This window comes from Xiphias gladius, chromosome 8 (assembly GCF_016859285.1).
Source record: "Xiphias gladius isolate SHS-SW01 ecotype Sanya breed wild chromosome 8, ASM1685928v1, whole genome shotgun sequence".
NCBI classification, from domain to species: domain Eukaryota; kingdom Metazoa; phylum Chordata; class Actinopteri; order Istiophoriformes; family Xiphiidae; genus Xiphias; species Xiphias gladius.
The window spans coordinates 3676708-3820886 of record NC_053407.1 but is presented as its reverse complement, the minus strand read 5'-3'; the positions used below and the strand labels follow the sequence as shown (position 1 = coordinate 3820886).

Sequence of the window (144179 nt, the reverse complement as noted above, 5' to 3'; positions counted from 1 at the left end):
TGAACCACTCTCCCACTCAGCCTTGACCACCGACTCTTAAATAAGGCTGTTGTCTTCCTAGGCCACGTCACCAACATATGTTTTAATCATAAAGTGTTACGTCCCTTTCCAGAATGTGAGGCCCCCTCTGAGTTCCCCCGATTTAGGGCCTCTATGATAACACATAAATCTATCTGCATATTTAACCATATACCTCAAATGCTAAAGCTAACAATAAGCTAACACTGAGGTTAAGTAAGCTAAAGCTAACGCCTTTCGGTATTTATTTATATTCTTAGCATCTATAGCAGCTAACTTTGAAAACACTTCTGAAATATAGAATTAGTTTTTTCAGATTGTGAGATTTGGGGTACCATCCTAAATGTTTTAAGTCTTAATTGAACAAGAAAGGTAATTTGAGATAGAGCTTAAGACATAAGGTGATGCTTTTTTAACCATCTTTGATGTTCTATCCTCTTGCTGCTGCTGGTTAACCTTTCTGTCTTTCATAACCTGTGCCCTGCTGATTTCTCTGATGCCATGGATACTGATGTTTAAGGCACTCATAAGAGAGTAAATCCCTTTAAACAAGTAATCCACTACACAGTTAACTACTACTCTATTAGTACTCCATTATTATTCATCCAATTAATAATTTTTCAGATTTCCACATTATGCACACATGCAATTAAAATAATACCTTGATATTGATGTATAAACTACACACGTTACACCACTTAAGTTATTAAAAGTGATAAAGTTACCCAATATTTCCCTTTTTGTTTCTTTAATGTGTATGTTTTGTTGGAGGTTTTTGGTGGCTGTCACTGTGGTTTCACAGACTTTGCTCTCGGTTAATCTCTCTTCCCTATAAGTCTCCTCCACTGGGTTTCTCGCTCACAGCCCCCATATCTCTCAGACTTGTCTTATAAGGTTGGTCATGAGCAATCGGACACTCCAGTTTTTCAGTTTAACGGAATACCCTTTGGCACGTGAATATCAGTCTTGATTTGCCCAAGTTGCATTACAGAGTTTTGAGCAAAAGGTCTCTCTCCTGAGGGTGACTTCACAAAAATCACCCCATGAGGTTACACTCAGTCTAGCTTGGTGACACCGCTAATTAGTCACTTCAGTTAGTTGGTTCAATTGTGCTAACCTGTATGTGCAGCTGCTGCGTATGAGTAGTGTCCCTTTGTGCATACAGGTCCCCTTTAACCTGACATTGCTGGTTGTGAGCCTGAGTGTCTTGGACTGTCCCATCAGGGCTGAGCCTGCATGAATGATCTTGTCTGGGAAAGCCGCCTGAAGTTCCCTGAGTCATTCCTTTATTTCGCCACCAAGATAAACCACACCATTGTCACCTTGGTTGAGAAAATCACATTGCTCTTCCAAACTCCTTATAACCCACGCTAAACCACACGTATAAGCATACAGATCCCAGCCACATGCTCACAGGTCAAACAAGCTATTGTGAGAGACACTATTATTTGATAACACCAGGCCTTCCCACACAAACAGATGACTCTGGACCACCGTCACATCTGAAAATACTGAACAGACATCAGGAATCAATCCACCTCTGCTTGTATGCCTCATCATACATTAGAAGTACCCTAATGCCTCTCATGGTTATGTTAGGTACACTAACCTGCTTTCTAAAGTAGTCCAACATGATATAACTGTCAAATACGGAGGCATTGTGAGCAATGAATGTATAATTACTGTATTTCATACAACTGAATTTTTTGACAATGATTTTCACATAAGTACCTGTGGCACACCACTTTTCACCTTTGAATGTGATGGTACAGACAAAGTTGGTTTCACACCTACTGTTACATACTTTGTGTCTGGATCTTCCCTGGGGATAGGCTGTATGCAGCATTTTTTGTCAGTGTCACTAACCAGGACTTCCCCTTCAAACATACATGTTCCTTTGGTTGTGTATTTTTGTTTTTCTTTCTCTGTGGTATGAGGTATATCCTACAACTTTTTTCAGTTTTACATTGCTACAGGATGTAACACTGTATGTTGGAGAGCATTGCTTATGCATCTCATAACATTGCTGTGACTGCCATGTGTATTTGCACACATTTTGCTGCTGCAGTCTGAGAGACATACTGTTCATGTGAAAGTGGTCTGAATGGGAAAGTGGTCTCAGACTTGGTACCCCACTGTACATTGCACTAGTGTGTACACCTATGCAGTAGTACTGTACTTTATGGTGTGTAACAGTACTTACAGACATAAGCATAAGGTGATGCAAAGAAGCCTGTCTTATTAGTAATACAATAGTAATGATCATTATGTAGATACAAGATTGTTGTGTGATGAAACTACTCCAATTTTTTCACAGATTGGTTGTGGTGAAATATCATCTTAACATCTGGATGACTCTCAAATTTGGAAACATCAGAAAATCCAACCTTGTGGTCATGATAAAATCCTAAATCTCTGTGTAGTTTTTGGGCAAAAACCAATTTGTCCTTTCTGAAGGTAAAGGTAAATGGGCAAGGCACAATGAGAAACAAAGATTGTTGTCTGCATTGTCCATCATGTAGAGACAAGGTTTTTTCTTCTATATTATCTGATCATATGGTATACCACTCAATTTGATACGACCCCTCACTGCTTTTATTTCGGGCTTCCGATACCACGAATTCTAGTCCACATTCAGTTATGCTTGTGTTGTTGCTTTAAAGTTCTTGGGCTACCTGCTCTAAAAACAGGTCTGCATTATACTCAGTGTGATGTCAGTCTGGATATTACTGGTGAGAGAGGGGAGAGAGTTTATGCCTTAGCAGTTGTGGGACTTCCTCTATATCGTCCAGAGGGATTTCTCTTATATCAACTGGTTGTCTGATTTGTATCACCTCCTGTTTGATCAGCGAAAGTCTCTATCCCATCAGTCACATCTACCAATTCAGGACATCCACCTTCATCATGAACATGCGTACAGTCTTCTTGATTTAAACCAATATTATTCTGTTTCACCACAAGGAGGGACCATATAGCTCAGTTATATCTGTCATATCTTCACTATATCCTCATTTATACGTCCAAATCATGTCTTTCTACAATATCATGGTCTGTAATATTTTTTGGTAATGGACAAAACTGTGCAGCTAAGTATTGCCATACGTGTATCATCGTCAGAATCATCATCAGTACTCAGCAAGATCCAAGAGATATTGCCTTCTCACTGCATTACGACAACCATTAACTGATTTGCATTGTTTTACAGTACATCTCTTAGGGACACTTCTTTAAGACTACAAAGACATAATGCTAGGCCCAGAAAACACATCTCCATGGCAAGACAAGAATCACATTATGAAATTGTTGTCTGCTCTTTAATCCGTACAAAATGTATTGTCAAACAGTATCACACAGAAAATGTTAAGTTATGACCTTATAATAGTTGTATAGTAAAATTATTTACATTTTATTTCATTATTTATTTAGAGATACTATAAACATTTTTTTCAGAGCCTATCCACAGTAACACAACAAGCAGGGGAGCAGGGGCTCCCCTTTAGGACAGCTTTAATTTCTTATTATGAACAAAAGACCAATTTGAATACAAATCCAGTCACACCCTGGTACGTCACACAGCAGAGGTTTAGTTGTGACCTTACAATATCTATATTGTAAAAATCCTTACAGATACTATAGACATTTGTAGAGTCTATCCACAGCACCTTAACCAGCAGGGCTCACCCCAGGGGTGAGGGAATGCCGTCACGTCACATGTGACTTAGACTTGACCCAAAATTGTCACAGGTACCCTTGTTACAAACCCCCACACTAATATATACGACCCACCGGACTTATGCACACACACGTACATCACATGATAAATAAGGGCACAACTGCCTTAAAAATTGAGGCTTGAATAACAGACATGCTACTGAAATACTAAAAATAAAAACACAAAAACAGTATCTAAGTGAAAAATAACACAACTTTTCAATCCTTCAATTTGTTTGATGCTACACTATTTACACAATACCCTACAATTCAGGTTATTGCTTAAAGTCTTGATCATCCGTAATATTCTTCGTATTATTATTATTATTATTATTATTATTATTATTATCATTACTATTATTATTACTTGGAAAACAGCAATGGAACCTTTCTTTGCTATGTTGTCCGGGGGCATTTCATTAATGTGGCTCACACATCCCGTTGTTTACATGGAAGTCCACCCTGTCAGGACAGGCTACGATAGCAAGATCCCAAGGCCACAGAAATGAAATTATTAAATTGTATACATAGGTAACAATTTGCCGATTATAGCTACATATATCTCACGTTTACTAAGGTTAATTTCAACGTTATCTCCCGAAAAGACGACCACAATGAACCGTTTTAATTCCAGCTTCTCCGTTAGCGAATACCTCGGTAGGTTTCGTATTAGGTGTGGCGTGTTAACAGTTTAGCTCTTTAGCTGTTGTGCATATTTTAATTTCACAATTATAAGCTATCTATTCATCTCTGTCTCATTCAAAATCAGTATATTGCCAGTTAATTTACTGAAGCTGGAAACTAACTGCTCTGCATCATTTTTTTGTGTGTGATTGTGTTCGTGTGTTTATTTCTCTTACAGCGGAAAGCAATGCTTTGTTCTATCTGAGCGATGCAGTGACCCAGCTGCTGGAACATAAAGACGAATACACCCAGTTTGGGGTGATCCGCTACTTTGCTGAGTAGTATGTTAAACTAATAGATATCAGTCACCTCGCTACATTTAGAGATAGGGTTCTTCTGTAGGTCTGGATAGCAGACCTGGGATAAAGGTTTGACTGATGTAGGGTTTAGGAGAGTAAACACTGTATTAAAGGACAAAGTACAGAAAATAATGAAACTGAAAATTCACTATAAATTGGCATACATTTTCATATTGCAAACCCCAAAACAACTTGTCCAACATTAAGTATACAGTTTATAATCATATTCATTCAATTTCCATTTTGGTGGCAGGTTTGCAGTGTAGGAAACATATCCTTAACTGGTGCTAATATATGATAATCTGTTTACCTCATAAAACACATCTGAACATTTGTACATCTGAACACATTTCTATATATGCAGGTCTTTGAATTTTTAAAATAATTAAATAAATAAATCAAAATACAATGCAATTTGATAAATGTGCAGTATGTAGGTAATGTAATCTAAACAGAAGACTACAAAACTCGCATTAACTCACAAGACTGTCATGTTAGCAGAGATAGCTGGGATAGTAAATGCTATTTAGTGCAGCTTGTATTTAGAGATCTGATTACATGAATTTTGAAGTAGTGTGAAATTTCGCTTGTTTTTTGTATTGTGCATGTGTGTGGTTGTAGTTTCAGCAGTGTGAAGAACAGTAACCATGTCCTCTTCAGAGAGTATAACTACATCAGAGCCACACCTCATAACAGAGCCTCCTTTGTCAGAGTCTTCTGGAGATGCTACAGACAGATTGGCAAGATTGGAGGTGAGTGACAAATATTAAGAATGGAAACTTTTCTGTTTTGATGATAGTTATGGACTGTAATTATCTTTAAATAAATGCCCCTTTCTCTATAAATGTATATGCTAAATTAGGCAGCTTTGGCCAAATTACATATTTTGTTAATTTTGGTAGTGAAAGTAAGTAAATACAACCCCTGCAGCAAACAGACATTGAAAATTAGTATTTCTTCAAATGTTAATGCGCTTACTTTTTATGTCATGACCTTAAAAAAAAATAAAGGCCATTGTGGCATGTACGAAAGTTTGGGTACCCTACTAAATAGGCAGTTATCATAGCTTGCAAATGCTTTTAGGAGTCATTCTATCCTTGATTTAGGAATTTCCACCCACTCCTCTGGCAGATCACTTCAAGTTCTGAGATATTTTTAGGCTGTCTTGCATGCACAGCATTATGTGAGTGCTAGTTAGTGATGTTCAAGTCGCTGGATCACTTTCTAAGCACATTAACATTTGAAGAAATGCTCATTTTCATTGTCTGTCTACTGCGGGGGTTGTAGTTACTCACTTTCACTTCCAAAATCAACAAAATATGTACAGTTGTTGTTGAAATTATTGGCACAGCTGAATTTTAAGTTAAGAATTTAGAATATCTTTAGAAATAAATGCAAATTAACCAATTTTGTATAATCAGAATACTTAATAAAATGCCCAAAGTTACTGAACAACAACAACAAAAAAATGCTTACAAAAAGTGAAATAAAAAATACAGACTTAAAATGTACGCTTGACATAATTACTGGCACTCTTTTGATTAATTTAAATTAGTTTCTCAAGCAAAATAAAAAACAAATAAGACTCCTGTTCTTAATTTTCGGAGTTCACATGACCTGAATTAACCAGTAAATGACGGTTTTACTGCACAAAAAGGGGCTGATTGTTTCCAGTTTCTTTTTCACAATGTCAAAGACAGGAGAGCTTTTTGGGAGCATTGAAAATGCTATTATCAAAAAGCATAACAATGCCAAAATTTATCATGCAGTCACCAAAGATCTTCAAATCCCTGTTTCAACAGTTTTTAATATTATCAAGAGATTTCACAGTCATATAACTGTTAAGACCCTTCCAGGACGTGGGGCTGAGAAGAAACTCAATGAGAAAAGTCTGCAAAGGTTGATGTGGTTTGTGGAAAAAACACCATAAAAGACATTGTAGTTTATTTGATGGTGTTGATGATGTGAAGAGGATGAAGGAGACTCCGCTGACACTGTCTTGATTGCATATAAAGGTTTATTACAAAGAAGAACAGCGTCAAGTCAAGCATCTGCAGATCTGCTTGTGAGAGGGTGTGAAGCCGATGAACCACTCTGAAAATCAGTCTTGACTACCGACTCTTAAATAAGGCAGTTGTTTTCCTAAAAACTGTCACTAACGTATGGTTTCGATCACAAAGCATAAACTTCCTTTCCCAAACTGTGAGGCACCCTCTGAGGACCTTTGACCTAGGGCCTCTATAAACACAGCTCTACATATATAAACATACACCTCATTTCCCCCCTTTGAGGCTTGCAAGGCTTGCAAAGCCTCAAAGAGAAAAGAATTATGTTTACAAATGTACCAAGAAAGACAGTTCTTCCTATACTGCTTGTCGCAGCTTAACCTTAGCCAAACAGCAAATTTATGGAGTGTGAGAGCAATAACCTGTCAGGCAGCTTTCCTTTTTCACAAGTTTCATCAATCAATCAAGACAGGAAATTCTTCTCACGGCCATCGCTGCCTTAAGCGACCACATATAGTACTCCAAGCCAATTAAGAAAAATTTGGGAAAAAAAAATATATATAGAGATATTTCCTAGGCAAATACATATGGAAACCTCAGAAAATAAAATGAAATAATGTCCAAATTCAGGCTGGTCGTCCCATCTGACCCTCCAATGATAGGACTCCAGATTATGAAATTGTGCCATTTCCCTTTTCTTCCTACTACCAGGAACAGCAGTAGATTTGACCTCATCAGGTGCTTGTCCCTTCTGGACCGCCAAAACTTCATATGGAAGCTTCAATCTTGCCATGTAACAGCATCCGGTCCATCCATATGGCAGAAATAAGTATGCTTTATCACCACAAATCCACCAAATGTCTCTAAAATTCCCTATAGTCACATTTGCACGCAAAGTTTGGTTCTTTACCTCAGTTTTACTCTGTTTGCGGTGTGGTGTATGAAAGGTCACTGTATATAACCCATCAACAGTCTTGTGTTCACGCCCATTAAATTGCATCATATATTTATCACAGTCTGCTATTCCCATAAACATACCAGGGCCATTATGTGTTTCATTCGAACAAAAACAACCTTCAGCCTTTACAGGTGTCACGTCCTGTCCATCAGGAACTGCTGTTGTCACATCCTCGTGTTTGTCGAGTAAATTTAAATATGGCAAGTTTCTCAACCAAGAACAATCAAATCTGGGTCTAAACAGATGTACTGATAAAGCCATAACCTTATCTTCTCTTGACTTCTGCTGATACAACAGCCAGGATAGTGCATATGATTGACACTTAGGAAGCAGCGGTTCTGGTACCTTTTCCATAATTGCAGGCCATGTGCCTGGTGGTGGAATTCTCACCACACATGGGCAATTCATGTCCTTAATCGATCTCACAGAATGAGTCAATTGTTGAAACCACGAATTTCTACCTGCCCATGGGTCTGAAATTTGTAACACCAAGGAGTCAAATCCATATGCCTTCCACGTAGTTTCTCTCTTTTGTAATGCTCGATAGGATTCTCTGGTCATCTGGTGTCCGGTCAAGATCATCGAGGTCATTGGTCATATCTGACAGAGTTCTCTGAATTGTTACAGATGAGTTTACATTAGTGTTGTCCACTATTGATTCCCGAATTCCAGCTCTCTTACTACTACTGTTCAAGCTAACCTCTATTTGCAACATTGGCTTTTGAGTCCCATTAACAAATTCCTCAGGTGCCAAAAGTGCCATAAGAGGAGTCTGTGTCCTGTTTACGAGTTCAGTCAATGTTTTATTTGTGGCAACCCCTGTCACAACCTTACTTGTAGAACATCCCAAAGTAACGGACGTTTGAGTCGTCACCACCATTGTTGTACTAGTTATCCCCTTCTGAGTCGTAACTAAAGTATCGACTGGAGTTGTCATCTTGACACTCATATTCACTTCTGGAGCTAAAGTAGTATATATCACCTGGTCGCTATATATCCCCTTTGTAGTTGCTGTAGTAAGTTGCTCCTGAACTTTTCTAACAACTTGAACAGGAATAAAACTTACCACAATTGTCACTTTGCGAGTTACATATCCCTCTATCCAATAGTTTCGAAATGATACAAATTTTAAGTGTGGTTCATAATAGGTGCATGTATATTCCCCTTGATCGTCCCAAGTAACATTTCTCAAAACAAGCAAGCAATCACCCTCTATCTTCATCCACTTCATGTCATTGTACAACACATACTTCCTTCGATCATGAGGCACAATGTCAACATCAGGTCCTATTAACACTACGTCTTCACCGCGATTATTTTTCCACTTAGGAGGATTATTGCCACCAACGTTCCATTTACCACACTGACATGGAAGATGAGCCGCACTGCCTAAATTTACCCTAATCACAGAGTTCGAAGAAGTTGGTGTCGGTGAAGTCGTCCGAAGTGCAACTGTTGAAGTGTGATACATTTGTAAGCTGCAGAACTGGAAGAATAGGTTTCTGTTCCGGTTTCCCAGTTTCCGGCCGGAGAGTTGACATTATAGTTGTTAACTCTCCTACTTCTTTAACAACTTGAAGTTGTGTGATCTTATTTGCATTTATTACTATTAAAGGCACTATCTTAATTCTAAATCCTGTCTCTGACGCCTCACTCTGAACTCGTGGATCATAATAAGAACACCTATAGTCACCTTGATCCTCATGCTGAAGCCCTCGTACATAAAGGCTACAGTAACCCTCAATCTTTATTCTCCTCTGATCATTAATTGACACATATTTCCCTAGTGGTGATGCTCCCAACAGATCAATAACCTTGCCACTGAACTCTGAATTTCCCTTCGCCAGTATTCTCTCTCGTACAATTACATGGGAGCTGAACTGACTTTCCCGAAGGCGCTTCAACTCTAGTTCTTGTAACGTTTTGGAATAACCCTTTTCCGAACTGGCCTTAGACTCCTTCGTCTGACTGAATCTATGGATTCCCCTGAAACAGGCTCACAGCCCTCTGATATCTTTGATGCATCATGCCCCACAGAAGTGGGCTCTGCTGTTTCTGGGACATATTGGAAATCAATGTCGTCAAATTTTCTTTCCTGTTCATTAACTGCAAAGTCATCCCTGGCATCATCAAGAGTGTGATTAAGGTCATCACCATTGTCCCCAACATGGACAGTCCCCTCAGGCCCTTCAGCCTGGAGGTCTTCATGGACCTCTGCTTCTTCTGCATGTTGTTCCACATTTTCTTCCGGCTTTCTTAAGCCTTCAATATTTCAGCTATGTGAGGACGACACCTCTTCACTTGGCGCTTTGACACAATGCGATAAATGATACCACGTCGGAGATCCTTTAACCTGGACCGCAGTTCCGGTACTGCGAACAACTTCAAATGGTCCTTCACGCCGTTCGTTAAACCACTTCCTTCTAAACACATTCACGAACACCTTGTCTCCAGGTTGCACTGTGTTCCTCTTTTGCTCATCAAGCCTCTCTTGCACTTCTTCCTTCCTTTGCCTGTCAGAGACATACGCGGATATTCTTTTATGCAGAGTAGCCATATATGTTACATAGGCCAGACTCGGACCCTTTCCGCTTGTTCGCAAACAAGGCGTCGGCATCCGCCTGCCCATGACGAACTCATGGGGTGTCATACGCAAATCACGCAGCTCACTCGAGCGACACACCATTAACGCCAGCGGAAGTGCCGCTACCCAATTTAGACCCGTGTGTTGGCAAATTTTAACAATTCGGTTTTTCAAAACGCCATTCATTTTTTCGCAAATTCCTTGGCTTTGCGGGGGATAAACTGCTCCTAGACGCTGTTTAATTCCCAGTTTTTGTAAAATTAATCTCACTGTTTTATCCACAAACTCTTTCCCATTGTCTGAAGATATCCGATCTGGAAGTCCCCATCTACTTATGACCTCTCTGCACAAAAACTTGGCAACAGACTGAGCATCCTTCCGCTTGGTTGGACAAGCCTCAGGCCACCGTGAGAATCTATCCACAACGGCTAGCATATATCTCTTACCTCCCACTGGTTTTATCCTGTCAGCAAAGTCCACAGCTGATTCACGCATGGGACCTCTCGAAGTTGGAATGTGACAAGGAGGAACCGTCACACCCCTTCGAACATTGTTCTTCAGGCAGATGACACACCTGCCTATGACATAATCAATCTGCTCAAGTAGGTATGGAGCCCAAAACCCATACTATTTTGTAATTTTTCTCCTAACTTCCCCCCTTGCAACATGAGCTAATCCATGTGAGTCCTGAATCAGCAGACCTAGCAGATCTGGAGGTGCAACCATCAGCCCCTCATGATTTCGCCACAGTCCAGTGGAATCTTGGATAGCACCTCGGTCCAGCCACGACTGTTTATCCATTGCAGAAGCTGCTTCTTACATTAAAATCACATCTCTGAGCATGATTCTATCTTCCAGGTCCAATTCATGAGTAACCAGAAGAACTTTGCCCAATTTGTCCGCTCCTGTGACTGCCTTTGCAGCTTCATCAGCTGCTTTATTACCCTGTGTGACTCTTGACAAATCCGCTCTATGTGCTGCACACTTAGCTATCGCAATTTCTCTAGGCTTCATTATAGCATGTAAAAGTTTCATTATCTGAGCATGATGTTGTATTGGGGAACCATCTGTCTTTTTAAAGCCCCGGTTCTTCCATACCGATCCGAACAAATGACACACATTATGTGTATATGCAGAATCTGTATATATCGTCACCCGTTTACCTTCTGCCAACAGACACGCTTCAGTCAGCCCCACAAGTTCAGCAAGTTGTGCAGACGCACGCTGTGGTATTACTTTGGCCTTTTCAACAACAAATCCAGTTCCCTGCGCTCTTACCACTGCATAGCCAGCACTCAATTTATCTCCTATACGATAGCAAGATCCATCGGTCCAAAACTCCAGGTCTGGCTCACGCAATGGGAGAGCTTGCAAATCTGACCTAAGTCTTGAGTATTTCTCTGCTTCTTGGACACAATCGTGTGGTTCACCATCCTCTGCAGTTGGCAAATTCTCAGCTGGATTTACCTTGGCACACCTCGCTAGGGTGACATCTTCCTGCTCTAAGAGCCTATGATAGTCCCTGAGTCTAGGCATAGTTAATGTGTATTTGCCATAGTTCAAAAGATTCTTGAGACTATAGTGAGTAAGAATCGTCACCGGATAACCCATTGTAACAGATGATGCTTTGTCATACATTAAAGAAACTCCCACCATTGCTCTGTAACACAATGGCAACCCCAGCTCTACTTCTGAATAGGCAGTGGAATAGTATGAAATGGGTTGAGGACTCGTCCCCATACCTGTCAGCTGACAAAGAACTGCACATGCATATTTACCCCCAGTGGAAGTAGACACATACAACAAAAAGTTCTTAGAGTAGTCTGGAAGCGCCAGCACTGGAGCCTCCTGTAACGTCTGCTTAATAGTCTCAAATGCCAAAAGGCCATCCTGTGTCCAGGAAAGATTACAATGAAGTTGGGCATTACCGATGTCTTTAATCATAGCCCTCAAAGGCCCTGTTAGGCTAGCATAATCCTCTACCCATGCTGAAGAATAACCAGCAATACCAAGAAATGTCATCATTTCTCTAACTGTTCTGGGCTTTGGAGCCTTTCGAATGGCTTCCAAATGAGAAATCAGAAATACTTCTGTGTCCTTGCGTTATTTTTTGACCCAAATAAACTACCTTCTCCTGACAATACTGCAACTTTTTCAGAGAAGCCTTATGCCCTTTTTCCGCCAGTATCTGTAACACTTTAATTGAATCCTTGTGACAGGTTTCCTTATCCGGTAAACAGATGATTATATCATCCACATACTGAACAACAGTGCTTGTCAGTATCTGATCTATTCCTTCCAGATCATCCTTCAATACTTTATTAAAAATGTGAGGACTATGTTTAAACCCGTGTGGCAATCTCTTGTACTCATAGAACTGTCGCTTGTATGTAAATCCAAATAAACCTTGACTTTCTATACCAAGTGGAACACTAAAAAATGCCCAAAACAGATCTAACATGGTGAAATATATAGCCTCTGGAGGGATTTGGGCCAACAAAGTATGAGGATCTGGCACGTCTGCTGGAAAAATCAGCCACCACTTCATTCACTGCTCTTAAATCATGTACCAAACGATAAGAATCATCTGGTTTCTTCACAGGCAATAGAGGCGTATTGCTCTGAGGATTTTGGGTTATCTTCAAAACACTTGCTTTCAAGAGTCCTTCAATTTGTGGTTCAATCCCTCGGACTGCCTCTTCTCTTAATGGATACTGGTTCTTCCAAGGTGGTTTGGTTCCTGGTCTGAGCTCAACTCTCACCGGTTGGGCTGACTTTACAAGTCCTATGTCAGTACTATGTTGAGACCACAAATACTCTGGAACTTGCCGCAGCATCTCCTCTCTCATAGAGTCTGAGTCCATCTTGACACTGAAAATTGACTCGTGTCATCTGCACCGTCTGTGGTTGTCCCTGTCCATGAGCAGAGATCATAACCTTAATAAACCGCTGATCTTCACTCTTTCAGAGGGCAAAGTTCCCTATTACCGGAGTAAAAACCGCTTCCTCTGCTTCTGCCATCATTGCTCCTATGTGTTTCTGTTTATATTCTTCAGATATCATCAAAGTCACATGTGGCACACTCTTCTCCATGTCATACACTTTATCCAAATATTCATTGCTGTTTATCTTCATAGCTGCTCCTTGTGGTCCCAAAATTATGCGGCGCGAACTGAGCTGGACTTGCTTTGGTTGACGACTCAGCCAATCCTTTGGATTTGATTTGGCAGAATCCTCGTAATACTTGAGTGTACAGTGAAATGGATACTCCGGAAGCTTTGCATCAGGCATGTTTGCTACAATAAACTTCTCCCAAAGTCTAACTGGTTCCAGAAGACTCTGGCTAAGATTTCCAGTCCAGAACACAGATGAAACTTCAGTCTCCGTAGTCATCGATAGTTGGCGACAAACATCTGTTGACACTTCCACCACACAGCCGTCCGGTGTACACCTTATTGTACAGTTCAATCTGAACAAAGCATCTCTTCCCAAAAGTGCGATGGGTGTGTGTTCTGACACCAATATTGGTATTATAATCCTTTGGTCTTTGTAGCAGAGCTCAATAGGTTCCGTTTGAGGAATCAGTTTCACTCCCTCAAACCCGATTGTCCGTATCAATTGACCAGACATGGGGAGATGTATAGCGTCTTCAGGTCGAACACAGGTGAAAGCAGCTCCGCAATCCGCCATCCCTTCCAATGGTCGGTCATTCACTTTCACCGCTATTATTGGATCTTGCTCCGGCCCTGACACTACCAGCTGACACCCCCCTCTCGGGTCCTCTGGGCACCCCTAAAATCCAGGCTCTGGGCCCCTGTACGGGTTCACCGGTCCCCGGACTGGTCCTGGTTGACCCCTAAATCCTCCTCTGAAGCTTCCTCTAAAATTTCCCCTGGAATTCCCTCTAAAACCTCCTAGCCTGTTACATTCACGAGCGAAATGTCCAAACTGTCCACAATTATAACATACTTATAACATACTGAAGGCTGTTGAAAATTTAAGTTTCCTCCTCTTCCACTTCCTAAGTTTCCTCGACCTCCGCCTCTCCATATCTGTGGTTGACCAAATACAGGTTGTGGGCAGGAAGCAATGGGAGCAACAGATGACGGCTGGGCAGGTGGCGGCAGTTGTGGTGATGGTGGTGGTTGACTTTGAATAACCAAAGCCTGCTTCTTTTCTTTCTTCTTATTATCCACCAGCTGTATTTGATTAAGTTTTCTGAGAGTCTCCTGGTCCTATTCTTTCTGGTCATGCTCCTCCTTCCGATATAGCTCCACTTGATGTGCTATATGGTCCATGTAGACACCCTTTGCCATACTTCCAAGACCAACCACCTCTGCCAGCTTGCTCCTCACTGGTAGGGGCAACCCTTTCTGTATTCTCACTCGCAAAATTGATTGCTCCATCTGATTCAAATCCGGATCATTTCCTGTGACATTTCTCCACACTTGAAATCCAAGGATGCGCTCCATCTTGAAGAGTAGGTAACTTCTCAAGTATGTCTGACATATCTGTATTCTGCCAGGGCTTATACTCCAGATTCTGTCCTCGAATAACCACTGGACACATCTTATCTATTGACTTTCCCCTTCTTGGTCGTAATGGGTATTTCATAGTGTCTGACTTTTTAGATTCTTTCTTCCGTAATTCTTTCTTAGCTATCTGCAATTCCTGTAATTGATTCTCCAGTGCTTCCCGACTTTCTAGACTGGTAGAATTATTTATGTCAATAAGACATTGATCAATACATTCCCCAACCTCTCTTAAAGTCTGCCATCTGTCTTCGCCATATCTGGTACTGGATGCCCTTGGGAGAAACCCTCTTAAAAACGATGAACCCTTGCTCTCCAAGTCTCCATCGCTGTTTCCATTCTCACTTTCATTGGAGCTTTCATCTCCTCGGTCCTTTTTCCTCCACGTTCTGACTCCTTTTTTCTCCGCTTTAGCCAACATCCGTCTGACTGCTGTGTCATATCCACCCATATTTTCATTCGAATCACTCTGATCATCCTCTCCACTTTCCATTTTCTTGATCCTTAGTCCCCCCTTAGTTTCTAAACGTGCCGTTTTCTTTTTACTTTTGGTGTTTGGATACATCTTTATGATTGTTTCCGCTCTTCCTGTTTCTATTATTCACTCATTGTCATCTGTAATGTGATAGTTACCCTCCTGACTAATCACTGGAAGTTGGGGATAAATCTCCTCAAACTTCACCTCCTTCTCATAAGGAGGGGGTTTCTTTATTGGGGCCGTATGTGAGAATGGTGTATTACTTTCTGCCACTAATTTTTCTATTTCTTTTGCATTCTTCTCTATTTCTTCTGCGCCTTTCTCCCTCTTATCTTTTGCAGCTTCCAATAATTTCTGTCCCTCCTTTTCAAACAACTGGAGAATGCCAAGCTCTGTTTGTATTTTTTCTTTGCGTTTCTGTCCCTTTTTACCTTTCTTCTGATCCGCCTTATATGTAGATATAAGCACCTGCATTGTTTTAATTACATCTGGGTTGAGTGTCCCTTCCACTGGCAAAGGTTTGTCAATTTCAGGCCAATGCTTATGCCACTTTTCTGACATTTTTTCTACACCTTTAATTAGGGGATTACTCTTCTACACAACATCAACCGGAGTGATTGCTTTCAAAGTATTAACGTCCTTCTTCGGCATTGTAATAATTACCTTATACTCCTTTATTTTAAATCAAATCAACCTTTTTTTTCTTTTTTTTTCTTCTTTTCTTTTTTCAAAAGTTTATTTAGGTTATTCCTCTCTTCAATTTCCCATGTAAAGTAATTACAAACCACTGTATTGCCACAATCAGTAACAAAAAGTGAAATAAATTAGCCAACTTCAGAGCATCAAAAGTCTTATTTTAATTTATTTCATTCTAATAATATCTTAAATCTCCAAGTTATTCTACTTTAAATAGGCTCACATGTCCTTAAAGACTATCCATTTACTCTAAACCCCTGTTCATCAGTTTTTTCCTTTTTTTTTTTTCGTTTTTTTCTTTCTTCAGGTTCTGACCAAGAGGGAAGGGAGGGTGCAGCGCTCTCTCACTCTCTCTCACACACACAGAGAGGCATAGAGTAAAAACAGAGAAAAACTACACGCTCATCAATCACTCAATCGGTCCCTCATCAAAACCAAATGCGTGTTTTAATATTGGTTATCTTATCAGAAGGTTATCTTTCCCTTCCTATCTTATTTCTTGCTCATTCTTATGCACACAAAACATCGTCGCTGTTCTCCCTACTTTTTCTACAATAAAAATGTTCTTCTCGGGGCTCATAGTTTAGCAGATTCAATACGTACTCTCAATGGACGCTCATAGATATTATCAAATGTCCCTCAAGGGCTCATGTATGTATTTTAACAATTGTAGTTCCCTTAAAGACTCATAGATCATTACTTTCAAACGTCCTTTCAAAAAGGCTCATTATTTTTATCAAAATGTCCCCCTGAAAGAGGCTCATATATATTTAACATTAAAAGCAAACATATATGTCCTTATGAATCAATGGATCACTTATTTTGAACCACAACTTATATGTGGCTGTCACACATGAACCTTCCACATCCAGTTACACCCAGCTGAAGCACCGCTGACACACCACGGAGCAGACACACACACAGACAGACCAACCGTCGAAACAAACAAAGACACAGAGCAGAATACACCAAACAGAAGCCCACAACAAACTCAACAATCATCCCAAATATCTCAACGTTAACTCATTCATACTTTTCCCTACTAAATGCGCATTTTTTGCCGCTCACTTTTCTCTTTTTTCCTAAATTTATGCTACCTTAATGAGATGCAGACATTTCAATGAGAGGCTGCTTCAGACATTGTTCGTCAACGAATGTTCGAGTGGGAGCTTACAATTGAATTTTCTCCATCTGCACCTCCAGTTCTTAGAACTGACCTGAAAAATCTCCTAGTAACATCCCAGGTTTTATGGCCCGTCTAACACCGCCTTCCTAAGGGCTTCATCCGAATCTGCGGCTTAACCTCTTTATTCCTCTTTTTTCCTTTACATTTCCTTTTTTCCTTTACATTTCCTTTGTTCCTATGTTTCTTTTACTTTATTTAATTTCCCCTAATTCCTCCAGGCCTGGAGTTACGTTTCTAATTTCCAGTCAAATTCCACTATTCTTTAAAAGCCAACTTTCACGCAGCAGCTAAGACGCATGTCTTACCGTTAATGAAGATAAGGGCCCTGTCTTCATTAATCTCGCATGGCGTTTATTTAGCACACTTTACCGCTACTAATTAGGCTATTCCACCATTTCCTACTTTAACTTCTTATTTTCCCTACATCTTTCTTTCTTTAACTTCTTATTTTCTTTACGTCTTTCCTTCTTTAACTTCTTATTTTCTTTTCGTCTTTCCTTCTTTAACTTCTTATTTTCTTTACGTCTTTACTACACTACTCCCCCCTGTTGCGTCGCCCTAGCAACGCAACAAACCAAATTTAGAACGGAGCACTGAACCAAACATCAACACATCATGACACGGACACACAAACGATTCTTTGCGGTGTGTCCAACCAGCAAATACAACAGCCTCAAGGAACAAACCAGCGCCCCAAGAAGCGCCCCCCGAACCGCCGGCGTGGAGCGGGAGTCGGCGCGCTGATGCTGACGAAGATGCTGCAGGACACAACACGACCAAGTTCATGACGCCAAATTCTTGTAGTTTATTTGATGGTGTTGATGATGTGAAGAAGGGTTGAAGGAGACTCCGCTGACACTGTCTTGATTGCATATAAAGGTTTATTACAAAGAAGAACAGCGTCAAGTCAAGCATCTGCAGATCTGCTTGTGAGGGGGTGTGAACCCGATGAACCACTCTGAAAATCAGTCTTGACTACCGACTCTTAAATGGGTCAGTTGTTTTCCTAAAAACTGTCACTAACGTATGGTTTCGATCACAAAGCATAAACTTCCTTTCCCAAACTGTGAGGCACCCTCTGAGGACCTTTGACCTAGGGCCTCTATAAACACAGCTCTACATATATAAACATACACCTCAACATCCAAAGAGCTTCAGCTTATCTTGAGCAGTCTGGAGAGGAGCAATCTGGAGTTGTGGTTTCAGCCCATACCAAACGCAACAAATTAAACAAAGTAGGGCTCCATGGGCGAAGGCCAAATTGGACAGCACTATTGAATGAAAGGCACAAAAAGGCAAGACCAACATTTGCAAAAACCTTCATAGATAAGCCACAGTCTTTCAGGGATAATGTACTTATAGACAGATGAAACCAAAGTAGTGCTCTTTGGGAATGCAGTGCATCAGTTTGTTTATGGGCAACAAAATGAAGCCCATAAGGAAAAGAACACCCTACTTACAGTAAAACATGGTGGCGGTTCTATTATGCTGTTCGGCTTCTTTGCTGCCTCTGGTACTGGAGACATTGAATGAATCAAAGGAATGATGAAGTCATAAGATTACCAAAGCATTTTAGAACGAAATGTTTTACCCAGTATCAGAAAACTACGTTTGAGGCGAAGGTCTTTGGTCTTTCAGCAGGAAAGTGACCCAAAGCAAACATCCAGCAGCACAGAATAATGGTTGAAAATGAAAAGCTGGACTGTTTTAAACTGGCCAGCAATTAGTCATGACCTAAATCCCATTGAAAACCTTTGGAGGGAGCTGAAATCTGTCATTGCAAAAAGGACTCCTGCAAACTACCTGCAGACAGGTGCAAGAAGCTTCTAGATGTCTACAAGAAACATTTAGAAGCTGCCATTATTACCAAAGGTTCTGCAACCAAATATTAGGGGTGAGTGCCAATAATTGGTTCTGGGGTACATTTTGTGTTTATGTGATTTCACTGTTATGCAAGTTTAGTTTTTATATTTTCTTTTGCTCAGTAACCTTGGACATTTATCAAAATATCATGATTATTAAAAATTTGTTGATTTTTATTTATTTCTGAAGATATTCTAAATCCTGTACTTAAAATTCATTGGTACCAATAACTTCAGCTGTAATTTGCCCAGCTGAGGCCAAAGTTTAACTACTGTATATGGCTAGGTTTAGGTTATAACATAAGACTCACATTGTAAGTCCTAGTTATTACCGATTTAGTAAATGAATTATAGTAGGGAGTCATATTGAAGATACAGTAGTATGCTGTCATTTGTTGCCAAATATGAATTAATTGACTTGCAATATCCACTTTGCTTCACTGGCTGGTTTGACTGTCTTTAACATTTAAATCGGTGGGTCTCTTGTGTATTTTGGCACTAAAATTAGTTTTATGTCTTGTTGTATTCCAGACTTACTGTCTTTGCTCGAGTACAGGTCTCTGCTGCATTTATTGTGTCCAGACTTCCCAGTGGAGATGGTACAGAGTGCAGCCAGGTTAGTACACTGACACACTACAGACAACACCACACTCTTACCCTTCGATACATTTTATTACTTAAACAAGATTTCTTTGTGCTGTTGTTCACACATCCATAGAGGTCACACCATTGTTTGTTTGGTCACCACAACTTTGACATTGCATGCATGAAATATTGAAAATGGCAATTAGTATGAGGGACATACTGTATTGCAATAGTAAGGATTTGGGCCACGCCATTAAAATAGTAATAAAGTACAGTTCAGACATCATCCTGTGTACTGTGTATACTGTAGAAATATAGAAAATATAATATCTTTCAGCCATTGTGTGCAGAATCCTCTCTCCTCCTGTCCTTCATATTTAATGGCTAATATTTTAAAATTTATTTTCACGTTGCATATCCTTCAGATTTTCTTGGTTCTTGTGCACACACAGTTTTATGTATGAGCACTTGGCCACTGGACTTAATTTGTTGACAGTAGACAGGTATAAACTGTTGGTAACTGCTTTTCTTTTCATGTCCTGTAGAATTGTTCTGATGGATGACGCCATAGATTGTTTGATGTCTTTCTCTGACTTCCTTTATGCCTTCCAGCTGCAATTCTACTACCAAGGTACAACATAAACTACTGTTTCATATTGGATATGTACATACAGTGTGTCCAGGCATATGCATTCAGTTCAATCGGTTTGGCTGTAACCCTTATTAATGATGAGCACTTGTTTATAATTATTTATGAGTCAAACTTTAAACAGTTAGGATTTGATTCTCTATATTTGACTCCTATAGTAATATTTTGAATGGAGTCTATTAATAAATGTTATACCAATGGTAAATACATTCAACTTTGACTGCTCTTATTACAGGTTGATTGTTGTTTATCCCATTATCAGGCATAACTCTAATTGTTCCCCCTTAAGGCAGAGCGAAAACATTACATTCTGTTGAAGAAACTTCTTGGAAGTTCCACACTGGAATTGTTTCTGGGGTCAGAAATCTAATATGAAAATAGTAATCGAAATGTATTTCTTGCATTAGTGAGGGAGGATTCGTTATATCAAATGTGGCCCATATGTAGTTATATCATATCATTATTTTTATGAAAGGCAATGTTAGTGATCTAATCCCTTTTCAAACCAAGGCTGAATTAAAAAAATGTAACCCCTTGTCTTCCAACTGCCCATTAACCCCTGTGTCTGTAGAGTTCCTGGACAGCGTGCTGATGATATACCAGGATCTGTTAGCAGGGAAGAGTCCTAACACTGTTATTGTTCCCACCTCCACTTCTATCGAGCAACTCCCCTCTGTGACTGCAGAGGAGAAGGACAAGGAGTGGCAGCAGCAGGATGGGGTAGAGCCGTCCACTCTGGCTCAGTGTATAGACGCCCTCTGTGACAGGTTCAAACACAGGTAAAACACCTGTACACATTCCAGTCGTCACTCACTGGGACCAGACAGCCTATAGAAATTTGCTCTTTGATGTTATAGTGCATATATTATTTACAAGAAAAGCCAGACTATGTAAGGCCAGAGAGACAAAAAAAAAATTGTCATCTGAAGTAATATGTTGTGTGCAGGTTGACAATGCATTATTAACATGTTCTTAACAGAAAAATTGCTAACGATGGGCAGGCCAATGCCTTACATGGCTTTGGTGTGTGTGTGGGTGAATGGGTGAATGAGAGGAAAAAGTTTTATTTATATTTATATGTATTTATATATACAATTTGTTACGCACCTTAACAACACGTAGACAAAGTGTGGAGAACATGTAGATAATGTGTTGTCAACATGTTCCTAATGTAAAACTAACATTAGGTAAATTAAAATAATTATAATAAATAATTTAAAATAATTTAGAAATAAATACAAGTCTCAAATAAATAAATTAAAAACCTCACAATTTACCTTATGTAGCATGAATAAAATGAGATGAACGTCTACATGCACATAAAATACAGTTTGTAAAGTTACTATTTACGCACTTCCATTAAAGCTATGATAAACAAAGAAACAAATCCCACCTGTAGATCCGCTTGTTGTTGCACTACCTGACTGTTATCACATAGTTAATTTTAAATGTAATGCTAAGGTGTAGCAGATAGTAATAAATATTAAAATTGATAGAATTTTTTGTCCCATACAAACAATACACATATAAACAATAATTATTTGGTTTGAACTAAACTTAAACAACATTTGTCTTTCAAATACATCTACCTATCAGTGTCCACTTTTACTGACATTTCAAAAGCAGATGAGGGCTATCCTCCTCAGCAACTGATGGCAGTTAGCACCTTTCAGGTGTAAAGTTATGTATTAATGTTATTAATGTACATGTGTTCAGTTACTTCTATGTTTTCACGTCTTGTGTATAGTTAGGGTTATTTGATTTTGTTGGTTTAGTTTGTTTAGTAGTTGTTAGTTTTTGTTTTTCTATTTTGTTGATTTTGTAGAGTTTCCTTTTTTTTTTCTCACTCAGATATGGGGCTTTAAATTAAGGATGCAATTACCTGAGACTTTTGCACATTGTACATCCACTAGCAAGAAAAACATAGCAGATATCTGAGCTAGCTGAGAGCTCTTATTTTAACCATGAAAATTGTTGCTGTGGCTAGGAGGTAGAGCTGGTTCTACCCCTTCCTGTCCATATGTTGAAGAGTTAACCCGCAAATGTTCATTGTATGAATTATGTGACAAACAGGTGTAGTGTTACTGAACTCTGATTGTAGCACAATTTGTTGTTATGTGTGTGTGTTTTACATTGGGACATTTTTTGTCTGTGTGTAGTCATCCTTCCAGGTCCTGTATGATGGAAGTACTGGAAAAAACCAACAAAGTCCGTTACTACAGCTTCCTAATGAGCTTGGCTCAACATGAGACCGTCATCCACACTGTTGGTAAGTTTAACATAAAACATTACCCTCCTCCTCTTAGTACTACTACTACTACTACTACTACTACTCTTACTACTACTACTACTGCTATTATAAGCATACACAGTTTGCTTTTTGACTATATCTACTTTCATACAGAATTCATACTGTAGATATTTATATACATTACTATATACACGGTTCACGCAGATCCTTAAAAATTCTTAAAAAGAATTAAACTTGATTTAAAAAATTTAAGGTCACAAAATGCCTTAATAGTCTTATTTTTAATTGTGAGGTCTTAAATTAGATTACACAAAGACTGACTGAGACATGTCAGTATATATATTAAATCTATCTATATTACCTTATCTAGGTATATGACTTTTTTTGTTATATTACTCATTTTTTGTGGATTTGTGGGTTAGATCTTGCCTTAACATACTGTAACTTACAACGTACGCTGTGTTCCAAGTACATTCAGGGTACATCCCAATTCCCTTACCTGCGTCCATGTTTCCTTCATTTGTGTCTTTTCCTTCACACAAAGATGCAAGGAGGGATACAAGGAAAAGATATGAGGAGAGAGGAATAGGGGAAATGCAGTTTTTAGAGAAATTAGATGTACTTTCTTTTGATCCGTCAAGTGGCATCTGTCTCCTATGACGACAGCATAGCTGGATCAGCTGTCATTTGGCCTTAGTGGCTTCATTGTATCTTTTAATTGTTTGGAATAAACATAAGAAGAAGTCCACACAATTACCACCACAGCACATCTGTGCTTATTTTGAGTCTCTCTGTATGTTTCCCCACATGCAGATTAAAAATTTCTCCCAGCAGCATGTTTTTTTTTTTTTTTAATTAATTGATTATTAGTGTAAAAAAAAAAATTGACATTCAGTTTGTAAAATTTTAGCAAAAGTGAAAACTGAGTAAATAAGTTTGCTAAGCATGTAAAAGATGCCCTGATTTTGTTCTCTGTAAATGTAACTATAAAAAGTACAGCCTAGACCTGCTCTATATGAAAAGTGGCCTGAGATAACTTAAAACTGATTTGATTTGAATTGAATTTCGAAAAGGCATAAAGTTAAAGATTAATCAGATTTCTTTAATATTTTAAGTAACATAACTTTTTTATTTCCATCTTTTACAGTTTCAAAATAACAAAAAAGGAAAAGGACTTTAGACAAAAGTTTGGGCACCCTGCATTGTCAGTTCTTAGTAAATCCCCTTTGGCAAGTGTCACAGCTTGAAAATGCTTTTTGTAGCCAACTAAGGTCTTTCAATTCTTGTTGGGGTTTTGCCCATTTTTCCTTGCAAAAGCCCTCTTTCTGTGAGATTCTTGGGCTGTCTTACATGGACTGCTCTTTTGAGGTCTATTAACAGATTCTTGATGTTGTTTAGGTCATGGGACTGTGAGGGCCATGGCAAAACCTTCAGTTTACACCTCTTGAGGTAGTCAGTTTTTTCATCTTAAGCTTTTTACAGACAGTGTGATGTTTGCTCCCAGAATTTGCTGGTATTTAATTAAATCCATTGTAACCCCCTAACAGTGAAATGTTCCCTGTCATTGGCTGCAACACAAGCCCAAAGCATCATTGATCGACCCCTGTGCTCAAGTGTTTTCTCCAAACATACCTTTGCTTACTGCGGCCAAAAAGTTCTATTTTAACTTCATCAGTCTAAAAGACTTGTGTGCAAAATACGTCAGGTTTGTTTAGATGCTCCTTTGCAAACTTCTGACGCTTAATTTTGTGGTGAGGACGCAGGAACGGTTTTCTTCTGATGACTCTTCCATGAAGGTCATATTTGTGCAGGTTTTGCTGGACAGTAGAACTGTGCACCACCATTCCACAGTCTGCTTAACCTTCCTGAAGGCCTTTTGCAGTCAAACAGGGGTTTTGATTTGCCTTAATAATAATCCTACAAGCAGTTATTTCGGAAAGTTTTCTTGGTCTTCCAGACCTCAACTTGACCTCCTGTTAACTGCCATTTCTCAGTTATATTATGAACTGGGGAAACGGCTACCTGAAAATGCTTTTCTATCTTCTTCTGGCCTGCTTTGTGGGCATCATTTATTTTAATTTTCAGCGTGCTAGGCAGCTGCTTAGAGGAGTCCATGGCTGTTGGGACAAGGTTTGAGGAGTCAGAATATTTACAAAGCTTTGAAATTTGCATCACTTTGCCTTTCTTAACGATAACTGTAAACAAGCCATAGCCCTAACAAGCTATGGTCTGAGACCATGGTAAAAGTTATCTGAGAGCTCAAATCTCTTGGGCTGCCTAAACTTTCGTATGGTGCTTCTTTCCTTTTTTCACTCTAAAATTGTACAAAACAAAAATAGTACACTAATTTTGCTTAAAAAGTTGAAAACAATGTTTCAACTTTAACTTTATGCCTTTTGGAGATCATCCTCTACTTACTCAACTATTTACAGTGACAGAAATTATGAGGTGCCCAGACTTTTTAATGTCTCTGTATATCTCAAATCAACCTATATAGTTTCTGGAAATGACGATAGACAAGTAAAACATGATTATTTCTGAAAGACATCCTCTCTCATAATATATTATCCATGATACAGATTAAAATATAATCTAATGATTAAGGAGGGTTAAGTGGTTTTTTTTTAAAATTAATTAGACCTACAGATCCTCTATTTTAATTTGATGGTGAATCTGAAGAACAGATAAAATCTGAAACTTGGGAGTAATACAATTGAATCCATTTAATCTATTATTTGTCTGGCCACATTGGTATAAAACTGCTGTGATTACGGCTTCATAGCAGTGCAATGAGCTGCAGTATTTCTGTTTTTGAAGATATTCCGCTGAAGTCATGCAGATCTACCAGTATACATATTTGTGGTGTGAGTGGAATGTCAATATAAGTATGGATCACTGCCTGCTTAGTTATGCCAAACAACAGATCTTTAATTTAATGCACTTCATCCACTCAGATAAAGCAGAGTTCCTTCTGCAGCACTACATTTTATACATCTACCATCATCCCATATGCACATTTTGTATAGCTGTAATGGGGTGTAATATAATCTATTTAGAATTTTAAATTGTCTTAGTTTCTTTATCGTACAACAAAAGGGCTGTTTTGCATTTTGCATATATCTTTCTATGAAATATCTTTTTTTTGTTTTTTTGTTAAGGGCCCTGATCCATTTAATTGCGCAAGCACTCAACTTCGTAATTGGTGCTTTCATTGAATGTTAAATAAACAATTAAACAATATCTTTGTAAAACGAGTTGTGATTAAAAAGTGGGTTTTCAAATTTGTGTGTGTCAATGTTCAAGTTTGTCTATGGGAATATTCCTCATTATAGAATGATTTACAGTGATGTGATTGAAATATTCCCCATTAGGGATATTATGTTAGATGATTAATTCATTAAAGGTTTTAAAACAGTTATTACAGAATATACGGAGCTTACTGCTTCCATTTTCTTTTCATTTATTCCAATTAATTATTTTCCTTGTTGTTTACTGTTCTTTTGGAGTTCTGCCATTTTGTTTGATTTATTGAAGTAGCTGTATTAATTCCAAACATCTTTGTACATGATTTCCGGATGTTAGTAAAGATTAAATTGGGCTTTGCATGATTTCTTTTGGAAATGTTTTCCTAAAATATTAACTTTTCAAATCAATGTTTAAACTGTGTAACATATGGTTTTAAATGATTTTCCAGTGTTTGCTTACATAAATATCAAATAAGTCCTTTACTTACAGACAACCAAAGGACAGATAATAGTTTAAGAAATTGGTTAGTTTTAGTCCACCTTTTTTGTTTAAACTAGACATCCTAAAGTATGAACACCTTGCTGGAAGATTTGACCATGGATATATATTTGACTTTATTTTATTTAATATTTGTGTGAGATTTATTTTTCTGTGTTTTGAACTGTAACAAGTATTAATCTGATTGACATAAAAAAGTGTGGAGTCCACATGTTTTAAGTTAAGCAGAGTATCATCACAGCACGGCAATATTTTATATATTTGACTTGTTATGACTTATTATTTTCTCAGCAAGTGGTTCAATGATTAGATTGAATAAAAGTCCTGAAGCTGGACTTCCTTGTTGTGTTCCGCAATTTCAAATGATAGATTAAGATATTTATTCACTGATTCTTATTAGTTGGTTCTGCCATAGGCTTCGAGTAGAGCATCTGTATCCATTGCATAAACTTATTTCCTTGTTTTGTGAGATGACTGGTGGTTTTTCATGAAACCAGTCTGACCAGTGTATATCAGCTTTCTGATTACATGATATAATCTTGCTGCAAGAATTTTGGCTAGGATTTATTAACTAAATTTGCGTTCTTTGAGCTATTTGGTAATTGACTTATTTGGTAATTTAATAGAAGATATAGTATTTTTACTCATTTGTTTTTTAAGTCTTGAAGCTAGTAACTTTCCTGCCTTGCTCTATTTAGTTTTTATATTCAATTTTGTGTAATGTAATATTATGATATTTCATTTATAGCTTACGCAGTGTGGTCCATATTTCATTCCTATATTCATTTGACAGTGAACTTTGCAACAACTTAATTTCTGTTACCATATTTTCTTGATGATGCTGTTTATTCTTTAACATGCCTCTCTTAATTCCCCTCTAAACTTTTTAAACTTTCCCATATGAGTGGATGTCAGGAATAGAGTTCTCATTTATGTCCATAAAAGTATGAATATTTATTTCATATTTATTATTTGCTTACAACCCGCTCTACCTCCTGAGCCGCAGACGCTCAGGTATTATCTGTGACATCAGGTTGTAATATGAGACTGAAAGTCCCCGTTAACTTCAGCAGTGTACCTGTGTGTATCTTTCCACTTTTATCAGCTTTGTGGTTTAATGTTAGATTGTTAGATTTACATCCCCTCAGCGCAACAATTATTCTAAATTGTTTAACTACAAAAATCTATTAATTTATTCTCAACCCATCATTCTTCAGTATAATTATCTTTGTTAGGTGAATATTTATTTACCAAAGTAATATTGTTTTACTCCAAGTAACCTTTAATGAAAACATAAACTCATCGTGCACTTTGTTAGGAGAACCATATTCTATTACTTTGCTCTCAAAACAGCCTCAATTCTTTTTGGCAGAGATTCCACATATGTGTTGGAAACATTCCTTTGAGATTCTTATCCATGTTGACATTGCATCATATTATTTCTGCAGATTTGTCAGCTGCACATTCATGCTGTGAATCTCCCGTTCTACCATAGCTCGGACATTGGATTCAAATCTGGTGACTGGGGAGGATATTGAAGTACACTGTTGCAGTGTGTGCAGGCTTTTGCTTTGTGACATGGTGCATTATCATGCTGGAAGTAAACATCAGTCAATGGGTAAATTGTGGACATAAAAGGTTGCACATGTTCAGCAACAATACTCAAATAAGCTGTGGCATACAATTAATTATCAGTTGGTATTGAGTGATCTGAAGTGTGTCAAGAAGTCATTCCCCACACCATTAGACCACCACCACCACCACCAGCCTGGGCTGTGGACAAAGGAATGGAGCCCGACATGGTCTTCTGCTGTTGTAGCCCATGCACCTCAAGGGTTGACATGTTGTGTATTCTGAGATGCTTTTCTTCTCACCTCAGTAGTAAAGATTGGTTATCTGAGTTACCGTAGCCTGTCAGCTCAAACCAGTCTGGCCAGTCTCCGCTGACCTCTCTCATAAACAAAGTACTTGCATCTGCAGAACTGCCACTCACTGGATATGTTTTGTTTTTTGCAGCAATCCGAGTAAACTATAGAGACTGATGTGCATGGAAATCCCACAAGATTGGCAGTTTCATAAATACTCAAACCAACCTGTCTGGCACCAACAGTCAAACTACAAAGACACTGAAATTACATTTTTTTCCCCCATTCCGATGTTTGATGTGAACATTAACTGAAGTTCCTGACCAATCAAGCTCCCACATGATTGGCTGATTGGATAATTGCATGGATAAGCAGATGTACAGGTCTTCCTAATAAAGTGCTAGGTGAGTGTACAGTAGTGAGTCAATTTGACTGAATTTAGGTACTCAAAAAATGTCGACTTCTACTGACAAGTTGCTAGTTTGAATTCCGGTAAGTTTTTCACTAGTAAAGCAGTTTTTCAAGACTGATTGCTCATGCACAATACTTCCTATAATTTGGACACATTTAAGATAAGCACTGATCCCGGTTTTAATGAGGCCAAGCAGAGATGTGTTATGATCAAAACTAGGAGTACTGATGTATAGAAGCATTACAGTGTTCCAGAGAGAGGAGGGACAGTTGTGTGACAGAGATACAGCAGGAAGTTAGTTATTATAGTTTTGCTCGTCAATGGAGGCAATTAAGATACCTCAAAATCTTAGGTGCCCGATTGACACAATTTACGCCATGATGTATACTCCTACTGAGAGTCGTGACTCAGTCAATCCATATTTTAAAATTCAGATTGACTTATGCTTATGAGGATATCATTATCGCTGATGTCCTTTACAAGCCCACAGTGTTTTAAACCCATGATCTTGTACCACCATCAGGCAAACATTTCCTGTCATGCACACAAACTGACCAAGGGGCTACTGCTTACAGCCTTTACTATGCTGCTATAAATATAGCTACTGTTACTACTGCTACTCCACAAATATGCTATGCTCTTTTTGACACTTAACTACATTTAAACACAACCACATACACATAATTATACTCACACATGCAGCCATGCAATAGACCATAAAGCTTTACCAGCTTTACTGGTATTATCATCATAGTATAGGAAAGTATCTAATGCCAAGCTAATAAGACCATACAAATCCTTTATTTTCTAAAGCTGCAATTTTTTTTGGCACCTTGTGGGCTGAAAAAGCTGAAAACATATCCAATATTTTAATGTTATAAAGTTACTACATTGAACTTGTCTGCAAACAGTTGCTTGTTTAGAAATCCAGCAGACACAAAGCAACATTAGAAGTAATACTTGTCTCCATCTGATGAAGGTAAATTCAGTATCCACTCTCTTTTAGATCTGTTTTGGTCTGTTGTAGAGCCAGACTGATTCTGGATTTTTGGGTCCGATGTTGATACCGATTTTGAGGAAGTGAAAAATTCTGATATTGATATATTTGCTGATATTCTGATATGGTTTATGATAGAGTTATATTGAAAAGAGAAAATGGTGGGGTCATTGTTTATTAACTTTCCAGCAATGTATTTCACAAACTGATGTGAAATAGCTGTGATGCATACTCTGCTACATGTGCTGCAGACAGCGCTGAGAGTATTGTAAACCCTGGGGTCGAAGCGTGCTCTGCTGGATAAACTATTGGGTGATGACACGATTTCTAAATAACCCAAAACATCTTTTTTGCATTACGTACTGTAAATAAATGTGTTCATATCAGCACATATTGGCCAACATATACGCCGATACCTTAGTCGGTCGTACTCTAATCTTTTGGTCTATAGTCATTAATAAAACTTTGAAAAGGTGTATCCTGTCTTTCTTCCGTTTCTACAGGAGTGTTACCCAGCAAGGCAGAGTTACTCATTGACCCAGAGATGGACCAGGAACTGGACAAACTGTGAGAGCACACACACACACACTTGTATCAACTGGCACATACAATATACTGTATACTGTATATAAGAAGCCAGCACATTTTAACATGCTCTTCTTTTTCTTTCATTTTGCTGTTTTATCATTTCATTGTCCTCATCATTTCCATTTATTTGCCCTCTACTTCCTGTCTCCTTTGCCCCCCCCCATTTTCTCCTATCTTCTGTTCTTCTCTTTACATCTTTTTTCTTGTTCCTTCCTGTCCAGAATCGCCCAGATCTCAGTGAGTCCTGGCAGCAACAGCAGTGGCAGTGCGGTGGGGGGGCTAAAGGAGTTGCAGAGGAAGGCCTCCCCCCGGAGGAACATCCACCACAGGAGGAAGATGGAGGTGGAAAGTGATGGCTCCACAGAAGAGACCGACTCCTCTGAAAACTGACCTCTGACCTTTCACTACACTGTAACACCTTCCATCTTAAGTCCTAAACACACAGTGGCTGTATGGTACACATAGAAACTTTCTTTCCCATTATTTTCTGTGTAAACTCACACACTAGTAGTCCGTATGTGCACATCAGTGCGTTGGAACACTTCACCCTCCAACAGAATTTGGCTTTTTGCCAAGCATTGATATCCAGAAAAGCAGTGAGGAATCAAGTGAAATGACACCCAGAATATCCCTGAGTGCAGGGTAGTACTCTAGATTTAATGTTGATGCTACATATTGTTCTTTGTATGCTGTGTGATCCTGACAATGTGCAAGTCCCATGTCTGCACATGGTCACGTGACACACCATTACTGTGCATGTGAGGTTTGTTTTGAATTTAATGTAATCTTTCCAAACAAGATGTCTATTCCCATCATTATTGGTTGGTAATAATGTTATTTCTTTTGCTTTTAATGAGTAAAATAACCAAATTGAACAGCAGTAATAAACTCCATTTAAAACTCTATGAGAAGTATTTACAATTTTACCTGAAATTCTATTGTTGTCATGTTAGAGAAACCTCAGAAATGGCATCTAGACAATACCATCATGCAACCCCAAAGCTCTCCAATAAAAGTTAAACCAATAAAGTAGTTTTAGGTAATGTAAGTTAGCGGCTCCTTATTAATAAAACAAGGCATGTTTTATTTCTGATTGTACAGTGACAGGAATAAAAAATAGGAACAGCTGTCATATTTGATTTGGAATCACTGACTGTAAATGCTTATTTTTCATAAACAACTGCACCCAATGTTAGAAAACCAGCCTTACCTATCGGCTTATCATCACACTCTGTGGCTGGAAGTACTCCTGCTGCTTTAAATCTTTCTATTAAAAGGGTGACAACAAAACACTGGGCATTAAAATTATCAGTTTCCTGAAAAAATTAAAAAACTATTATAATAAGTACAACATTGATTGAAATAGCAGATAAATATTTTTTAATCTTTAATATTGAGTGTGTTAAAGGATAGGGACTCTGTACAATGACAGGAAGTTCTGAAGAAATAATTCCTCCTCTTCCTGCCTGTTCATATCCTACACAGTAAACAGCTCAAGCATTAATTGTATTGACAGCACTAATTTATTTTTTTATGATATGAAGCTTTATGTGAATTGGATATTACACATATGGAGATCCTTACTCACACTGTGAATAATAAAGATGTAACTAATGTCTGATATGGAAGATTTCTGTTGGTCACTGCTAGGTCAAATCTGACTGAGATATTTTATTGGTGTTAACCTGGGTCTTCGTGTAACTTTGTATTTCACGTCAATAAAATTGGGGGACATTCCTACGAATTCTTCCCCACTCTGCGCCTGTAAATTATACGTTTAAGTCAGTTTCCCATGTCATCTTTAGAGACCATATTTTGGAATCCGAGCTCAGATTTTAATGTTTCATCCTGATAGAACTCCCCAGGAACTGTGATATCTTTTTGAAGCCAGGACTTCAAGAACAAAGGTGATTTACAGTGGTATGAAAGAGTTTGTGTACCCCTGGTCAAAATTTTTTTTACTGTGAATAGTTAAGTGAGTAAAAGTTTACCTGATTTCCAAAAGGCATAAAGTTAAAGATGACACATTTCTTTAATACTTTAAGCAAGATCGCTTTTTTTTTTGTTCCATGTTTCAAAATTTCAAAATAACAAAAAAGGAAAAGGGTCTGAAAAAATGTTTGGGCACCTTCCATGGTCAGTACTTAGTACCACTGTTTGGCAAGTATCACAGCTTTTCATAGCCGGCTATGAGTCTTTCAATTTTTGTTTGGGGAATTTTCACCCATTCTTTCTTTCAAAAGGCTTCTAGTTCTGTGAGATTCTTTGGCCGTCTTGCATGTACTGCTCTTTTGAGGTCTATCCACAATATTTCGATGATCTTTAGGCAAGGGGACTGTGAGGGCCATGGCAAAACCTTCAGCTTGCGCCTCTTGAGGAAGTACATTGCTGATTTTGAGGTTCGTTTAGCATCATTATCCTGTTGTAGATGCCGTCACTTCATCCTCAGCTTTCTTTTACAGATGGTGTGACTTTTGCTACCAGAATTTGCTGGTATTTAATCGAATCCATTCTTCCCCTTACCAGTGAAGTGTTCCCTGTATCACTGGATGCAAAACAAGCCCAAAGCGTAATATATCCACCCCTTTATTTAACAGTTGGAGATGTTATCTCTAAAGGTTATCTCTTTATGAAATTCTGCACCTTTTTTATCTCCAAACACCTTGGCTCATTGCAGCCAAAACGTTTTTTCTAACTATAATCAATCCACAACACTTGAGTCCAAATGCATCAAGCTTGTTTAGATGTTCCTTTGCAAACTAACTAGTTTTTACTAGTTAGTTAAACTAACTAGTAAAAATTCATAGGTGTAAGAGGGTTGCAAATGGTGCTTTCCAGATAGAACCAAGGGGGGGCTCTCTCTGGGGGCAAAAACAACTGTGCCATATGCCTGAGAGAGAAAGTATAATGGTAGAATAAGAAGTTTGGCGCACCAAGGCCTCCTCTGTCCACTGGCCTCTGCAGTTTTTGCATGTTCATTCTGGGATGTTTGTTGTTCCATAAGAATTTATCATAAAGTTAATCAAATTGTTTAAAGTAGTATAGTGGGATTCAGACCAGGAGAGCCTGCAGCAATTTTGTAGCACAGTTCATTTTAATGGTGTTTACCTTGCCCTGCATAAAGAGATGCAATGGAAAAAATCACTCTACATCAGCCTGCAGACTTTGCAGTGGGGGGTCAAAGTTTTTTTCAATCAAATCCCTCTTCCAATCAGGAAAAAGTGTCTGATTTGAAGAGTGATTTGGGGCAATATGATGTAGGAGGAAGGACCTCAGATTTTGTACAGTTTACTTTATAACCCGAAATGGATGAGAAATTGTCTATGAATTTAAATAGGCAGAGATAGAGAGCATTCAGGACCTGAGACAACCAAAAGGATGTCATCCACGTATAACATTATTATTTATGACATTTATCACCAATGCCAATGCATCGAATGAGTGATGGGATGAGTGTATATGAGACTAATCCAATCCAATCTGAATGTCTTGCTGAAACCAAAATATTAAAGGGTGGAGAGCAGATATTCCTCCACCCTGTTGAATGCCTTTTTGGGATCCAACGAGATGACAGCCATAGAAGAGGTGTTGTCCGGAGTAGCCCACATAGTATCATCCAATCTTCTAATGTTCTCTGCTGAGGAGCGGGAGCATAGAAAACCGACCTGGTTGGGATGGATCAAGGTTATAAACCTGTTCAAAAGGTTAGCTAAAATCTTAGATAAAATATTACTGTCACAGCAGGCAGACTAATGGGTCTAAAGCTTTTACAATCTAAAGGGTCCTTTTATTTATTCAGAATAAGGGTAATAATGGCCTCAGATAAGGAGGGAGAAGTTTTCCCTTCTCCAGTACCTCATAAGTATCTAGGAGTAATTGTGCTAGTTCCTCAGAGTACGCCTTGTAAAACTCGACTGTAAAGCCATCTAACCCTTAAACTTAAAGGCAAGTGCTTGATAACGAAAGTTATCTCCACAATAATAATGGGTGACCCAAGACATTCAAGCTGGTCCTCTGACAACTGTGTTTTTTTTTGGTCCACCTTTGACTCAGATGTTTAAAGTTGTGCATGAAAGTCTCTAAAAGACCCACTTATCTCCTTAGGATCAAACAGAAAGTGCCAATCATCCCTTTTAATGGGTGCATTAGTGCTCATTGCCTCTATCTGTTTAATTTATCTGGCGAGTACTTTACCAGCGTCATCTCCATTCTCAAACTATTTCTGTCTAGCACAAAAGAGAGAGAATTCTGCCCTTTGAATTAAACTTGTAATTCAATCCAGTCAACCTGGTAAGATTTTCAGGGGATGTTTATTTTGTAAAGTTTGACTCTGCACATTTGATCTATTTTTCAAAATCCTGGAGTTTAGCATAGTTTTCGTTCTTCTTAAAGAAGAGTTGAACTATGTGGCCTCTCAAAAAGGATTTTAAAGCCTCACAAGCTACTTCTGCTATGGAGCTGTTGGTAAATTGGTTTCTATTTACAGATTAATTTGTGATATAAATGAGTCTTTAAAGGTCACATCTAATAAAAGGCCTAGAATTTAATCTCCATCTAGTTGATTTATCTGGCCTGTTGAAGGACAGTATATGTAGAAATTTTGGGCTGTGAATTATATTACCAATGTCATTTGATACTATTCCAGGTATCAATGACTGCAATAACGAAAAGAAATCTATCCTGGAAAATGAGCTATGGGGTGAAGAGAAGAATGTATAATCCCTTAATGATCGGATTTGTAGCAGCCAAACATCTACCAGAAATAATGTAGAGTGCATGTTATACAAGTTTTGCTGCAACCTCTGAAATGATGTATTTATGCCTGACATCACCAAATAATGAGAAACAAAAAGCAAAGTAAATCTAAACATACATGTAATAAGAAATCCAGATGAAACATCCCCCTTTCTGCCTAAGAAAATAACAAACTGTGATCCTAGGTGCCTGTAAACAGGAGCCAACTTAATGGCTCCTGTTATATTAATAAAACAGAATTAAACTGAATTGAGTATCATATGATAACTGTATGGGACATAACCAGAAAAATTGGCTTCAAGGCCAATATTACCCGATAATCCAAACTGGCTGATCAGACCTCTTATCAGGTTGAAGTTGGGTGGAGCTATGCTGGGAATTACATTATGTTACAAACCTTCATGAATGATGGAAGTGTAATCTCTCCCACCGAAAAAGGTGCACCGAAACCAATAACATGGCCAGAAAGATTTCAATCAAGCCCAGTCATTACGTATCCACATAGTCATGTGAAGTCTATGTAGGCAAATAAGTGAAAACACCTGTCTAGTTCAACCATGGTCTAAATTTTACTTGATAATTTTGTTTTGATGTACCACGTGCTTTCATTAATACATCTAATTGCTGTGGCTCTGTGTTAATTTCCAAACTGGCTCAAATATACACTTTTACATTCTAACAAATTAAATAGTTACCTCTGTCTCTTTACTGGCCTTGTAAATGTGATTTATTGAAAAGAAAAACCACCATCACTATCTGTGCATCTTGTCTTCAATTTATGGCAATGATATCAGGTTTTGGTTATAAAAACAGCATACAATAATAAGTCCTATACAAACATATATACATACAGTATCTATACAGGATATATTTATATTGATGAGTAAACTACAGTAGATCCCCATGTTGTTAGAATCACAGAAATGGATTATATAGGAAGCACACTTTTCAGAGCAACTTCAAGTGGTGCACCTCGGATTGCTGGCATGGAAATGAAAATGTGGTGGACAGTACATTACATCAGTTGTCTAAAAAGGTAAAATTTGCTTGGCCACTGAAAAGGCCAGTAAAATGATGACTTAAAAGGCCATTGCAGTAATGTGAATGTTTTAGTCCATTTGTTTTTTCATTACTTTTAAAAAAAACTTTTTAATGTTAAATGTTTTTTCCAGGATGACAATAATTTTCATTCACTTTAATATGCTCCTCTATGAAAATCACACAACAGAGACTTGAAACTTGAAATCTGTAATCCATTGTATTGAACTCTTTGTCTGTTTATATTTTGACAGAATAAAATTTGTGTTGCATGAGTGAGTTATTTCCATACTGTTCTGAAATTAATGGAAACAATGGCTGAAAGGCAAGGAATGGGATTTTCTGCATACCTTACCTTTTAAGGTACGCAGAAGCTGCATACCTTACCATGCCAAAAGCTAAAAGTATTTAGCATTTTGCCCTGCATTTTAAATCGATTTTTCTATAAATGCAGTGAGATAATGGGATAAAAAACAAAAATCTTAGCTAATACTATTAATACTGCTAGTACTAATGCTAACTATAATTCTAACAATAATTTATATCAATACACAAAATCTCACCAAAATGTTGCATTACAATCATCTTAGACTAACAGCTTCCCATAGCAAATTGGTGTAATATTGACCAGTTCTACACTAAATATGTAATCAGTCAAACAGCACTGGATCACAATAACAGACTGACTGAAGAACAATTCAAGGTCCATATACTATTTAAACACTTTTTGGCCTAATATCAACTACCTTCAGTTCCAGTTAAATGATTTAATATCCAATGGCAGCCAATTTAGGTGTATCAAGTCATATGCAGTTACAAGACTACTAATCTGAATGAGACTATCTGTTGTATCCCGAGCCACCAGGAAGCCAGGGCAGCTGGGTGACTGTCCGTAACAAGAAGCGTAGCCCAAAGCAGAAGCTCATGGTTCACCACCAACCAGTTCACATTTCAAACAGATACTCCCCACTCAGTGACACACCTGCTGAGAAACCAACTCTGGTTATTGGCAGCTCTATCTTGAAGTTAGTGACATTGGCGACCCTAGTCAAATGTATTCCTGGGACCAGAGCGGGCGATGTTGAGTCCTATTTAAAACTGTTGGCTAAGGATAAACGTAAATATAGTAAGATTGTTATTCACGACGGCGGTAACAACACCCAATTACACCAATCGGAGGTTACAAAAAGTAATGTACATTTGCAAAGACTATGTTGGACTACGTAGTTTTCTCTGGGTCCCTGTCGGATCTGACCAGCAATGACATGTATAGCCGCATGTCACCATTCAACTGCTGGCTGTTGAGGTGGTGTCCAGCAAACGACGTGGGCTTTGTAGATAACTGGCAGACTTTTTGGGGGAGACCTGGTCTGATCAGGAGAGACGGCATACATCCCACTTTGGATGGAGCAGCTCTCACATCTAGAAATCTGACTGAGTTTATTTTTAGACCAAAACCATGGCAAACCACAGTTGAGACCAGGAGGCAGAGTTGCAGTCTTACACACTTCTCTTTGCTTCTAGTACAGCAGTCACCCACCCAAACTCACATAGAGACTGTGTCTGCCCCCCGTCCACCTAAATTAATTAACTCAAAAAATAAACAGAAGAGGAGTTGTACACAAAAATCTAATAAAAATAAAGACCACCACTGCAGAAGTACAACAAAATAGGAGAATTAAATGTAGACTCTTAAACATTAGATCGCTCCAATCCAAAGCCATTTTAGTAAATAATCTAATATCAGATCATTGTATTTATATATTTAGTCTCACTGAAACCTGTCTGTGTCATGATGAATATGTTAGCCTAAATGAATCAATCATATTAATACTCACATTCCTCGAGGCACCGGCCAAGGAGATGGAGTTGCAGCCATTTTCAACTCAAGCCTAATAATCAACCCTAAACCTAATCTCAATTATAACTCATTCGAAAACTTGGTTCTTAGTCTTACACATCCATCATGGAAAACTTTAAAGCCTATTCTATTCATTATAGTGCACCACGCTCCATGGCCCCCTGGCCCCAATTTTTATTTGAATTCTCAGAGTTTTTATAAAGTTTAGTCCTTAGTACAGATAAAGTAGTTATAGTAGGTGAATTCAATATTCATATGGATGCTGATAATGATAGCCTTAGAATTACGTTTTTCTCATTGTGAGACTCAATCGGCTTCGCTCAGGGTGTAAATAAACCCACTCACTGTTTCAACCACACCCTGGACCTCGTTCTGACTTATGGCATCGAAATCGAACATTTCATAGTCTTACCACAGAATCCTCTTTTATCGGATCATTAATTCATAACTTTTGAATTCCTGTTACTGGACTACACACTATTAGGCAAAAATGTCTTCTCTGGATGTCTATCTGATAATGCTGTAGCTAAATTTAAGGAACTGATTCCATCAGCACTTAATTCACTGCCATGTTACAATATAACAGAGGACTCCTATGCTAACTTTAGTCCCTCCCACATTGACCATTGTGTTGATAGTACTGACTGTTTCTCTCCCATCGACCTTCACCAACTAACGTCAATAATGTCTTCATTTAAACCATCAACTTGTCTCTTAGACCCCATCCCAACTAGGCTGCTTAAGGAAGTTTTGCCCTTAGTTAGCAACTCTTTACTAGATATAATCAAAAAGTCTTTATTAACAGGCTATGTACTGCAGTCCTTTTTAAAACAGGCGTAATTAAACCTCTTCTTAAAAAGCCTTATCTTAATCCTTATGTTTTAGCCAACGATAGACCCATATCTAACCTTCCCTTTCTCTCTAAGATCCTTGATAAAGCTGTCGCCAACCAGTTGTGTGACTTTTTACATGATAATAGTTTATTTGAGGACTTTCAGTCAGGATTTAGAGTTCATCCAAGCACAGAAACAGCACTGGTGAAAGTTATAAATGACCTTCTACCTGCATTGGACAAAGGACTTGTCTCTGTACTTGTCTTGTTAGATGTTAGTGCTGCATTTGATACCATTGACCATCATATCCTATTACAGAGATTGGAACATTTAATTGGCTTTAAAGTAACCGCTCTAAGTTGGTTTAGGTCCTATTTATCAGATCGATTTCAGTTTGTGCACGTTAACGATAAATCTCAAATGTACTCAAAAGTTAGTCGCAGAGTTCCACAAGGTTCTGTGCTTGGACCAATTCTACTCACCTTATATAGCTTCCTTTAGGCAATATTATTAGGAAACACTCCATAAACTTCCATTGCTATGCTGATGATACCCAATTGTATTTGTCAATGAAGCCCAATGAAACCAATCACTTAGCTAAACTTAAAGTATACCTTAAGGACATAAAGACCTGGATGATCAGCAACTTTCTACTGTTAAACTCAAACAAAACTGAAGTGACTCTGCTTGGCCGCCAACACCTCAGAAACACCTTATCTAATGATAAAGTTACCGTACCATCTATGATCAGGATATGTCCTTTAACTCTCACATAAAACAAACTTCAAGGACGCCTTTTTCACCTACGTAACATTGCAAAACTATGGCACATCCTTTCTCAAAAAGATGCAGAAAAACTAGTCCATGCTTTTGTTACCTCTAGGCTGGATTATTGTAATTCTTTATTATCAGGCTCTCCCAAGAAATCTTTAAATACTCTCCAGCTGATCCAGAATGCTGCTGACAGGAACTAGGAAGAGAGATCCCATTTCTCATGTGTAAGCTTATCTGCATTGGCTCCCTGTAAAATTCAGAATAGAATTTAAAATCCTCCTCCTCACCTACAAAGCACTTAATGGTCAGGCACCATCATATCTGAAAGAGCTCATAGTACCCTATTACCCCAGTAGAACACTTCACTCCATGTACTTAGGCTTGCTTCTGGTTCCTAGAGTCTCCTAAAGTAGAATAGGAGGCAGAGCCTTCAGTTATCAGCTCCTCTGCTTTGGAACCATCTTCCAGTTTTGGTCCGGGAGGCAGACACACTCTCCACATTTAAGAGTAGGCTTAAAACCTTCCTTTTTGATAAAGCTTACAGTTAGGGCTGGCTCAGGCTTGTCTTGAACCATGACCGACATTTGATTCCAGGTCAATGTGTTTGGCACAATATGTAAAAATTGAATGCTTGTCTTACCTGAAACTGGTTCGACATACTACACTGAAGTTCAAGCTCAGCTGCAATTCTCGTGAAAATATCTGTAACAGTAATTCTAGTTTGATGACCTAACACCCAGTGCCTCCTTGATCGCCAATGTTACTGATTGATGCATACTCAACTTTAGAATTTCATTTTGGTCAAAAGGATGAATGTAGTGATGGAGAGGAGATGGTTTTTCCATTTTACTCCCACTTAATCATTTACACAGGTAAAATAGATATATTATATACAAATCTTACATTAGTAGCTAATTACATTTTGCTATTTGTCCTACTCATTAAATTCATGCATAATTTCATTTCAAAATGTTAAAGACGTTCATAAATTTTCCTTTTAGTCAACACACCTGTCACACTTTTACATATTCACAAGTCTGCAAACTGGAATTAAAGATTCAGATCTTTTTAGAATACACTTGGTATACATGTGACCAACAATATGAGTACAAACCGCTATAATTCGCTTGAGTCAGAATGGGCTAAAACAATGTTTGTCATATGGATGCCAACTAGAGCTCAAGCACATTCATCATGTTGTGACATAAAATGTGACGACACATCAAAGATTTAAGTATTGTTTTGAGCAATCTTTTTTCTTCTATTTAATTTACAATTACATGAAAGAGAAAAGCAGCAAATCCTCTAATTTTAGAAGGTGTAATAATCACATTTCTTCCCATATAATCCTCTCTTATCGGACCATTATCTAATAATTTTAATATTAGTTATTTAATACTTTTTTAATTCAATGCCATGTCAAAATATAACAGAGTTTACCTAGGCTAACTTTAGTCCCTCCCAAATTGATCATCTTGTTGATAGTGCTGCAGGCTCACTGCGAATGACACCTGACTCCATTGCCCCTCTAAAAAAGAAGATAATAAAACAGGTTAGCTCCATGGTTTAACTCCCAAACCCACACATTAAAGCAAACATCTTGAATTTCAAAGGAAATTGCATTCCACCAATCTGGAAGAATCCTTCTTACCTTGGCAAGATAGTCTATAAACATATAAGAAAGCCATCTGTAATGCGAGAGAAGCCTATTACTCATCATTAATAGAGGAAAATAATAACAGCCCTAGGTTTCTTTTCAGCACTTTTGCAAGGCTATCAAAGAGTCATAGCTCTATTGATCTATGTATTACTATAGCTCTCATCGGTAATGACTTCATGAGCTCCTTTAATGATAAAATTCAAACCAGCAGAGACAAAATTCATCACCTCCTGCCCTCAACCGGCACTGACTTATCTTCAAACACAGGACACATCTGTAAAACCTGATATACAGTTTATTTAGACTGTTTCTCTCCCATCGACCTTCACAAACTAGCTTCAACAATTTCTTCATCTACCCCATCAACCCGTCTCTTTGTCTCCATCTCAAGTAGGCTGCCTATGGAAGTTTAACCCTTAGCAGTCAGTTAGCATTTCTTTACTAGATATGATCAATCTGTCTTTAAAAACAGGCTATGTGCCACAGTCCTTTATAGTAGCTCTAATTAAACCTCTACTTAAAAGTGGAGTAAGTAATTCTAATCCAATACACTTTTTGTCAGACACAGTAAATTTCTCTTCACGGTCTGGTGGTGTTTGTACACAACCCTGGCTCTGTAAATGGGAAATAACGCAGTGTTTCAGACCGATTCACACAATACTATTCCAGCCAATCAGCAACCGGGGGTGTTCAAGGAAAGGAAAGGAATAAGCAGAAGAGGGGAGATAGGAGAGATAGGAGGCAGTTGGAGACGATAAATCTGGCACATGCTAATGGATAGTGACAATTTAAGGATTACCTGGGAAAGGAGAAGTAGAAATCTACCTTTCCCCTGCTGTGTCCACTGGTGGTGGCATGATGGCATCATATACTCCACAACAACATCAAATTGTCAAGAAAGAGAGATGGCCGAGGAACAGCCAGAGGAGAAGGTCAGAATGACAAAAACTGAAAAAGAAGTGCTATGATCAGGCAAGGGCAAAGAGCCGTGTTAACATTGGCGAGGCTTTACAATGGTCCATACTGCATGGTTGGACTGGGTAACAAATTCAGCCCTGGATTTATCCACTGGGACCAGCCTGCACCCCTAATGCAAGGCACAGGGCTGATAAAGGGACTCACGGGGCCAGTAAAAACCACTGACATGGCAGCACACCACGATTTGTCCTGGTAGTCCCGATGGCCAGTCCGACTATGGTGGAGAGACCTCAAAGAGTTGAAAGGCATGAAGATGGATGTGGAGGTTGCTGTTTTTGCTTGACAGCCGGTTAATACAAGTTTTGCTATGTTTCACAGAGTCAACAGGTCAGTATTGTTTTGTCCCGTTTGCTAAGTTTTATGATAGATAATCCCAAGTGGTTAGTTAGCAAGCAGGGCACTGGTGTCACATTTGTGCATCCAGTAATGTTAAATTACTTGTCCAAGGACATTAAGCTTACTTTCTAGATTGCCAAGATATGATGTTGGTGTGATGTTAGCTATAGTAGCAGGAGAGTGGTGAGTATCGCTGTCTGCAATTGGTGTGCTGGCTATGAGAAACCGTCTTGTCCTCTCTGCATATTAGCTTTGCAGCAGCAACTATGGCGACAGTTTGCTGTCTAGTTTTTTGCTCTATATCATGGTATTTGTCCATACAACATGCAAAGGGTTTTATAGCCACAAAAACCTTAAAACACAAGTTTGCTAGCACAGTGGATTTATTTGGTTGGAGCCTAATTCAAAATGCTACGCCAGGTAACGTTGACTTACTTGTTAACTTAGCCACAAACCTATAGGCCTCTCTTCTTTCACTGAAGTTTTGTAAAAAAAAAACTAAACAACTCTTGTTAGATTTATGCCGTTGTGTTTTGGATACTGTTTTTGTGTGGATGTTGCTTTCCAATTCCACACCGTATAAGATGCTCTGGATTCCGCCATTGTGTCATTGCCTTGGTAATGTGCATCCATGAAATTGGGCGACAGAGCTTCTGAAGGAGCACTTAAGGGAGGGGTGTACTTGTTTTCTGTTGAGTTCAAATATCAATAGTCTTTCTACAGAATTGCTTACTCCATCTTTAAAAAGCCTATTGATCCAGGTGTTCTGTGAGTTTGTTTGTGTATGAGTGTGTTTATAACTATTTAGGCCATTCTACAGAACTGGTTCAAAGTCAGAGTTGGAAGCATCTTGGAATAAATATGTCTTTTTCCCCCAACTTTGTATGTCTGTAAATTGTATAATATCCAAGTTACACATTTCTAGTCACTGTAAAATTAATTCTCATATTGTATTTTCAGACAGTTTTGGAATATTTTTCCTCTCCCAAAATTTGTCACTACCCAAACACAAAATATAATATACTAAGAAGGGATATATTGACCTATTAAGATGTCATTTACATCCACCCCGTAAATATATATTTTTAAGTTCTTTTTAAGTATTCACAGTTAAATCAATAAAAAATTATTTTCAATTTATGAGATTCATTGTATTTTGAATCCAATCTTTCTTTTTAAAGGACATAAAATTGATCATACTGTTTCCAAAGTTAAGGATTCATTAGTTTTAACATACATTGAACCAAACACTATCATAAGATCTTAGCTGATAATTCAATATACCTTATTTCTGACAAAACATCCCATGTTTCGGCCGTGACTGCATATTTTTGGTAGTGACAGTAATGTTGCAGTAGTGACCACAATATGTCATTTGCCATGGCTGAATCAGAGTGTCAGCATTTTATGTTCATAAAAATACTAATAACATGCCAAATACACACATACAATCTAACTTGAGATTACTCTTTAATATAATATATAAGGAACAGGACATAGAAGCATGCCTGATGTCACTGGATGCGCAGAGGGCATTTGACCAAATTGAGTGGACATACATGTTTGCTCTTAAAAAGTTTTGATTAGGAGGAAATGTTATAAAATTCATATATTGTATGCAAAACGGAGGCTTGTGTGATTACAAATCAGAAATTATCAGCTCCTTTTACATTACACTGTGGGACCAGGCAGGGATGCCCCCTGTCCCCTTATTTATTTGAAATATCTATGGAATCACTGGCCATCAGCATAAGGCAAAACACTGAGATAACCCCCATTATTATTATTAGTAGGCTATTTTGAATTGAATAATTGAATAATTATTATTGAAGGCTAACCCCAACACATCTTGCTATATGCTGATGATGTACTTTTATTTATAGCTGACCTGGATACATAGATTCAACCTCTGCTAAACCTTCTGGAAACTTTTAGTGCATTCTCTGGGTTTACGATAAACTGGAAAAAAGCAAATTGATGACTCTCACTAACAACATAGAACAACATTTTTTTAGTCTTTATTCAATTCAAAACAGGCCACAGCTCTATTAAGTATCTGGGAATTATTATTATAAGAAAACCTGCATTTTTGCTGCCGAAAAAATGGAATAAGAGAGTGGCTAACTTAAAGTTAATATTGAATTTTGGAAGACGCTACCCTTGTCTATGGCAGGGAGGATTAATGTGATCGAGATGGTAACACTTCCATGGTTCTTGTATCCATTCCAATCAAACCCATCCTTCATACCACTGAAATGTTTGAGAAACTAGATTCAAAAGTTATCCAATTCTTGTGGAACTCAAATTAAACAGAAGCCCTACCTTCCTTGGATTTCTTCAGGTATCTGCAAGCCAGGGATTTCACTAGGAGACACTGCCACGATTTTTAAAGGATCAGTATTCACTCAACCATTGAAAGTATCAACCAACACAACCCAATGAACTGAGGAGCTATCTCCTTTTATTATACTACAATTGGCAGACAATATAAGCACAAACAAGATTAGAGAGGATTGGGAAAGAGAATTCTCTGACGAAAATAACAGAGGAAGTCTAGAAGGAATGTATTGGCAATATTAATAAATGCCATAAAATATGACATATATTGATCCAATTTAATGTTATCCATAGACTTCGTTACAAAATCAAGATTAGATGACATATACCCTTAGGTATCTCCTACCTGTATAATAAATGTAACACACATGAGGGCACCTCATTGCACCTGCTTTGGTCATGCCCAAAGATTCAGCCATTTGGGAAAAGTATAGTTACATTCTTGTCAGAGGTTTATGTTGCCATGATGAAGCCAGATTCATTGATAGGTATTTTGGGCACCACATCAAATAAGGCATATAAAAACCAATCAAAGGCAGTTTTATTATGTATAGCATTAGTGAAAAAAGCTATACTTTAAAAGTGGAAGGAGGAGTCTGTGCCCACCTTTGAAATGTGACCTTGGGAACTGAACAATCATAAATTACATTTGGAAGAGTTGAGATAATATTAACACAAAAAGTCAATGTCATTTGCAAAGGTTCGGCATCCAAATTAAAACCTTTATGGACAACATTGACTGAGGATCTTAATATTCACCAAGTATCATTATTATGTATAAACTTTTAATTTATTTTTAGTTATTTTTATTTTATTTTTAAAGATCTTTTTAATTTGCCTGTGCTACGTCCCTTTTGGTTTTTTTTAAGTATTCTTGGTACTTCACTGGGTCAACCTTTGTCTATATTCTGTCAGTCTCTCTGCTCCAGGTTTGCCATTTTGTTTAGGCACGTTGGTGTTTTGTCTTTCTCCCTGTATAAGTCAACCATAAAAATTAACATTACTGACACATTTTAAGTCAATGATACTTATTAGAAAGCAATGGCAAAAACAGTGCTAGTCTGACTACAACTGCTCAAAATGTTTTTGATATATACAGTGATAATACCGTCTAATTGTGGATTCTTTCCTGTGTATTTTAATTCACTTGTGTCTGTACTGCACCACTAATGTAACAAACTGGCTTAAAGGTGCAGTCATATATTTCAATCTAATAGACCTATTTGGAGTGAACTCACAGTTACATAACTGCAGTTGTGCACACATTGTGGTGGCAGAAAAACAGCGGAAACAAGAGGAGAATAACTAGCAAGATCCCCTGAATAAGGAAAAAAGTTGTCCTGTTGTGCTGTTGATGCCAGGATAGGAATACGAAAGAGATGACCTTCATTTTTACGCGCTTTAAAGCTAAACACAGACGTTTATGGTAGCAAGCCATCAACTGGACAGACTGGACTGATGCAATCGCTGTTTATCACACACAAAGGCAAAATCGATGATGTAGTTAATAAAGATAAATTAGTAACAGCAGCAGCTACAAAGCTGGCATTCTCAGTATGCTATTTCATAATGGTAAACATTATTGACCAATGCAACATTAATGTGTAAGCTGAAGCTTATTCATAGACAGTTTAGCTATAACAGCTAAGCTGTCCATGAATAAGATTGCATTTATGCAAGTATTTAATGAATGAATGGGGCATACGGTAATATTTTATCTGTAATATGACATTTACTTTACACTATGACTGAGCACAAACTTAGCTAAGCTTTGGGACCACATAAAATCCTTGGCATTAAAACTTAGTGGGATGTCTTACAGGGGAGGTATCCATAAATCCAGAAAGTCCAGACTTTGTTCCCTCATTTTCTACTTATTCACTTATTTAACCTGCATTCTGCTGACATACGATTAAAATAATGGGAGTTATGTGTGTACTCAAAAACATTGCTGTCAGACAGTTGTAGACAGTCCTGGCTCCGTAAATGGCTAACAAAGTGGCTCAGACCAAACCATACACTATTCCAGCCAATCAGCATATTGCCTCAGGAGCACGGAAGGGTGGGGTGTAATTTGATTGGCTAATTTTTATGGGGTGTGACTTAGATTGGCTTCTGCTAGAATCACAGACTGCACCTATAAGTGTTATATTTCAGCTAGCCATCAAACTACAACAAATTACACATAACAGAATTTTAAATGACACGGAATTTATTCTAAAATACTTTTGATTTGCCTAACTGTGCTAAAATTTTGTTTATTTCTCCAAAATATAGGATTAAGTGTTCACTTTTGTGAATCATGTTACAGCTGAAACTTCACCACGTTTTGGTTGTTACTGTTTCGGTAGTAATTTTGAGCTTATCTCAAAGATGCTAGTCAGTACATGGCAAATTAGCACAGTCCTGAACAGTTTTACACACATAAAACCTAAATTTTCTGCAATTAAGACCTAAAAGTTTGCTTAAAGGAAATAGGTGTTTGGTAGTGATAAATGATGATTTTATAAATACTGAGCTTATTGCTATATGAAATATTATTTTGGGTTTCAATAGATAACAGAAGGCTCATATCAAACATCTCTCAAGATGTCTCAAGATTTGGATACGTAAATACTTTTTAAACTTGTTTTTTGGTTGTAGAAGAGCAGTATGCACCAATTCAGTAGAATGACCCATATTTATTGGCCATTATATACACACCATTCAGCCACAACATTAAACAGTTACCGTACAGTTACAGTAACTGTCAAGAATGCTGCTGCACATACACTGACAAGAATTCGGGAAAGAGATCATATTTCTCCCGAATTAACTTCTCTGCACTGGCTCTCTATAAAATCCAGAATAGAATTTCAAATCCTTTTCCTCACCTGCAAAGTCCTTAATGGTCGGCACCATCATATCTTAAAGATCTCATTCTAACCTTGTAAATACTGTAGCACCACAAGGATAACGAAAAGCACGACACGGAAACAGGCACAGGGTAATAAAAGTCTTTACTTGCCAAAAGGTTTGGTATGCAGGTAGACAGTCAGCAGATCATGCAAACAAATCCGACAGGGAATAGGGCAGATGGAAAACTTGCAAGAATCATTAACTAGGAAAGGCAAACACTAGGAAATATTGCTGGAACGCTTGACACAAAGGACGAAGACGAACTGGTACAGGGGGAGGGAAACACTGAGACTAAATACATTAAGACAATGAGACACGGGTGAGACCATTCACGTCAGGGCAGACAATCACACTGGCGAGAGACACATAAGGGCAGGAAGTAAAGGATCTTAGACAAGAGGACATGTGAGAAACACAAAGTGTTTGAATGATGAAAAATATGAAACAAGGAAAACACCCCCTTAGGACACGAAGTGGGACATGACAACCTATAACCCCACTAGAACACTGGAGCAGAGATGTTGAAAATAATGGACAATATTTGTTTTTTTAACGTTTGTTTGACTAATTCATTTTATTTTATTTTGCGTCACTTTTAATTTATTTTATTTTTTGCAGTTCTGTCTCGTTTTGTCCTTTTTGTGTCTATTGCTCTTAGTTTTGCATGTTTAAGAGTAGGCTTAAAACTTTACTTTTTGATAAAGCTTATAGCTAGGGCCATTTTGAGTTTTCCTTGAACCATCCCCTAGTTAAACCTGGTTTATACTTCTGCATAATAATAAAAATAAACTTTATTTATATAGCTCTTTTCTCAACATTGTTACAAAGTGCGTTCCAAAAATAAAACCAGACAAAGACATAAAAGAAACATTAGCACAGAGGAAGTAAAAACAATACAATGAATAAGATCAAATAAATAGGAATAAAACAGTATAAATAAAAACTTGTGTCAAACATTTCCACAAGCTTTCACAAAGAGAAAAGTTTTAAGAAGAGATTTAAAAGAAGCTAAAGACTGTGTGTTTGAGTTCAGTAGGCAGAGAGTTTAATAGTGTGGGGGCTCTAATCGCAAAAGCCTGGTCACCCTTTGTCACAAACTTTGACCTGGGAATAACCAAACAGGGCTCCATCTGCAGATCTCAATGATCAAGAGGGCACATACCAGGTCAATAAATCAAAGCAGTACTTAGGTGCTAGGTGCTCAATTTTATTTTATTTATATAGCGCCAAATGAGTCAGCACTTGGCGACAGCGGCAAGGAATAACTCCCTTTTAACAGGTAGAAACCTTTAACAGAACCTGGCTCCTGGTGGGCGGTCGCCTGCCCCGATTGGCTGGGTTGAGAGCGAGAGGGGGGAACATAGCACAGTAGACATATAAATAAGATGTTTAACAATAATGAGACTAATAATAAAACTAATAATTATAATAATAGGGTGAATAATAGTACCTATAAAAATAAATATAATAATAGTTGGTAATCATAATATTTGAAGGTGTTGTGGGCGTTGAGCAGGATCATGGGGGCAGTATGTGGTTTGCAGTCACAGATCCAGACTTTCTTGCAGCAGGGGCAGAAATACCCGCAGAAAGCGACAGGAAGAGCGATAGGAGAGAGACGAGAAAGCACAAAACTACGGGAGAGAAAAGAAATCAAGTTAGTAATGAACATTGATGCCATATGAATTTGTGGAATGCAGATGGAGAGGAAGAGGAGTAGAGAGGAGCTCGGTGCATCATGGGAAATCCCCCGGCAGTCTTAGCCTATAGCAGCATAACTGGGGTGGTTCAGGACAAGCCTGAGCAAGCTCTAACTATAAACTTTATCAAAAAGGAAGGTTTTAAGCCTCTTAAATGTGAAGAGGGCGTCTGCCTCCTGGACCAAAACTGGTAGAGCCTGATAACTAAAGGCTCTGCCTCCCATTCTACTTTTGGAGACTCTAAGCAAGCCTAAGTTCTGTGAACGCAGTGTTCTACTGGGGTCATAGGGTACTATGAGCTCTTTCAGATATGATGGTGCCTGACTATTAAGTGCTTTGTAGGTGAGGAGGAGGATTTTAAATTCTATTCTGAATTTTACAGGGAGACAATGCAGATAAGCTAACACAGGAGAAATGTTATCTCTTTTCCTAGTTCCTGTCAGTACTTGCGCAGCAGCATTCTGGATCAGCTGGAGAGTATTTAAAGATTTGTGTGGAGATCCTGATAAGGAATTACAATAATCCAGCCTAGAGGTAACAAAGCATGCACTAGTTTTTCTGCATCTTTTTGAGGAAGGATATGCCTGATTTTTGCAATGTTATGTAGGTGAAAAAAGGTAGTCCTTGAGGTTTGTTTTATGTGAGAGTTAAAGGATATTTCCTATTCAAAAAGAACTCTGATTCCTAACAGTGGTGCTGGAGGCCAGGGCAATGCCATCCAGAGTAAATATATCATTATATAATGCATTTGAAGTGTTAGGGGCCAAGCATAATAACATCAGTTTTGTCTGGGTTTAACAGCAGAAAGTTGCTGGTCATCCAGTTCTTTATGTCCTTAAGGCATACTTGAAGTTTAGCTAAGTGATCTGTTTCACCAGGTTTCATTGACAAATGCAATTGGGTATCATCAGCATAGCAATGGTAGTTTATTGGGTTTTTCCTAATAATATTGTCTAAAGGAAGCATATATATAAAAGGTGAATAGAATTGGTCCAAGCTCAGAGCCTTGTGGAACTCCCAGACTAACTTTGAGTATATGGGGGATTTATCATTAACGTGCACAAACTGAAATCGATCTGATAAATAGGACCTGAACCAACTTAGAGCGGTTACTTTAAAGCCAATTAAATGTTCCAGTCTCTGTTATAGGATATGATGGTCAATAGTATCAAATGCAGCACTAACATCTAACAAGACAAGTACAGAGACAAGTCCTATGTCCGATGTAGTAAGAAGGTCATTTGTAACTTTCACCAGTGCTGTCTCTGTGCTTGCATCCTCAAATAAAACTAATTATCATGTAAAAAGTCACACAACTGGTTGGCGACAGCTTTCTCAAGGATCTTAGAGAGAAAGGGAAGGTTAGATATGGGTCTATAGTTGGCTAAAACATATGGATCAAGAGTAGGCTTTTTAAGAAGAGGTTTATTTACAGCTGTTTTAAAAAAGGACTGCAGTACTTGGCCTGTTAATAAAGACTTTTTGATTATATCTAGTAAAAAGTTGCTAACTAAGGGTAAAACTTCCTTAAGCAGCCTAGTTGGGATGGGGTCTAAGAGACAAGTTGATGGTTTAGATGAAGACATTATGCAATTTAGTTGGAGAAGGTTTAAGTATACATCAGGTTACACAGCTGTTTCTAAAGGTGCCTGTGTTTGAAGATAAGTCAGTGCCGGTTGAGGGTGAATTTTGTCTCTAATAGTTAGAATTTTATCATTAAAGAAGCTCATGAAATCGTCACTACTGAGAGCTATAGGAATTCATGGATCAATGGAGCTATGACTCTTTCAGCATGGCTACAGTGCTGAAAAGAGACCGAGGGTTGTTTTTATTTTCCTCTGTTAGAGATGAGTAATAGGCTGCCCTGGCATTAGAGAGGGCCTTCCTATATGTTTTAAGACTATCACGCCAGGCTAAGTGGGATTCTTCCAGTTTGGTAGAACGCCATATCCTTTCAAGTTTTCATGTAATTTGCTTTAATATGCGGATTTGGGAGTTAAACCATGGCGCTAACCTCCCTTGTTTTATTATCTTCCTTTTTAGAGGGGCAATAGAGTCGAGTGTCATTCTCATTGAGCCTACAGCACTATCAACAAGATGATCAATTTTGGAGGGACTAAACTTAGCATAGGAGTCCTCTGTTGTATTGTAACATGGCAGTGAATTAAGTGCTGATGGAATCAGTTCCTTAAATTTAGCTACAACACTATCAGATAGACATCTAGAAAAGACATTTTTGCCTAATAGTGTGTAGTCCAGTAACAGGAATTCAAAAGTTATGAAATAATAGTCCGATAAAAGAGGATTCTGTGGTAAGACTATGAAATGTTCAATTTCAATGCCATAAGTCAGAACGAGGTCCAGGGTGTGGTTAAAACAGTGAGTGGGTGTATTTACACCCTGAGTGAAGCCAATTGAGTCTAACAATGAGATAAACGCAGTTCTATGGTTATCATTATCAGCATCCATATGAATATTCAATTGACCTACTATAAACTACTTTAGAATAGGCTTTAACGTTTTCCATGATGGATGTGTAAGACTAAGAACCAGGTTTTGGAATGAGTTATGATTGAGTTTAGGTTTAGGGTTGATTATTAGGCTTGAGTTGAAAATGGCTGCAACTCCGCCTCCTTGGCCGGTGCCTCGAGGAATGTGAGTATTAATATGATTGATTCATTTAGGCTAACATATTCATCATGACACAGACAGGTTTCAGTGAGACTAAATACAATCAATATTATGAGCTGATATTAGATGATTTACTAATACTGCTTTGGATTGGAGAGATCTAATGAGTCCACATTTAATTCTCCTGTGTTGTTGTACTTCTGCAGTGTTGATCTAAATTTTTATTAGGTTTTCTGTGTACAACACCTCTTCTGCATGTCGTTTGCTGGACACCACCTCAACAGCCAGCGGTTGAATGATGACATGCGGCTATACATATCATCACATGTCATATTAGGCAGGGGCCCAGAGAAAACTACGGAGTCCCATATTGTCTTTGCAAATGTACACACCGACTCAATATTACTTTTCGTAACCTCCGATTGGCGTAATTGGGTGTCGTTACTGCCGATGTGAATAACAATCTTACTATATTTACGTTTATCCAGTTTTAAATAGGATTCAACATTGCCTGCTCGGCCCCCAGGAATACATTTGACTAGGGTCGCCAATGTTGCTAACTTCAAGATAGAGCTGCCAATAACCAGAGTTGGTTTCTCAGCAGGTTTTTCACTGAGTGGGGAGTATCTGTTTGAAACATGAACTGGTCGATGGTGAATCATTGGTTTCTGCTTAGGGCTATGCTTCTTGTTACGGACAGTCACCCAGCCACCCTGGGTTCCCGGCTACTCAGGAGCTGCCAGGGTGAGAGTGGGAGCTACGCCAGGATGGCTTGCATTGGCTACTGGGGGCTGGCTAACTACCGCGCCAACTCCTACTAACTATTATCACTGCAAATGAACTACAATTTTTACATGTGCGATTATCGCTAAAGGAGGCAGATGAATAACTAAATGAGACACACCGAGCAAGAGAGAGCAGGAGAGTGAACAAGACTGATCAACATTTTTGACTCGATCATTGAAACAGAGGCATTAAATATTACCCTTAAATTCATAGCAGCCTCCTTAATATTTGACAGACTGCCAAGATTAGTACCAACAGAGCTCATGGAATTAGGGGCACCAAACAGAATGACCTCACACTTATTGTTAAATTTAAGGAAGGTTTGGGACATCCAGGATTTAATATCAGTGAGGTAGCATGGCCAAGACGCAGTATGTATATTGAAAACAGAAGAGCCCTGAGGGACACTGCATCCCAGCTGAGCAGTGGTGGAGATAGCGTTACCCCGGGTGACAGTCTGTCTGCAGTTAGCAATAGGTCATCAACAAATGCTATCTCAGTACTATAAAGTGCTCTGAAACCAGACTGGAAACTGTTAAAAACACTATTAATGTTCATAAAAGATAATGGTGCAATTTGGTCAAGGATGGATATGCACTGATCTTTAAATGAATTTAACAGTACATCTGGATCAAGCATATACACCAAATTAAGTCACATAGGGGAGAAATGAGATGAAAGTACCAGGTCCAAGGTGTGACCTTTAGAATGTGTGGTCCCTTTAAGAGATTGAATGAGGTTATATTAATCTATTTATATCTAAAAAAAAAAAAAAAAAAAAGGTTTGGGGATGATATCATAAATGAACATTAAAACCCCAAAGAATAAGCACCCTGTCATATTCAGGTATTACAATGGATAGAAAAAAAATCAATCAGAAATAAAAACGATTTAGGGGGGCCTATAAATCAAGATGCAAAGTAGGATGGGGGGCCCGTGATTAAGAAACTTAAAACTTTAAAAGGAAATAAAATTACCAAAAGTAAAATGATGGCACTTAAGGAGTAACCTATATAAAAAAAAAAAAACAGCTAGACCATCCCCTCTTCCAGAGAGGTAATATCAAAATATGCAAAAGCAGGGGGTCTATTCTCAATCAGGCAAACAGTGTCCCCTGGGGAGATCCATGTCTCAGTAATAAAAAAAAAGTCCAGATAATTAGAAACAAAATCAGAAAATAGGACGTAAGTTGTTATTATTTACACCTCTAGATATGCCATGTGGAGGGGAAAGCTGTTTCCACACTGTGTGTGGAGGTCCCTGACTGAGGACGGAGTGTACGGGCAGGTGGGTGACATGCCAAGGGACCAACATCAGGCCTAGAAGAAGGATTCCCTGCTGGCTCATGGCAAGGAAGACAGCCAGAACGTCTGAGCAAATCCTCTATCAGCATCCCACAACGACAAGTGGACGTTGCCCAGGATGAGGGTCATTAATTTGGCTTCACAGTGGAGCGGCAAGCCACTTGAACACTGTTAGCCACCAGTGGAGGGGAGCTCACTGTGTCAGTAGGCGCTGTTTTTGGAGGTTGGGTCCAGATCAGAAAGGAACCTCAGGAGTATCAGGTGGGTGGACTGGAGTGTCGTCATACAGGGCTGCGTAGCGGTTGGAGAGGTTTTGGTGAGGTGGTGAGGCAACCCCATCCAAATCTCTCTTGCGACCACTTCAGCCTAGGACAACTGATGGTTTGGTGTTGAGCAGGAGGAAAGTTGTGTACAAGTGGAGGGGTCCCATAGAACAGTGTCAGAGGCAATCTGTTTAGACTGCCCAGATGCCATACTAGTTTAGCAGGATGACATACAAGGATCGACACAGCTTACAGTGTAGCCTATGCAAGTGGCTTACGCCACTGAGAGCATTTATACTTGGTGGGCGGTGAGGTTTCCATGCCACTGTGTGTATACTTCAAACAATGGTGACTTAAACTGAATGGATCATGTTGGAGTTGGAGCTAATGAATGTTGAACAAGTAACTTTTACTGAAATTACTGCAACGCAGAAAAAAAGAGAAGATGTCAGAAGAGATTGCGTGTACAACCATTGAACTGATTGAACAGAGGGTGGGTGAGTTTTCTGTGCTTGACTGGCCACTGTGAGACATGGTCAAGACATGCTAGACATTAGTAGACTAATCACGGTTGTTGCAGTCTGCATTGCTGCGACGTATAGTTACATTTCAAGGAGGGTGCACGTCAGGCTGCAGTGTAGGCTATGGTGTTAACACGGCTACACTGTACCTACGCCGTACCTAGAGCATCGATTCAATGCAGATGTATAAGTTTACCTTTATGCTGCTATAGGCCTAGACTGTTGGGGGAATTCCCGTAATGATTTCCTTGTTCTGCTTTCTGTAGGTATTTCTGCCCTACAGAGTCTGGATCTGTGATTGAAAACCGCCTACTGCCTACATGATCCTGCACAGCGCCCACTGCTAAAATTATTATTATTACTCTTAATATTATTAATAAAACTTGTGGTACTGGGATCCATGCTTGGAAGAAAAATTGAATCAGATTTGGGAATAAATTATAATAATAAACTAGACCTGAAAGCAGGTATTAATGGGGTCCAAGCCCCTGGTGTGATTTTCAACCAGCGGCCTGTCAAGGCGATGCAAGTCTCAGGTTGAGAGCAGCACAGAGATCGAGAAACTTTCCACCAAGGTTGGAAAGTTTGAGGGGTATTCCAGAAAGCATGGTTAAGATAGCCTGGCATAAACTCTGGACTTGAACCTGTTGTGAATTACCCCCAGTTTTGGGGTAAGTGATCTGACAATCATGATGGTCCTTACATGCATTGTATAACAATGTATGCAGATTAGACTTCAACATAAGATGAGTTTGAAAAAGCTGCTTTCGCATATTTTTCAACTTTTTGTAAAAGCGTCACCTAGTGGCCAATATTCAAATTTTTCATAGCAAACTACTGGCCCCAGTTTCCTGTTAATTGGAAAGACCTACATAAAGATATGACATTGCTTCCTTTGCAGGTTTTTCCTTTATACATTTTGCATTTTTTGAAGTATTGGAATTCTTTTAATACCTTGCGATCATGAGAGTACATAGTTACATGCAAAATGTTATGCAGATCACACTTACAGTAGTAATATTTTAGCATATTTTATGATTTTGCAAACAAAAGTGCCTAATCAATTGGCATCAAATTTTCCACAGCGCCTCAGTAGACGATGGGAAAGTACTGCTCCACGTTTCACGATAATAGGAGTGATGGTTGCCGGGATATGCAACACTTCCTGTTTTGACTGCAACCAATACGAAGTCGCTCCTTTTTAAGTTGCACATTTTTTGGATTATAAAAATTCTTTTAATAAAATGTTTCATCACGAAAGTCCATAGATTCTATGTGCAAAGCTGTTGTGCAGATCGGACTCACAACCTTCGAAGAGTTTTAAAAAACTATTTTTGCATATTTCCTGATTTTGCAACAAAAGTGCCACCTACTTGCCAATTGGTGCCAAACTTTGCACAGAGCCTCAGTGGACCACGAAAAACCTTTTCTGAATAATTAAATATCTTTCAACAAATTTTTTAATCAAGATATTCCATAGATTGTATGTGCAAGGCTTTGTGCAGATTGGTCTCACAACCTAGGAAGAGTTCGAAAAATTAGGTATTGCATATATTGCAGTTTTGCAAAACAAAATATTGGCAGAAATAGGCATGACCTATATCACAAGATTTAGCTAAATTCAGGGAACATGTACAACTAAAGTCATTCAATGTGCCATATACTATGTGGGAGTTGCTGGCCAAATTGTGCTTACCTTGATAATAGGGCCACCTGTGTGTGCACCATTCTATACCCTCCCTCAAAATTTCACTGACCTAACTCTTACAGCGTACTCTGCATTACCACTTTTACCAATGGAAGAATAAAAAAAAAAAAACCTAAGTGTTAAAATAGGGATCCCAGCACTGCTTGTACTGGGAACCATGCTGCTTTGCATGCATAAGAACAAAAACAATAAGGCTCATTCCTATATTCATTTTTTATTATATTATATATATATATATATATATATATATACGCGTATACACACATGCAAACACACACACACACACGTGCACACACATGCGTATACACACACACACACACACACACACACACATGCGTATACACACACACACACAAACACACACATGCGTATACACACACACACAAACACACACATATGCGTATACACACACACACACAAACACACACATATGCGTATACACACACACACAAACACACACACATATGCGTATACACACACACAAACACACACATATGCGTATACACACACACACAAAAACACACACATATGCGTATACACACACACACAAAAACACACACATATGCGTATACATACACACACACAAACACACACACATATGCGCATACACACACACACAAACACACACATATGCGTATACACACACACACAAACACACACACATATGCGTATACACACACACAAACACACACATATGCGTATACACACACACACAAAAACACATATGCGTATCCACACACACAAACACACACATATGCGTATACACAAACACACAACCCACACACACACAAACACACACATACACACACACATATACGTATACACACATGCGCACACACACACACACACACACACATATACACACACATCAGATAAATAGATAGCACTCTATCTCTCTCTCTAATAAAATACATGAATAAGAGAAAACCATCCCATAGTTAACCCACACTTTAAACCTTGGAAATGTACCATTTATGTAGCACCACCTCGGTTTAAGCTGTAGGCACTTTGTTTCTTTTTAAACATTGAGAATGATTAGCTGCCTTGTTAGTGTGTCTATCATGTAGGCACTACACTTTGATCTGTTTATCTGTTTATGCCCTGTACACTATCACCGTATCATACAGGATGTCTGCCTAAGTGGAATTACAGATATAAACATTTTAAATTTCTTCCATTGACCAATGACGCTTTCCACGTTTGTCACATTTGACAGTCTTCTTGATATGTCAACTTCATGAGCAAGAGCTTTTTTTGGATTTAGTGAAGTGTGGGATATGAAGGGTACTTCCATTCGCCAAAAGGACCTCCCTAATCAAAAACCCTGATTTCATCATTTGGCTCCAGTAGTTTAAATAATCCTGATTTTTATTTCTTTGTTAGGGTCTGAGTCAACAGTATTTTATATCAAAGCATTAATAAGTGTATTTCTCTTTCCCAATGTACTCACAGAATTGACAATAAAAAGCATCAACAATGAATATTGTTTTAACTCTTACTTTGAAAACGTCCTGCCTCAGAACAAGTCTTTGACCCAATGACAAGTAACATTAGTATGCTAGCAACAATTAGCATTAGCTTGCCTGCTTAACACTGGCTCACTACTAACCCATGTTGCTCTAAAGATTCCCTTTGTTCAGCCATACTTCAAACTGTTATCAACAAACACAAATCTCTAAAACATGAGACTGCTCCTTCAATGACTAGCTCAAACATAAAGAAATCGGAGAAATCTTTTGATCTGTCCCACCAGTTTTTAATCACAGAGGCTAGGCTTTCAGTTACACTCACATTCAATGTCAAAGTTTTACTCAAGTATATTATAATGTCTATTACCCAGGTTCTGTTTATATTCAGTTTGCCTGCAGGAAATATGAAAACACAGTTCAGATCAGAGGCTGATTCTGAAAGTTTCTCCCATCTCCACACAGGATCTCTGAAGCTCAGCCAGAATGACCATTGGGTTCTTGGTCACCTCTCTTACCAAGGCCGTTCTCCCCCAATTGATCAGTTTGCCTAGTTGGGCAGCTCTAGGAAGACTCTCTGGTTGTTCTAGAGTTCTTCCATTTAAGAATTATGGAGGCCACTTTGCTCTTGGGTACCTACCAGCAGATTTCTTTTTTCTGTTGGCTTCCCCAGATCTGTGCCTTAACACAATTCTGTCCCTGAGCTCTGCAGGCAGATCCTTTGACCCCAAGGCTTGACTTTTGCTCTGATATGCATTGTGAGCTGGGAGACCTTACATAGACAGGTGTGTGCCAATCCAAATCATGTCCAATCATTTGAATTTACCAAAGCTGGACTCCAATCAAGGTGTACAAACTAAGAAGGAAAGGATACTCAAGGCTCCCGCAGTTTGCCACAAACACACTTTTAAAAATATCAGTTCTCTGAGGAACGTGGGGTAGATTATCAGGTTCCTTTAGGAACCCTTTTTTCCAGAATGGTCTAGAACCACTTTTGGTGCTTCAGAGCACCATTTCCTAACCATCTGAGGTTCCTCTAGGAACTTCATCTTATTTGTGGATTCTTTGAGGCCTATTATTACTGCTGAGGTGTATGTTTATATATGTAGAGCTTTGTTTATAGAGGCCCTAGGTCAAAGGTCCTCAGAGGTTGCCTCACAGTTTGGGAAAGGAAGTTTATGCTTTGTGATCGAAACCATACGTTAGTGACAGTTTTTAGGAAAACAACTGCCTTATTTAAGAGTCGGTAGTCAAGACTGATTTTCAGAGTGGTTCATTGGCTTCACACCCTCGCACAAGCAGGTCTGCAGATGCTTGACTTGACGCTGTTCTTCTTTGTAATAAACCTTTATTACAAAGCCCTTGAGGGACATTTGATAATATCTATGAGCTTCCATTGAGAGGACGTATTGAATCTGCTAAAATATGAGCCCTGAGAAGAACATTTTTATTGTAGAAAAAGTAGGGAGAACAGCGAGGATGTTTTGTGTGCATAAGAATGAGCAAGAAATAAGATAGGATGGGAAAGATAACCTTCTGATAAAATTGCCAATATTAAAACACGCATTTGGTTTTGATGAGGGACCGATTGAGTGATTGATGAGCGTGTATTTTTTCCTCTGTTTTTACTTTTTGCCTCTCTGTGTGTGTGAGAGAGAGAGTGAGAGAGTGCTGCACCCTCCCTTCCCTCTTGGTCAGAACCTGAAAAAAAAAAAAAAAAAGAAAAAAGAAAAACTGACGAACCGGGGCTTAGAGTAAATGGATAGTCTTTACTTTAAGGACATGTGAGCCTATTTCAGGTAGAATAACTTGGAGATTTAAGATATTATTAGAATGAAATAAATTAAAATAAGACTTTTGATGCTCTGAAGTTGGCTAATTTATTTCACTTTTTGTTACTGATTGTGGCAATACAGTGGTTTGTAATTACTTTAAATGGGAAATTGAAGAGAGGAATAACCTAAATAAACTTTTGAAAAAAAAAAAGAAAAAAAAAAGGGGGGTTGATTTGATTTATAATAAGGGAGTATAAGGTAATTATTACAATGGGCAGGTAGAAATTTGTGGTTTCAACAATTGACTCATCTGTGAGATCAATTAAGGACATGAATTGCCCATGTGTGGTGAGAATTCCACCACCAGGCACATGGCCTGCAATTATGGAAAAGGTACCAGAACCGCTGCTTCCTAAGTGTCAATCTTATGCACTATCATGGCTGGTGTATCAGCAGAATTCAAGAGAAGATAAGGTTATGGCTTTATCAGTACATCTGTTTAGACCAAGATGTTTAGACCCATGTTAATGGGCATGAACACAAGACTGTTGATGGGTTATATACAATGAAACCTTTCATACACCACACCGCAAACAGAGTAAAACTGAGGTAAAGAACCAAACTTTGCGTGCAAATGTGACTTTTAGAGCCATTTGGTGTATTTGTGGTGATAAAGCATACTTATTTCTGCCATATGGATGGACCGGATGCTGTTACATGGCAAGATTGAAGCTTCCATATGAAGTTATGGCGGTCCAGAAGGGACAAGCACCTGATGAGGTCGAATTTACTGCTGTTCCTGGTAGTAGGAAGAAAAGGGAAATGGCCAAATTTCATAATCTGGAGTCCTATTATTGGAGGATTAGTCTTGGAGAGAAATGGGGTATAGGACTATTTCCATGGTATGGTGTAACATTTTTGGCCGATCATATTGATAATATCACCTACACCTTGCAGGGTTTTGCAAATGAGACTATAAAGGGGTTTGAATACTTGTCAAACACCCAAAGGAGTCACAGACTGACATTGCCACACGATATGGCTCTTGATTATATTTTAGCCAAACAAGGTGGCCTATGTGTGGCTTTGAATTTAACTGGTGATGCCTGTTATACTTTGATTCCTGACAACTCTGATAATATCACTAGCGTTGTAGATGTATTGAAGAACATTAGGGATGCGTTTGGCGCATCACAAGGAGCTGGATGGTCTGCTAATGTTTGGTTACGAGACAGATTTGGAGTCTTAGGTTGATTCAAATTTTGATAGCAGTTCTTATATCACTGTGTGTGATGTTTTGCTTTTGTACGCTGCTACTGACCTTTGCAAAAGCAATGATATTAAGATGGGTTGGAGTTGTGATGCCTGGAGATCAGGTACAGATGCCACTACTACGTAAGACTGACCCAGACGACGAAGATGAGGAACTGGTGGTAGAATGCAAATTGATTGAGAAATATCCTTTTTGAATATGATTAAATTATTATTGATGCATTTATTTTTGGTATTATTTAGCTATTTTGTAGTGTCTTACTATGGAGAGGTATAATCGAAGGGGGGAAATGGAAATGTGAATATTAACTTGGGATAATGTGATAATCTGCATCTGATGTTTTTTCTTTTTGCAAGATATTGGTTGGTGTTGTCTTTCATTTCTCCTAGAATGGTATTGGGGAAAAACCACTGTGAGGGTGGCTGACTGTTCGGGGACCCTGATGTTCCCAAACACTCAAAACAAGGAGGGTGAAAAATGGACGAAGGGCCCTGAACAAGGACACTGTGGGACTAAAATGTCTGGACTCAAAAGACCATCAACACTACAACGCGAGTCGACGCTGCTGAGGAGCTGCAGTGTGATACCTTCTTATGTCTTTTATATATATATGTATACATTCTACAGTGTTAGATGTAATCGGGGCTATTGATCATATTTAAAGTAGGACATTTATATGCAGAGTCCAAAATGATAATTTGCTTTACTTGGGGATCTTTTCGCTTTAATGGCTTTAAGAATATTGTTCTTTGTCAGTAGGAAAATACACTGGGACTTCATTTATTTTCTTTTTCTCGGTGCTTAGGGAGATTGGTGCTAGGCAGGGAAAGGTCCATTGGAGGGTCAGATGGGACTACCAGCCTGAATTTGGACATTATTTTGTTTTATTTCTGAGGTTTCCATATGTATTTGCCTAGGACATATCTCTATATGTTTTCATAAATTCTTATAATTGGCTTGGAGTACTATATGTGGTCGCTTAAGGCAGCGAGGGCCGTGAGAAGAATTTCCTGTCTTGATTGATTGATGAAACTTGTGAAAAAGGAAAGCTGCCTGACAGGTTTTTGCTCTCACACTCCATAAGTTTGTTGTTTGGCTAAGGTTAAGCTGCGACAAGCAGTATAGGAAGAACTGTCTTTCTTGGTACATTTGTAAACATAATTCTTTTCTTTTTGAGGCTTTGCAAGCCTCAAAGGGGGGAAATGAGGTGTATGTTTATATATGTAGCGCTGTGTTTATAGAGGCCCTAGGTCAAAGGTCCTCAGAGGGTGCCTCACAGTTTGGGAAAGGAAGTTTATGCTTTGTGATCGAAACCATACATTAGTGACAGTTTTTAGGAAAACAACTGCCTTATTTAAGAGTCGGTAGTCAAGACTGATTTTCAGAGTGGTTCATTGGCTTCACACCCTCTCACAAGCAGGTCTGCAGATGCTTGACTTGACGCTGTTCTTCTTTGTAATAAACCTTTATATGCAATCAAGACAGTGTCAGCGGAGTCTCCTTCATCCTCTTCATATCATCAACACCATCAAATAAACTACACTACTGCTGCAACTACTACTACCACTACAACTTCTACTACTAAACCAAAAGTTTACAACACCAAATTTAATTTGAGGATAATGTTTTTTCTTTAATACATTAAGAATTTAAAGAAGAATGCAATAATGAGGTGACACAGTAATAATAAACATTATAAAAAAGCCTTAAATAAATACTTACAAAAATTACACAAAACAAATAAGCAATAAATAAACAAATAAATAAATACATAAACAAAAAAAGAATTAGCAAAAGCAGTACTAAAATTACTTTAAAATTTCAAAACTGGCACCAGCAGATTAGTCATTTCACAGCCAACAAAGAAATCCAACATATCATTTTGATAGGGAAATATTAATTTAAGTTCTTTATCAAGTAAAAGTACATTAGATTGTTACAGATTCACAAATGCTAGGAATTAAATGCTTTTCTCAGATTTATATCGCTATAAAATGAAACCTTTGGGTTTTTTTAGCTGCTCATCAGGAAGTAATCTGAAGACATTTTGACATTTTATGGATAAATTATTTTATCAACAAACATAAACAGAATACTCAGAAAAATCCATGTTTGGGAACCACAAATCCTCAATAAGAAGAAAAATACTACAAAAAATACAAGAATTTCAACATGTGTTGGCATATATCTTAATGTTCCAGGGCCTTTGTTACTTTGACGTCTAAAATTATTTTTAGCATCTTTTCATTCAAATGTTAAGCAATAAGTTCTTTACATTAAAAGAGAACCTCAAAAACAACAAAACAAGTATGCATTCAAAGGGAAAAGACAATGATGCTGTTGGCTAAAGAACCTATGCCAACATGACCACTCACTTTAGATGGGATCTTTTAAGTAATTCAGCAATTGCAGAACAGCTATAGGGAGGTTGATGCTACCCTGCTGAATGCCCAATAAAGCCTGAAGAACAGTAATGTACCCTTTATGGCTTTTGCATACTTAAGGCTAAAAAGGTAGCAGACACCTATAATTATGCTTTTAGCCATGGTGATGGCAGTAGGTTCTGCTGCAAGAAGGTCCTTGCTGTCACAATGGATAGCAATGCTTCCAGTTTCCAGTTATCACCATTGTCTGTGTGGGGTCCTGTGCAGGCTGTCGGAAGGAAAAAAAATGTAATAAAAATAAATTTAGAATGTTTTTACACATTAACTTTATGAAAGTAACTTTCATAAAGTTAACTTAAGTAAACAGATGGCAATAATTTAGATAAATCACCCTTCGTTTTTTCTCAAGATAATGTGATAGATAACCTCTTATCATAAGAAAATTATCTTTGTTATCGAGAAATCGACATACTTAACTTTTGAGATTAAAAAATAACTGCAACAGCAGTAGTTCTTGATTTTCATCATAAGCTGCTGAAAAAATCCACAAAGAAAAAATAGTTTGCTCATCATTCAAGGGACTGAATTGTTGCCAAGCAGTACAAACAACTACAAACTGACCTGCTACTTTGTGTCAGTCCACACATTAATTGTTTTACATTATTTACATGTTTTGGGTTGCTCATTATCTATTTGTGATGGCCCATGACGTCTTACAGGAAACATTAGTGAAAAAAAGGTAGCTAAAAACATCCTGAGGGCTGGACCTGGCTCCCGGCCTAAAATAGCATGCTTTTCTGCTAGTCTGATTGAGAGGGTAAACAACACAACTCACAACTTCACCAAGTGTCATACTGCTCCATCTGCCGGTCAGCTGATAGATCAGCTCATTACAGACTCAGAATCAAATCACCTCGTCAATCACATGGAGTCCTCTGGGATCCTTCTGAAGGAGGTGGGGCTAGATGAGGATTCCTGTGGTAACCATGAGCCCTACTAATGTGTAGAAGTAAATTTGATTAAGAACCATAAAAACAATTATGGGAGTGTATCAATCTAATGCAAGCCTCAAAAGTCAAAGTGAAGCACTATTATTTTGCAACTTTAGATTATTATAGTGGTCTATGGGGAAAAGTCTTTTCAGCATAATTGTTCTCACTCTTCACAGGCTGGAATGCCAGTTGGCTTCAAAACCATGTGGGATTTTCAGTTTTATTTCTTATCTCATTAATGTGTGTTGACAAATATATCATATAAGCTTTCAGGCACCTGGACCTCACTTAAAAGCAGCTACAACAATAAAATGCTGCTTATGCATTGACATGACTCATCAGTATTAATAATGTACTTTATTAAATGTATCTAATATATAAGTCACAGCCTGGTTTTCTGCAAAATAAATACTTTTACTTTAGCACTAAATTTAGCTGATAATACTTATATACTTTTACTTAAGTAGGATTTTAAAAGCTGGATTTTTACTTGTAATTAAGTATTTTTACACTTTGGTATTGACACTTTTTCTTAGGTGAAGGTGAAGGAATACTTCTTCCACAACTGAATCTGATGGGCCACCAAATATGGTGTAACACCTGTTACATGCTGCCAATGGTAGAATTGCATTGGCCAGTTGTTAATACATCTGGGCTGCCAACTAACAAATATATGTTAAGCATATGACTGGCTTATCTTGTTGTCAAATGTGAGGTTATATAATTAAGTGATGGTTAATTTGTTATTCTGTGTCAAAAGAGGACTACTATGAAACTTTAAAAGATCAAACTGAAATCCAGAAATTTTCAGTCATTTTGTCTCATAACTTCAATGGAAATTGTTATTAGCATACATTTCAAGCTAGCTAACAGCTCAAAACATCAACACAACATCAACCTAGAAATACTGTTTCTCTGTTCCATAATTTTTGTGATATTAAGAGATTATTTTCATTTTACTGACCTTTAGAAATCGAAAGAAAAGGTCAAACATCTCTGCCCTTTTTCACCCCGGATTGAGGACATGCTTTGATTCGTTTCCACAAGCCATGACAATGCAGCAGCAGCTGGCAGTGGTTGATGCTGATCATATAGATAGATACACCCTCCTGTTCACAGACCTAATGCCCAGTGTGATAGTTACACCTAGTGACGACTTCATGCATGACTGTTCATTTCAAAGCATTTACAGTTAGGTACACAAGTATTTGTACAGTGGCACAATTTTCGTAATTTAGCCTCCGTGCAATGGATTTGAAACAAAGCCATCAAGATGTGATTTAAGTATAGACTTTCAGCTTTAATTTAAGAGGTTTAACAAAAATATTGCCTTAACTGTTTAGGAATTAAAGACATTTTTATACATAATCCCTCCCAAAAGTAATCGGACTATTGACTGACAATCAGTTTCATGGTCCGGTGAGGCCTGTACTTTTGTTATTTCCTGACAAATTAATCAGATAAAAGGTTGATTCCAAGTGTTGAATTTACATTTGGTTGCTGTTCATGGGAACTCTCAATATGCAGTCCAAAGAGGTTTCGATGCAAATGAAGGAGGCCATCATTAGGCTGAAAAAAAAACATAACAAATTGATCAGTCAAATGGCATTAACTTTAGGAGTGGCCAAATCAACAATCTTTTACATTCTTAAAAAGAAGGAAAGCACTGACCAGCTTAGCAAATCCAAAAGACCTGGAAGACCACAGAAGACAAACTAAAGTGGATGATTGCAGTATTCTTTCCTTGGTGAAGAAAAATCCTTAACAACATCTAACCAGGTCAAGAACACTCTCAAGGAGGTAGGCATATCATTGTCAAAGTCTATAATCAAGAGACACTTTCATGAATGTAAATACAGATGGTTTATAACAAGGTACAAACCACTGGTAATACTCTAGAACAGAAAGGAAAGATTAGAATTTGCTAGAAAACATCAAAATAACAATACCGTGTCACTCTCCAAATACTTATGAACCTAAATGTGTATATATATATATATATACACTAATATATTTATATATATAAATTGTATAGATAGAAAAATAGATAGATAGATAGACTATTTTTACTTCCTAGGGTATTAAACTGCTACATTTCTAATTCTATGTGATACGAAATAGACCTGTGTCTACATGGTTTCATTTTCGGGCCTGATTCACTTTGCCCTACTGGAAATCTTCTCAAAATGACCTATGATTTTTTATCAATCACGACCCTACTGATGTAGAATTAAATAATCTAAGATATAAAAAAAATCACTAACCAATATTTTAGTTTATTATTTTATTTTTGTTGCAATTTCCTTTCACAATCCAAGGAAATCACTGTAGTAGACCAATGGAATTATGAATAGTGGTCACAGAAACCATAGTTCTTCCAAGAGTTTTCTTGAGTAAAAGGGGTCATGGGGTAAGCCTAGAAAAGTCAAGGGTTCTTAAAAGAACCCTTTTAGGAACTGGGTTCTTCTAGGAACCCTCCAAGGTGCTCCAAGATACACTCAAATTAAAGAGGGATCCTCCAGAAGCTGTGAGTGGAAGAAAAGTGCTTGCTGAAACCCACTATGGTGGTCAAAGGTTCCTGCAGGAGCTTATAGATTGTCAAGGGTTCTTCCAGGAACTTCATCCTATGGAATGGTTACTTGAAGCACCTTCAATGTCATTTCAAGTTCTTTGAGTATCCAATTGCACATTTCAGTAACCTCATCATATGTAAAGGTTTTATTGAAGCACCTCAAATATACAGTTTTATTTAACTTCCTTGGGTACCCTATTGGATATTCGAGGCACTTTTAATTTTTTTCAGTGTAGATGTATGGGTTTTGTATAGGCTTATGGTAAAACGATCTTACTTTGAACCTACCTTCTGGCTCCAGCTAGTGATTGAGTCTGTCACTCATCTTCAACACCTCCCTATGAACATAGATACTGGTCCAATTTCATTTAACTACCTGTGGTCATTAAGTGGGTTGAAGGGGTTACACCGTAGATTAATTATACCTTTTTTTGCTTAATCATGGTGAACATATTTTGAGTATTTTAAATAAACACAATAACTGTTCTCTTAAGTATATTCATACAAATTAAATCAAGATTTGATAACTAAATAACAAAATGCTGAGAAATAACTGCAATAGGTATTTAGAATACATGTAAGAGAAATACTGCCAACATCTAAGTGTAAATTCACCAACACGGCCATATAAGATTATTGGGGAATACCAGTCAGCATACACGAGCAGTCCTTGATTACAGTTAATTTATAAATGATGATGGTCTTGTCTTTTTTCTGGATTTCTTGTGGGCCATTCTTTTGCAATGCAGTCAGAATGTTTTATTATGACATTAACAACTGTGAAGGATCTGCCATTGCCAGCTTCTTATAAATTGGTCCAACAGTTTCTTGATCCCAAAATCAGGCATTAGGCAGGGTTGTCTGGTATCTCCCTTGTTATTTATTTTAGTCACAGTTACTGGCTATATTGATTTATCAAGGCAGAGGATATTGATGACATCAATATTTTGGATAAACAATTTGTCAATAGTTAGATCTATTTTTCCAATCCCTTGACTAGTCTTGAACAACCAAAGTTATACACTTGTGAAAATATCAATAAATTAAATATTCCACACAACCTGGATCAGCTGTTGCTGAAACAGGGCAAAAAGCAGCTTAACATCATAAAAGCACCTTCCGTTGCCTTACCCTTTTTCTCTTTTCATAAGCCTGTGATTAACTCTGATCAAAGTATTCACTTTTGCTAATTCTTTTTGGAGAAAAATTAATAAACAGCAATGAAGTCATTTTTTTTCATCAATGAACACCACCATGTATCTACTATATGGTAGACAAGATAAGATGTTATTTACTACATGGACACTTTGTTGAACTTTTTGGTCTCACTCCTTTAAACAGAATCAAACTAGTTGAAGTAACTTTACTTGGGTTTGTCAAGCCTGAAACCTGCTTTTTGCTGCTCGCGGCTTTAATTTTTGCTGATTGAGCTGCTTCCTTCTGTTGAGCACAAAAAAGTTAAAACCCACAAATTGCCACTTGTGGCCTTATTTAGTATTTTTCTTTGTCATCTTATGCAGTGGGTCAAATTGCTGTGATCTGGAATGACGTAAAAGCATGAAACTTGCCCCACTAACTGAAAATGATGTGCATATGCTTTTAAAGAAACATGAGCCCAATTGGCCGGATGGTAGTGCTGTAATTAAGGCCCAAAAATGCATTTTAGGAAAGGCCACGCCCCTCACACTGTAAGTCCAAATGACTTAAAATTTGACACACAGGTCCATCTCAATTTACTCTACGAAAAAGACTCCTAAGAAACAGTAAAGTGAAATCTACTTTTATGGATTTTGGCTGTATCAACACCAAATTTGGTGTACATTGCCCTGAATTCAAGCTGTCCTACAGTAATCCTGATTAAACTCAGCAGAGGCATCCTGTGCTATCTCCTGTACATACATACCAAGTTTATTTAACATCCGATAAAGGGTGGGCAAATAGCTGAAAGTGCTGCTATTTATTTCAGAGTTATGTGATGGGAGCACATATTGGTTCAGAATTCAAGTTGTACTTCAAGATTTGATAAATAAAGTACAAAATGCTAAAAAGCCACTGCACTACATATTTACAGTACATTTAAGAGAAATACTGCCCATATCTGAGTGTAAATTCACCAAAATGAGCATTTAAGATTATTGGGGAAAATCTGTCAAGTTTTATTTAGGGCAGGCATATTCATAATAGTACATGAGTAATCATGATATGCTTGATTACAGTTCATTTATAAATGATGATGTTCTTGTCCTTTTTCTGAACAGTTGAGCTTTGTAACTGCATACAGTATCCGGGCAACATAATTAACACTTGTTTCCATACCAGCATAACAACAGTGTAATGTTTACAATGGTTGCAGAAATATTGATGTAGATAGGCCCACAAAGTTCTGCAGTATTAACCTATTCTATCATGAGTCTAATCAATGCCATTTAGGTATATTTCAGGTCAAACCTGTCAAGGTTTTAATGTATTCATATCTCAGTGTTCAAGTTGACCTGCCGTTTCATTACAACTTATTGGCTGACATTTGTCGACTCAACATTTCTCAATCCACTTCATATCTGCCACTGTGAAGTCATATTGTACATAATATACGCGGTTTTCAAAAGCTAGCTAGATCCATGATGCTACCAGGCAATTGAGGCATGAGTTAAATAAAGTGGGGCTTTAGCCTACATTAGTTTCTCTATGTTTTCTGTATTTCAATCTATTTTTCCAATCCTTTGACTAGTCTTACACAACATTCAATATGCTTAATACTTAAGTTATACACTTGTGGAAATAACAATAAATCAAAAACACCACGCAACCTGGATCAATTGTAGCTGAAACAGGGCAAAAAACTGCTTAGCATCATAAAAGCATCTTCCATCATATTACCCTTTTTCTCTTTTTATAAGCCTGTCATTTACTCCAATCAAAGTTTTCACTTTTGCTAATTCTTTTGGGAGGAAAATATTAATAAGTAGATTTTTTTCATCAATGAACTCCCCAATGTATTTACTATATGGTAGACAAGACAAAATGTTATTTACTTTGTGGACACTTTGTTGAATTTAGATTTTTTTTCTGCTACATTGTGATGATGAAACAAATGTGTGATTGATCTCCTTCTTTAAACAGAAACTAATTAGCTGAAATGACTTTGCTCAGCAGCTTTATCAAGCCTGACAACCACTTACTGCTGCTTGCGGCTTTAATTTGGGGCGATTAATTGCTTCTGTTGAGCGCAAAAATGTTACAACCCTACAAACTGCCGCCAGCAGCTATATTTATTATTATAATTACCATTACTATTCATCTCTATGTGGAACTTGCATTGTGCTATGTTCTCTTTCCTCCAGCCCTCTCTCTTGCTCTCTCTCCCCTCTTGTGTTCTCTTTCAACCCAGCTGGCTGAGGCAAGTGGTCACCTAGCAAGAGCCCGGTTCTGTTCAGGGTTTCTGCCCGTTAAAAGGGAGTTTTTCCTTGCCAGTGTCACTGCGTGCTTGCTCATGGGGGAATGTTGGGTTTCTGTAAATAATATTGTAAAGAGTATGGTGTAGACCTGCTTTATATGAAAAGTGCCCTGAGATTACTTCTGGCGCTATATAAATAAATAAAATTGAATTGAATTATCAGTCAGTCAGTCCAACATTTTTTCCAGACTAAAATGTCTTGGCAAACATGGAATAGAGTGCCATGAAGTTTTGTACAGACATTCATGGTCCCCAGAAGATGAATCTTCTGGGGAATTCCCCAGGGTGACATTTTTATTTTTGAGCAAGATGTCTAACCAGCTATAGAGTGGATTCCCATGTTATAGACACTCATGCTCCCCAGACGGTAAATTGTAATACCCTTGGTGACCCCGATTTTTCATCTAGTTTGGTTTATGGCCAAATGCATGCTGACATTGCCATTTACAGTAGCTCAAAGCACTGCCGTGCCTAAATACAGCCTCACGCAGCTGCTACCATAGATGATGATTCTTATTTTTTGATATGTTACTCAAATGGTGGATCAATTACCAAAACTGTCAGTGATTAATGGTTATTTATTTTCAGCACTGGTTCCAAGTTCAGAAATTGATGATATAAACAGTCTGTCATTAAATTGACTCCATAGCCCTGAAGGCTGTCTATATGGTTTTACATCCAATATCTACGTGTAGTTACATATATGTAATATTAGCATATAAAATATCTCAATATCAGATATTTGTGTATGAGTTTGGGTAGATTTATGTAACATTTGTTCTCACTGTATGGGACATCTCATGTGATCCTTACCATCCATAGAGGTATTTATATTGTGACATGGCCAGAGGCAGGAAATCTCGCTGTATCACTGAATTCAGCTAAGAAAAGAAAATCCACCATGCAAGAAGATATATCAGTGGTCCAGTTTGTGGTGTAAGACCAGGCTTACATGCACATAGTAAGTATTCAGTACATAGGATGGAGGACAGGTGTTATTCAATGAAGATGTCTTCAGTGGGACAGGAGTAGCCAATGTGCTCCTTGTAATACTGCTGGAATGCCCTCCTGTGGGACACCAGGGAACAGAATTAAAAAATTAAATGACAAAACAGATAATATCTAAACAGAACACATTATAGGATACATCTGTGTAGTTGTTTTATCATATATCACACTCTGGTATGACTGGAGCCCAACTCTGTGTAGCAACAAGAGACATGACTAAAGGATGATAAAAGGTCATTTTTGGTACAAAATATCTTGACAAGTACTGGCCAGGCTGACATGAAATTAGTTGTCAATATTTATTGTCCTTAGAAGTGTTGGAAAAGGTATTCAGATCTTTTATTTAAGTAAAAGCAGCAATGGTCACAGTGCAAAAATATTCCAGTACATTAAATTTACTGAAGTAAAAGTATGTAAATATTATCAACAAAATGTTCTTAACAATGAAAAGTAAAAATATGTATGATACAGAATGTTCCCTTTCAGAGATTTATGTTGTTAACAACATTATATAATTTGCTTATTGTTAGTGTTGCATTAAGATGTAATCAGCATTTTAATATTCACAAGAAATATCAAAATCTAAGTTTGCGTTCAGATCTACAGTGGCATAAAATGCAGCCCTCAGCCAAAACAATGGAAATGATAAGCTTTCAAATGCATTAATCTGTACTCAAAAGTGGACATACTAGATCGTATATCATGTCTTTAGCCACTTGGCTACGCAATGTTTTATTGTTGGTTCAGGAGGTGGAAATAGGACCTTTAATTATTTACATGAATTTGTCTTTGAGGCATATACATGTTTTTTTTTAATTTTCTATCACTTGACATTCATTCTTAGAATATTATAGTTATATTGCTGATTAACAATCAGCCAAGGGGGAAAACCCTTCGCTGATTATTAATTGACCTAATTAATTAATAGTGAACCATGCTGCTGCTGGTGTTTGTGTTCTCTCTCTATAGGGGTCTGTTGGGGTTGACCGCATTTTGGACTGGGTCTAGTTGTCCTTAGGTCTGTTGGGGTTGGGTCTGACTGTGTGGTCCCCCCCGGATCAGCTCTCCCTTTTTGAAAATTAATTTATCATAAATCAGGTTCAGGTAGGGTTTCCGGGGGTCGGTTATCTCTGCTAATGGAGATATTGCCATTAAAATTATTATGTCCATGAACCCTTTCTTTTTTAAATACTATGTTCTTAAATATATGAGAGACAATGGAGGTGAAAGGAAGTTTGTTTGAAGTGCTCAGAGCAGGGAGGAATGACTTAAAGATTCAAAAGCAACATGTCTTCTAAAGCAATGTCCCAGTTACTCTGGACAATCCACAGAACGCACTTTCAACTGTTTTCATTAGAGCTACTTTCTACTGAAGAAACAGCCCCTTTTATTGACAGTTCTGTGGATATGTGTAGTACAATATGTGCGTGGACAGATACCACTAGGGCCAAGTCAGACAATATGTATAGAATATAAAATGTAGTAAAATTAAGAATAGAATACAATACAAGAGGTCTTACCCTACAGACTCAGCCAGAGGATGTAATGTTGTGTCTGACATCATCACGTGACAGGCAAAGCGCTGTTGGTCAGGGTGTTTGGTGATGAAACCAAAATACCTGCAATGCAATAATTAGCATTACTGAGTGGCTTACCTACAAACGTTTATTGAGGCAAACTTTGATAGACAAAGCATTAAGCTTAAATTTGTCAGCTTTACTTCATTGTCATCTAAATTTAATACTATTTACAGACTATGCAAAAAGGTACAATTTAGCTTAATACATTTCTCATTAACGTGTGAGAATTGATTAGATCAAATAATCCCTTAAGTAAATTGACTCACTTGCTGTGATTTGGATGGCAACCACAGAATGAGATGTTCTTTAACTGGAAAAAATGGAAACACTGATCTCCCTGACAGAGAAAGAGACAGAGAAAGAAATGTATAGTTTGAATGATTAAAGTTTGTCTAGATGTGAGGCTGCTACGAAGAGCTAAACCTGAATAAATCCTGGAATATTTATCCAGATTCATTCATTAATTTATCCAGAGTGTCATCACAATCACCTTTTTTGTGTAGCTTGTAGTTACTGCTCATTGTCACTGCAGGGCGCTATACACCCAACTACAACACAGTGTCCTATTTACAACAACCTGGTACCATCAGCTGGATCTGAAAAGATGTGACACTCACAAAGTGCAGGAGGAAAGCAGGTAGGTAGATATGTAGATACATTAGTGCACGTACCCTGTGAGCAGAGTGACATTGGTCCTGGACATTGATCTTCACACCCTTCACACTGACCTCCAGAACACAAGCTGAGGGAGGCTGACCTGCTAACCGTCTGTTACATGCTACCTGTTAAAAGAAATAATCAGTAAATTGACAAACCAGGGGCTGGTTTATACAAGGGTTATGCTCAATCAGAACTAGTTTGAACAACATCTTGTCTGGCCATGTTAGAAATCAAAAAAGTGTTCACAGTTGTTCTGAACGACCCTACTCTGAGGTAGAATTGAAAACCAATTGAGGCAATGCAGTATTGTTTAAATATGGGGATAACTGCACACGTTTTCAGACAGTCCCTCCTGGAAGACATTTGTGTTGCATGTGATTGTTCATATTAAAAGTGCCAGAAATAGTTGTGACAAGAACGAAAATTGAGCCAGAAAATTCAAACCCTGGCCACTTTATCATGTCTAGAGAGCTGACCAATCACAGCGTGAAATTGATGTGAATGTCATATTATCGGTCTCGTGAAGTTCCAAAAATGGTCAGGCATGTAATGTTTATAATATTATCTGAAGAAACTTGCCTAAACAGTACATTCATTCACATGTATGATGGAAATATCAAACATGCACAGCCAGCAGTGAATGATGCATATTGTCAACAGACTATATAGTGCTAACCAAGACAATACCAGTATAGTTAAAAGGTAGCTGCTTCACATAATAGCCCTCTGGTGGTTGGAGGTATTATCAACTCCTATCACTACATCCCCTTTTCGTTGAATGTAAGCCCTACACAAACCTGCTATTTATCTAACAACTTTAACTATAATACAGTCATCTTTTAAACCGTAAACATGAACATTATAGACACACACACACACACACACACATGCATACTTTTAATTCACTGATATATTTTTTCACTGGGGCCATTGCTACTTTGAGGATCTGACTGCCTTTTCTAACACTTCTGAGGACAATAAATATTTACAACTAATTTCATGTCAGCCTGGCCAGTTATTGTCAAGATATCTTGTACCAAAGTGACACATCTTATATGAGATGTATATATGATATATATACATATGAGATACATATATATTTTTAAGGATACAGTTCAGTTCATGCTTTCTAAAGATTCAGTTTGTCAGGTGATTTGACATTGCGTGTGGCTCTTCTTAGTACAGGTAAGGGAGTAAGGGGGTAAGGCGACTCAGCTGTTCTGCTGTTGTCAGGTAGTAGTGGTGGTTCAGCTGATGTGCAGGTTAGATCTTCCTTTGAATCTTCATTTGACTGTTCTTGCATTGTCTATTGTGAATTCAGCAAGCTCCTTTGATTCCTCCTCAGGATTTGGCCATCCTCTGTTCTGACAGGATCAATTTTGTAACTTTACGAGATATGCCATGTTCAAGCGGCGAAGCTCAGTAACTCAACAGAGCTAGATGAATGAATCTGAGCTACTGCTTTGTACTTTCTTAAGTACATGTTTGACAACATCCACTCTTTTCTCTGCTTTACCATTTGGGCATACAGTGGGCTTGAAGTCACATGTCAAAAGTCATAATCTGCAGCAAATTTCTGTAACTCTTTGCAGTTGTAGTATGGTCCATTGTCACTGTAGGCGATCTGGGGAATCCCATGTCCTGCAAAATGTGTTTGATCACACAGGTAGCAGACATTTTGGGAAGCAGCACCATATCTGGGTAGTTTGAAATCAAGCTCTTTTCCTTGATGTTTCAGACAGGTCCCTTAGCTTGAGACCATCCTGTCAATGTGTGCCATTCTGCCCCTCATCTTGCATTTTTCTATTCCTTGGTGCCCCTTCTGCAGCCTTTTCAGCATCTCTGGTCTCAGTGACTGAGGAATAACAATTCTGTTCTTCCTGAGTAGAGGCCTGTTGACAGCAACTCTCCTCTATTGTTGTAATACTTCCGACATTCACCTCTAGGCCAACCCTCATTCAGATGCTTGATTACTCTCTGTAGTACTGTGTCTGCTGTCCCAGAAAGGTGATTTCGTTCACACCTAACTGACATTTTGCCCTGTTAAACTTCAGTCCATACTTCTGGATGTTTTGTAGCACTTCGATGAGCCACTTGTTGTGCTGCTTCAGTGTAGATCCCCATAGCATGATATCATCCACTTACTAATATACCCTTTCAATGCCTTCTATGATGTGCTTCATTGTCCTTTGGAACACTTCTGGAGCTAAGCAGAGTCCAAAAGGCGTCCTTAGGAAACAATAGGAGCCATACAGTGTATTTAAATACAGTACTTTGTGCTGTTCTCATGCAGTTTCAAGGCCTTGGGATACATGCAATTTGTTGAAGAACTTTGCACCGGCCATCTCACGTGTTATTTCATGTCTGGTTGGAATCTAGTAATGTTCCCTCTATATTTTAGCATTCAAGTCTTTCGGATCCATGCATGCATATTTTGCGGTTCTCTTTATTGACAAACAATGTATAACTGACCAATTCTGTAGGCTCCTCCACTTTCTTTATAACTCCCAGTGACGTCATACAGTCGAGTTCTTGCTTCAGCTTGTCTTGTAGCGGTGCTGGAACCCACCTGGGAGCATAAACAACTGGCTTTGCGTCATCTTTTAACTTTATCTTGTCGGTGAATGGTAGGACAACAAACCCTTTGAAGATATCAAAATACTGATCCACTATTGACGCTACACTGTTCCCTACATTGGCCTAACTTTTCACATGCTTTGTCACCTAGTAGTGAGTTACGTATGTCTGGAACTGCTACAAACATAACATGATGCTCTTTTCCTTTAACTCTCACCTTAGGTCTGCATGTGCGTTTGGTGTTAATCTGCTGTCCAAGTTGGCTGTGAGCAGAATAGACCTGGGAAGGATGTGTGGCTTTAACTCTGTGGCTCTGATGTCTCTCTCACTCATCAAATTGGTCTTTGCCCCTGTGTACATCTTGAGAGGAATGACAGTTTCTGTGCAATGCTTACATCCACTTGTCCTTCTCAACTCTATTCAAATTCAACTGCTCTGTTTTTTTTGGATTGAAATTTTCCTTCATCACCACGCCCAGTAGAATGTATCACCAAGAGCAGTTCCTTCCATCGTAGTTCATTTTCCTTATGTGAACAGTGTTCATCAAACTTCTCTGTGACTTTATCAAACTTGTCCTTATTGCCTGCGTCAGTGAATACAAACGTGTTGAACACTTCTAATGCTTGAGGTCCTGTGATGGTAAGAAGCAGTGTAATCTTCCTTGTGTCTGTTTTTTCTCTCCAGTGCAAGGTGGAGGTACAGCATGAAACACTGAACATTCACCACTCACAGTCCACATTTCCAGTCCAAGTCAGAGTGTCAGACGGCTTCACACTTTCCATGACTTCGTCTCTGAACCATTCCTGGTGCCATGTAATGTTTCTCATCAAAGCTCAGACCCTGGCTTCTTTTTTACCTCTAGACAGCTGACCAATCACTGCGTGAAATGGATGTGAATATCAGATTGTTTGTCTCATAAAGTTACAAAAATGGTCAGGCATGTAATGTTTCTGATATAAACTGAAGAAGCTTGTATAACTCAATGTAATGTTCTTAATAAGGATTTGGACACAGCGAGGGATTTTGAGGAAACACAATGATTACAACTGCAATTTGGAATTGCAAAAAATTATTTGGTTCATTGTGGTTACTCAGACCTCAATATGAAAAGTTTCTTCTTGATTGTCCTTCGAAAGAAACTCTTAATGTGAAAGGTATTTCAAAACCAAATCACAAAATCAAACTCAAGTATCTACAAGGCTAGATACCAAGAAGAGAAGAAAACATATGTTGTCTTGTTATTAGGTTGAACTGACCCTTGAACCTCATGCAGTAGAAATAGCGAACTATCCGTCAGTCAGTCTACAATAAGCGTTGTTAAATCTTGATCAGTCTGGCTGATAGAGATAATTTGGGTATAAAATCTGACTTATTGTAATGGAAGCAAAAATATATTTACTCATGTGTTCATTATGTGTTATTCTATTTCTTTGGGAACCTAAAGCCAGTCAAAATGTGCAAGATGTGCATGGTACACAACCCATGAACTAGCTAGTTAAAAGATTAATGTTTGCAGGCTGGGAGAGATTTTTAGCCTCATAAGGTTTCAAATAATAAATAGGAAGTAGGTTGTTATTGCCTCTGCAGAGGAGGTTATCTTTCCACCCGTGTTTGTTTGTTGTTGTTTGTTTATTTGTCAGCAGGAAATGAATAAACTTAGGTAAAATTGTAATTTCTATAGACTGTACTCTATAGTTACAGATATACTAACTATGGCTTGAGTTCTACCTCTCGAATTCAGCTTTCTTGCGGTTTAGCAAGAGAATGAAATTAGCAGATATCAAAGGGTGTCGGTGATGGTGCTGGGCAGTGGAGGTTCTGGGTCACTGGGCAGTTGAGGCTCTGGGTCGTTTAGGTGAGCTGAGGGGATCCACATGTTCGGGGCCTACGCTTCCTTCTAGTGGCTCCAACCCTTAGATACCTCCTGGAAATAGCAAGGCAAGTACCCAGAAAAGATGACTGCTTTAGGTCTTCAGGGGCAGGAACAGATAGGAGGCCAGCCGACTGGGGTGGAGGATCATACAGGAGGCCTGCTAACTTAGGTGCAAGATCAGACAGGAAGCCAGGAAAATGGGGTGCAGGATCAGACAGCAGGCTAGCCGACCGGGGTGCAGGATCAGGCCGGAGGCTAGCCAACTTGGAATGCAGGCTGACAGCTGGCAAGTCTCATGCTAGCCATCTGGGATACAGATTGATGGCTGGCAGGTCTGATGGTAGCTGGCTCTGATGCAGGCTGACATCTAGCAGGTCTGATGCTAGCCGACTGGGAAACTTACTGGCAGGCTGGCAGAGGCTGACGATTCCGGCGCTGGCAGCAGGCGAACAAACCTGAGTCCAACTTTCTGTGGTGCAGGACGGAGGTTAGCCCAGTGGCCGTGAAATAGGTGGCTAGCATGTTTGGTGCTGTCTGAGGACATATAAGAGGCGGGTGGAGTATGACAGGAATCATGACAGTTGTTGACCTCAACGCTGTTTAGAGAGGTTAGATTGCAATGGCAAAGATGAGTGGGGACAGCAGGCATCCTTGACAGGTCCGCCTAGTAAGAGCAAGTACTGATCTACTGATCACAGATTAATTCTCTGTACACAAGCTTAGTGAGAATAAAACATTAGTTGGAGCCATGAAATTAATGTTTCATCAAATTTTTTTCTGAAAACCTTTTCTATGGTACTAATAGATAATCCAATGCTACCCAATCAAATGCTTTCTCAGCATCTAGAGAGATGACAACTTGTGGAGTAGGGTTTTGAGAGTACATTATGGTAAGCAGCCAGCGAACATTTGAGAATGAGTACCAGGTATATATAAAATCAATTTGGTTTTGTGAAATAATTTTGGGCAGTATGGAGAAATTGCCTTGCCAGCAATTTGGCTAATATTTTCACATCTGTGTTTAGAAGTGAGATCCCCCATTACGAGCTATATTTGTCTGCATGGTTTCCTTTTTTTAAAAGGAGAGTAATTGCAGCATTGTGTGAGTGTTTGGGGTAGAAGAGGATTGATTAACCTTAGAAAAAAACCCTCGAATAACATCTGGATCATACCAAGGCCAACGCGTCCCATTAGTGCGACGATGCATTTCATAGGGTTAAAGACTTTTAGAAGGATTACAGCAGGTTTATCTTTACATGTTTTGAAAAAAACCGACTGGGGTAGCAGTCAAAGCACGGTCTTTTACCACATTGCATTACAACAGTAGGTGCCACAATTGCCCCGAACTCCAAAGCCTGATTCAGCTTCTCCAAGTCATTCTGTGAAAGGGTGGGTACCTCAAAATTTTCCAGGAATTTATTCATGTTCCCGGTCCCTTAGGTAATCCGATTCATACAAGACACAGTAATATGAGGCAAAAATCTCATTCATTTCTTTTGGGTCTCTAACCAAATGCTGAGATTCATTATAAACCTATGGAATCAGGTGGGAGGGTGCTTGCCCTGTTAAGTTTTTGGGACACCATCTGACTTGCTTTATTGCAGTATTCTTAGTAATATCCGCGTGTTCGGAGAAGTAGGTGATAGTGAATAGTAATTTAAATTTGACTTGCATGTCCATGTTTTTTTATGTCATCAGAGATGTCATTAATGAGATTTTGTATTTGTGTTTGATGTTGTTAATGGATATGTGAGATATTTTGGATATGATATGAGATTATTTCCCACATCACTGAGTATGATAAGGAATCTGTTTAATTGAACATCAAAATAGTGTCTAAATCATCAGCTATGAAGTTACAAAATTATTCATCAAAAAGCAAGTTGGAATTCAACCTCCATGCTCTTTAATGTTCAGATTAAAGCCAATTTCTAGAGCTACTAGAGAATGGTCTGAGATAAGAATTGCTGGGTAAACTATTGCTTTAATATTAGGAATGAAAAAGTGTCAATGAAAAAGTAGTCTATCCCCGAAAAAGAGAGGTGCACAGGTGAATAAAAATCTGAAGAGACTACACTCACTGAGCACTTTATTAGGAACACCATACAAATACTGGGTAGGGCCTCCCTTTGCTTTCAAAACAGCCTCAATTATTCATGGTATGGATTTCACAAGGTGTTGGAAACATTCCTTTGAAATTTTGGTCCATGTTGACATGACTGCATCACATAATTTCTGCAGATTTGTCAGCTGCACATTCATACTGTGAAACTCCCCTTCTACCACATCCCAAAAAGTTCTATTGGATACAGATCTGGTGACTGGGGAGGCCATTGGAGTACAATGAGCTCCTTGTCATGTTTATGAAACCAGTTCGAGATTACTTTTGCTTTGTGACATGATGCATTATCATCCTGGAAGAAGCCATTAGAAAGTGGGTAAATTGTGGTCATCAATTGTGGCCAAAGATTCTAATCCCCTGCTGACAAAGCGACTGATAGGGTCAACTTTCAATTCAGTTGGGGAAAAATGAATGGACTTAGTGTTCAATATACAACATCTCTTCTGTGTGCAGCTTGGTTTCTTGTAAGAATACTACATCTGCTCTCAAATAAGAAGTTTTTTTTACGCCTAGATAACTGAACAGAGATAAAATAGTGGAATGAGTCACGTCTGAGATACACCAAACAAACAGTCAGGTATTCCTGGACACTTTTCAGTTGTCCTTGAGTTCAGTTAAAGTTTATGTCCAGTAATTGGAGGGGATTTAAGTATGCCAGTACACACAAAGTCCACCACAGAATGCTAAACATGTAAGCTTCACATTATATTAAAATACTGTGTCTTTTTTCCCGCTGGGCCATTTTGAGAACTGAGACAAAAGTAAACAGTAAGGGTGGACTGAAATCAGATGTGAAGCAGGAGATCACATTTAACTCTAGTGGTCTCAAACCATTTAGCTGGGTCCCTTAGTGAGAGGCCCATCCATGGCTACATGTATGGTGGGCTACATCACGTATGACATAAACTGAGTGAGGTCAGAAAGGAGAGTTGAGCGGAGATTCTCCAGGTCAAATGGTAGCTGTTGGCTAGCCCAATTATAGCTTCAGATAGCTCAGGCTCACTTGACAATTTAACCATTACTTTCCAAAATTATTTTTTAACCAAGCAACACTTACTGAAACAGGGTTCAACTTTGTCGGGAAAAGACTGTGTTCAGAAGCCACATTTCAGATGCCCACTTGGTACCTGCTCAACTTGGAAATGCCGTCCTCTCCCATTTTCTACTGAATAACCTTCATTTTAAAACCAAATATGGGGGTGTAACAATAAATAGGTAAGACACCTGTGCTACAAGGGAATAACACAAAAAAGCAAGTAATAGGTATTGTATTCAGTATTTTTTTTGAAGTAAAAGGCCTATTACTGACAATAATCAGTTTCTTTTGACTTGGGCAATGAGCGAAGGACTATGAAGTCGGCTCTGGCTACCAAGTGATCTCCAGCATATGTAGTGATGGTGAAACTAAGACTAAGGAATTTTGCTTTGTTTCCACCACTGGCAAGCAGAGGAATTCTAGAACAGGCTAACAGAGACCCTACCCTGACATATTATCAACTTAAAAAGTTCATGGCTAATATGTTAGCATGCAGTTGCTTTACACAGTTAGCAGGGACAAAGTAACCTTAGTATATTGGACCTGTGTTTGTGTCAACCTATTGGATTTAAATTTCTGGTTGGAATTACTGGCATCCTTGAATTTTTGATACAGAATTTAGAATATCTTCAGAAATAAATGCAAGTTAACTAATTTTGTATAGTCAGAATATTTAATAAGATGTCCGAAGTTACTGAACAACAAGAACAAATAAATGCTCTCATATAGTGAAATAAAAATTACAGACATAAAATGTACGTGGACACAATTATTGGCACCCTTTTGATGAATTTAAATTAGGTCCTCAAACAAAATGAGAAACAAATAAGACTCACCTGTGCTTAATTTTCAGTGTTCACATGACCTGAATTTACCAATGAATGATGGTTTTACTGCATAAAAAGGGGCTGATTGTTTCCAGTTTCTTTTTCAAAATGGGGAAGACAAGAGAGCTATCTTAGAGCATCAGAAATGTTACTATCCTAAAATATAACATTCCAAAGGTTACAAGGCATTCGGCAAAGATATTCAAATCCCTGTTTCAGCAGTTCATAATGTAATCAAGAAGTTTCAGAGTCATAAAACTGTTAAGACGCATCCAGGAAGTGGCGCTAAGAAAAAAGTCAATACGAGAAATCTGCGAAGGTTTATACGGATTGTGGAAAAAACACCACACAAGACACCGAAAGAGCTTCAGGCTGACCTGGAGCAATGTGGACTGGTGGTTTCAGCCTGTACCATACGCAACACATTAAACCAAGTAGGGCTCCATGGGCTAAGGCCAAATAGGACACTACTATTGAAAGAAAGGCACAAAAATGCAAGATTGTTTGCAAAAACCTTCATAGATAAACCACAGTCTTTCTGGGATAATGTTCTATAGACAGATGAAACCAATGTATAGCTCTTTGGGAATGCAGTGCATCAGTTTCTTTATAGGCAACAAAATGAAGCCCGTAAGGAAACGAAAATCCTATCTATAGTAAAACATGGTGGTGGTTCTATCATGCTGTGGGGCTGCCCCTGGTACTGGAGGCATTGAATGTATCAATGGAATGATTAAATCAAAACATTACCAAGGCATTTTAGAGCAAAATGCGTTAGCCAGTGTAAGAAAACTAGGTTTGAGGTGAAGGTCTGGGGTCCTTCAGCAGGGCAATGACCCAAAGCACACATCCAGCAGCACAAAAGAATGGTTGAAAATGTAAAGCTGGACTATTTTAAACTGACCAGCAATTAGTCATGACCTAAATCCCACTGAAAACCTTTGGAGAGAGCTAAAATCTGCCATTGCAAAAAGGACACCTGCAAACTTAAAAGAGCTTGAACACATAGCAATGGAAGAGTAGTAGAAACTACCAACAGATAGGTGCAAGAAGCTTCTAGAAGGCTACAAGAAATGTTTAAAGGCTGTGATTGTTGCCAATGGTTCTGCAGTTAGTGAAGGGTGCCAATTATTGTATCTGGTGTACATTTTGTGTTTCTGTTATTTAAATATTGTGCAAGTTTTTTTATTTTTTTATTTTCTTTTGTTCAGTTACCTAGGACATTTTATGAAAATATTTCAATTATACAAAATTGATTAATTAGCATTTATTTTTGAAGATATTCTAAATTCTGCGCCTAAAATTCAGGGGTGCCAATAATATCAACCAGGACAATAAGTCATTTATTCACTCTCCTTTTAGTTCTGTTTTAGATTCTACCATGTCCTGAGAAAAATATCTCTCTCTATCTCTTTAGCCCATACAGTAAATGCTCTACTATATTTATCTGTAGGCTAGTCACTAACAAACAAACTTAGCTATGAGCAATCTATCTAGCACAAAATTACCAGCTGTCTGCTATTGCTGAACATGAGGTTATTGAGAGCACTGAGACTAGAAAAACTGTAAAAGTGCAATAAAACTAAAACATGAGCTAAAGTAAGCAAAATTCTTTTGAGAGCTGCAGAGTTGGGTGCTAACTCTGTGTGGGTTTATCACAGTGAGCAACCTATTTAGTTTATTCCATTAATGATTAGTACTTACTTATAAATAAAAAACTTTTGATTACTGGTGCTTTAAGAGGTAAAAATCTTTGGGACAGGTTCTTTTTGAAAAAAGGATGAATACTTTGCTACAATTGGTTGTTATGCCATTTGATAATCACCAATTGGAGGTTTTTGTCTTTATTTACCAACTCTCAACTCTCATGGTGGGGTCCTGCTTTACAGTATCTGTATTTATGTACCTTCTGCATCGCAGCACACAGCACGTCATTGCCTTTGTGGATGGGGACCTGAACTGAGCCCAGGAATCGCACGAGGAACTGCTCTATCCAACCATCTTTCTGGACTGTACAAAGAAAGGAGAACAATGAAACATCTTGGATTGTCAGTGTTGTTGATGATGGTGATACTCTGTTTTTACAGTTCTTTGCAATGTACCTTGGTTAATATCTTTGGCCAACTTGACAGCGTAAAAGGCAGGGAAAATGCCAGTGGCTCCAGTCCTCATGTTGTAACCCTGACACCACAGGTCCTCAGACTGGTTCAGCATTAACACAGGGTCATCTGTGTCTAGGTAAAGCTCATCTGCATGACGAGGGACAAACCTAAAATCAGGCGTAAAAATGTTGGGATTTCAGTCTAATGTGTTGCTTTGGACAGGTCACATTTGGTTTGTGTTTGTTCATATGTGTTAACCTGTAGACAGCTCTGTGGCTCTGCTGTCTCTCCACTCCATCCAAAACACAGGAGAACACACCAAATGACCCAGCACCTGAATGATACAGCAATGATGTTATGCTCACAATCAATAGCTTACAGCTTTTGACTAATATTTAAAGAGGACTGGATTTTAAAGTAAATAATAACTGAATTATTATCCAAAATCATTTTAAGCATTACAGTAAGCAGGAGGGCTCAAATGGCCCACACCATGAAAAAGCTTAGAGCCCTTGTGTGTTGCATTTGGACACGTTTTACTTTGGCAACTTCTGGTAGTATTATGAAAAAAGATACTGGGGCCTACAGTGATCGCACATCGCTACTCCTACCCCTTCAACATAGGGACCTCGATAATGAATAGTTTGAATGCAAAAAATTGACTACATCAGTTATTATTATTATTATTATTATTATTATTTTTATCATCATTTTAATCAAGTTTGTCTATTTTTTTCCAACCAAAAACTTATGCCATCAGAATATTTTAAGATGTCATAATCTCATAAAAATTCAATACATAATGACTTTGACACTTTATTGTAACCAATGGCTCTTAGATGTGTTCACTGATTCAGGTACAGTGTTGTTCTCATTGCTAAGGAATGGTTAGGGCAAAACAAACAAGAAATCAGCTTGTGTAAACACAATGTCAGGCTGAATGACAGAAGTGAAACAAAATAGCAATTCAGTATGATTATTAGGCCACACCGGATGGTGGCTCAGAAAACCTGACACCCTCCCTGAAGACTTCTTAACAAACTGCAAACATCTATAAAGTCATTGTTGTTTTTCCAATTAATATTCTGGTCGTAATAATTAATTTCACTACTTTTAATGGGTTTTTGCTTAAATTAAAAAAAAAAAGAAATAATAATGATAATAATAATATTTATAATAATAAATGTAAAAAGTACTGCTTAATTAAAGATATATATATTTAAGCTTAAAGTATGGTACATTTATTTACATTTAAGACCTCAAATATATTACTGACAGTTGTTAATTTGCAACTAAAATAAAAAGGTTTTAGGAAAAGATATGCATAGAGGTGATGAATAAAGTGAACTTCCAACCTATATATCATCCTAGTCAAGAATATATCATGTATTTGCTGGCCTGTCATTTTTGGCATATCAGTGCATATACTGATACACACATATATATATATATATATATATATATATATATTCATATACCTTAGATCCCATTATTTCTCTGTTTTTCTTTACTGTCTGTGCAATATACTATGGCAGAAGTGAACTGTGATGCAGACAGACTGAAATACAGACAGGAAGCATCTTTAGCTAGTTAGCTCTACTAAGACATGTCACAGCAGCCTGAATATTAATTTATTTGGAGAAAAAATTACTTTTGATCTAACCTTAATATTTGGAGAATATACAAACCAGTGGCACTGTATTGGCTGCTGTTGTTGGCAAACAGATTGAGGAACTTCCTACTTCTGGGAGCTCCAGCCCTTCCTCCGTGAGAATCCTCTTCCTCGGAAACTGTGGTTGACGTTACCTTGGACTGCTTGCAGATCCTTGCTACACCTTCCCTCCTCCTCTTCACCTCCTCCTCCCTCCTCATCTTCACATCCTCTTCCCTTCTCTTCTTTGTCACCTCCTCTTCCTTTCTTCTATTTTTCTCCTCTTTCCTCCCTTCTTGTAAGAGAAAACAAAGAAAGGTTAAACTACACCTTAACAATCATCTAGTACAGAGAGTCGTACTAGATGTGTGTGTTGCTTAGTTAATGCTTAGTTTTGGGTCCTATACTTTTTTCTCTTTTTATGTTCCAACTGATTAAGCTGATACAGAGGCATGATATCTATTTCTTTTGATAAGCAGATGACACATGGCTCTAAGTGCAAATCACAAAACTCTTTAGATCAATTGAACATGAGTACTCAAGACCTGTTTCAAAATTCAATTTCTTTGTGCAAATGAAAGAAGAGATACTTGACTTTTGAATGATTTAATACTTCTATAAATCTCAAAATTAGTGATGAAATAAATAAAAAAAACAGTGAAAACAGCTGAGCTGGCTAGAAAGCTTTTTTTAATCTACTTGTCTGTACATAGTAGCTATACAGTATGTTTAGTTTTTGTATGTAAGTACTTTGAAAGCCACTGGAAACCAGAGTCAAATTCCTTGTGTGTCCAAACATACATGGCCAATAAAGGTGATAATAATTCTTAGCTTAGACATCACACCATAACAGTAGCTTCCTTAAAAACAGTGAAGTGTTTTAAAATACTCAACTTTGGCAACTATATCAGACATAGCAGATTCAGTAAAAAAATACAGTGTAATACCACTGTTGTTCAGAAATGGAAAAATGTATGCCCTTTGCACCTTTCATTTTATGTTAACTTTATCTAAATGGAGCACTTTTATTTAGGGATATTTATTGCAAACTTTGAATCTATTATTAAATAATTATAGTTCATACCCAAAATTTATGTTGTATGATTTGTATGACATGAAATGTGACACTGTATTGGAGTGTGGGTCAACCACTGAGAAACCAGCAGTGATGGCGATGGAACCTTTGAATCACCTCAGTTATCTGATAGTGGTTAAAACTGAGTGCATCAGAGTGCGGTCACACACCATGGTTTCTAATTACAGCAAATTTTTTTTTACATTCAAAGGAATATTAATTTAGGACATTCCTTCATTAGATCCACAAACTGAAAAATGAAGATGAATGAATGAAAAATGAAGACTTTAAGAAAGAGTTTGTTATATGAAAAAGACTTTCTCTTTTGTAGATAAAAATTATTGTAGGTTTAATTTTGTTGCCATGGGAACATTGGCTGTATTTCATATATTTATACAGGTCCATCCAAGATTATATAATTGTTGTGTACCATGAAACGTTATGGTTTATCATTAATTTAAACTCTTCACTCTCTGAATTTTATTGCACCACTGAGTTTAAGAATAAAACCAGATAATGTAATTTTAAAGGCCCTGAAAACATTTTCTCAATTTGCTTCTTGTTATAACCAGTGGGGTTCAACATGTACACACAGTTTTCAACCAAAGTTGGAACAGTTTTAGTTTTTAAAGGTGGTGTTGTCTGTCAGTCACTAAGGCTGTCCTTCCGCCCAATTCTTGGATTCAGAGCAGGATGTTTCAGCAACTACTGGGAAGATTTCTATTAAATCCGACATTGATACACAGGGTTTATAGAATCATTACATTATTAAGTAATTTCCACTTTTATACAAAACATTAAATCCTAACTAACAGACTCCCATAAATTAACTGAGAACATTCATGCTTCCCAAAGGATGAACCATTTTCATATTGGACATTTACTTACTTTTAGTCTAGCACTACCATGAGGGAAAATTTGCAACTTTGTACACAAAATGTCTAACACCTAACAGACAGATAACAGATAACCTAACAGAAAGAATACAATGAAATTTTCTGAGAACATTCATACTCCAACAGGGATAAGGTCTTTAATTTAGTGAACTTTCCCCATGAATGTTCCTCTTTGGCTATCCTGGGTACAAAGTTTGCATGTTTAGACCCACTACTGGCAGATTTTTAGAAAAATTAAATTACAAAAAGTCACCTGTATCTTGATTTAAAACGTTTAGCCACTGTTGTACCAACTAATGATACTGCTTTTTGACATAAGTATGCTCAGGGCATGTTAAAAATGAATCTTTAACATTACCTTGCTTCCTTGCTTCATGTCTCCTCTTCCTCTCTTCCTCATACTCTGGGTCTTCCTCCTCATTTGCTGACTGATAGACTGTCTCTGCATCACTGTCATCATTGTGCTCATCGTAACTGTGCAAGCAGTCCTTCAGGTTGACTAGCTCCAACTGAGCGTGTTCATCAACCACCAGAGTGTATTTAACAGAGTCATAATTTAACCCTGCTGTAGCGTCACTCTTTGGTACAGTCCAAGTTGCAACAGAATCTCCCTGAGTGACAGAGTTTGTGAAATCCACCTCAGTGTTACTGTCAACTTTTCCTCGCCCTGCATCAACCTCTGACTTGGTACAGTCCATCTCTGTTTTTTCATTACCTGCAAGGCAGTTTATGCAGGCAGTTGGGTCTCCTTCCCCCTCCTCTTCACTGATGTCAGGGTTGGTTCGGTAGGGTAGAGAGGGATGCAGAGGCCCCGGTGGGGGGCCCTCCGTGTCTGAGCTGAGGGACATTCTGTTCGACCCCCCCCCGCTGCTGGACCGGGAGAGAACAGGGGGGTTATCCTGGGTCCTGTCATGGCTTTGGCCTAAGAACACAAAATATGGATAGTGGATATATATTAGGAATAAAAGGAGGAGTATTAGGAGTATTACGAGTTAATATACCGTAACATGTTATTGTATATTAAGAGAAAACCAGTAGTAGTAATGAAATACTGTCTGGAGGATTGACCAGACAGGAATAGGTTACAAGACCAGTCAAATACTCAGGGTATGAGAGAGCAGTTCTAAGTGTGCAAGATGGACTTCTCCTGTGAGGCACAACGTTATTTTAAATAATAAATCTTACAAGTGAAGGTTGCAAAGGAAAATACAGCCACAACCATTGATAAGGTCCAAGCACATTGTTTGACATACAGTACATGCAATATCCAGCTTTTAAAAACACAAGAGTCAACATGTGTGTGAACACAGTGAATAGAAAGAGGAGGATGCACACAGCAAGTTTGCCCAGCTGGAATCAAACCAGTGACTTGCTGTCATAGGGTACGTGTCTGGGTCACTACATCCTCAGGACAAGGGAGCTTACATTGACAGCAATGGACACTAAATATTAACTACAGTTCTACATACAATCAGTAAAGAACTGAATTGAAAAACCTAATGAACTGTAAAACTTAACCATTAGGAATTATTGTGCTGATCAGTATGTCTATAGTGAGTTTATGTATATATATGCAATAGTGAAGTTAGAGGGAGGTTAATAATTTAGTGGCCTCTTATGCCTTCAAGGCAGAAATCACCAGAGGGTAAAGAAGGGACACTCTACACAGGTCTCACTCTGGATTTGAACCCAGGATCTCACACTTAATAGTCACAACCTTTGTCAGCAAACTTGGTGTAATATGTTTTCATAACCTGAAAATTTAATACCAATTTGAGGCCGATGAAAATTAATGTGGCTGAAGTTTAAATATTCACCAAAATTTCTATTTTACAGATAAAAAGCTGAAAGAAAAATCACATAATTGTGATTAACTAAGAAATGCTTTATTTTGTTGATAGATTTTGATTAAGTTTGATCACACATTTGGCAAGTTAGGTCATATTGTTTGTACAGTACATATTATGCTTAAACATGTATTGTCATTGTGTCCTCAGTTTTAAACAAATTTCAAACTTTTCACAACATTTTATCTCCTCACTCTCAATTGACTCAATTTGTAGCATTTGAACAAATACATTTTGAGAATTCATTGATTGTGCAAATTTGGGTAAAGTAGAGTTAAGGACTTTGTAATTGATCACTGGTTGCAGTGAAGCAAAGTTTTGTCACATATTGCAAGATGTGTTGCAAAAACTATGAAGTCTCTACATTTCTTAGAATTCCAAGAAGGTTCCAGCACCTGTGGTGCTTGGACCAATAATAAATACAGGGTGAGAAAAAAAAATAAAATTAGAGACCCAACACTTCTCTCAGGGGTATCAGATTACCCTTCATTTGGCAAAAATAAAGTTACAATGCCAACCATCCAGCATTCTAAAAGTGGGTTCATTACCTTTGTCTTGGATCTTGTCCTGGTTTCTTGGTGCTACAGGTGTGCGTGGAACCACCATGGCTGTCAGATAAACTTCCTGGTTACACAGTATGTTATTTGGCTTGAATACCCCTCCTCTGTTACCCCCTTTAGCACCAACTTTTCTTTTCCCTTCAGACCCCCGGCTTCTCAGTACATTTGCTTCTCTTGGCCTCTGATGTCCATTCCTTTCTTTCTCCTTCACCTTGGACTCTGCACACGGTCTTCCTCCTCTTCTATCTTCCTTCCCTGTTGTCACTTCATCCTTTCCTCTGATGTCCCCCAGGCTCCTCTCTTTCATTGCTGTTGCTCCTCTTCCTCCCCCTTTTCGTTGACTCCTCAGAGTGCTAGAGGACTGTATGTGCGTGACCCCAGACACCTGTTTTTCCCGCAGTCGAGATCGTGTATCTGTGGCGGTGGCAGCAGCCAGAGTGTTAGCTTTGCTGCTGGTTTCATTGTTCATGGGTGGTTTGGGGTCTTGGTGGTATGTGCTGTGCAAGACTTTGTCCTGCGCTTTTGGTTGGACATCCGGTGGTGTTAGATCTCCTTAACACACACACACACGCAAACAAACAAAAGTATCAGATTATGTATTAGGTAACTAGATGTATACAGAGGGATTTCCAAATAGCCTACAGTAAGCAGTTTATGCTGGATAAGAGTTTTAGGAACAGAAGAAAAACACTGTGTCTCTTGTACTGTTATGCATTTTCCTCCCCACACTTTTTCTCTTTAAATTGTTTGTTCTTTATCATGCATACAAAGGCAAATAGGTTTTAAATGGCTACTTGAGTAAGTTAGTATTGCACATCCATGAACTTACAAGAGAGAGATTACAAAAGGAATGGTCAAAATTGAAGCAGTGGAGGCAGTGACTTTTATTATCTAGTATAGTTAAAGCTTTCCTGTAATGCAAGTCGATATCATTTTATCGTAGTATAGTAGTTCCCTGACAAATGAACTCAGTTACATGTGGACAAGTTGTGGAATACCCTTTAAAAAACAAAAACTATAGCTGTCTAGAGACCCAAAATGCATCTCCTCTGCTCTCTATTAAATCCCCAAAACAGTGACAAAGTGAATTATGGGATGCAAAATCTTTTAATGACACCAATGTTTAAACTCATCCACAGCCTTGGATGATACTATTTGGTACAATGCTGAATTCATGTCATACGGTAATAAGCAGCAATAACAAACAAATTAGCAGTAGAACATAACATGGGGAAGTTTGTTCTGATTATTTGGAAACCATTAAGGTTACCTGATTAAATGTGTGTGCTGTCTTTGACTGAAGTCCAACATTTTGGAAAATGTGATTGTTTTGCTGTCAAACCCAGTCAGATTTTGCCAGTGGTTTCCAAACTGGGGGATGGCCCCTTTGGAGTTATGCAAAGCCATTGTAAGAGGAGAACACATGACCAGAGACTTCCATGTTCACTCTTTCACTACTCCCTATATAATACTTTGTAGTTTACTCTGTAGTGAGCAGTAAATTGAGATTTTGGACATCATTATCATCACTGACATGTGTAGGTGTACTCGTGGAATGGTGATTTCCACATCTATACAATGCAATGCATTGTATAGATGATGTACAGTACTTTTTGTAGCAAAAAGTGCTGTACATGTGATTCACACTACTTTTTCATTCCATTGTTGGAATTTTTGAGTGCATAATTAGAGTGCATAAATTTCTTACTGACTAAAATGACAGAGGGTAAATATAGTGCACTATAGCATAAATAGAGTGATTTTTGGATGCAGCTCAGACATTTTGATTTGTCAAACAACTCAAAGTAGTCTTTATTGTTTGTGAACAAACCCAACACAACGGTGGAGCTGCTTTGAGCTGTGGAATGGAGGAGCATGGCTAGTGAATGAGCCTCCCGCTGAAGAACATAAGATTAAAAAAAATAAACATGGAGGGCGAGCTGACACGCTCTAAGGCGCCTAGGCCAGGAACTGCTGTAACATTCACCATGAAACCACCAGAACCCTTCGTCTTCTCAAAGCCACAGGAGTCATAGAAGTGGATCGGGACATTTAAGCATTTCAGACTGGCAAATAATTCTAACAATTCCTGCGAAGCTAACCAAGTAGAGTACTAGAGTACTGCACAGGGCACAAGAATGATGATGTGCTACAATGGCTGTACTTAACGAGTGAGCAGCGCCAGCGATATAATGCAGTTAAAAAAGGATTCAATACATATTTTGTCCCAAAAATATATATAAAATTCGAACGGGCTAAGTTCAACAAAAGAGTACATAGGCTTACTGAAACAGTGGACTCATGCATCACAGTACTTTATACACTGGCGGAGAACTGTGTGTATAGAGATCTGCAAGACAAATTGTTGAGAGATAGATTAGTTGTGGACCTCACCCTCATGAAAGCTATCAAGATGGCTAGACAGTCAGTGGAAATAAAGCGACAACAGACTAATTTGAGAGGTGAAATGTGAAATGTGAAATCCTCTACCAAAGCAGATATGGATGCTGTGCACATTAAGAGAGGGAAACAACACAAACACAATGTCAAGGAAAAGACACCGGGACAACCACAAGCTAAGAAAATAGTGCAGAGCAGGGCGGAACACAAAGCATGCCCCAAATGTGGTTAATCACCCTGTCACCCAACATTTCAGTGCCCAGCTAAGAGTGCAGAATGCCACCGCTGTGGTAAACGAGGACATTATGGGAAAGTATGAATAAGGTTGCAAGGACGTGGATGGACTGTTTCAAGGAGACACGGCTTCCGGTGAGGAACCATGGTAAATGGTAAATGGACTGCACTTATATAACGCTTTTCTAGTATTATCGACCACTCAAAGTGCTTTACACTACATCCCACATTCATGCATTCACACACACATTCAAACAGCTCTTTTTTCTATATATACAGCACTTTCTACACACACACACACATACGCACACACCGATGATACATTGGGGGCAATTTGGGGTTCGATATCTTGCCAAAGGACACTTTGACATGTGGACTGGAGGAGCCAGGGATCAACCACTGACCTTCCTGTTGGTGGACGACCAGCTCTACCTCCTGAGCCACAGTTGCCCACCATGGACGGTGGACATCAACATAAGAGCGAGTAAAGTAACCTTTGAAATAGATACTGGAGACGATACCCATTCCTGAGCAGGTGTTTAAAAGAGTCATACACAGACACGGGAAGAAAGATAAAGCCCAGAAACTGCTCTATGGTCCTGGTGGACTGAAACTGACTGTCAGTTACAGTAACACTTTCATATGGACAGAGGACTACCACAGAGAAAATATTTGTAGTGAGGCATCTACAGGTGGTGCTATATAGCAGACCAGCTTCTGTGAGACTCAAGCTTGTAGCTAGTTGATACCATAGACCAACAGACAGTAAGGAAAACATATCCTAAACATTGTGATAGACTCTGGCGGGCTCAGAAGCCTTACATCATAAAGCTCAAACCTGACGCTAGGCCATTTTCTCTTAAAGTGCCATGGTGGGTCCCATTGCCGCTCAGGGGCAAAGAGAAGAAGAAGTTGAAGAGGATGGAAAATCCAGGGGTCATCTGCCGTGCAGAGGAACCAACGGACTGGTGTTGTGGCCTGGTAGGGAGGAGAGGTAAAGTTTCTTGAATAAATCATCTCAGCTGAGGCATGAGGCCAGATAAGGATGAAACAAGAGCTGTGCAGGACATGAAAGCCCCAATTAATATAAGTGAGCTCTGGAGCTTCCTAGTTATGGTGAATCAGTTAGAGAAGTTAACACCAAATCTGGCCGAAAAAGTCAAATCACTAAGAGGCTTTCTGCCCAAAAAGAAGCAGTGGTGCTTGGGTCATTAGGGTCCCCCTCAAAGTTGGGCATACACAAGCTGACAGTCACCTGATAGAAGGTACTAATGTCTACGTTGAGTCTGTGCTGGACAATCTCCCAACAAGTGACAGATACCTGACAGAGCTTCGCGGGCACTGTGTGCTGACAGTGTTCGTACACAAGTCATGAAAAACTGTGTCAAGATTTGGATAGACAGGAACCATTTAAGAGGACCAGTCAAACACTACTGGCATGAGAGAACAGTTCTAAGTTTGTATGATGGACTTCTCCCGCAAGGCACAAGCTTATTTATATCTGCTAATATGAGAAATGCTCATTTATCTAACTGCTTAGTCCAGGCCAGCACACTGTCTGACTAGCACATTCTTTGCAGTTTACCACCCCCTGGTGGCCCTCGTGTATTTTCTCAAGTACATCAAGTCCTTAAATGCAGAGAATGCATCAAAGAAAGGAAAGGGTAAATGCAAAAGAACCTCTGATGCCAACCAAACTCCCAGACAGGCCCTGGCAAAAACTAGGTGCAGATCTATTCACTCTAAGAGACAATGCCTATTTAATAGCGGTAGATTATTTCTCTAGATATGTAGAAATAGAGCAGCTCAGCCCAACAAGGTCCACAGACGTGATTGTTCCCTCATAAGTGACAATGGCCCACAATTCTCTGGACATGAAATGAAGCTGTTTGCAGTTGACTATGGCTTCAAGCATGTAACCAGCAGCCCTATATACCTTCAATGTAATTGCGAGTCAGAGTGCACCATTCAAAGTGTTAAAACGTTTCTTAAAAAAGCCAGAGACCCCCATCATTGCCTTACCGGCCTACAGAGCCACAACTCTGAGTAATGGCTACAGCCCTACCAGCTACTCATTGGGTGTCACCTTCGCACCACATTGCCTACCATTCCAGAGAGGTCGCAGCTGGCTCTCCCAGACCTGCAAACACTCCTGCATAAGGAGCATGTGAAAAGATGGATGGATGGAAAATGTTTCAATAGGAGGCACAGAGCAAGGGATCTTGCAAAGCCTGGAAGACCTGGAAACCATGTATGGATCTCTGATGCAAAAGCACAAGGCACACTGACATACATACAACACAGGTCTTACGCGGTCAGCAGACCACAGGGGAAACTGAGGAGGAATCAACTGTGTATATGGTTGATCGAGGGAGTAAAAATAGTCTATGGGTAAAGCTCGAATGAGAGACTGCAATGTTACGGAGGTGGTAATTCGATTTTGTTATTTAAAAAAACAAGTTAAAAAGAGTTGAGCAGAAGCCACCGCAAAGGTTCACTTTGAACTTAAAGTAAGGGGGATGTGGTATAATGCAATCGGTTTGGCATTTAACCTGTTGATGTTGTCATGTGGTGGGCTCAGCATTTTTCCAGGTTGCAGTCTCTGCCACTTGACTGAAGTGTAAGTGTGACTCACGCATGGAAAACATAACTGCTGATATTGTTTAAGTAAATGGTCTGAACAGTAAACTCAAATAGTATTTATTGTCTGTTAAAGAACCCAACACAACCAGAGCCAGCTGTGTTTTTGCATTTTTTTATTTATCTGACAGCAATGAAGAAACAAGAGTTCTCTGATACATGGTACAAGGTACAGGTTAGCAAAATTTATTTTGATAGCAAAAGTGACAAAAATAGCAAAAATGTAAAGTACAAGATAGAGAAAATTTTAATGCTCATGCTCAAAGATATTCATCCATATGGAGGCCTCCATTCCTGACTTTGAAGAAGTCTTGCTCTCAAGGTCACCGTAAATACTGGAGGAGGTCCTTGTTTCAGTGTAGAAAAACTGGCAGTTTGGGCAAAATTTATTTTTCACAACGTTAACTAATGAAACATGTTTGCAAAAAGAGACATGCAGTCCATGTGTTTTTGGTTATGTTATTTCAAAGAAATTTAGCTTGGCTCGTTTTGTTACCTGTTTCCTCATTATTGTTAGCGGTTGACAAAAATGCAATCAATTAATGGAAAAGAGGGACCTCCAAACGAGGCATGACAGGAAAGTATGGAAATCACTATATTAGATAATCAATATCATTTCATCCCTGTGTGTCCATTATATGTATGAACAAATCTTTTACCAGTACAAAGGTACTGCAACAGGCTGACAAGCACAAATCTCTGGACAGAAACGCACAAGATCTGTTCTAAGAGCTGAGGATACCCAGAGATATAACTCCAAAGGAAACAACTACAGAAATTCAAACCCTTTTGAAAAACCTTTGTTTTTGCAAAATCACTGAAAAAACATTTCCCAAATTTGAGACTGTGCTCAGAGTTCTTCTGACTATTGAAGTGACTGAGGCATCAGGGGAGTGAAGCTTTTCAAAGTTGAAACAAACAATAATTGTGTACATTTATGTTTCAGGACATACTTTTTGGGCTCGCTAGTCTAGCCAGTGAAAAGAATTCTGAATCCAAGATGCGTGATACAGATTTTACCACAGAGTTTGCTGCCAAGAAAGCAAGAAAATTGACTTTCACATATTTTGCTCAATTTAGCCTATTGTGAGTCCATCTCATTTATTTACACAACATGACAGGTTTTCTTATAGTACGGCAATACTAAATTGTGCCAACAAATTGGCAATACTAAATTGTGCCAACATGAATGTCAGAAAACAGAAAAATGTCAGAAAAGTTGTTTTTTGTTTGGCGTTCAGTGAAAGTGATGAAATGAGACATAAAAATCGCTGTTGTGTATGAATAATGCCAAAGTTTTAAAAAAGTTTCAAAAGTTGTCAATGATTCTGCTGGTTGAAAGTAGAGCCGTTTAAGTTCAAATCAATTGAATTCACTTTAACACAGTGAAGGTGGTCTAATTTGATCCCAATACAGTTTGTAACAGCATAGCTCCATCAAAAACATAGTGATATAGCCAAAACATAACAAATATATATATATCAAATACTGTACACACATAACAACAGTTACATATTGGCACATTTACATATAGATATATAGTTGTGAATAATGATGTTGGATTTGCTTTACACTGTTTAAGGTGAGTGCAATGCTGATGTGACACCTTACAGTATGCACTTTGTTACCAAGTTAAAAAAAAAACACATACACTCTTATAGCTGTTCACACATATTTACTGCTTTTGTTGTAATGTTTACTTCAATGTAAAGAAATGCAGTTCTATGAAATTATGCTGCGTAATTTAACTTGATTGCAAGCTACCTACTGCCACCATGATCCTGTTCAAAACCCACTGTTACAATTATTATTAGTCTTATTATTATTAACTAGTTTTATTTATTTATTTTTTTATTGTTCTTGTTCTCTTGTTGTTATTAGTCTTATTATTAGCCCCATTACTACTCTTATTAATAGTCTTATTATTAGTCTTACTATATTATTATTAGTCTTATTATTATTATACATCTTATGCATTGTGCTATGGTAATTTTCCTCCTGCTCTCACTCTCTTTCTCTATCTCTCTCTCTCTCACCCTCTCTCTCACCACCTCTCTTTCTTTCTCAACCCAGTCGTCCGAGTCAGAAGGCCACCTACCATGAGCCGGGTTCTGTTCAAGGTTTCTACCTGTTAAAAGGGAGTTTTGCCTAGCCACTGTCGCCAAGTGCTTGCTCATGGGGCAATGTTGGGTGAGTGTAAATAATATTATAAAGAGTACGGTCTAGACCTGCTCTATATGCAAAGTGCCCTGAGATAACATCTGTTATAATTTGGTGCTGTACAAATAAAAATTGTTTTGAGAAAAAAAACTCGACTTGACTTGAAATAGAATGGGTATGTGCATTGTACTATGGTTTCTGTAAATGCATGCCAGTGATAAAGGCCTCGAGGGCCAAATGTTTTGTTTAGTGATATGTTAAGGACCTTCCACATGTCCTTTGTCAGTTCAAAGTGTAACTGTCTCATAGTCTTTGAAAAAAATCAAAAGATAGACATGTGGAAAAGGAAGTTTGAACATTCACACAAATCATAAACATTTAGATTTCATTTTCTCTTTCTATCAATGACTGATATAAAATGTACTTGTTACATGACCTGTTTTTTTTCTCATCATAATCTTGAAAAGTTAACCCCATTTTACAAATTTAATTTGAATATAATATAGGCTCTCTATCACGACATTAAAGTTCATTTAAAACAAGGCAAGCAGACTTGTAATTATGGATTATTATTATATCATTGGTGGATGTGGACACTTGGTAATAGATCATTTTCAGTTAACTGTTACTTTTACAAATAACAACCATGTAGTCTCAAAAACTGTACTCAAGTTCTAAATGTCACATTCAAAACTTTTTTTCTGCAAGTAATGTCTAATACTAAATAAATAAATAAAAATGTATTTTACAGAAAGATTATTGAAGTAAATGAAGTATTATAGTGATATCCAGCAGCCACAGCTCAACCCCTGGATGCTTCTGCCTGAAATAATTGAGGAAGCTGATGCCCCCATGAACACACCAACACAAGTAGCCGTCACAAAGTCTCTGTGGCTGGGGGAACAAAGAGGATGATCTTCAGTGTTGGTGAAGGTCATGCAACTCCTGCTTCAGTTCTGTATCAAGTTTCACTCTTCTCAGGCATCCTATGTTGCTGTTTTCTCCATTACTTATTGTTGCAGTTGCTCTGGGTTTTGGGCCTGTTGACGGACAAAGGCAAAATGCCAGATATTTCGAAATCATATTTCACCATAATTGCTTAAATAATTTAAGATTACACATTTCATGTAGACAAGGAGTAATTGGTCATAAGTAAATATCATAGTTTACCACGTAGAACATAATATTCTAAAATATCTTTCAATATCTTTGATATTGCTAGTTATGTTACTGGTTATCAAGTGTCAAATCACAGTAAAACATTTAAGCATGGACTATTTTTTCAGATAGCTAGACTAATTTTTACTCATTAATAAATGTAACTTGAAAGTAAGGTCCCGGAGATTATGATTACCTACAATGATGATAAAATAGGCATCACCATTGGTCAATTATAACTGAATTACGTTATTGAATTACTCTGAAATTGACAAATTGAATTACTCTGAAAAGGTTATTACTTTGACATAAAAAAGATAAAGGCTGTGGCTAACTGGTTTCTGGTTTACCTGGCTCTCAGCGATGGAGTGGCTGTCAGTGAAGTTGAGGGGATGTGTTCCATGGGCCAGTACCCCCCCGACTCTGCTGTGCAGATGCTGGTTGCAAAATACATCTCAAAAGAAAACTGGCGGCTCCCGTATTTGCGATATTTTCGCTTCACTTTTGCATATTTGCAGGAAATGGTGACATGTCATCCATCTTTATATACAGTTTATGATTTAAACTACTACTCCGTTTTTTAAAAACTTTTCATGTTGTTTTGTTTTTTTTTCTGATCCATTTAGTGTCCATACCTGTGATGTGTGGGGAAGAAGAGTGGGAGTTCTTCCAGCTGTCCTTCTTGCCTAAAGAGTTGTTGTTGATAGAGTCCTGGAAGGAGTTAATAAAACAGAGTAGCAGTGTGAGAGCAAAAACCAACACAACTGGATTATCACACATGCTCAAGCGCACACACACACACACACACACACACACACACATAAACACACACACACACACGTGTGCATAAGTCTTGTTCATAGTTTTGCCTGAGGTGGTAGACTGCTAAACCATAAAATGTTGTCTTCTTACTGAAGTGTAGCTCTGAGGATTATAGATAGCAAAATCGATACACATAGAGGAGAAAGAATCTGCTTTTAATAGATTCTCGTCGAAGCAACATTGTCTCACGTTTCACCTGAGTCAAGACTTTTCTATTGAGTCAAATAGTGGCCATAAAGATCTGAATCTTTTAAGAAACTGTAATACCTAATTTTGAAATATAATCGTTCCTGAAAACTTCATGTTGAAACCTTTTTAAATACACTGTCCCACTTGTGGGATGCTTTGGCCTTGGTAGCACTACTATAGGTGTGTTCTGGTCTGTACTGAATTTAGTCTTCACACAACCTTGAACAATTATACATTGTTTTAAAGCTCAAAGACTCATGCTTCATGATCCATGATTGTGCAAGGCATTTTAGGATCCCCATATCACTGCAACAACTGTAGAAACACAAAAGTGTTTCAGACTTGGGCTACGGCTCCAAAGTGTTTTCCACACAGAAGGTACTACAGGCCTTATATTCCCTTTTTTCCAAGCCAAGTAAAAACATTCTGATGACGTCTCCCTCCAGTTTGACTTCTGACATTTAAAGAAACAGACATTTCAATGTGCAAACAAAAATTTGATGGCGCCAGTTTTATTATTAAAGGTCCCATATTGTAGAAAGGGAGATTTCCATGTCTTTTTTGATTATAAAGCAGGTTTAAGTGCTATATAAATACTGTGAAAGTATCAAAACACTCAATCCATGGAGAAATACACAAAGCCCTTATTTAGAAACTGTGATTTAAAATGAGCCGTCAGGACTTCTGTAAAGTTGTGATGTCACAACTGTAACTAATGCCCCCAGCACGGGCTACCCAGACCCTTCGTCCAACCTTTTTTTTTGTTGTTGTTGTTTTAACTTTATGAACAACAAACACCAAGTGGTCACTCCGTCGCTGAGCTAGTAAGTTACAAGACAGAAAAATGTTGAGGACAAACTGCATTATCGCTGGATTTCGGCGAGCCAATATATAACCTTGCACAGCCTTCCCAAGGATAGTTATATTATAGACCAGTGCCTGAAGTTAATTTTTTCTGAAATACCAGAGCATTTTAGTCCAAATTTGACCATCTGTTTAGCTCATTTCAGCGCTGACTGCTTCCTCAATCAGGCACAATACAATGCAGTTTTCTGAAAGAAGCTACTAATCAAGGATAATGCAGTCCCCATATTGTCGGGCCCCTCTCCAAATATATTACTAGTTTATTAAGTAAACTAGTAATATAGTTAATTTTTCATTTTGGAGGTTACATATTCGGAAGTTATAACATTTGCTAACATTGCAATTATGCAATGCTAATGCAAATGTGTTGCTGCTAGTTTTGGTAACATCCAAGACAGAACAACTACACACCGGAGCAAGTGATTGCAGCTAGGAGTGTACTGTAAAGTTTGCACAGTGCCACAACTTTAATAATAATGCCCAATCAAAATATTTTTCACGGGTCAAAAATTACCATTACACATTAACCGTGTAATGTTAACACATAATAATGTGTGTCATTATCTTTCTTGTGTAACTCAGCTCAAACAAAACTGTAGCCAAAATATGAATTTGTTTTATGTGCTCATTGTAAATACATATCTAAGAACTACTTTGCTAGATGTGTTATTTCTGCTGCCTCTGCCTCCAACATTTTTTCAACATTTATTCATTACTTTTTAAATCAGGTTCCAAATCACTCTACAAGATATTCCACAGTGTCATCCTATGTTTTGCCTGACTACCACTGTTTACATGTTGCATTATGATTCAACTATATTTAACAGATGTCTTTGTTTTCAGGTTGTACTTGTAGGTCATGGACTTCAATAAAAATGCTGACGACCCACAATCATCCTCTTCTTCAAGAAAGCCCATCTACAAGATCAAATTCCAAAAAGTTGAGCGATGGTCTAAATGCAACATCAGGGAACCCTATGCATGAAAACATATGACAACCCTCTCTCTACTTGTCCAGATGGGCCAAGGACCAGCTGACAAAGGTTCTTTCTATTTAACTGTATATAACACTGAAATAACACTGAAATATTTTTACTGGAACCAGGTATACTTAACACTAGGAATAATGGCCTGTATGCTTGTCACAGAGGAACGAAGATGAACCGGCACAGAGGGAAGGGAGCACAGAGTCAAAGTATACTAGGAGAGGGGAGACAATGAGACACAGGTGCAACACATTAGGGCAGGGTAGACAATCACAGCAGCGGGAAAATCATTAGGGCATGAAGAGGGATCTGAAAAAAGGGAAAGTCAGTGACACCAAAATAAAAAAGGAAATACTAAAATATTTTTACTGTATAATTTCTGTAATGTTTTTTTAAAAGTCTTTGCACACCTGAATACAGGTGTGTTGAAGAAAAGTGCAAATTAAAAACAATGAAAAGAACTCCCGCACAATGTAATCGCATACTGCTGAAATATGTAATAGATTACAACGTTTCAGGCTGTTCGACTTTCATCAGGTATCGTCATCACACCTAATGAAGGTCGTAAGCAAGACAGTAAGCGAGACAGTGTGCGGGAGTTCTTTTCTTTGGTTGCACTACATAATTTCTGTAAAAAACGAATTAGTATCGACCAAAAATGTCTCAAATTTTTATTTCATTTGATGATGTGCACTTAACATTATTACAAATCAATGTTGGTATTTATTCTGTATAGTGATTTAAGCATACTTCACTGTCACTCTATAATTACAATTACACATACTTTGTCATATTAATTCATGCATAATTAACTATTCTAAACTTAACCTCAGAGGCCCATATTTAGCCCAGTAAATCTTGTGTGCATTTTGTAGAGAATACAAATCCAAGCATACAGGTTCAAGGCCAGAATGGTTAATCATGCAGTTTGGAATGGATTGTAGCTGGTTCATTCTTCTTAGAACCTAATGAAAATGAGACTTTGTAAACTGTGTTACCAGAATATAATGATTTTTGCAAGGGTAAACATTATTTGATAGTTAGACTAGTTAGTTAGTCTACCTAGGGTGTCTCCTTGCAGCATTCATTCTTGCATTCAATGGGCATCCTTGCACAGTTACAATAGGTACACGTTTTTGCGGAACATGTAACATTAATAAATTACAGCATGTAATCTCAACTTTAATGATAAATTACAACTACATCATAAAAGCGCTAGTTAGCTAGCTACAAGGTTATAAACTTATTGCAATCAGTGTTATGGTTGCTATCTATCATAAAGGAAGTGAAATTGCATCAAATTAAGGTTACAGTAATTAAGGCTATTGTTACATGAATTGAGTTTTTACACCTCTAATTTTTACAAAATAAAAAGTCTGAGTTCATTAACAGCTGTGTGCTGAATTACAGTAACATTAATATTACTCTGTTACGTAACTCTCTTACAATAACATGCTAAAAAAAACGTACAAAAATATAAATTACCATTCTGAAACCTCCCATTTTAAGCATGTTTTACAATGTGGTTGGTTGTCTCCTGCCGTCTCCGATTCAGGGTCTGACTCCGACTAAAATATGTAAAGTCGTACAATATTTCCTCAGCGGTGGCCATTGCCATTTTCATTTACAGGTGAGTTTTACCAAGCTACAGTAGGCTACAATGTGTTACCTGTGGTTGCACAAGCCATGGCTCACTCAGAAAACAGTCAGCCAATCAGAAGAGAGGCTCTTTAATATTAATTAAATTAGACAGGGTGTTTTGTGTCTGCTTCTGTAGAACTCCATTGAGAAGCATGAGAGACGGGATGTAAAACTATATTGAGTTGGTTTTTGGTACTTAAAACAACGAATATATCTTCTTATGTGTAACAACTGGTGAACTACAAGGCAGAAGACTCAAAAGCATGACTAAGGAGAGGCAAAAGCAGCAGTTTCATCAAGCACAAGCTTGATGAAGTTATACCATTGCCAAACCCCTTACGCATATGGATTTACAAATATGGGTAAAGACTCAACTTTACTTAAATGTTCTCTGTTGCGATACAGTGCACCCACCAGGTGAAAGCCTATTGTGCTTGTTAAAATGTCTGTTGAAAAGGAAGCACTGAGTTATTTACTACTGCGCTGCACTAGTGGAGTGAAAGTTGCGTCCTGTACAGGACTGAAATGCCACTCAGGATAAGTCTTGACAGCTCAGACGTCATCGTTGTATTAATGTAAACTCTCATGTAAAGAGTTTCAACAATGCACGCCACATTTAAAAAAAAAAAAACTGCAGACAAAGCTATTCTGTACTTCGGAAATAAAATACTTCATGCGTAGTGCAAAGGCTACATCAGATAAATGTCCAGTCAGAGCGTAGTATGTAAATTACATGCTCAACTCAACACAGACACAGAGCTACAGATTTATTAGAGGCTTAAGACTGCACACTACTTCGTATCTGTTTGTTCGAACACAGCATTAGGGAGGAGTTCATGGGTGGGTCTACATGTGATACATGAGACACAGGAGACTGTGGTCAGGATTGGTTTTCTTTTGATGATGATGGAGATATTTTCCTAATGTTAAGTAGTTTTAGTTACATTTCAGTTACATTTAAAAGCATATAAAAAACAGGTGAATGGGAGACATCAGGTTGTGCAGAAAATCCAATAACATGTGTGAAACATGTGTGAAAATCCAACTGTGTCTGTAATTGTGTATGTGTCTAATGAGTTATTCATACCCGTAGAGGTTATTTTGTGTGAGTTTTAGTTTTGGTCAACCCCTAAATTATCTAATTATTTTTGCATAATTTGTATATGATCTATTGCTATGTGTCATGATGTGTTCATCAGCAGAAATCTAGCTGGGAAAATCAGGTTTGTCCAATCCACTAGAAACAGTTTTCTCATTTAGATGATGTTTAAGAACTTAAGTTATGACTCTAACTATGGATCTATGTTACCATGACCGTCACCACAGACTTTAGCTTGAATGATGCCCTCCTCCTACCCGTCCTCAAGACCTTTTCTCAACAAAGTCATGTGACTGACCTTAGGAGGCTTAGCTCACTGCCTATGAGAGCATCCAGGTGAACATGCCTCCACATCTTGCATGAAATGCCTCCTCCACATTCTGGGTGACAAGAGATGGTGAGACCTTGGATGACTAATACTATCAGAGTTGTGAGGAACAGAGGACTCACCCTCCCGTCCATGACCAGCAGCTGTAAGGACCAATTGTGCTGTCACTGCCACATTGACTCTATAAAAATGGATAAAAAAAATACATGGAGCACTCCATGATGCTGCTGCTGCTGCATAAATCTCAGACAGAAGTACTCACCTTAGAGTAGCCCAGGAAGTTTACATACTTCTAGTAGAGTGTGGTACAAGGCTACCTGGGACAGCAATGTTTTACCTATAGTATGCGTGAGAAATCATACTGTTTAGGCCCTTTTTTTTTTTCTCACCATAACATACAAACAGCTGAGTGTGAGAGTCTAAGGGACTGAGTGCATATCAATTAGGCCCACAGCGCACCTACTGGGCACAAAGCCTTTAGTTGTCATGTTTTGCACATTCCATCTTGGTTTTTTTTTCTGTCAGTCTCCATATTTTGCTCTGACTCCCATGTTGGTTTAGACCTGGCCACAACCTTTGTCCTGCCTGAGTTTACTCCTGTCTTTTTGCCTGTTTTCCTGAGTCATGTTTTTGACCATTTTGCCTGTTTTCTAACCACAGTTTTTTCCTGCTCCTTTTCTACTGTTGCCTGCCTGGTTTGTTACCGGCCTCTAATATTCCAGTAAACACTTCTGAACTGACTCTGTTGTGTTCGTGGCCCCTGAGGAGATTTGCTGCCCATTTCTCCACCCCTGGAACATACACTGCTCTGAGAAATTCCAAATGGAGAAAGACACACAGTAAGAGCTTCCTGGTCACCTGGAGACAGTTAGGGGATCTGGTGCCCCACTGGTGATTTACAGTTAGGGTCATAAGTATTTGGACAGTTACAAAAAATTTTTGTTATTTTGCCTATGTATTCCACCACAATGGATTTGAAACAAAGCCATCAACTATGACTGAAGTGTAGACTTTCAGCTTTAACTCTAGGGGTTTAACAAATATATTGCAGTAACATCTTAGGAATTACAGCCATTTATATACATAGTCCCTCATTTTCAGAGGCTCAAAAGTAATTGGACAAACCAACATAATTATAAATATGAGCATTTTTTTTTTTTCTTGCATGAAAATCCTTTTCAGTCAATGACTGGCTGTAGTGTGGAACACATGGATATTAACGAATGAGCTGAGTTTCCTTTAGATGCTTTGCCAGGCCTTTACCGTAGCCACCTTCAGTTGCTGCTTGTTTATGGGTCTCTCTGCCCTCAGTTTTTTCTTCAGTAAGGGAAAAACATGCTCAATTGGGTTCAGGTCAGCTGACTGACTTGACCATTGAAGAATCTTCCATTTCTTTGCCTTGAGAAGCTCTTGGGTTCCTTTCGCATTATGTTTTGGGTCATTATCCATCTTTACCACAAAGCATCGTCCTATCACTTTTAGAGCATTTGGCTGAATGTGAGCAAATATTATAGTCCTATACACTTCAGAATCCATCCGGCTACTTCTATCAGGAGTTAAATCATCAATAATCACCAGTGACCCAGTTCCATTGGCAGCCAAATAACACTGCTTCCACCATTTTTGACAGATGATCTGGTATGCTTTGGGTCATGAGTCGTTCCTTTCCTTCTCCATACTCTTCTCTTCCCATCATTCTGGTACAAGTTAATCTTGGTTTAATCTGTCCAAAGAATATTCTTCCAGAACTGGTTGGGCTTTTTTAGATTTTTTCTGGCAGAGTCTAATCTGGCCCAGCCTGTTATCAGTGGTTTGGATCTTGTGGTAAACCCTTTGTATTTACTTTCATGAGGTGTCTCTTGATTGGAGACTTTGACAATGATACGCCTACCTCCTAAAGAGTGTTCTTGACCTGGCTAGATGTTGTGAAGGGGTTTTTCCACACCAAGGAAAGAATTCTGCAATCATCCACTTTAGTTGTCTTCCGGGCCTTTTGGTGTTGCTGAGCTTGCCAGTGCATTGGTTCTTTTTTCCTAAAGTTTTTGCTATCTGTCAAAGAGGTTTGTTTTGTTTTTTCAGACTAATGAGGGCCTCCTTCATTTGCACTGACATGTCTTTGGACCACATATTGCCACTGAAACTGGATTCTGTAACCGTTTGCCACAGTAAGCCAGATTCACTTGTCTGATACAGACTTTTCCCAGCTGTCCAGGCTTAGCTGCGAAACAGCTTTGTGATATTCAAATGAAATCCTGAACGCTTGGAGGGATGCTTCCTCTGGTGTGCTTCCTTAGGGTAAGAGCATGGCAGATAACCTTGTTGTTGTGGATGTTTTACACCATTACCAGAGGCTGTGAATTCTGCACCCTGGTGCCTGTCATACACCCAAGATCATGAAGTCTGGTGAGGAGGTTGAGAGCCTCTGGGCCCATACGTGGACCCAACTGCTCTGCTAAATGTCTCACATAATGCAGTGAGACTTCTCTGCCTTATCCAATATGCTCTGGCAGTCTGGATGATACACTGCCAGACTGCAGACATGTTGGTGACGTCCTTTCTGATGTATTCTAGCAGGGAGGTTTGTGCCAGCCAAATCTGCCTTGCTAAATTCCTTCACTGGATAGCCTGGGTTGTCAGTCACCCACTCTGGGCCTAAAGACATCAGGGCCACCATTTCCCTGCCAGCCCAGTCTCAGGTCCAAACTGAGCTCTTGTCAATTTTTGACAGCCTGCATTAAATTCTGGTGCGCTGGCAGATTCGCTCCATGCCTTCCTAAGCATTTGCAAATAATCTGTGGCTGCTGGAACTAAAACTGATGGCTGGGACTAGGATATGTCAGCCCAAATCCCCTCAACAGGAACTGGCCCCTCTGCTGGCACACTCAGTCCAAGAATCTTTGCTGTAATCTAAATTTTTGACATTATTTCATTGGCTGAGATCTCACTACCTGCAAAGCTATCCTGGTCTGACTATACCTTACACAGTGAGGACTTGCATCTCTTCCTCCACAGTCTCCACCAGTCTATCACTGCCAAAAGGGAGTTATGTACATGTAATGAAAGGACATCTGATTGATTAGTAGGAGGACAGACTTGGCTCACCTGGCTATGAGACACTGCCAGAGACAGGACACTGAGCCTCAATCCTCCTGATTCTATCTGAAAGACTTTAAATAGCTGCTAGTATCTGTAGCTGAGTCTCATTTTATTGTTCTCTTGGTCTCCTGTCATAATAGCTGGACTATGCAGCTTCTTAGGAGCGGGTTTCCCTGAGCCCTGTCCCTGATCCTGATCAGGGGTATACTCACGTCTGCATTTCCTACAATGCCCTCTAGAAACACGTCTGTCTTCACTCAGCTGAGAAGGCGGAGGACGAGCTAATATGCTTCGTGCAGACTGCTCAACTAGATCTAAGGATACGTTCCTCCAAAAGGTAGCTCAGTAGCAGCTCCACATGGATTTTCAATGTCATCCATAAAATGTGCCACCCCCAGACAGTGGGGGCATTTCTGATGGCCATTGTAGGTGTCCATGGCAGAAGGGCAGAAGCAACACACCTGAGAAACCATATTCCCACCAGCTATGAATAGCTGAGAAGTGGAATGAGACTAGCTGTACCCAGCTGGCCACAGTCTGCCAATCAATATTGGTTGTGGTTTATCAAATTAAAATATATATATCATAAATCTGAATAAAGCTGGCCCACTGCACACAGGGGATAAAGGCATCAAAAATAACACCTCACAATGATGCTGTTTTCGGTATAATAATATCTAACAACTTAACAGTTTAGTAAATTCAATATCTGGGTACCTAAAAGATAACTCACCTGCACAAGGCTGATAAAATAAACAAAAAACCAAATTCAGTGCTGAGGAAAATGGGAAACAAACCCCTAAATTACTGGGGCCTAGCAACTTAAAGACGAAAAACTCCCTTTCACTGTGCGGCAATGCACAAGGGGTGGTTGAAACAAAATCCCCAATCACAGCGAACATTTAGCTGCTGGATAGGCACAGCAAATCAGATTCAGATTTACCTAACCTAGGTGAAAAAATTGAATAGATGAAATAACAGCACTTACCAAGGCTGTAGAAAATCGAAGATACCTGCGTAAGCAGATGCAGGTAAGCAGCCTAAAAAGGGGATAATGGGTTAGCAACAATGTGACCACTCTCACTAATAAATGCAGCTAACTGACCAAAATATATAGAGAGGAAAAACAAGTACAATACTCATCGACACAAAGCACCTTCACCTAAGTGACGGATTGATAAATGGAGTCCCAAGCACTTTCTCGGATGAGGCAAGTAATGCAAAGAGTAGGAGGCCAGTTTATAGCCTTACGTTGACAAAAGGCCTCAAGGCTATGTAGAAGGAAAGCATCATGCAAGTAAAGACTGTGGTGATGGTCTGAATTAGGTCAGAATAGATGTCAGATTACTACAGACAGCGTACAGCAACCATGTTACTTAAAGGACAAGTCTGATGATATTCAGCATTTTTCTGTCAACAAATCCCATGAAAAGACCAAAAACAACAAAGAATTGATCCTACTAACAAGTTTTGTCTCTAAAGTCCAAGTCTGATGTAACTTAATCCTCCATGCCAAAGAACTCCATTGGAACAGAAACTGTTAAAAACACATCAATGAACCACATTGGATGGACACTGTAGTTTATTTTGAGTGAATCTCACATACACCATCCTGCTGCTGAAAATCCTCACTACAGCACAAAATGCATAGATATTTTGTGCTCTAATGAGGATTATTTTCAGTCATGCATTTATAGAAATGCATAGTCGCGAACAATTACACTTTGTACTCCTATTTGAATAATGTTTGCTAAAAACTATAGTGCCCAACTGTTTAAGGTCATTATTTAGTCTTTTTTTAAAAATGACATTTTTTAAATTTGTTTTCAAAGAGTTATGCTTCAGTAAGAACAAATGGGCTCGGTGCTGAGTGCCACCATCGGGGTAGGGAAGTCATAAAGTATTGAGACACACAACATTGTTGATTGTTGTCTTTTTACTGGATTTGTTGACATTAAGAAAAATGGAGAATAACATCAGCCTTATTGTTTAAGTAAGTATGAGCACACTACATAGTGGTGGCAGATCAGAAAAAGCTCATATGAATTGATTTTGGAAAGGTCTTATAGGTTGTTTTGGTAGAGACTGAAAATCAACCTACTTTGTCATTTAGGTATGGCAATTTGTTGTTGTTATCTGCAGATTTTAGAGACACTTTCGTTCAATTTGGCAAAAGGGGTCATTCAATTAACACAGTTTGTCAGATAATGCAAACAGTACAAATTCAGTTTATATGTGAATGTGAAAAAGTACAAATCTTGACCTTTCAAGAACAGTCACTTCACAGCAACCGCAGTCAGTCAAGAAGATTAAGTGAGTACAGTAAAACCTGCATTTATTGATTATACATTTCAAAGGACATACAGTATTATCGAAATGCAAGAACTGAAAGAGCAAACAAAAAAAAAAACCCAAATGATATAATGATAAGGATCTGGCTAAGACAGTGGTTTTTCAGGGCCACAGGGATCAATATTGATCAATATCAATATAAATGGTTATAAAGCACTATGTTTTCTTAATATATAATTGGACAATATGTTTATTAGTTTTTTAAAAATGCATTTTCAAATTAATTTTGAGATTGCATTATGTATGTAAATATTACTTAGTTTTTTGTTTTTTTTTACAAACCCCTTTGTAATGGAGCTATTCATTAGTTGATTAATTTATTCTGTTGGAATTTTTTTCAATAATCCTAAAATGGCAGTTTAAATATCAAATAATGAAAGACCTAATAAATTCTTTATTTAAAAATAAAATTCCTGCTTTTATGGTCCAATTACATATAATTTATATTATGATTTATAACCATGTCCCTGACTACTGTTATCCTCCATACAGTAGGAGGGATGAAACTCACACAAATAGAATCATAAAAACTGTTTATGCAAGTTGTATTATAATAAGATTGATAAATCTGCTTTTAAATTGTAACTTGTTTGATAAAGAAGCAACTGATTTGATAAAAAGATGATTTAAATAAACTGCTGCAGAACTGCTGTTTAATTAAAAAGAATTGATTACATAAACTTATTCATCATTCTTCCTTCTGTCTGCAATTATCAGTAGAGTTTATCTTTAACATACAGTACAACCTGTCCAGTCTCTCAATTATAAACAATGTTGTTTTTTAATTTTGCCTCATTAAAACATTGCTTTTGCTAATGTTCTTGTTTGACTTTGTCTTGATTTACATTCATTTTATCACCTTGTGCTTTTGAACAGTGGCCCCTAAGGTCAAAGCACACACAAGAGAGAAAGCACAAACATCAATGGAAAAGAACTGCAAATCCAGAAATGCTACAAATGTGAAAAAACATACGAGAGTGAAAGCAAAAACATTAAGGGAAATGCACTTCCAATCCAAAAATAAAAAAATAAATAAAAAAAACCCATACAAATAAATAAGACATAAATAAAATTGACTAGAGAAAATGCATGCAAAAAGAATTTGTACACCTAAAATGCTCCTGGACTCAAAGGGGGAGAGATAGGCTTGATTTGTATAAACAGCAAAGTAACCTTTTGTATGTAACCTATCCTAAACATTTATTAAGTTTTGATATTTTTTTAGGGCAAGAAAATTTCAAATATGTTGTCAGTTTATCCAAATAAGGCCTGTTTGTAAATTTACTCCAATGTTTTTGGAAATGTGGGGGCCTACCAGGCAGGTAGGAGCCAAGACGACTGTGTTTTTTTTTTGTATGTGTGTTTTATGCTGACGTTATTGTATCATGGTATTACAAGAATAAAAGGGATACTAAACGCAAAATGGTATTTTACTCTATTGGCAATCTTTATCTTGAGAAAGAAAAAAATGATTAAAAAACAGAAGTGTTTATTGGCTCAAAATAGGAGTGAAAAGAGGTTTAGGCCTGGCCTAAATGTTTTTTGGGAGGAGTAGGCCTCCCCTAATAAAGGTCAATTAGTAAATGTAATGTGACTCATTCTCAGAATTAGCAGTAATAGCCATGCTGTTGTTTTGAGCTGTGAGTGAACTGTATTTGCTGAGCAACCTAGATTTGCTGTTTTCCATGTTTACTGTTGTTTTATTTCAAAGTTTTTTCACCTCTGAAATAAAGGTGCCACATCATTTGTGGTCTGAAATACCACAAGTATAGTAGCCAAACTGGGAATTACGTTGAATGTAAAAGAATTTACATCTTCGAAGAAACCAGAGGCTTACATAACCTTTTACATCTTAACCCACCTGAAGAAAGTTACTGAAAATGACTCCTGAACACACCACTCTGAGGTCAAATCTAGATTTCACAATTTGAAAAACTTTGAGTTTAAACACAGTTCAGAAATAACACCAACTGTTCTACACTATTAGAATGTATACAGAAACTGCAAAATATTATTGTCAAACACGAAAACACAACAAGTTGTATAATATACTGTCTGCAGTAGTGCAAATATAATCAGTATTTCAGATACACATAAAATAAAAGCATGAGGCCATTACTTCTTTTACGATAACAAACCCCTGAACCAAACTGCTTTTACAAATGTCTTGCTGGAAATTAAAACTATAGTGTATAGTGCCTATATGTAAAAAATGAGCTGCCAGAAGGAGGAGATCATATACATTGCATCTCCTTTGGGAGAGATAACCATGGGAGATAACGGATCTGAAGTTCTTAGAATAAAAATGCCATATGTTTACACCTCATGCACCTCATCCTTGTCAGTGAAGCCTTAAGCCAATTAGGGCAAAGTTCTGTCGTCACAAAGGTGGTGCAGCTAGAGGAGAGCAACTGCAGCGCCTGACTCAGAAAACAGCAGCTGCTTTAATCCCACATTAACATGCATTAAATCCAGCATGCATCACGTTGAGTCAGCACTGCGCAGCGCCGCATTAAGTTGAATGAGCCTATTACCTGTACGTAACCTGTGGGTATGACATAGTTCATCGGGTGTTGTAGGAAGTAGATCTCCTTTGTGTGTGTGCTAAATCCAAAACGTGTGTGGTAAAACAAAAATGTGTGTGTGTTTATCAAGGTAATGATGGTATTGCAAAATCCATGTCATGGCAGAATGTGATACCGGTGATGGTGACGATACCCCTCACTCCTACCCTGTGTACTGCATTTATGTACATGAATATGCATATGTATGTGTATGTGTAGATTTATGTATAGGTATGTGTCAAATGTAAATTCTGTGCATTGTATGTGTAATCTTATTTGTAAATATAAAGATTTGTTAATAAAAGAAAAAATATACAGAAAGAGACGGATGAAATTGTTAAAGCCTTAGAGATTTTCCTGTATCTTGAGCTGTTCATTATTTTCTGTTGTGTTAAAAGTTAATGTCTACAGTGGGTTCCAAAAGTCCCACTGTAGCTTGACTTGTCAGGAAATGGACATTTTTTTTTTTTAGCCATGGTAGTTGCGTGGCTCAAGGGATGGCATTGTTGGCAGACATTCTTACAGACATTCATGGTCCCCAGAGGATGAATCCTAATGACTTTGGTGATGTCCTGATTTTTCCTCTAATGCCACCACCAAGTTGTAATTTATGGTTCAGAGTAAAATACGTTGACAACTAATGGATAGATTGCCATTAAACTGTCAGAGATATTTAAGGTCCCTAGTGAATAAACTCACTTTGGTGATCCTCTAACTTTTCCTCCAGCACCACCTGCAAATCAAAATGTTCACACATTCAGAAAAATCTCTCTCAGTCACGGATTGGCTCAAACTTTTGTACAAACATGTACATGTGCATCCTACAAACTTTTCCTCTACTGCCACCATGAGGTTGAGGACTTATACAATTGGCATGAAATTTGGTGTGACATTAATGTTTGCCACAGGATGAATACTGTCAATTTTGGTGATCCTCTAGAGGAGCAAAAGCCACACTTTACATTTAAATTTAAGTTTGCGTTTGTTGAATGGCACCACCTTAAATATATATATAAAGAAATTAATTAATCAAATTAACCAAATTAATTAAATTAGTCAAATTAATCAAATTAATCAGTCTTATAATCAGAAGTAGTTAAGTTCTCAGTTCAGGGATCTCTTGTTTCTGCCTTAAAAGAACATGCCACACAAGACAATGACATGAAGATAGATGAGATTATTTATTGTCAATAAATGTCTATAAGCAACTGAATAAATGCAGCGTTAATAATGAATACAGAGTAATGATGTCAGAATCAAACAGATGAATAAAACGGATCTTTGAAGGATAAAATGAGATGATCACTTAGTTTTTCATAGCGAAATAAAGTGTGTGAATTAGGATTATCAGAGAAGGAGGAATGTTATGGGAATTAATGATTTTCCCTAGGACTAATAATATTAATAATTCAGAGCACTATCCGACATCAACTCTTATCATTGGCAGCAGAAGCAAAGTTTAGCCTACTCTGGCCCCTTTACTAAATTTGGAGAATTATAGCTACAAGTGAAAACTAAAGGTACAATTCCTACACTTTTTACCCTCAAAATAAAGAGTAAAGTTTAACCTCATACTTGTGGGTTCATTTCAAAGCCAATGTGCTGAAGCACAGAGCAATCACAACCAAACAAACAGAAAAATTGTAACTCAAAATATTTTTATTGCACAATTTTAGCAGGGCCTTTAATACTTCCCTTGTTAAACTGTTGCTGAAGAAAAGATAGCATTACATGTGCAGCTCTATTTAAATAGATAATACATTGGGAGTGGACTTCACTTCTAGTGGACCAAAGTTAAAATAAATTTAGTTATTATTTGGGGGCAAATCTTTTCATTCATTGACTCTCTGAACTCTATGATCCATAGACATCAGGTGATTAGTGATATTTCCCGTGGTGATGCTCTGCCGGACTTAAAATGCAAACTGAACTCTTGCCTTTGGTCTGATTTTCAGTGGGTGACTTTGCCAGTCAAGGATATTCCACTATGTGCCATTTTTTCTGCACTGTCCTAAAATTCGCGATCAGTATGGATGTGAACACAGACCGCTTAAGGCCCATTTAGCACTTTAATCTCAGTCTTTTTTTAAATTTTAAATCAAATGGGCTAGACCAGAGAGCCAAAACAACTAAAATGTTTCACTGCATACATTATAAACTGTACTGTATGTCTGCTATCCTGTTTCAAGTTCTAGCCTGGCTATCTCAAAGTCATGTAGATGCAGTCATAACGTAGGTAGCCTCAGTAGGCCATGTTATTGATGATGACTATCAGCATGGGAGTTTACACATCAGCTTACCCATGGAGGAGCAACACCTATCAAGCAAGGGCACAGTACATTTTTTACATTGATAATAAAAAAAAGCCAGAATAGCACAAGGTGTACAAAAACAGTTTTGGGCACACAACTGAAACTCCGGATATTCTGTAAAAAATCAAGTAAATACTCAAATGTAAAATCAATCCCGTTGTCTTGGACGGACCACAAAATTTTTTTGCATAATAATTATACCAAAGTGCCAAGGAGGCCTCCTACAGTTATTATAAGGCAAAGCCTTTAAGGATTCAAACTAGAAGATTATCAGAGAGATTTGGTGGCTACTCTAGGGGGTCTTCTGTATTTTGAGGACAATATTGATTGTACAGCTGAGTACTTTACAAAGCTGTTTTTAGGACCTAACATCATGCTCCAGTAAGTAAAAGTACAATTAAAGCTAGACCATCTCCATAAAGCAACAGCTAAAAGGATTTAAGCAAAAGCCATCACAGCAAGATCAAAAGTGGATTCGGATGTTTCGCTATATAGAAAATATTGTTAAATTTTGTTAAATAGCCAGAAAAAGATTACACATTATAAAACAGCATTAGGAGGATGTATAAATAATTAAAAATGATTTGGATAAGATCAATGGGTTTACTCGATGGGCAACATAGGGTATGTCCTTTCAGTGCTAAGGTAGATGGAAAAATAAAAATTAAACCAGAAGACATTGCTAATCACTTTCTGACCATTTTGGAACAAGGATACATGATTAGAGGTCTAATATGAGTAATGATTATATCTCAAATTATTTTTTATTAGGAGTAACAGATAGATCATGGTGGGGAAAAATAACCGCCTAATATTACCACAGATATCATTTCCCAAAAAAAGATAAAATTCTGACCTCACTTCCTGAAGATAAATCTCTACCTGACAACTATTGAACAACTATTGAAACTTGCGGCTCCATTCATTGAAAGACCTGTTAAATATTCAAGCCATCTCTACAACAAAGAAAGTTTCCTCCAGAATGGAAACGTGCAATAATTGTTCTGTGAAACATAGCAAAACTAATGTTACCCTCCTATCAAGTAGACTAAGGGCAACCTCTCCATCCGTCTTCGTGCCTTTCAACTCTCTCACTTACTGTTAGGCTCACAAAAGGAGGAGTACTGAGTAACTGAAATTGAATTGACAACTGAATGTCACGGGATCCGCTTGGTTTATTGTACTCTGTTTAAATATACAATAAATCTACTTCACATTGAAGTCTGAATATTGCATTGTGTATTATTGAAGACTACGAATCTTGCGGAAGAGAATCTGAACCCATCTGGCCCTGGTGAAGGTTTTCTCCCGCATGGTCTCTCCAACATATTTGGCCTGGCCATTGGGAATACTGGGACAAATCTTTGTGGGCCATCAAGTGGGCCATCACATTGGTGGGCTGGTGGACCGTTAAAAAATCCATGAAGTTTTTAAAGTTTTTACCAGCCTCATCAGTCTCTTTACCAGCCCTCTTTGTGTGCCTGTTATTCGGGGTGCGGGCATCCCAGCAGATAAGTCCAGGGCTGAATTTCCTTCCCAGTCTGACCACGCAGTCCCTATAGTTGGAAAACCTCACGCTAATGCAGGTGTTCCCAGTTGTCTGACCATCTCTCCTTCTCTGTTGTGTAGAATTACCTTCTCTCTGGCTCCCACTGCCCCCTTTTATCCAATTCCCCCTCCTGCGCACGAGGACAGTGAAAGTTTCCGAATTAAATTGGCAAGCCAGCCAGGAGAGGCTCGAGGGGCCTGATGCCTAGACACAGCTGCTGCTGCACAGATCCACAGTGGCCAAAAACAAGATAGGACAGCCAAAGAGCCTTTTGAAATCTGTATACATTTGTTGTGTCTGAGTACAGTGTGCATTCAACTGAGCCAAGGAAGTACGTAGCCTCTCCTCCATAGAATCTAAATTTGTGGTAAAAGAGTTCAATGTGATATTATGTGTATGTGTTAAATGTTGGTATGAATGGATGAGTGATGAAATAAATACCAACTCTAACATGGTAGTGATGTAAATTGGGGAGAAGAGTGTTAGGGGTATTTAAAGTGTGTGAGGGGTCCTGTGGATACCACTTTTTTTCCTCTGTGTAAAAAAGTTAAGGGAAGGTCAGAATGGACAGGCAAGGTAAAAGTAAATAGACTACTTTGGATAAATAGTGGTATCTGTGGTATGAAGACAGTTCTGTATGGATAGATTATGGAGAGAAGTGCCAGGTCTGCTACGAAGGGATAAATACAGCGTGCAGTTACCGCTGTATGAGAATAGATCTGACGGACAGTCGATCTAGAGGGTGTGCTAAGGGGCCTACGGGATGGCCACCCAGTAAAGAGCTTGCTAAAGGGTCTTCGTGACGGCAGCCCAATAGTTGCTAAGGGGCCTATGGGCGACCAATGGCCAGAAAGTGTAAATGTGCTTGCAATAAGTGTGTGAGTAAGTGAAGAGTCTTATGTCCTGTAATGAGTCATATGTGTTATTGGATATTTGAAAAAGAAAAGCTTAGGCAGGCTCTAGGTGAAGTTTGGAGCTACGATACATAAGTAATAGTGCAAAATCGAAATGACTACAAAATGAACGAAGTGCACATAATTAGGACAAAAGTAAAATTAAAATTGGATGCAGAAATATTCTTGAAAAATTGTCAGAACGGGCATAACAGATATCAGAGCAAAATAGGTAAAACATATTATACGGATTTATGTGGGTGAATTAGTTATTACAACATCTCACAGTGCTGAAGCTAAAAAAGAACTGCTTTTGCTGAAATTAGGCTACCCAAACAAGTTTTGTTTCTGTATACCCAAAGGACCGTTTAGTCGTTTCACCAGAAGTGTTTACAGGCAGTATTTAGCGGCGATAGTGGGATTAGTTTGCCAACTTTGTAGAAGGAAATTTCAGTACTATAATCCATCCTCAATTAAATGAATGAGTGGAAAAGACTTGAAGATAAAGCAACAAACATGTTGTGGAACAGTAGTGTTGCTAACTACCTTTGTTGTGTCATTTGTAGGGGTATGGATAGTTATCATCAGAAATATAGAAGCACAAGGGATAAGAATACATTTCTGGCTAGAACGAATTTACATAATTTACGGGGTTGTTGAATGCTATCAGAACATGCAGCTGATAAATCTAAAACTCTGGCAAATTACAAAGTGGATCAATTTGAAACAAGTGCTGGCTGATTCCCCAATATTCTGCCAATGGTTGTGGACTGCTGAAACTCAATATTAGAATAATTCTGTCACTATCCAGAAGGAATAGCAACTCTCTCTCTTAATATATTTTTGAGGTACTGGAAGGAATTTCTATTGAGTGGCAAGAAAGATTAATTAATCCCCGGCTATGCATTATAGTTAGCCAAAGGAGAGAAACAGGCAAGCAGAGAGGACTAACCCCTGGGTAGCACCCGCTGCAGACTGGCAGCAATAGAGTTGCCTAGAGGAGCCAGAGGGGGGGAGGATGTTACCGATCATCTCACAACATCCACAAGAAGAACCCACCATACAAGTTATCATCGATCATCACGAACATCCCTTTATGGTGGCTACAGTTGCAACCTACTCATGCATTTGCAAGCAAGGCTTAAGTCTCCCCCTCTCAAAGTCATCCGTCAAAACTGTTGTCTTCTCTGGGAAAGTACAAGTGGTACCCCTTACTGAGCCTATACCAATGCTAACTGGCGGAAAAACAGTGGTTGCACCACTACTCTATTCAGCAGAGCTCCCTAGTAAATCTCATGGGAACATATATACTGTGTTCCCTTAAAGCCAAAATACTATGTACCCAAGATGGCGTCTATGTTGACTTTCCGGAACCAGGAGGTGATGATGCAGAGGAACCAATGTTGTCCATCCTGCCCCCAGTTCAGAGCATTCAACCACTTCAACCAATGGTGTATTGAATACACCTGATTCCACAAGAATTGATGTTATGGCAACAGTGGCATGGTGGAGACCATGGCTATAAAGCCCAACTGGAAGAAGCAGTAGATCCAAGACTATCCCTACACTGCACTCTGAAGTTTGTTGGTGACCAATCAGAGTAAGGCTATGAGAAATGCTGGGATGAGGAAGTCATTAGACATCAGTTCTTCCTCATTGAAGAAGACATCTCTGTGGGACCACAGGGAGGCTGCTGCAGCCATCACATTGCAAACTCAACTGTCCCAGTGCTTCCAAGTGAAAGATTCTACGTCTCATGCAATGGTAATGATCGATAAAGGACATGAGTCATATGAACTTGGGCCAGTGGAAAAAAGACACAGCACTGCAAACACAAGAATGGTTCCCCACAGACAATTCTGAAATCCACATTTCAGCTGACAGGCAATTCATTAGGATAACAAATAAAACCTATGATCAGGGTATAGCTGAAAGGGTATTGCTAGATGATACGGGTACTAACACAAATGTCACTCAGAACTGAACTGCTACAACAGGTGGCAGATAACCTATGGTCAAAACATAAGATTGATGTAGGGTTAGTTAAATCTGCACAACCAGTACACAGCCAGGGACTAAATTACCTTACAAAAACAATATCCTTTGACACCACAGGACATAGAAGGAATCATGCCCACCATAAAAGGTTTGTTGCAAGATGGAGTTCTGGTAAAGACCAGAAGTCCATGTAAAACTTGGCAATTTTTCCAATCAAAAAGCCACATTCAGATAACTACAGGTTGGTACTTGATCTATGAGTAATCAACACAATAGTTGATGCTGAGACACCAATTGTGCCAGATCCACATGCACAACTGTCAAACATTCCACCTGGAACTCAGTGGTATACAGTGATTGATTGATTGACTGTGTTCAGCATTTTTCAGTGTACCTTTGCATTCAGACTCCCATTATCTCTTGCATTCACAATCACAATATACATACACTATAATGCCACAAGGATATTTTCCCTAAGTCTTTAATAGAGTGCTGTCAGAAGACCTGCAGCACCTAAACATAGATAACACTTTGATTCAGTATGTTGATGACCTGCTTATTTGTACTCCCACAAAAGAGCAGTGTGAGAAAGACTCAGTATCAGTGCTACAAGACAAATTGCAAGACAAATTGCAATTATGCCAATAGGAAGTTGAGTATCTAGGCAGGAAATTGTGTGATAACAAAAGGTGTATTGCACAATCCATGTGGAAGCTGTAAGAAAAGCACCCCAGTCACAATCAGTGGGACAGATGCTTTCCTTTCTGGGCATGGCAGGATACAGTCGGCAGTGGATTTGTGATTATGCCCTCAGAACAGCTCCACTTTGGGAACTGATCAATGCAGCAGGCCAAACAAAAGACTCAGCTCATTTGCAATGGACAGAGGAGGCTGAGGGGGCTTTTCAGGCCCTAAAATGGGATTTTAGGGCCTGAAAGCTTAAAATCATTGGGCACAACTAATTATAGCACACCATTTAATTTGTATGTGGCAGAACGTGCAGGCTTTACCAGTGCTGTGCTAATGCAAGAAATTTCCAAAGGGAAAACAACCATTTGCATATTTCAGCACCAAAATGGATGCTGTTGAACAAGGCTTGCCACCTCGATACCAAGGATTGGCAGCAGTAGCACTTGCCAACCAAAAAGCTTCCACTCATACAATGGGGCACCCAGTGACACTGTATATGTCGCACCAGTTAGATTTACTACTGACAAGTCCCAGATTTCTGCCCAATCAAGCCAGAAAAATTGATTATGAAGTAATATTCTCAGCACCAGAACTTAACATTCCAAGATGCACAACTAACCCAGCAACAAAGATGGTGATACCCACAGATAGTGTGCCTCATGATTGCACAATGCAGGCTGATTCTTTTTTAAAAGCACAACCAGACATGCATAATGAACCAATTACTGCAGATTTGACACTCTTTGTGGATGGGTCATGCTATAGAGATAAGAAGGGTAACCACGCAGGATATGGAACTGCACAACTAAGTGATGATGGTGAAACATTTTCTAAAGTCCAAGCACAAATGGTTGATCAGTCGCGTTACGTCCAACTGGCAGAAATGAAGTTGGCCCTAAAAGCAGCCAGTAAGTTGGCAACTGGCAGAAGGGTAAATATTTATATATTGATTCTGCGTATGCATATGGTATTTGTCATCTCTATGGTAACATTTGGAAGCAGCGAAGGTTTCAAAGATCTGGCGGTATGCCCATCACACATGGGGCAGCAATTTTACAATTGTTGGAAGCCGTGCACCTGCCTACCGTGTTCGCCATCATTAAATACCCAGCACACCTAAAGATAAACACTCTTGTAGCATTAGCATTAATATCTCTATCTGAGGTAATCTGTCAGTTGTCTTTGAGAGTGACAGCTTTTGCGCATTGCAGTAGCTGTCGCGCAAAGTAAAGGCCACATTCAGGAAGAAGAAAGCAATGCATTTGTAAAACCATGATCTATGTATCAATATACATCTTCCAAATGCTGTTTACTTCAATTATATATTTTTCCTTGCACATTCCTATCAAATGAGTGCGTTTCCCATAATGTTACTCTGTGATACTCACATGAAGTTACAGGACTGTTTTCCCTTTGGTGAATGACAGTGGCATACCACCACTGGTGGATATAGGGGAAAACACTGTATTGTATTAATTGGTTAATCCTACTTCAGCAACAGAAAACAATCAATCACTCAGAATGGTTCCTACTCTTCGCTACTATGGTTACTTGTGGCATACTAAAAGGGCACTGCCTCGGACTATTGGTATTTATTATTTACACAAATGATCTCCCTTTAGTTTTAACTAATTCAAATGCATGTGTGTTCACCAATGACACAACAATCACAGCAATAGCAGATTAAAAAACTCAGGCACCAGTATTTCAGAGCAATTATCAAATGGGAGGAAAAGAAGAAACTGATGTTAAATGTAAACAAAACCAAAAGCATGATAATATGTACAAAAATGAGGAAACAATTGAAACTATTTTATTTAACATGCAGAGATGTTCAGATTGAAAAGGTAACAGAAGTTAAACTATTGGGAATCAAAATACAAAACAACCTGACTTGGATTGCTCATATTACCGAACTTTCTAAAAAGGTGTTGAAAATGGCAGGGATGGTTTGATGAATTGCAAGCCTTTTATCAAAGGATATAAATGTTCTCACAGAGATATGAACAGATTACAGATCCTAGATGCATTAAGCATGAAAGATCTTACTTGAAGCAGGAGTGAGTGACTTGCACTATAGGAAAGGATGACCCACAGCAGTAAAATATGTGAAACAACATTCAGTTGTGCAAATTGGTAAAATTCAAAAGTTTAAGATACCTGTAAGTATTCCGGTCAAGTTATTACTGGTGTGATATAAACACAAAGTCGATATAGGGAATAGAGATAAAAAATCATTATGCACTACCAAGGATAAAAACAGAAATTTGCAGTTGGACCTTTATCTAAAGGATAATCAAACAATGGAACTTTGGTTTTTCCATGTGTTTCCTATGTTTCCCCGTTCCCTTGTGTTTTCTGTATTTTTTCCCTTGTATGTTATGTGTGCGTATGTGTGTCTGCCTGGGGGTCGTGGCGCATACATATCACCAGTCACAAACATTTAGAAATTGGTGTAACACCATGCAGCTCAATGTAATGTAACAGGTTGGTTTTGGTTTGTTTACCCCAAATGTCCAAATAAGTTTTGCTAACATTAAGTACCCCCACTGGCATTTTAAACAATTCGCCTTCACAGTGAAGGCCTACAACTGTCATTACATTACAACGCATTCATTTTAAGAAACTACGTATTAGTGCGATGCTGCTGTGACAATGCTGTTTGAGTGACATAATTACTGCTGACAAGTAATCCAACATTATGCAACATTAAGCAAAGCGGTGTGGCTGAAAATTCAGGTGTGGCAGTCTACTGAATAAATGAAAGAAGTGGAAACTTCTGATACTGTATATGTTGCAGTGTGCATGTGTGTCTACCTGTATGTGACGTACTATACTTTAGATTTCGTACAGCAGGATTCAACACCAGACCCTCAGTCTCCTACATTCTTGCTCTCATTGGGCTCCTTTAAAACCTCTGTGAACAGTGCTCCACCTCAGAATCACAGATCGTTTTGCTCTAATTCCTCTAACCTTTACCCAATTTTAATGGGCAAGTAAACTAAACGCAAATGTTCAAATATATTCTAACAGACACTCTGATACTTATTCATACCATTGGTGGTTGTTTAAGTCCAAAGGACCTCCTTGACGATCTTTGTCAAAGGCTGGAGTTACAATGTTCTGTGCAGACACAGAGTTATGAATGGACACCCACAGCTCTGTGTATAATATTGGGGTAAGCATCTGAGACATACAGTTGTTCTTGTGAACATAGCTTGTTAACATTGTGTCAGACTAGTTTAATATTTGCACCTAACATGGCAAATGAGTTAATATTATAATAGATAGCTTGCTGATAAATGTAGCAGCATTGGCCTCAGTTTCTCTCCACAGAAAGGGAATCAGCTGCAGATCCATCACCACCATCGTCTCATGTTACTGAGGATGTCTAACAAGGGGAGTTCATAAAATGCATACTAAAAATCATTTTTGACCCATTTGTTTTCTGCAATTTAATATTATTTAAATTATTATTTTAAGATGCGTGTAATACATAATGTTTCAAAAGTAATAACTTTTGAAACAATTCATTCACTATAGTGTTTTGATTAGCTTTACAGATGGAAACAAACATTCAGCAGCATCAGAAAAGTTTAATAACTCAGACTGAGTTATTATTTAACATGACATTCCATATTAGGGTTCAGTTTTAATACTCAGGATACATATTTTGTATATCTATGGATTGTGTCTTTAGGTTTCTAAAGTTTTATTATGCTACCTCTATGTTGCAACAGCCTGGACTGGCACTACTTGGAAACTAATTCACCTTAACTCTGCAAATAAAACATGATTCCAGTGAGATCTTATTTGATTTTTATTATTATGAAATACGGTAAATGAATAATACTATCTGAGTGTAGGGGCCAGAGTAATATGGCCTTGCACCTTTATTTTGTGCTCAGGGTATAATGAAGACCTGAAAAACAGTGACATAAATAATGTTTTCTAATGTTCTTAAAACTCACAGTTAAAGCTTCACACAGTAATCCCAGTATGTTGAGAAAAAAGGCTGAAATAGGCTGAGGCTTTAAACAGAATAGACTTTATTAAATCAATTTAAAACCCTTTATTACTGATAACAACTAAAAATGCATGGGCTTAAACTTGTTGATTTAGTTTTTAATACAGCTGTTGCAATTAATTATCAAATAGGCAATTAATTATTAAATATGCAACTCAGACTGCATACAGTATGTAGGGTCCCAGATTTTTGTGCTATGCCCCTAGCTTGAGAGTCCACGTTCCATTTATAGGGACCCATCCGTACACACAATAATGCCACTACTAAAAATAGTCTGAGACTTTAAGCAGCAAAACTGAAAACTCCCAGTAATAAAAAACTTGTCAGGACAGAAAAAAATGTCTCTTTCCAGAGTAAACAGGCCACACTTTCACTCAGGCTACAGGAAAATAAAATTGTCCCAGCAGCTCTAGTGTAGCTCAGCACTCTGAGACATCTGAGCTGAGGATGGTTGGTGCGCTATGTTACAAATTATTTAACTGTAGCCTACAAACTTGGAATCCGTTTGTGACAGCTTACCAGAATGAAGTGTAAAAAAAGTACGGAAGGTCAGCTACAACCGTTTGATCCTGACCCATCCTGTCACAAAACTTAACATACATGAAAGGTGTTTTGTGATTTTGGAGAGGTCTGTGTGTGCACGCCTCTGTCAATTATATTACTTTTACTTTTATGTTATATTGACTACGTGTCCAGTTGATGGTGAATATAACACCCATTGTCTTGGTGCTGTTTGTCCATTAGGCAAACGGCTGCACAGCATGTCATTTGTTAATGACCGAATCTAGACCCCAGTCTCTTGCTGATGTTCTGCTGCTGTGAAATGTATAAGCTCCTCTTTCAATGAGAATAATTTTTATTTTGTCCCTGGAGATATTTCCCCACACCATAGTATCCATTAAAGTCTCACACCAGGGGTAGTCTTTATCCTTTTTCTGACACACTGTACTCTGAACAGGTTCATTTTCTTCCACTGAACGGGCTTAACCAACTTCTATCTGAGCCTGAGCAGGCTCTGAGGGCTAGCATTGTGGGCATCAGTTTCCACCAGGTCGTCCACAGGAGGGAGCGCTGTAATACACTACATTAACATTAACACTACCATTACCCCTCACCTGTTTTTAAGTGGAAAATTTTGAAATGGAGGGTATTTGCTGAACCAGTGCTGCATCTCTAGCTTCTTTTTCTTTGCTGATGTTAAGCTTGACATTTGACCTTATGTCCTTATGATCTTATGCAATTTAGTCAGCTACTTCACAAAACATCAAAATAAGATTATGATTACACTACTTTTTTTTAAATTTACATTTATGCCAATTTTAAAAACAAACATATTTTACATTGTTTTATTTATCTATTTTTAAACATATTAATGCCCCCATTACCTCAAGGGCCCTGGGCACAGATAAAACAATTAAAAATGCTAGGTTTTCCTAAATGGCTTCCCTATACAAATAATAAAGAGCAAATTTAGAAAAAACAAGTATTTTTATAAAACACATTATTTATGCTTTGCTGAATAGTGTTTCAAGAATCTGTATTGACCCTGCTAGCAACTAGCATATACAGTGCATTTGGAAAGTATTCAGACCTCTTTAATTTTTTTAATCTTTTGTTATGTTGCAGCCTTATCCTAAAATAAGAAATCATTTTTTGCCTTATCAATCTACACTTAATACCCAATAATGACAAGGTGAGAACAGAATTTTAAAATTTAAAATTTATGCAAATTTATTTAAAAGAAAAAACTGCAATATCATATTGACATAAAGATTCAGACACTTTGCTATGACACTTGAAATTTAGCTCAGGTGTCTCCCATTTCTCTTGATCATCTTTGAGATGTTTCTACACCTTGACTGAGTCCACCTTTGATAAATTAAATTGATTTAACCTGATTTGGAAAGGCACACACCTGTCTACATAAGGTCCAACAGCTGACAATCCATATCAGACCAAAAATCAAGCTATGAAGCCGAAGGAACTGCCTGCAGAGCTCAGAGACACGATTGTGTCAAGGCACAGATCTGAGGAAGGCTACTAAAAAAATAAATCATGCTGCATTGAAGGTTCCCAAGATCACAGTGGCCTGAAAGAAGTGAAGTGGTCTGAATACTTTCCAAATAAAATGTAGTTGCAACTTGCATGATAAACTTGTTCCCAACCATAAACTGTATATAAAGTTGGATGGCATGGCAGCTCCCCATAAGTGATGCCAAAACATCTTGATCGCCCCCTGCTGGCAGGTTGCGGTATATCACATTAACCCCGCCCCCTTCATGGTCATGGATGGGACATGAGCCAAACTAAAAATTCAAAGTACATGTCATTTTTCTGATAAGCTTGTTTTTAATAAATTACTTGACAATATAAAAAGGGGTTTGGCTTAGCATGAATGAAAGCTATGATTGATAGCTGCTCTCAACTCTCAGATGAGCCAGAGAAGCAGAGCGAGCTGCTCCCCTGAATGAAGACCTGATGCTGCAGTCAACTATTGTTACAGATACTCTGAGGGATCTATGCATTTTGCATGGTAAGTTGGTTATTTTTTCAGCTAAGTTAGCCAGCTAGCTAACCATAACATCAGTTCTTAATTTTAATTCTGAGTTGGCCAGACTACAACTCAATAAATTGATTTTTTTTTCAATTTAAACAACAAGATTGTCAGCCAGTGGTGTAAGATTGTGCTTGAAAACTTCAAATGAAAAGGAACTACAGTTAACATTAAACCGACACAGTCAAAGGAAAGACAGTTGCACAGGCTGCCAACCAGACATTTGTTATAAAGATGTTCAGAAGGTAATGTGAGTTCAGATGATTTGGTCACTGCATGGTGGGATTGTTCTAATGAGACCTCTAGTGCACACCTACTTTGTACAAAGGTTATCTATTCTCAATCACATAATTAGTGCTGTGGTCTGGTCTTTAGACATTCAGAAGCTCAGACAGTGCTGCTGCAGCAACACGTTTGACTTTACAACAGACTTGTTTGAGCAGAAAAAGGAGGGCTTAATTAGAACATGAGTGATGTCCATATTAATGTGGTATGCATTATAAGTAACTGAATAAATCAAAATTACATGAAAAATAATCTGTTTTCATGTTCTCACCTGGTAAGTCAAGTTCAAGCACAGTTTTGAATGTAATTTATTTCACCTCTCTGTATTAGTGCTGATTCAAATATGCAAAGTTAACAAGAGAAAGTTGACAGCCTGGTCAAATTCTATTGTTTTAAGGATTTGTTGAATAGTGTTTCAGACAAGCCAGCACACGTTTTTCTTTATGCCTTTAGAGAAAAAAGCAATAATTGTGGGGATTTCCTCTGGTTATTGGAAACTTGCTACTGATGGATGAAAAAGATCTAGGGGGCCAAATGTTTTGTATAGTGATATGTTAAGGACAGTCTTGGTGTTTATCATAATTCTTATATCTTAACTTACATCTCTTCCAATGTTGACAGTGGAGTCTCTACATGTCCCTTGTCAGTTCAAACTAACTGTGTCACAATCTTTGAAAGAAATCTAAAGAAGGACACTTATAGATGGAAGAGATTTTGAAAATTTACAGAAATCATCAACATTTAGGATTCATATTCTCTTCACATCAAAGACTCAGCTAAAATTTACTCGTCACTTGAGTATTTACTTCCTCAATATCAACTTGTAAAGTTAACCCCATATTAAAAGTCTAATTGTTTGAATGTAATATAGGTTCTCTATGACAACATTAAAGCTTATGTAATACAAGGCCAGTAAACTTGTCATTATGGATTATTATTACATTTTTGTGGACACAACGGATGAAGCTGACACTCCCATGAACACACCAACAAAATTTGCCATTACACTGTCTCTTTGGCTGCGCAAACAGAGAAGATGATTTTCAACATTGGTAGAGGTCCTGCATCAAGCTATACTCGGGTGTCCCATGTTGCTGCTGTGGTCTCCATCACTCTCTGATAATGCAGCTCTTCAGTATGATACTGGTTTTGGGCCTGTTGATGGACAGACGTATAATACAAGATGTTTCAAAATCCTATGTCCCTGTAATTGCTCAAATATTTTTATATTACAGATTTCATGTAGACAGTAGACAGAGTAATTATTCTTCACAAGTAAATATAACTGCTGGTTTACCTTGCAGCTCCTCAGGCCACTTGGCTCTCAGCAGCAGGTCGTCTGTCAGTCAAGTTGACAGGATGTGTCCTGCAGGCCTATGACCCCCCACCCCACCATACATACACAACACTCCACTGCGCAGACTCTGGTTTTAAAATGCATCACAAAAAAAGGTGGCAGTATTTGTGATATTTTGGCTTCACTTCGCATAGCAGCAGGAAGTTGTCACGCGTCTTCCATCTTTATTTATCTATATTCCCAACCTTTTTTTCAGCACACGCCAGTGGGTTGCAAGATAAATCTGGGAGTCACAAGTCGATGAACACATTAGGAAAGAAGGGGAAAAAAAACATATTCTACTACACAAATTTTTTTTGCAGACTTTCCTCTGATCCAAGTTTTTAATTATAAAATACTGAATAGTTTTTCTATTTGAAGGTAACACAATCAAACTACCTGCACCTGTAAAGCTCACTAATTAACAAATTATATCACATTTGTTTAATCCATATAATGGCCTTTTATAGTGGTCTTTATTTGGTCTTTATAGTAGAGTTCAGATGGCTCAGATGGTTAATTTTGTTCAGTTCAGACAGCATCCAGGCAACTCCAATGATGTTTTCATAAATTAAATGGATTTATAGGCTACACTATTTTATGAATAAATGCAGCTTTATGCCACCTCCATGACACATACTAATTTTAGACATGACAATTAGGTGATTAGTTTACAGCTAGGCTTACAGTCATACATGTTAAGTGGTAGTGAGTGTTATCGGTCTATTCCAGTTCCTGTGGTGAGCCCAGCTGGCAAGTAAGACAGGTTGGTGAGGACACAGTTTACAGCAGCCAATCACATTGCTGATTGAATGATTAATACATGCAATGTGTTTGATGACACATGGACTGAGGACATGCTCAATGCTACACCGGCTGTCTAGGAACATATTCCAATAACATTTTGATTGGGTTTCATAACTATGCGTGCTTTTTTTTTCATACTGTTTCATCCAGCCAAGAATAACATTATATTACCTTGCAGTATATAACATTATATTTACCTGTGTTTGTTTGTTGGTTTGTTTGTCAGCATGCAAAACATACTGAACCAATTTGCACTGAAGGGATGGGGTGGAGGGATGGGGCATGGGACAGTGAAGAACCCATTAAATTTTGGGGCAGATCCAGATCATTTACTATGAATTAGAATTTTTTTCTCTTAAGTCTAAGGTATGTTGTTTGACATTGGCCTTGGTGAAAGTCTGTGCTCCCTGAGTGCTCCTCCACTTTTGTAATTATTATAATTATATGTAATTAAAAATCCATGTCAATAACTAATATTGGCAAAAATAAATGTATAAATCTAGCAATATTGGGAATGGATTTAAATATTTACATAAAGGACAATGACTAAAACAACTTAAGTGTCCTAACCAATACGATTCAGACTGAGGACAACACAATATCTCATTAGAGGCTGAACCAGGGGGAAGAACAGTTGCTTCTCATTGGGAATTGTATTGTTCAAGATGTGGTAACATTACAAAGTCCTTTATTCCACATCTGTCCTGCATTACCGTCACTGCACTTACAGTGTCCGGGCATTTACCCTGCATTGGTCCTTCCTGCCATTTCTAGATGTTCTTTCTCTAAATCAAAGTAAAATAAAATAGAACAATCTTCATATTATCACAACAGCAATGATTCAATCACACCTTATTTTAAAATTCAAAATTGAAATGGAATCAGAATTTGGTTAGTAATGGTACTAAAGCTAAATTTTTATGTACAATGGAAATAGTAATCATGTGTATCCAAGTCAAATTGATCACTATAAACGGATAATTATTATAACCAAATTTTTTTTCTTTGTCTTTATTTCTCATGCAGATTACCATTTAATTGATACTAATACATTTATTACATGAATAGAAAGTAATGAAACGGACTTCTTCGCTATTTACTGATTTAAAGATAAAATAACATAAACGCGGCGCGGTGGCCCTCTCCTGCTCAAAGCCTAGTCTGAATGGTCAGGGTGAGAGCATTACACTCCACTCACGAAACATACCTGCAGCTGTGAGACAGTGGGGACAATAGTTACGCACTGTAAAAGTCCCAAAACGTGAGCAGAGCAGGAACGGGAGGGCAAAATAACTCACTGAGTCACTGCGGTGTGAGGAATCTATCATATGGCGCGTGAATGTGCACAGCAAGTACACGTACATGCACACACACACACACACACACACACACACACACACACACACACACACACACACACACCAACAGTGCATTTATGTTGGAAGAGAGCGCAGGGACAATTGTTGCACACTGTGGCAGACCAAAAACATTGTGGTTGATCACTGTAATCATGTTCACTATAAGCGGTTTCCACTGTATATCAATAGTACATACAGTCCTGGTTGAAAATATTGGCACCCCTGAATTTTAAGTATTCATTTGGTAAATTTGCATTTAAGAATTTAGAATATCTTCAGAAATAAATGCAAATTTACCAATTTTGTATAATCAAAATATTTTAATAAAATGTACAAGGTTACTGAGCAAGAGAAAATAAAAAAACAAAATTTGCATATTAATGAAATAATACAAACACAAAAACTACCCCAAACACGACTGTTGGCACTAATATTTGATTGCAAAACCTTTGGCAACAATGACAGCCTCTAAAGGTTTTTTTTAGCCATCCAGAAGCATCTTGCACCTGCCTGCTGGTAGTTTCTGCCACTCTTCCATTGCTCTGCGTTCAAGCTCTTTTAAGTTTGCAGTCCTTTTTTCAATGGCCGATTTCAGCCCTCTTCAAAGCTGTCTCCTTTCAATGGGATGTAGGTCAGGAGTCATTGCTGGCCAATTTAAAACAGTCAATCTTTTCCTATTCAGCCATTCTTTTATGCTGGTTGATGTGTGCTTCGGGTTGTTGTCCGGCTGAAAGACCAAAGACCTTCATCTCAAACTTAGTTTTCTGACACTGGCTAACACATTTTGCTCTGAAATGCCTTGGTAATCTTGTGATTTCATCATTCCTTTGATACATTCAATGCCTTCCATACCAGAGGCAGAAAAGCAGCCCCATGGCATGATAGAACCTCCACCATGTTTACTGTGGATAGGGTGTTCTTTTCCTCATGGGCTTCATTTTGTCATCTATAAACAAACTGATGCACTGCATTCCCAAGAGCTCCACTTTGGTTTCATCTGTCCATAGAATATTATCCAAGAAAGACTGTGGTTCATCTATGAATTTTTTTACAATTTCAAGATTTCAGATTTGGCAATTGCCTTGGAATTGTTGTGTTTTGTGATAATAGAATTTCTGATGTTCTCAGACTGCTGTTGTCTTCGCCATTGTGAAGAAGAAACTTGAAATAATCAGGCCATTTTTATGGAGTAAACCCTTCATTAATTGGGTTAATTCAGGTAATTTGAACCAGGTGTGTCTTTTTTTTAAATTTTGTTTAAGGAACTAATTTAGGGTTCAAATAATTGTGTCAAGCTTACATTTTATGTCTGTATTTTTTACTTCACAATAGTGAACTTGTTGTTCAGTAACATTGGACATTTTATTAAATATTCTGAATTTGGTTAATTTGCATTTATTTCTGAAGATCTTCTAAATTCTGTACTTAAAATTCAGGGGTGCCAATAATTTCAACCACGACTGTATTAGTCCTGTATTAGGCTATGTATTCACCATTATGGTGAATACCTACAGGGCCTCTTACAGGACTAGGTACTAACCATTCACCAATACAGCAGCTCTGTATGTGCCTTTAATCTACTGAGACTAGATTCCAGCTCTTTACAGTGCTGCTATACTAAAGTCAGCAGGAATTCTCTCCAACGAATAAACTGAAGACATGAACATTTTTTTCTGTCCTTCAGCACATCATCTATTCTCATTACAGCATGTTTCAAGCAAACACTATGAAATCATCATGTCATGTTTTCTTGTAATATTTACATCTCCAACTGGATAATATGGCCATTGGCCATATTATCCAGTATCTGCCAGCAAAATCTTATCTTCATCCTCCAGTCGATACACATGTTAACATGTTAGTATGCAACATGTTCTCATAGGTGATTAGCCTATATTCCAGCTGTAGAATATAGCCTTGTTCAAAGTATGTCATGTGTTTCACTCTATTTGTTTACATGCCTATGACCTAATATTGTTGCTTTTATTTCAAATCTTTTAGCAGCCTTTAATGAATACCATTCTCCACAAGACGAAACCCTGGTGGGTTAACATCAGTTAACAACAGTTCAGAAATTGCTGTAAAATTAGCAGGACAGGAAAGGCCACAAGTTGGGAAGATTACATTAGAAGAGAGCATGTGTGAGTTACAATTACTTATTACATGCTGCTGGTTTGGGAGCTGTACGTTTTTGAATGCTAACAAGTGACTCATTTAACTTTGTTAAAATCAACAAGGGTTTGCTTTTTATTAGGGAGTGCTGTTGTAGATCATATTTATCTTAGGATATGGATAATAAACCCCAAAATACATTTCAATTTTTCAGAGAGGAAGATGAAACAAACCCTCAATGAGAGTCACAATTAGTGGAACGGCGAGTCCAGAGGTTATGTCAGATATGTGGCTCTTAATAAAGGTAATAGTTAGTCAAAACTGGTGTTTTAGTACACAGCTGCAGATTTGTGAGTTTGAAGTTAATATCAAAATACCAAGAATGAACAAAACAAAAAATAGCTAACAAAATGTTAGACTGACTGAAATATGTTTTTATATCGTCTGTCTAGCGACCTATCTAAAATCCTGTGTCAAGTTGCAAAGTTTGCAAAGTTAATTAAAATTTAGATAATGGGAAACTGACTAGTAATTTCAACAAGGATAGATGAAATGCAGGAAAGACTGGAACACAGAAAGGTTGACAGTTACCGGCACAGAAAAGTGGCAATTTATATCAACTGTAACTAACTGGTAATATTATTTGTAATGACTAAAATTATAGTTTTTTCTTTTTGCTTCAGGAGCTTGACTTTTTCGTGCAGTTAGCTCACAAAAATAAGCTTGTGACGATCAGTAGGCTACACCTTATTTCAGTGTATCAGATACTGTACACATTTCATACTGTATCTTATGCTTTTGACCTAATTTTCAGGTTGTGAACATTGATTAAGTTCCTGCCTTCTCAGCCAACAAAATGTAATTACAGATGTTTGAGGTTTTTTTTTTTACAACTTCACTTACTTGCAAATGCAAGCTAAACATAGCTATATTTGATAAGGGTTGTGATAATGGATTCGAACCCCAACACTAACCTATCATCTCATCTGTTAAATTATATCTGGTCAAAATTTGACCATCTATACTGTATTTCTATCATATTATTATTAGGGCCCTAACACAATCAACAATGGTTTATATTCATGTTTCAATGGACCTCTAAGGAACTTCCTCTCTATGCCGTGTAATTTTGATGTTGATTCTGGAGGTAAACCCAGGTTAGGGTGAAATGACTCTGCTCTGATCTGTACTGTCACTTCAAACAGGATACAACTCATTTAATGGGATACACCAGGATACTACTAATGTGTCCCTCTAGAGAGCACTCACTCTTACTTAATACTGCCTGAGAAGCCAGGGTTAGTTACCTCACTGTCATCTAGGCTTGTTTATATAGAAATATTCCTCTTCAGACTTGGCATTGTATCAAATCCTCTTCTGTTCTCTTACTAGAAGATACTGCTACAGCACACCCATCTTAAATTTACTTTATATGACATGACATATCAGCTCAGGGGCTCTTGTTTGAAAAGCACAATCAGGGTCAATCCCCACAACAGCCAGCATGTCATGTCAATGTGTCCTTGAGTAAGTCACTGAACCCCTAGCTTCTCACCTACCATAGGTCTGTTGGAAAAAACAAGTAAGCTACATGACATAGATTTCATTATGAATACTGATATTCTAAATATATTAAATGTATTATTATTATTAGAAATATTGTCACCAATACACAAAACAGGAACCTGTTAACTGAAGCACTGCAACATACAGCTACAGCTAAACCATTTTCAGAACTGACCGACTGCCAGCATACACACACACACACACACAGAGTAACAAACACTTAACAGCAAACACAAATAGACCGCTACACAGTGCTGTCTCATTCCGAAGACAGGATCCTCCCAGGAAATACATGCACACACGCACGCACGCACATAAGCGCACAGGCACACACTCACACACACACACACACACACACACACACACACACACACACACACACACACACACAAAGAGTAACCTATTTTATCAGCTTGATGCCGCTGCTGCCTCATTCTAAACACAAAATTCATCCATGATCATATACACACTCATACACACTGCAACCCATTTCCTTGGCTCATTTGAAAAGCAAGGGATCCTCCCAGTCTCCTTACCTGGGTGCCGGCTTGTGGCAGCTGTGGGAACAGAGCTAGGGTGGTTGGTCTCTTTGGTCGATATTTGTCCATGTCAGCACAGGTTGATCCCCCTCTGATGGGCGACAGCTTCTTTGCTTCCTCCTCCTCTTCCCCCTTCCTCCTCCTGTCCCCCCCCTTTATTAAGCCAGTGTAGGTGCTCTTCAGCTCAGACAGGCCTCTCCCACCCTCCTCTACCTCTCTCTCTTCCCCTTCTTCCTCCTCAGTCTTCTCAGCATCGATCAGCTCCAAGCTCTGCCTCTAGACACACCCCTTCTACTCCCTCCTTGCGTGATCATTGGCTGGTCACAGTGTCATATCATAATCATCACTGTCATCGTCTTAGGGGAGAGGTAGAGAGACATACAAGGGAAGGAAGAGAGATGAGAACAAGAGAGGTGGGTGGTGTTGAATAGAGATGGGATGAACCAGGACTGACAGAGAGAAGAAGGCAGGGAGGTGACAGAGATACAGAGATGGAGAGAGGGGGGAGGAGGAAGTCAGGGCCAACCAATCAGAACAAGGCATGACATCATCAGCTCATCTGCCTGTGGCATTTTCTGTGAGTTAAGGCTAATAAACACTGTGAGTGTGCATGTTTTCTCTGTGTGTGGGTTTTTATGTATTCCAGAAAAATAAGATTATACTGATAACAGTGATCCCATGGAGAGACCAAGTTGGCACACCAGTCAGTAAACCAGTCAAACATACAGTCATTCAGTCAACCAACAATGCAGCCTGCAAACCAGTAATTTAACCACTTAACCACCAACTAACAAGTCATTCAGCCATCTTACCGAGCAGTTAACAAGCAAGACACTAGACAGTCAGTCACTCTTTCAGTCCACCAGTCAGCCAACAAACATCTGGCCATTTATTGAACAACCCAGTCATTCAACCAGCCAACAGCAACTAACAAACACATTAGTCATTTAATCAGTCAACAAACCTCATCAGTGAGTCTCCCAGCCAGCAAACTAGTCAGATTACCCAGTGAATCAGTCAGTCTGCCAGCTATTTATATTACCGAACATTCCAGCCAGCCAGCCAGTCAGTCAGTCATCCAGGAATTTAGCAAACCGGTCAGCCAATAAAACAGTTAAATCTTTCACTCACTGAACCAACCAGCAGTCTTTAGGTCAGCCAAGAAACAAGTCAGCAAAGCAGTGATTAAGCCATTCAGCCAACTATCCAGTCATTCACCCAACCAGCAGCTAAAGAACAAGTCAGTCATATGCCCAATCAACAAACCCCACCCGATACAAACCCTAAAAGATCACTATGTTAAGTAAGAACCAGTCAGTCAGTCTGCAGCCAGTTATATTAGCTAAAATTTCAGTCCATCGGTCAGTCAGTTCACCTGATCAACCAATAAGCCAGTAAGCAGGTAAACTAGTCAGTCAAAGGATTAACTACCACTCAACCTGTCAATCCACCAGCCATTAAACAAACCCCTCAGTCAGCCAAGTCAGTTAGTTAGTCTTTCAGTCACATGCCAGGCAAAAGTTAATCAACAATTATTCAGCTAGGCAGTCAGTCAGTCCACAAGGCAGTTATATTAGCCAGCATTCCAGTAAGTCAGTCAGTCTGTCAGTCAGTCTACCAGCCATTGAGCACACCAATCAGTCAGCAAATAAAACAAATCTACCACCCTCTGAACCAACAAACCACTCAGTCACTAGGTCAGTCAACAAACCAGCCAGCAAACCAGCCATTAATAAACCAGTATGTCAGTGTAGTTTATTAGATGGTGATGATGATATGAAGAGAATGAAGGAGACTCCGCTTACACCGTCTTGTTTGCATATAAAGGTTTATTACAAAGAAGTACAGCGTCAAATCAAGTACCTGCATGTCTGCTTGTGAGAGGGTGTGAAGCCAATGAACCACTGTGAAAATACGCCTTGTCCACCGACTCTTAAATAAGGCAGTTGTTTTCCTGAAAACGTCACTAACATTTGGCTTTAATTCCAAAGCATTATCTCGCTTATCAGACTGCAGCGAACCCTCTGAGGACATTTTACCTACGGCATTTGATCTAAGGCCTCTGACCTAAGGCCTCTATTTAAACACATGACTTCAGTTCTACATATGTAATCATACACCTCATCAGCCAATATAAGTCAAATCTTTCAATAAACTAGACAGCAAAAAGTCATTTAAGAGTCATTCAGTCAACCAGCAGCTAACAAACAAGGCAGCCACTCAATATTTCAGACCATCAGCCAGCCATCAAATCAGCCAGATAATCAACAGTCCAGCAATGCTGAGAGCCAGATAGAAGCTAACAAATGGTTCAGTCGTTAACCCAATCAACCAATCAGCCAGAAAATTAGTCAATCAAAAGATTTTCTAGCACACAAGATCCACTCAGCCAGTCATTCCACCAGTCATTCAACAAACCACTCAGTCAGCTAAGTCAGTTAGTCAGTCTTTCAGTCTACCAGCCATCAACAGTTAATAAACAATTATTCAGTGTAGTTTATTAGATGGTGATGATGATATGAAGAGAATGAAGGAGACTCCGCTTACACCGTCTTGTTTGCATATAAAGGTTTATTACAAAGAAGTACAGCGTCAAATCAAGTACCTGCATGTCTGCTTGTGAGAGGGTGTGAAGCCAATGAACCACTGTGAAAATACGCCTTGTCCACCGACTCTTAAATAAGGCAGTTGTTTTCCTGAAAACGTCACTAACATTTGGCTTTAATTCCAAAGCATTATCTCGCTTATCAGACTGCAGCGAACCCTCTGAGGACATTTTACCTACGGCATTTGATCTAAGGCCTCTGACCTAAGGCCTCTATTTAAACACATGACTTCAGTTCTACATATGTAATCATACACCTCATCAGCCAATATAAGTCAAATCTTTCAATAAACTAGACAGCAAAAAGTCATTTAAGAGTCATTCAGTCAACCAACAATGCAGCCTGCAAACCAGTAATTTAACCACTTAACCACCAACTAACAAGTCATTCAGCCATCTTACCGAGCAGTTAACAAGCAAGACACTAGACAGTCAGTCACTCTTTCAGTCCACCAGTCAGCCAACAAACATCTGGCCATTTATTGAACAACCCAGTCATTCAACCAGCCAACAGCAACTAACAAACACATTAGTCATTTAATCAGTCAACAAACCTCATCAGTGAGTCTCCCAGCCAGCAAACTAGTCAGATTACCCAGTGAATCAGTCTGTCCAGCTATTTATATTACCGAACATTCCAGCCAGCCAGCCAGTCAGTCAGTCATCCAGGAATTTAGCAAAACGGTCAGCCAATAAAACAGTTAAATCTTTCACTCACTGAACCAACCAGCAGTCTTTAGGTCAGCCAAGAAACAAGTCAGCAAAGCAGTGATTAAGCCATTCAGCCAACTATCCAGTCATTCACCCAACCAGCAGCTAAAGAACAAGTCAGTCATATGCCCAATCAACAAACCCCACCCGATACAAACCCTAAAAGATCACTATGTTAAGTAAGAACCAGTCAGTCAGTCTGCAGCCAGTTATATTAGCTAAAATTTCAGTCCATCGGTCAGTCAGTTCACCTGATCAACCAATAAGCCAGTAAGCAGGTAAACTAGTCAGTCAAAGGATTAACTACCACTCAACCTGTCAATCCACCAGCCATTAAACAAACCCCTCAGTCAGCCAAGTCAGTTAGTTAGTCTTTCAGTCACATGCCAGGCAAAAGTTAATCAACAATTATTCAGCTAGGCAGTCAGTCAGTCCACAAGGCAGTTATATTAGCCAGCATTCCAGTAAGTCAGTCAGTCTGTCAGTCAGTCTACCAGCCATTGAGCACACCAATCAGTCAGCAAATAAAACAAATCTACCACCCTCTGAACCAACAAACCACTCAGTCACTAGGTCAGTCAACAAACCAGCCAGCAAACCAGCCATTAATAAACCAGTATGTCAGTGTAGTTTATTAGATGGTGATGATGATATGAAGAGAATGAAGGAGACTCCGCTTACACCGTCTTGTTTGCATATAAAGGTTTATTACAAAGAAGTACAGCGTCAAATCAAGTACCTGCATGTCTGCTTGTGAGAGGGTGTGAAGCCAATGAACCACTGTGAAAATACGCCTTGTCCACCGACTCTTAAATAAGGCAGTTGTTTTCCTGAAAAACGTCACTAACATTTGGCTTTAATTCCAAAGCATTATCTCGCTTATCAGACTGCAGCGAACCCTCTGAGGACATTTTACCTACGGCATTTGATCTAAGGCCTCTGACCTAAGGCCTCTATTTAAACACATGACTTCAGTTCTACATATGTAATCATACACCTCATCAGCCAATATAAGTCAAATCTTTCAATAAACTAGACAGCAAAAAGTCATTTAAGAGTCATTCAGTCAACCAGCAGCTAACAAACAAGGCAGCCACTCAATATTTCAGACCATCAGCCAGCCATCAAATCAGCCAGATAATCAACAGTCCAGCAATGCTGAGAGCCAGATAGAAGCTAACAAATGGTTCAGTCGTTAACCCAATCAACCAATCAGCCAGAAAATTAGTCAATCAAAAGATTTTCTAGCACACAAGATCCACTCAGCCAGTCATTCCACCAGTCATTCAACAAACCACTCAGTCAGCTAAGTCAGTTAGTCAGTCTTTCAGTCTACCAGCCATCAACAGTTAATAAACAATTATTCAGCTAGGCAGCAGCTAACAAATATAACCATCGTTCCTTCAATCAACAAACCTCATTGGTCAGTCAGTCAGGCAGCAAACTACTCATTCAAAAGGTCATCAAGCAAACCAAGAACCAGTAAGTCAGTCAAACAACCACTTATATAGCTATCACAGTAGTCAGTCAGCCGGTACTGACCATAAAACATTGTCGAATCTTACACCCCAGTAAACCAACAAACCAGTCATTAAGTCAGTCAACTAGCAAGCCAGCAAACTAATCATTTAGCCATTCAGCCAACTAATCAGGCATTCAGCCAGCCAGCAGCTAACAAACATGTCAATCAGTCAGTGAGCCAGTCTTTCAGAACAGCCAGCTAACAAATCAGCCAGCAATCACCACCTATCCAGTCAGCAAATTAATCACACAAAAGATCACCCAAAAACCAAGAACAAGTCGGTCAGTCAGTCAATTCAATTCAATTCAATTTTATTTATATAGCGCCAAATCATAACAGAGGTTATTTCAGGGCACTTTTCATGTAGAGCAGGTTTAGACTGTACTCTTTATAGTTATATTTACAGAGAATCAATTTCCCCCATAGCACAGTAGATGTATAATAATAATAATAATAATAATAATAATAATAATAAAACTAAACATAATAATAGTTGATAATCATAATATTTGAAGCAGTGGGTGTTGAGCAGGATCATGGGGGCAGTAGGTGGTTTGCAGTCACAGATCGCGACTTTCTTGCAGCAGGGGCAGAAATACCTGCAGAAAGCAACAGGAAGAGAGAGGGGAGAGACGAGAGAGCACAAAACTACAGGAGAGAGAAGAAGTCAAGTTAGTAACGAGCATTGATGCCATATGAATGCGTACAGATGGAGAGGAAGAGAAGGAGAAAGGGGCTTGGTGCATCATGGGAAGTCACCTGGCAGTCTAGACCTATAGCAGCATAACTAGGGGGTGGTTCAAGACAAGCCTGAGCCAGCCCTAACTGTAAGCTTTATCAAAAAGGAAGGTTTTAGGCCTATTCCTAAATGTTGAGAGGGTGTCTGCCTCCTGGACCAAAACTGGAAGATGGTTCCACAGTAGAGGAGCCTGATAACTGAATGCTCTGCCTCCCATCCTACTTTTAGAGACTCTAGGAACCACAAGCAAGCCTGAGTTCTGGGAGCGCAGTGTTCTACTGGGGTAATAGGGTACTATGAGCTCTTTCAGATATGATGGTGCCTGACCATTAAGTGCTTTGTAGGTGAGGAGGAGGATTTTAAATTCTATTCTGAATTTTACAGGAAGCCAATGCAGATAAGCTAACACAGGAGAAATGTAATCTCTTTTCCTAGGTCCTATCAGTTGTTGTGCTGCAGCATTCTGGACCAGCTGGAGAGTATTTAAAGATTTGTTGGGACAGCCTGATAATAAGGAATTACAATAATCCAACCGAGAGGTAACAACAGCATGGACTAGTTTTTTTGCTTTTTTTTGAGAAAGGATATGCCTATGAGAGTTATGAGAGTTAAAGGACATTTCCTGATCAAAGATAACTCCGACATTCCTAACAGTGGTGCTAGAGGCCAGGTCAATGCCATCTAGCGTAACTATATTGTTACATAATGTGTTTCTGAGTTGTTGGTGGCCAAGCAGAATAACTTTAGTTTTGTCTGAGTTTAACAGTAGAAAGTTATGTAGAAAGTTCTCTATGTCCTCAAGGCATGTTTGAAGTTTAGCTAAGTGATTGGTTTTACCAGGCTTCATTAACAAATACAATTGAGTATCATCAGCATATCAATGGTAGTTTATGGAGATTTTCCTAATAATATTGCCTAAAGGAAGCTTATATAAGGTGAATAGAGCTGGTCCAAGCACAGAACCTTGTGGAACTCCATGACTAACTTTTGAGTATATGGAGGATTTATTGTTAATGTGCACAAACTGAAATTGATCTATTAAATAGGACCTAAACCAGCTTGGAGCGGTTCCTTTAAAGCCAGTTAAATGTTCCAGTAGGATATGATGGTAAATGGTATCAAATGCAGCGCTAAGATCTAACAAGTACAAGAGACCTTTGTCCGATGCAGTTAGACGGTCATTTGTAACTTTCATAAGTGCTGTCTCTTTGCTATGATGCACTCTAAATCCTGACTGAAAATCTTCAAATAAAAAGTCACACAACTAGTTGGTGACAGCTTTATCAAGGATCTTAGAGAGAAGGGGAAGGTTAGATATGGGTCTATAGTTGGCTAAAACATATGGATCAAGACTAGGGTTTTTAAGAAGAAGTTTAATTACAGCTGTTTAAAGGACTGTGGTACATAGCCTGTTAATAAAGACAATACTGATTGTATCTAGTAAAGAGTTGCTAACTAAGGATAAAACTTCCTTAAGCAGCCTAGTTGGGATGGGGTCTAATAGACAAGTTGATGGTTTAGATGATGAAATTGTTGATGTGAGTTAAGTTTATCATTCACCCAGCAGTTCACAAATCAGTCAGTGAGTTTTTCAGCCATCCTCCATTGCAGTCAGTGTAAGTCAAACATCCATCCATTCAGTCTGCCAATAAATCATATATGGACTGACCAGTCTACAGACCTGTTAGTCAACAATCCAATCATCAGTGATCCACAGCCTTGCAGCCAGTAAATCAGTCAGCTACTTATAATCTGCCACCTGTGATGATGCACAGTGGGACATAAATTTAATGACCACTTTATTAGGAACACATGTATGCCTGCTTATTCATGCAATTATCCGATCAGCCAGTCATGTGGCAGCACTGTGATGCATAAAATCATGCAGATACAGATCAAGAGCTTCAGTTAATGTTCAAATCAAACATCAGAATGGAAAAAAAAATTTATCTCTGTGACTTTGAACGTGGCATTACTGTTGGTGCTTGACGGGGTGGCTTGAGTATCTCTGAAAATGTTGATCTCCTGTGATTTTCACACACAACAGTCTCTAAAGTTTACCCAGAATGGTGCAGAAAAAAAAAAATTAAGGGTGAGGCAGTTCTGCGGATGGAAAGGCCTTGGTGGTGTAATGGTGTGGGGAATGTTTTCGTCACAAACTGGGCACCTTAATTCCAATCAATCATCGTTTGAATGCCACAGCCTATCTTAGTATTGTTGCTGACCAGGTGCATCCGTTTATGGCCAGAATTTACCCATCTTCTAATGACTACTTCCAGTGTGATAGTGCACCATGTCAGTGTTGCAATCGTGTCAACATGGACCAGAATCTCAAGGGAATTTTTCCAACATCTTTTGGAATGCCACAAAGAACTGAGGCTGTTTTGAGAGCAAAAGGAGGCCCTACCCTGTATGGTGTTTCTAATAAGTGCTTGGTGAGTGTAGTTCTCACAAAATATATAATCTACATCAATCGGTGCTGTAACAATAGAGTAGACTCAGAAATTGCCCATTAACGATTCTTCCAGAATTTTTAGAGTGCGTTGTAAAGATTGTGTCTAAATATGCTCCATTTTGAAGTATAATTTCCGTCAAGGTCACCACACTCATAATATTAATGTAGAATTTTGTGTTTAGTGTACATGCTCAAGCTTTAGCACAACATTCATAAAGATTCATAAATCAACAACCCACTAGGGGTGGCAGAAAAACATCAAAACGTGTTGATAGATCAAGAGGCACTACCATACCCCTGTCTTACAGTGATATGGTCATTGGCTTACAGTGATATGGTAGCTACAGTTGTTATAGCTAAAGAATTAACAAAGAGTGGCCTGCTTAAACTTCCAGCAGACATACAGTAGCTGTATGAACAGCTATTTTGAGTCATGTTTCTGTCCACCTGATTAATGTAACTCCAACTATCACTTTCCTTCCAGCTTTGTTTTAGTTTCCAGAAACTCTTGGGCAAATATTGTTAACACTACATAATACAGGCCACAATTTATAGTGTAATTTCCTGACATTTACCATGTAATTCCTCTGAATTTATGTTATAATTTCGGCATATGAATAAGTACATATAAAATACTTAGGGCACTGGTCCTTACTGGAACTTAAATGTAAGTACAGTAGAACCACAGGAGAAACAATTGGGAATTTTAGAGGAAAGGAGAAATAAATTATACTGAAGTATTTTTGTAAGTACTGGGTACCTGCAGGGTATTTTAGAGGAAAGGAGAAATAAATTATAATGGAAGTATTTTGTAAGTACTGGGTACCTACGAAGTATTTTAGTGGAAAGGAGAAACAAATTATATTGTAAGTATTAAGTAAGTACTGGGTGCCTACGGGGTACAGTACTGGTAAACAGAGTGAAACAGCTGACAACAATGACATCCTGCAGCATCTCTTAAGTAATTATTGTACAATGTATTTCTCAGTTGTTATGTTATGTACGAAGCGTAATAAAATAAAAAAAGCTTTTAGCATTTTCTCATGGCAGTTGTGATGATCTTTTCAGGGATTTATTATGCATATGTCTTCCACTTCATGGTAAGGTTTTTAGAATAAGAACAAGTCGAGTTTTTTTTCTTTTTTCTTTATTGAACATTATGAACATACAGATATTCAGCTGGTGGACATAGAATGGACTTTTTTGTACAATTCAAAATTCCAATTTGAAAATGTAACTTAGCTGCAATTTTAGCCAGCTTGTGTTACTATATTTTCGCTTTTATCCAAAGCCCGACACTCTAAAAGCGTTACAACAGTACTACTTGATGACCGCTTTACGACAGATCACTTGGTAGCATGGAAAGGAGC

General features: G+C 38.3%; 2 protein-coding genes and 1 long non-coding RNA gene across 10 annotated transcripts; 1 reads left to right on the top strand and 2 right to left on the bottom strand.

Annotated features, from left to right (window-relative positions):
* The first annotated feature begins 4165 nt into the window (after positions 1 to 4165).
* c8h11orf49 (chromosome 8 C11orf49 homolog) lies at positions 4166 to 31010 on the top strand. Of its 3 annotated transcripts, XM_040133346.1 has the most exons (9): positions 4166 to 4386; positions 4592 to 4694; positions 5334 to 5464; positions 19546 to 19630; positions 20145 to 20230; positions 20820 to 21027; positions 22408 to 22517; positions 30021 to 30084; positions 30327 to 31010. In XM_040133346.1, exons 1-9 carry the CDS (start codon positions 4344 to 4346, stop codon positions 30493 to 30495), a joined length of 999 nt encoding a protein of 332 aa, XP_039989280.1. In that variant the 5' UTR covers positions 4166 to 4343; the 3' UTR covers positions 30496 to 31010. The 3 variants fall into 3 exon arrangements, with proteins under 3 accessions (XP_039989280.1, XP_039989281.1, XP_039989282.1); XM_040133347.1 differs by lacking the exon at positions 4592 to 4694 and having other exon boundaries at positions 4177 to 4260; XM_040133348.1 differs by lacking the exon at positions 4592 to 4694 and having other exon boundaries at positions 4217 to 4260; positions 5373 to 5464.
* A 31740-nt stretch (positions 31011 to 62750) lies between these two features.
* Positions 62751 to 65601, bottom strand: LOC120793453. 2 transcript variants are annotated; one of them, XR_005707985.1, is made up of 4 exons: positions 65343 to 65601; positions 64300 to 64382; positions 63859 to 63920; positions 62751 to 63654 (listed from the first exon to the last, which is right to left on the bottom strand). It is a non-coding gene; the product is annotated as an uncharacterized LOC120793453 (long non-coding RNA). The 2 variants fall into 2 exon arrangements; XR_005707986.1 differs by lacking the exon at positions 63859 to 63920 and having other exon boundaries at positions 62752 to 63654; positions 65343 to 65596.
* Positions 65602 to 70504: 4903 nt separating this feature from the next.
* On the bottom strand, positions 70505 to 135211 carry LOC120793474 (C-Jun-amino-terminal kinase-interacting protein 1-like). Of its 5 annotated transcripts, none has more exons than XM_040133589.1 (13): positions 134775 to 135211; positions 101802 to 101885; positions 99446 to 99521; positions 90207 to 90770; positions 88170 to 88733; positions 85878 to 86135; positions 84448 to 84523; positions 84190 to 84356; positions 83994 to 84097; positions 73664 to 73774; positions 73259 to 73329; positions 72933 to 73031; positions 70505 to 71472 (listed from the first exon to the last, which is right to left on the bottom strand). In XM_040133589.1, exons 1-13 carry the CDS (start codon positions 134844 to 134846, stop codon positions 71400 to 71402), a joined length of 2319 nt encoding a protein of 772 aa, XP_039989523.1. In that variant the 5' UTR covers positions 134847 to 135211; the 3' UTR covers positions 70505 to 71399. The 5 variants fall into 5 exon arrangements, with proteins under 5 accessions (XP_039989523.1, XP_039989524.1, XP_039989525.1 ...); XM_040133590.1 differs by having other exon boundaries at positions 85878 to 86132; XM_040133591.1 differs by lacking the exon at positions 101802 to 101885.
* Between the last annotated feature and the right edge of the window lie 8968 nt (positions 135212 to 144179).

Excerpts from the sequence above, each read along its gene's own strand:
- c8h11orf49 (XM_040133346.1), top strand. The coding sequence starts at position 4,344 with ATGAACCGTTTTAATTCCAGCTTCTCCGTTAGCGAATACCTCG. Across the intron at positions 4,695-5,333 it reads ATCCGCTACTTTGCTGAGTA|TTTCAGCAGTGTGAAGAACA; the intron begins GTATGTTAAACT and ends GTGTGGTTGTAG. Across the intron at positions 21,028-22,407 it reads TGTGACAGGTTCAAACACAG|TCATCCTTCCAGGTCCTGTA; the intron begins GTAAAACACCTG and ends GTCTGTGTGTAG.
- LOC120793474 (XM_040133589.1), bottom strand. The coding sequence starts at position 134,846 with ATGGACAAATATCGACCAAAGAGACCAACCACCCTAGCTCTGTTCCCA. Across the intron at positions 90,771-99,445 it reads TTCTTCCCCACACATCACAG|GAGATCTAACACCACCGGAT; the intron begins GTATGGACACTA and ends GTGTGTGTTAAG. Across the intron at positions 84,357-84,447 it reads AGCCACAGAGCTGTCTACAG|GTTTGTCCCTCGTCATGCAG; the intron begins GTTAACACATAT and ends GCCTGATTTTAG.